Source organism: Gobius niger (genome assembly GCF_951799975.1).
Source record: "Gobius niger genome assembly, chromosome: 1".
NCBI lineage: Eukaryota > Metazoa > Chordata > Actinopteri > Gobiiformes > Gobiidae > Gobius > Gobius niger.
In genome coordinates this window covers 49,832,674-49,959,374 of record NC_136852.1, presented here as the reverse complement: position 1 = coordinate 49,959,374, position 126,701 = coordinate 49,832,674, and the positions used below count along the sequence as shown (strand labels likewise).

The following is a 126,701-nucleotide window of genomic DNA, read 5'->3' as shown; positions in this document are numbered from 1 at the left end:
TTCAATGAGCATTGATTTTAAGCCAAGTAAAAAGGAGAGGCAAATAACTGGGAAGAGATTATATTGTAACATAATGATTTGCTGTTAAGATAATAAATGTAACGATTGAGAACAAACTCTGAGCTGGATGACGCTCATACAAGAAACTATTTAATCAGGAAGACTTCTATTCTGTGTGAAATATATGCTTAAAGTAAAAATGTCCTGTTTGAACAAATATATCACTTTATAAGTTGGTTTTCAAAGGCTGAACAGCAATGCCTGAGCCCCTGTTCAATCACAAATAAAGCTTTATCAGAGTAATAATAATAGATTACACTTGTATTGTATTGTATTAGAAAGTTGCGATAACAAGGTGTCTGTTGTCAATTTCATTCAAACCGCTAACATTTACAGCTGCTTAAACAAACTTTCTAACCAAATGAGCCACACTCGGCGCCTGGGTAATTCTCGGAGCCAATTGACAATCCATTAAAGCTGCATTATGCAACTTTTTGTGCTAAAAGAAAGTTGATATTTGTGTGTATTTGCCCCAGTGGCTGTATGCGTGGTCAGCATGACGTCTTTACTTTCCGTTACAGAGGCCTCTACAACACTCTCAACTGTTTGGTAGGTTTTCTGGTGAGAGGCCGCCTCAGCAGTGAAAACCTTCCAAACAATTAACCCTGGAGCGTCCTACAGACCACTGTGATGGAAAGTAGCGGTGCCATGCTGACCACTCATACAGTTGCTCATTTACAAGGTCAAATACACACAAATATTAACTTTTTTCCCCACATAAAAAGTTGAATGATGCACCTTTAAATCTTCTTCTGATTGTGTTAAGTTATAATTGGTTGAGGATAAGCTATTCGTCCTGTGAAAGCTCAGGCGGCAGCTGCATTTTTTTGTTTCTGAATTGAATGATGGACAGCATATTTAAGACAACATGAAGTAAATAACCAAAAGACTGGCCTAAATAGCATTGATAATGTTCGGGAATTCGTTATGTTTTTCATGTGATTCTGAGTCTCACTGGGACTTTCCTGTCTAAAAATTGTTCCCATACAGATCCAAATTGAGCAAGAACATTATCATTCATAATGTGTATCTATTACCCCAATATTTAGCAGAAGTGGGTGGGGAGTTACTTCCAAATAATTAAAGTATTCAAGTAGTGACCCCAACAGTTACTCAGGGAAAAGCACATGGGAATGTAGCTACAACTTTTCACTAATTTGCTTACAATTACTCAAAATCATGTTTCTCAAAAGGTACTGTGACAAACCTACTCCAACAAATACATTTACTTCAAAAAATCTGCTCTTGTACATGTACTAGTCCGCCGCCGGTAGAGATCACAACTCATTAGGCACAAGTGAAAGTGAAGCTGTCCCATTGCCACTTTCCCTTGACACAAAATCAATACTTCCTTCTCAAAATCACACTTAAACGAGTCCCTAATCCGTCCCCCCACACTTCACTCCCCGGACCACTTTGCCTCCATTGTTGTCGACTACGAACACGTCCTCCGCTGCGGATCATAGTGTGCTGTATTATTTATTTATGGCCCTGAACAGTAGACGTAGCCTGAGCTCCTCCTGAGTATTGTCCATCTGTTAGCCAGCCCACTGTAAGCACTTATGTAGCAGCAGCGAGTCCTTAAGGAGCGAGCGCTAATAGCCATTCATGTGTTAATGCTTCACACTATTAGTAATAACACTGTTAAATTGAATCAGTGGCCTGTCGTGCAATGGTGATTGATTTATTCCCAAAGAAGGAAAGAGCAGATGTGTGGATTAAGTGTGAGCAACAAAGCAAACAACCACCACTACATCACTGTTAGGGAATTCATTACGCTCATTACTGTATGTGTTAGGGAATTCATTACATGCTCTCCAACCTCAATTTAGAAGCTATTCCAAAATTTCAAAAATACAAAGCACTTTGAACTACTTTATGAAAACTCTGCATACTTCACTTGCCTATAGCTTTTGATTCTGAATTTAGCATTCATTTTTTGGGGGGGAATTCTGCACCTCTGGGGGTCTTCTAGTTTCTGGGAATAGCTGACTTTAACTATACCACAATGGAGTTCTACTGCCACCGATTCACTTACCACCCAATAGTAAGTACTACCAGTGGTTCTCAGAGTTTTGACACCAATTACCTCCTAAGATAAGACTTTGTGGAGAACTGGTGGATAACAGTATCTTATGTAGAATCATTAAAAATAAATAAATCAAAATAGGACGGATGGAGCGTGAGATCGATAGACGGATCGGTGCGGCGTCAGCAGGGATGCGGTCGCTGTATCGGTCTGTCGTGGTGAAGAGGGAGCTGAGTCGGGGGGCAAAGCTCTCGATTTACCGATTGATCTACGTTCCCACCCTCACCTATGGTCATGAGATTTGGGTCATGACCGAAAGGACAAGATCGCGATTACAAGCGGCCGAAATGAGTTTCCTTCGCAGGGTGAATGGGCGCACCCTCCGAGATCGGGTGAGGAGCTCAGTTACCCGGGAGGAGCTCGGAGTAGAGTCGCTGCTCCTTCACGTCTAAAGGAGCCAGCTGAGGTGGCTCGGGCATCTGTTTCAGATGCCTCCTGGTCGCCTGTTCCAGGCATGTCCTAGTGGGACAAGGCCTCGTGGAAGGCCCAGGACACGCTGGTGGGACTATGTCTCCGAGCTGGCCTGGTGTCGCCTCGGGGTCCCCCCAGAACAGCTGGAGGAGGTGTGTGTGGATCGGGAAGTTTGGGCATCTCTGCTGAGACTGCTGCCCCTGCGACCCGGCCCCGGATAAAGCGGAAGAAAATGGATGGATGGATGGATGGATGGATGGCGATCAAAATAGTAAAAAAACATAAAGATATCAGTGGCAGTATCAGTTGGCAGTGCAAAAGCATGCATTTGTGTAAAGGGTCTACAATAGGGCTACATTTGGTCTAAACTATGGGGTAATACTTAACTGAGCTATGGCTGAAAGGAGTTCTAGGACTAACCCAAAAAAGAGGGAGGGAAAAAAAGTAACAAAAATAATTAACATATGCTCGAGCTGTTGAATACTGCACCTCTAAAAGCAACCTGCATGCCACCAAATGGATTCCGTTCCACAGTTTGAGAACCACCGGTCTATCGATATCTCAAAACGAATGACTTTATAATGCAGAAGATGATGCTGTGTTTCAATGGCACCGATGCTAAAAAGCGCATCGCTGTATTCAATCACCACATCAGAGCTAACTGTTTACTCTCTCATCTGACAACGACTGTAACATGGGAAAAGCCCCGGTCTAATTGCTCCATAAGACACTATACCAGATCTGTCTCCGAGGACCTGCCGCGTACACTTCATTTTACACAAAGCAGCACATAATTTAATTTCCACCCTGGGAGCCCTCAGCATTAGGGTGTAATAGAAAAGGGAGATTGCTGTCGGATTTCAAAGTGTCGCTGTGTGCATAAAATCAAAACAAAATCCCACTGATTGTGACACTCAGAGCGTAGAGACAGCGACACTTCTCTTAAATCCTGTTCCGGTAAATACAACAATTAACACAACTGGTTGGAAACAAGCGTCAAGTGCAGTTGGGACACTAAAATGGATCAAGGGGAAGATGAAAAGGATACAAAAAGTCAGATCAGAAAAGCAGTTTTGTTGTTTCAGAACGTCAATAGATAACTCACTGTATTATTATTTATGAATATTATAATTAGTTTTCTTTCATTATTGATGATTCACAATTGTCTTTTGATCTATTAGATTGAGTGCTCATTACTAGCTAAGTAAATACTGTTTATCTTACTACAATACAATACAAGTGTCAAATAAAGCATATCTGTTTTAATCAATCAAGCAGATGCCCTCCCTTACAAGACTGATAAGGAGTCAGGCACAGAGAGTACACGGTTTGTGATCCCTTCTGGCTGCATTATGCGTTTTAATGCTATTGATTTCAGATACATCTCATCAACATCTTATTTCTAATGCATGCGTTACAATATATTCCAGTCTTACACCTTGCCAAAACACACACATCACTATCCCCTTCCACGTGCACACACAGAGGCACTAAGTGATACGCGCGCGCGCCACTTGTATTCGCCAGGAGATGCTGTAATTTATAGCTGCTCCTCTTCTCAGATCATAAATTACAAAGGAAAAGGGTGTTAGACCGCGTGGTGTCATATAATCACTTTTGTAACACTGTGTTGGCTGCGAGCACCATCCGCTGCATTACATCCTCCTGGAAACATAATGCGCTATTTGCACTGCGCGTCAATGGAGCAAACGCATCACTGTAGTGAGCTATATCATGTGCATATTTGCAGGGATAATAAGACGCGTTATTAGCTGGTCGTGCAGTCCAAACAGCTTAACACTGCAATATCTGGTTATCCCTGGGGAGTTGGTTCGTGTGGCACACCTCCCATCTTCGGCTTAAAAACACACAGCTGCCTGCTACAATGGACTGCAGTGTGGAGGGTGTCTCGCTTTGATCTTTAAATACCCTCTAACGTTAAGGCACGCTCATTGGCTTTGATTTTTATTCTTCTACAGCTGCAGGGAAGATGTTGACACTCCCTTGAATCCTCCGCCTCCTTATGTGGCTCAGTAGAGAATGCGAGAACACCTATCCCCTTCTCTCTCTCTCTCTCTCTCTCTCTCTCTTTTTTCTCTCCCTTCCTTCCTCCAACGCTGCCTACCGCCATCTGTCCCTTTCTTCCATTTCATGCACTCAGCCAACATCCACACCCCTCTCATAGCAACAGTACGCGGTGTTGTGCCTGAGTATGCGCGCCTGCCAAGATATGCACGACATAAACTGACTGTGCAGGCGTTTATCAGATCTGGAGATTTTTTATTTTTTTTGGCATGCAACCAAAGCAATTTGCCTTATAATATTCTGATCATTTATCTAATTTTAACAACAATCTTCGACAAAAAATGCTGTGCTTTAGCAGGTGAACCGAACACCTGTTACTATAATTACACAAATCATTCCACAATCACTATCAGTGTCACAATGTTGCCTTATTGCATTCTAAGGAGATCTTTTCTTTTCTTTTTTTCTTCTATTAATAAACTAATTGGAGTAAGTCGGACACTCTATTATAATCTATCCAGACTTTAAAAGGCTCAAATGTCCACAGTGTTGATTATTCATAGTCATTCATTTCATGTAAGACATAAGGCAAAAATGCAACCGATGTAATTAATTAGCCTAATTAAGTATTTGTTATCTAATTAGTCAAATGCAATTAAATAATTAAATGTGTCTATTTAAGCCGAACATTTTACTTTACGCACCGAATTGTGCCAAACGTGCACATACGGTTGCATGGTAATTCTCGGTGCTATTAAGAAAATACACAATAACAATTTAAGCTGAAATCTGGCCAAGTGATAGTTACAGTGCGGTGATTCGCTGTGCAACTTTAGGGGGCGCAAATCTGAGCAGGAAACAGATTTGAGTCCAACACGCCGCCGCCCGCCCGCCACCTCCCGCGCCTTGCAGAGGATTTTTCTTCCCCGAGATCTTCGCCTTGCATTTTACAGACGGTCCCTTAGCCCTTGCCTGACGGTTCAGTGTCCCCCCTCCCCCACCAGCCGCGCTCCTGTTTCACTCAAAGATGGCGTCGGCTCTGGAGCCCCTAGTCCCTGGCTGCATTTTTCGGCTTGTTGTTGTCTCCGTTGCGCACGGGTTTGGCACCTTCTCCGCGGCGACTCGACACCAGACCCCGGTGAGTAACAGCGGAACAAGCCCGGGTGGTTTATTTTTCAACATGGCCGCCCTTTCTACGGACTTCCCTCGCAAACCAGAACCGGGACCAGCGCTGGCTTTCTGGGGGAACCGCGGAGAGGGAGAGGGGAGCGAGGGGTACGAGCGGAGGGATGGTCGCCGAGGCGGGCGGGGGGTACGGAGGGGGAGCCGAGGCCTAGCTTGCTCTGGCCTCTGGGCCTCGTCTTCACCGCAGGCTGTGGACTTTTACGTGGGTGGTGGAGGGAGGAAGTCTAGAGACCGCTGGTAAAGACGCGTCTGAGCGGGCAGGGGATCTTTGCGCACACCGAAGGCTGCAAACGAGGCCTTGGAGCGTGTAACACTGCAGGCTATGATGTCTTAATTTTGCACTTACACACTAGCCTAGATGGCGAGTTGCATTGTGCTTTTCAGGAGGCCGCGGTTTTACATTTATATCTATATTACACTCACAGGAGCACATTTCGCCCCGGTTGCTGCAGTGTGCTGCTTTGTGTTGTCTGAACCATGTTGGTGAGCGCACAGCCTTATCGTCCACTCTTGCTTTCGATTTGTGCTGTTTACATTGTAACGTTGTCGTAACATTAGCTAGCTGGTTAGCACCTGCCATTAGCCTGCTAAACAACAGCGATAGTTAGCGGGAAGCCCTGTTGTCAGTCTCTGGGCTGCCAATATCATATCAGTGAGAGTAAACACGCCGCAGGAAACACTTTGGCAACGAGGATACTGGCTGAGCTTTGATTTTTAGCTAGCCTCTGTGCTAATGTTTGCTAACGGTCTATGTTTTGACTGCATCATGTTTACGTTAGCTGCTGTGAGCTAGCACTACATAAAGTTTGTGGGTTATTTGGTGTGATTTGGAGAGCAAAGTTATTCGCAATTGAGAACTTTTATGTAATGGCAGTGTTTTGTGTGACTTTCCTCCTAAGCCAAGAAGTGTTTACATCCTGGTGCCTACCTCTGTGTGCCCTGTTCTGGTCTGTTGTAGTGTGCTCTTTTACTGTTTGCTTGTCTTATTATTGTGTAATATGTGAGAGTTTTACCCAGATATAGACGTGTGTGTTTAACAACATTAATGTTTTTACTACTTCGTGTGTCTCATAGTATCTCTTCCATCACATGTTGCCAGTGTTGCCCCTTTTGAAACATGGTAAACAATGTAAAGAACGTATTGGGAATGGCAGATTGAACTAACCTGTGTATCCTTTCTCTCTCTGCAGGTTTTGTCAGCTCTTCAGGTGCAATAGGCATGAAGGAGATCGCTCTGGCTGCTCCCTGGGGTGAGATATCTGTTCCGTCCTAGAGCTGAGGAGTCCAGAGTAGGACAGGTGTACACCGTCGAGACAGCGTTGAGAGGAGAAGCTGCAACGTGGATCAAAGACGAGCTATTTTAAATCAACAAATCTTTACCCTTTTGAACAGTCATCTATAAAACGGTGAACAGTTATTGGGCACTAATATTTTACCATTGACAGAACATCAACCAACCTTCACTGATTGTTTTTTTTTGTTTCCTTTGTGGTTTATCGTCACCTTTTTGATTTTTGGACCTCTTCTATTTTTCTTCTTGGAAATACACTGTATAGACTGAGCTTGGAACTGTTGAATTGTGTTTTGACTGCCCCGCTTTCTGCCAGGCTCGCTGGCCTGGACGGAAGAAGGGAGACCATTTTTTTTTTACCAGCTGAAGAGTTATCTAGAGTTTGTGCTATGGTCAGCTGCTCTTTACCGTGTTGTTCATTCTCCGTGTCTGAGGGAATATCAGTAAGGCCCCAGGACAAAGGATAGAGCGCGAGTAGAGGGTTCAAAGAAAGGAGCGGCGGCGCTCCGGCGCAGGCCAAGGCGTCCATTGGCTTTTAGATCCTTGTGGTCATAGCGGCAGGGCGCAGATCCCTCCACCTGAACTGACCGCAGCCATGGTGAAACTAGCCAACCCGCTGTACACACAATGGATCCTCGAGGCCATTCGAAAGGTGAAAAAGCAGAAACAGCGGCCATCCGAGGAGCGCATCAGCAATGCGGTCAACATGTCCCATGGCCTGGACCGCAAAACTATATTAGAACAGTTGGAACTGAGTGTGAAGGATGGCGCTGTTCTCAAGGTCACCAACAAGGGCCTCAACTCCTACAAGGATCCGGACAACCCCGGGCGAATCATCGCACCCAAAACTAGCAAAACTGGCAGCTCTGGAGGAGGTGGTGGTGGAGGAGGAGGAGGCGGAGGCGGTGGCGGCAGTACGAGTGGCAGCTCACACTCCCATTCAGGGAAAAAGCCCGGGCTGGACTGGAACAAACTTATCAAACGGGCACTTGATGGTCTTCATGAGCCGGGGGGCTCCAGTTTAAAAGACATTGAACGTTTCCTGAAATGCCAGGCAGATGTTGCGTCCTACCTGTCCAGCAGTGGCTCCATGGGCACTGGGATCTTCCACCAGCAGCTGAGGGTGGCCCTGAAGCGCGCTGTGGCCCATGGACGGGTGGTCAAACAGGGTCCACTCTTTGAGCTGGTGAGTCGCAGCAGCTCCCATCACCAGGACGACGGCACTGGGACCGTATCGCTGGAATCACTGCCACCTGTGCGCCTGCTTCCCCACGAGAAGGACAAGGTAAAGTTTCTGCTTATAGGCACCAAAGCAAAACTACAGTCACATGACACATCTAGGCACGTGCTTTTTAGTTCAGCGATCTCCTCAAATGATTATGTGCACAGTCGGTATGCTGCTCCATGTGTTTTCTCTGCCACTACTAAGGAAAGAGGTGCTGCAAATACTTCAATGAGCTTGCTATAAGGATGTTATAAATCACAAACCTATAACACCGTATTAGAGAGACAATTTTAGTTTTTGGCTTTGTTTCTTCACCTCGCTTCACTTCCTACCGTGCTGTTTTGGTGTTGTCTACCTGCTCAATATCAGGCAGTTTTCAATCAACCTTGGAAGTTCAACTTTTTACAGGGTGAATGTTTGCTTGAAGATACGTGTTTTAAGGCGTATCTAAAGAGACGTTGCATGACTAGCTTACCCCGACCCAGGTATGCACGTTTGCTTAGGTGCAGAGCTGATGAGTTGGTGAATGATGTTGGGCGGGTGTCTGCGGGGCAGGTTTTCAAGCAAGAGGTCAATGTAGAGTGTCACATGGCTCCCAGCCTCCTGCAGTGAATATGGACCAGCTGTGGGCTTTTCACAGTCCAGCGCAGTCTGGAGAAGAGGGCAGGAAGAAAGAAGGAATGGGAGAGAAAGGAGAAAGGAGAGGTTTGCATGACGTAAACTACAGGCCTCCATAAGCGGAGTGTTACAGGGAGAGACACAATGAGTTGGAGAGAGAGAGGGAATAGCAGACATCCAGGCGACAGAGGAGCAAAGGGAACACACCCACTTTTGTAACTTGATCAGAGGCAGCAGTCGGGCAGCTAACCTCCTCTCTAAAGGGCCAGAGACGTGCACAAGTTCACATGTTTACAGAGCACTTAGGGAAATCACATTACTGCCCTCAACCAAAACTACGCTCACAACCAAACATCGGAATACATGTCAATTTTTGTAGTGCCGTTGGAAAGGAGCTGACCATAGTTCGTTGCGAGTCATCTCTAAGACATGTCCAGTGTGAAAAATCTTTGTCTTTGCAGTTTGGGATATTGTAGTTTTAATAGGTGTTGAGATATCAAACAGCCCTTTAGTTGTCTTCAAGAAAAAAACTTCCTAAATGCGTTGTTTTGCTGGGTACAAGTGTCCCAGTCAAGCTACACCAGACACGCTCAGCTACACCTTCTCGTCCAGTCAGCTGTGCGCGCAAACTCTGCCCCTAAACCACACAGTGACACCAGAAGAGCCCACACACATCCTCCCGAGCCAGACATAAGAAAACACTTCCACATCCACATCGACTTTAAAGCGTGCCGTTGAACATGTATGCAAATAAATCAAGTGGAGCTTCAACACTTCTGCAAACATAGTGGGCCGTCATCGGGTCATATGTCGCAAGGTTATCACCACTTAGTGCACCGCTGCTGTTTTAGCCGCCGACTATTCCTGCCCTCTATTCATGAGTGTGTGCAATCGCCTGAAAAGTTCTCCATCATTTAAATCATGATAAAGTTATTCACTGATTACCATAAAGACATTCAAATAGGAAATCCCATTGCTCTTAATCATAGCTGTGCTTTTTAAAACATTCATCAAAGTTGTGTTGCAACCTTCACCCAGTTTCACCCTGCACTGTCCTGTCAAAGCCTACGCGCTGAAAATCCTCCCCCAAAGAAGCGTTTAGGTCAGCAGTACATTTCTTTGTTTGCCTCTGCCTCTCGCTAAACCTAAGTGTAGATTTTTTTTTTAAGCAGTATCAGACTTCCAGCGCCACATAAATAGACGAGAGTGAGCGCTTCCTAAACCCACGGTACTACCCACTCACAATGCGGAGGGGGGATTAACCTAGAGAGCAGACTGCAGTCACAAGGGGGGCCGCCTAGCACACTGACCCGCTTGGCTGCAGACGGCTCACCTCTCAAGATGACCACAGATCAGCTGCCACTCCTCCAGCTCAGATAGTGATACGCCGCACACACGCTCCCCCCGGTCCGGCCGTGAAGTGGGTGTTTTGTAACGTGATCTATTGGAAACGGCTGCTTTGAAATGACTCCCATATTGCTCGATCAGCTAATGTGGGAGTTTTGTTCATCTTTGAAGCGAGGTTGAGATGATTCGGATGTACAAGTTGAGAAGACGGATAGTTTGAATATTGCAATTGTGTCTGGCAGTTCTTTGCACAAAACAAAACAATAAAATATCTGGTTGTGATCGGGTCATATTACGTAGAACACCTGCTAACCCTGTAGAATAGACTTGTACAAATAAGTTCTGTAATGCATTCTGATTATTTTGTAATTGAGCTGGTCATTTTTCAATCTTCTCTCAAATATTACGGCTGCAAGATCTGTCTCAAAATGTGCTCTGTGAACTGAATCTCGATTTTTAAAGCATAAACTGCAAATCAAACAGCAATGCTAAAAGGAAAGACGATAGGGTGTAAAACACAGGGCTAAGTGGAGGGAAATTGACAAAGACATTGCAATTTGGCTGCAGCTTGTGGCTCCCTGCGGCTCACCTTGTTAAATGCACTCTACATTTATGTTGTGCTGTGGCCTTGATTCTCCCCTTGAGCCCATTTTCTCCTTGTCATCACTGCTTCTGCTTCCTGTTTAGCTACAATGCTTATGTCCGGTTTGCCACCTTTGACAACCTTGGGAGTAATAGGACATGTCAGAATGAAGTGGAGTCCGTACAGCGCACCATCAGCACAGGCTTTGTAACAAACATCGACACATTTAAGGATATTTCCCCCTCACAGATCATGGCAGAGTGGTTAGCTTTACTGGCTTTATGTCTCAACAAGGTTGTCGTGGGTTCAGTCTTTCTATCAGCCACTGTTTAATGATAAGCATTAGTTATGTGTCCGGTGAATTGGCAAATTTAATGCTCCTTGAACAAATTAAGTCTAAACTCCACAGAGAGCGCCATGGAGAATAGTTATTTTGTTTGCAAAAAACATTGTGATCTTGTGAGGTTAAAGCAAGACAAATGGACTTACATTTTGGACATACAGTATGCCAATGTTGCCCTCCGTCAGGGAGATCTGATGACATCACTGGGGGGGCCCAGATAGAGCTTGGCCATGGACCCAAACCCCATCCGGAGCATCTTCCGAACTTGTCTGGCCCTCAGAACTAGGGATTTTCCGATACAGTGTTTTTGTTTTGTTATATTTTCATATGATGTAAATATTATTTATTTATTTATTTATTTATTTATTTATTAATTAATTAATTAATTTTATGTTGTTTCCTTTGTAATAATAATGCATTGTAGACCTATTGCATATTACAGTAATTACACCATATTGACTTTCAGCTTTGTCTTCCTGTAAACAGAAAATTAATTGGAAGGTAATACTGATATTATGAAGCTAAAAATGGCATTCCTGATTATAACAAAATTGTTTAATTATTGCAGCATTAATGCCGCTTCACAAAACGGCAGCAAATTGGAGTTTCAGCTTTATCTGCCTCTAAAGGCCTTTCCAGGTCTATTGTATTATGTTTTAGAAAGCAGCACATGGCTAATTATTATGCACAAAACAAAAACACCTCAGTGAGAGCTTTCATGGCCACTGTTACATTAGATTGTGCCAGAGTCTGACTCCTCTGTAGAAGCTAAATGACAGCACTGCAAAGGTAACAAGGATCTTTTCTCTGTCATTATGTTTTTTAGCGGCGACAGAGGGTCTTCAATGAGTTTCTGAGCTGCAATAGCGATGGCCGCGCTGCGGTAAACCTGCAGTTTCACGACTGTAGATACCGTTTAGGGCTGGGCAATTCATAAAATTTTAATGAATTGCAATTTTAATAAAGGTCGACGTCGATCTCAATAAGTGCGTTATAAGGACAGGATTAGTAGCCACTCCTGTTGCATTCTGGAACAAAAATCTGGACGCCGCGATGTTGCTCCGCCTGTTAGATCAAGCCCAAGGGAAACACTCAGACAAACAAACAAGAAGAAATATGTGTCAGCAAGAATAAATGTTCTGGTGAATTTAAGTCTAATGGGCAAAACAGAAACTCGTGAGGAGAGTTCAGTCCCCGCCCTGATACCGACACTAAATATTGGATTGGGACATCCCTATCTGAAACCTGAGGCCGGGCGCACCAATCTCTTGCATATGGCCTTTCAAGACCTTCCTAAGTTTGGTGAATAGTCATTCCCAGTTCACCTGTCGCCAAAGACCGTAAGACGAGGGTTTGTTGTTTGTTATCGTACACTGTGTTACACTGCATGGATGTGGATATTTAAATATGAATGTAGCGTCTGTTCGCACGCGCCTTCATGTATTTTCCAGTTTGTTCTTGATCAATCTTCCCAAGTGGCTGACGAAACCTTACTGCTGTTTGGTCGCGCTGTACTCATTGTAGTAATGCTCTTGATGAATATGTGAATCTGCGCCGACGGCCATATCTGTAATCGAGAGCCGCTGCTGTTGCATGATCGCTCCTCTGCCTTTCCCGGATCACCGTATCAGTGCCATATTGCCACGCATGATCGCTAACCGTTATGATTTCAGACGGAAGAGGAGAGCGAGGGAGAGGGTATGAGCAGGGGGGAGAAAATCAAAACAAATTGGCTAAGCACCAGCGATGACCCCATTTGCCGGGAGATTTGTGTACTCAACGCGCGGCTAGTACTCTATTCAAAACCGGGATCACCGACCTTATTCCCGTCTCCCCCCTCTCGCCCTAATAGGGTGCCATTGCCAGGTCAATACGGGGGAGGCGGACGGGGGAGAGAAGTCATCCAAGGGTCACAGATATATAGATGGCAAACCTCATTGCCTCCCTGAGCACCCGTTAGCTCTATGAAGCTACGGCCATTAGGTGGGACGGGCCCGACACTAGCCTTTGTGTGTGTGTGTATCCGTGTGGGTATTAGCGGCGAGTGCGTTATGTGCGCCTGTGATGTTCCCGCTGTCATAATGGCGCAAGAGCGATCTCCCTGCCCCGCTACTGCCCTCTCAACAGCTGTACGAGGGTTCAACGGGAGGTCTTCATGACGACGGCGGTGTCACGGCGAGGACGTGTGAAAAAAAAGAGAAAAAACCCAAACAACGTGCACAGACGAGGCGCCGCTGTGTTTTGGTGGTTTCCCTCCAAATGTTCCACTGACCCAGAACTGCTTTGGCTGACGCGAGTTACTTAACACCGCTTTGCTGCCATATAGATCGCGCATTACTCGGCCCTTATTAGGCGCCATTATAGAGATATTTACCTCGTGTAATTCATTCCACGCTGGAGCGGCGGTATTGGATCAACCCCAAACTGCCACTCGTAACCTGACATAGATTAGCCGCGCAAGGTTAAGTCGACATCCCAGCCCGCCGCGCTCGGAGGACAGTCCATTCAAAGCGCCCCTTAGACATTGATTATATGCCCCCAGTGCGTCTTCTGTCTCCATCCCGTCTCTCTTCTCCGTCCCGTGCGCTTTGCAGCTCTCGTTGTTGTTGTTATATGGTAGTAATGTTTGCTCGGAGCATGGAGAGTTTTCCTGTGGGTTTCTCCACATCATGCCTACACATCACCTGCTGCAAAACAACACCGACATTTGCCAAGAAGTGCCTCTTCTCTAAAACCTATTTGCACTAGCTTTTTCTTCAGTTCTGAATGAGTCAATTTGACCAATGTTTTTCTTGTGTTTTCCCCCCAATTTCTTTTATTTTAAAGTACTGGGTTGTGTTAGTCTTTCTGCTGCTGAGGCAAGACATCCTCAACGCTAAAACAACCCAGTACAGATGACAGATTAAGAACCTTTGTGTATCTCCATTACTTACAATCCACAATCTCGCTGTCAACCTGCTTCAGTCTTGGCAAATTAAATGATCTTGCTTAAACATTTTTGGCTCCTGTCATTCCGTGGATAACAAATACCTTTGAGGTTTGTTTCCTGAAAAGGCTGCTATAGCTGCCAAAGAGTGCAACCTTAAAAAAGAAAGAAAGAAGAGATCTAATTGAAGGAATCACTGTGGTAATAATTGAAACACAGGCTTTCTCATTGGGTTAACTTTGTAATGTTAATGTCAAGGCTACACTACTAAATTGGGCTTTTGGCTGCCTCTTTATCAATCATTAAAAAAAACGTGTCTTGTCTTCAGAGCTTTAGTATTAGTTAAATTACTACAGTATTCCTCTGGCATTTTAAGAGCAAGCCTTGTAAGTTGTTTCTGTTTATATTTCTGACACTAGAGAGTTGAGAGTTTGCTCGCAGCTTGTTGAACATTTCTGCGTTTTATCTGCTGTTACGTCCAAGCCGAAGCACCGTTGCCCCGTTAGCAGTCCTGGCGCGGGGGCTCTCACCTCCACCTCAGCGGTGCCTGCGCTGTGCCTGTCCTTTGGCGTGGAGAGTGTAGCTAACCTCGGCACCCGGCAAATGGAGCCAATGTGTTCAGCAGCTGTGGAAGGGGACGACTGGAGCGCGGCCAGCAGCCTCTGTTTGATGCAGTGATTTAGCTCCGTGCTCCGGCGCTAACCTCCGATTTAATGCGAGGCGAAGTTTGGCTGCGGCGCGGGCGCTTTGGCACAAAACGGGTCGCGGCCACAGGTGGGAAATGTCACAAGAAAAGAACGAACAGGGGGGGATGTTTTAATGCGATTTGGCCACTGGGATTGTGTGATACATGTGAGGTTTTTAAATCAGGGTTGACACTTGGCTCCTGTGAAGTACTTTAACGTTGCACCTTATTGCGGTGTAAGTACAGTTTCATAGAGCATTAAGGAAGAAGCTACTGGATGGAGAGGGAGAAATGATCAGGGGAAATGACTATTTTGATCGATAGGCCTGATGTTGAAAGGGAAAAGAGAGAAAGCCTTATAGTCCTAGATATAAAGCGTAATGTTTTGACTTTCCCCCCTTCTTCTCGTGTCTATTGTGCTGTACTTCCCGCCTCGCTCTCCTCTGTTTGTATAACAACTGCCAATATCCATAAAGAGAAAAAGCAGGTCAGTTGCATTTGTTCTTTTGACTCCATTATCTGCAAACAAACAGCGGTATGTGGCCTCTAGTATTGATTTCAGTCATTCAGAAAAGGTTTATTCCCAATCACAATCTGGTATTTTTTTCACCCCCCTGTAAGTGCTGCATAGGAACTTGTTTTGTTCGGTGAATTGTTGGAGACGTGCTCACCGAGTTGAGTCATTTTCATTTTGGTTGATGTGGTAGAAACCAGCTGTTTTTCATTTCAGAGGAAGAAGGTTCCCATGTAGAATGAGAACGATTTCTTTTAGCATTATTTAGTGCATAGAGACATTTTCATTGTTGTTTTCACCACATTGATGACTGTCAATATATGTGCATGCACCCTAAAACATGCACATTAGGCTAATCCTCCACCTAGCCCAAGATCTGGGGAAGAGTCCCGGGACGCTGCCCAATGGGAAACCTTCTGCCCTAGCTGCATTGAAGGGTGGGTCAAATACAGAGGATACATTTGCCCTCAGACACATCAAAGTATCTTAAACGTTTTTAAAAGACGAAATGGCTTATAAGTAGAGATGCGATACGCAGGGTTTGAGTATCTGCTGATATCCGATATTCACTGATACAAATGCAGCGGCATGGTGGCGCAGCGGTTAGAGCTTGTTCACAGCTAGATGGTCCCAGGTTCGATTCCCACCTGGATGGGACCTTTCTGTGTGGAGTTTGCATGTTCTCATTGTGTCTGCGTAGGTTTCCTCCGGGTGCTCCGGTTTCCCCTACCACTAAAAACATGTACAACAGGCCAGGATGAATTAGCGTGTGTTTGAGAGTGCACATGGGGGACAACGGATGGAAATTAACCCAAGGCTACAATCCAGCGTCGCTTGTTTACATGCATGAGACCCATACATGTTCATTAACATGCACTGTCCCGCCAAATAAATAAATAAATAGAACTAAACTAAACCAAGAGACGTTCTTAAAAGTGGCTGCTTTGAGTGTGAGATCAATAAAGTCTTATCTTTTTTGTCATGTTACAGATCAATTATCAATTATGTCTATTAATAAACTAGTGGAAAAACATTTGATAAGGATCTCTGGATTTTCTACACTATCATTGGGACAGGCTATTTTACATGAATAAAAACAGCTCACATAAAGTGATCTGTTATTCTTTAACAGCATTTCATAAACTAAAAGACAACACTTGGCCACTCCAGCTGTGGTTATTTTTTTGTTTTTGCCTACTTTGGCTACTTTCTATCATAGTTTCTGACCCAGTGTTAGCATGCTTCTGCTAGCTTTAGCATTCTGTTGCTAGCTGTGGCATTTTACGCGATAATCAAAAATACGTTTGCAGAGGTTAAAACTAACTCGGCGATTAAATTCTCCAGGTTCTGCCCTTCAAAATGACATACAGCCCATATTCACTTAGATTTAGTCTGTGAAAGTTGTGTTTTCAAAGCGGTGAGAGACAAAACTGTTATCTGTTCAGTATCGGATATTTGTAGCCAATACCCGATATCGCATTTTTTCCAGTATCGGCTCGGTGCATCCCTACTTAAAAGCAAAGCAGTGTTTTTAATCCAATGTCCTTTGCTCACACTGGCCACAGGTGTTCATCATGTTAACTGTGCATCAGACACACCTTGGACAGTGACCAATTTGGCACGAGCCTAAAAACTGGAGATAATTTATTCTTATCATTAAACTACTGATCTACTCAAAACATACTTCAGTTTTAGATGTTTTTACTCGTGGTGCATTTTAAGGCTTTCTCATGGTTCCTCTCTCTAAATAAAGGAGCTACCCCCCCCCCCCCATGTGAGCACTGTTTGTGTGGATCTAAAGGTGGCATTTCAAGTCCTCCCAGTCACCGACTGCAGTGCGTTGCTAACCGTCACAACGAGGCGTGTCCAGTTCGCCTCGGGGCCACATTGTTTCCCGAATCCTAACGACGCTCAGGCTTATAATAGCCAAACATGAACACAAATGTGGAGCACACAGCGTCTACAATTATAAAGACTACTTTGGCATTTTCTTTCATAATCCCAACAACCTCTGCAGTCACTTGGTGCAACCGGTGATATTTCAAGAAAGAAAGTTGAAGTCGGGGTCACCGGTGCAAGTGTAGCATTATGGAGCTTTTATGGAGGGAAATTTCTGGAGCGACTGTAATTTCGCGGCAGCCCACTCCAACAGAGCTCCAAAAGTCTCCAAAACCGTAGAGGAAAATGACTCTCACGAGGAGCACAGGCAGTTTCGTTCTCCGCGATATCCCTGTCGTGAAGGATTAGCGTTTCATTTTGACTATCTGTCGGGGGTTCATTTCTACAGTGGCAGCCGCGCTCCAACAAACGACTCTACCGCGCTGTGTTTACCCAAAGCGGGGCGGCGGCAGCAGTTGACCCCGTCCGGCACACGGAGGGTTAACAGACAGGAATGATTGAGGTGTCGGTCGCACGCAGCCCCTGCTCTGAGCTCCTTGTCTGCGCCACATTTTCCCTCTTTCTTTCACTTAACAGTTCACTCGCTCCCTTCACATTCGCCCTCTGTTCTGCGTCCTTGTTCTGTCTCCTCAAGAAACGGCCATTCATCTCACTCCGGCGCATTCGCTATCGACCGGCGCTTAGGGTCGTCGTAAGTGCTTCACGTAGCCATGCTCATATTTTAATTGCTTGCTTAGGACACCAATTTGTGGTCTCCTTTTGAGTACTTCATGTAAAAGTCTGTTTATATTACCCTCTTAAACCTCAATTGGTCATTTATTTCTGCAGACTTTGATCTCTCAAAATCCTAAATCCATCAAACAAGACTTAAAAAAGCGATAAAAGTTCTGTCATGATAAAAATTAAGTGATTGCAATTGACCATGACGACTAGTGTGAAGCTTCAGACTCTTCTCCCCTGTTTCTCCTTCTCAGCACATAAAACAAACACTTTTTCCAGGTTTAGCAGATGTAAAATGGTTGTAGAAATTGAGCAGGAGTGATGCATTTATCCACAGCTAAAGCTTTATCTCTTCCTTTCCTCTTGTCACCGCTTATCGGCTTCTCCTTAAATCTCCCGCTCCTCACCACTTAAGGTTACCGCTGTCTTTCCTCGACTTCACGTGCCACTTGTAGAGGTGGAAAGGTGCCTGAAGTGCACTGCATAATTTGTAAGTAACAGTATTGTTAAACGCCCCCTCAGAAAATACAGATAACCCCTTATGGGTAGTGGAAGTCAGTGATTGGATGTTTATTTAGCATAGAGCACGGATGACTTTAAGTAGTCTCCGTACACACACTTAAGATTAGGGTGAATTGAAAGTCATTTTAATATTTATTAGAATCGAAAAATAAGTACAAATACAAAATCCTGGTGCTCATGGATAACACCTACACACAGAAGACTGAAACATGAACTGCTAAACTAATACAAGAGTCATGCATTTTTATAGAGGTCTAAGCAGCAAGTGTCAGAGTTTTACATAAGACTCTGTGGAGACAGATCTCAAACTTGTGATTATGCTTTGATTGCAATTATACACAAAATGCCTTATATATTGCAACTCACTAAACAAAAAGTTTTCATATTCATTTTATTCAGTGCTTCTTCCCATGTTGCAACGTTCTCTCATCAAAAACAGACCAGGAGTAGTTTCGAGCCTATTGCACATCTTTGGATCTTAATGATAATTATGGTTTACACTTGTATTGCGCTTTACAAGCTACTATTGCTGTAGCCGCAGCCTCTGAGGGAGACTGACTGAAGTGAGGTTGCCAATGTGCGGAGGGAGGGGCTTTTTTTGCTCGCTCAGAGGATCAGGAAGTGAAACTGCTAGATATTTTGTTTTAGCCGTTTTAGATTAATATTGCATTTTCTAACCAACAAGCTGTAAAATAGTGATAAAGATGTGTTTGATATGATTACCAAATACCCTGGAAAAAGCATAATACACAAAATCAGATCCAAAACTAATCTGAAATGAAACAAAATGAGAAAAGTCATGACTAAAACGGAACCTTTGCACCTTTGTGTTAGCGATAACAATTTAAATCTGTCAGGTAGAGGACCTCTGCGATATATTGCCGCTTTCTGTGATATATGTGGCCTTTTTGCAATGATTCCCAAATATTGTGCGGCCATAATTACAGTTAATGTTGCGGCTTTACTGCGTATTTGCTACTGCCTTCTTTACTCTCATCCAGCCATCTCTACTGTGCTGGTTGGTTGGCTTTGAGGGGGGCGAGCTAAGGAGGGGGAGCGAGGCAGAGGGATTGCAAGCAGCCTGAGTCAGAAGGAAATGAACCCAATAAATCAAGCGCGTGTCCCTGTCTCCTCCACTGCCAGGACCTGCTGCCTTCGCCTCGGCTCCACAACAGCTCTGCGGCGAACACCGACACACACTCAAGCTCCTCTCGCCGTCTTGTTGTTTTCATGCATCTAAATAAATCAGGAGCGAGTCTCTCCGGCGCGATGGGTAGTGGTGTGACCTTGGAGGGGAAAATACACTGTTCTGGGGGAGATTTCTGCATTAAAATGCCTAGTAACGGGAAGGTTTTGGTGGAATATTCAACCAAATATGGGCAGAATTGGATTTTTTAGCTTTAGAATAAGGCTGCAAACGTTAAACAATATAGATGTTGGCAGTAGAGAATATCTCTAAAGCTCAACTACTACTACTGTTTTATCTTAGTGCTTGCTCCCTTGATAATTTGACTTTACCATAGCAACCAATGCCATGGCGATTTGGCAACTTCTTGTGGCAGATGCTAGGGCTGCACAATATATCGCCTAAGTATAGCTACAGCTAGTCCTGCAAACCTTTCAGTGTTTAGCCTGCTAAGTGTTTTTTCTCTCCAGCCGTTATCTAAAAAACATCTGGATCTTTCAGAATTTGGGATGTTTGATGGCTTAATGTCAACCAAACAACCACATATAGGTGAGGTTAAAGCCTAGTTAGAAATCATGAATGAATGCAGACCTCTTGAGATTTTACTTAAGCTATAAATTGGCACAAAAAAGTGTCATCTGAGCTAAATGCTAAATTATAATCAGTGAATTTTCTGCTTTTTTTGGAGTCAAGTACATCATCCAGTGGCCACTAAACGTCATCTTTAAGACGTTAATGATCAAGAAATCACAGAAAAGTTAAAAATGCCTTGAAGCTGACATAATACACCTCCCCATACTTTAATATAGGGACTGGCTTCACCATTCATTTGTTGTAGGGATAGAAGGCTCAAATCAGGAACAGTCTCAGATAGGTAACAGCGGTTATTTCTATGATGCACAATTTGCCGCCGAATAATAGTTTTCACATTATTAGGGCCCTCTTGAAAAAGAGACGGTTCATCTCAATGAGGCTTTCCTTTGAATAAAGTGAGTCGATGGCTGGACGCAATAGAATCCACAATAAATCAGTATATCACAGAGGTCTTTCTTCGGACTGAGATTTACAAGTTGATTTTATTGCTGACACACATGGTCACATATAAGGGTTGGGAAAAGTAAACTTGCTGTTCTCACCCTTATACAATTGTACAACAAAATAGTGTTCAGGTGTTGGGTTAGTCCTGAGCCGCTGCGACCGACTTGGTACTACCTCTTTAGTGTTTTCAGAAGAAGAAAATGTGTAGGTCTCAAATGTCTTAAGCGCTTCAGCTAACGTTAACTGTTGGCTGAAAAATAAGCCGAGTCCTTCATGGCTAGTACGGACTCTCTGCAGTAAAACAAACAAACACTGAACCGTGAATGAAAACCGCAAAGAAGTAGAAAATAAACTACAAATGAGTTTCGCAGAAAAGGCAAAAACGCTGCTGTACCAAGAGAAAGGCAAGTTGCTGCTTGTTTACCTGTCGCCATGAAAAAAAGTTCAGTTTGTCATATTTCCAATGAATTTCAGCGGCGTGCTGTGTTGAAATGATTTAGTGTAATTGTGCTGCAATATTATCATGACAGCGTTCAAGGCAGCTGGCGAGTGTTACACGGCGTCCGTCTAATTACGCAAATCCTCTTGCTCAAATTTCCACTCGAGATCGATGCCAGTTTCCCTCCACGGTTACACTGGTTTGTTTGGACGCGCGTCTTGGTAAAACATTGTGCGCCGTCGTGTTACTAGCCATACCCCCCCCCCCCCCCCCCCCCCTCGCTGCTTGTCAACAGTCGCTGCGCTGTAAACAAACAACCACCCAGATGTCTAGTTCAGCAGCAGCAGCAGTCCCCTCGCTCTCATAAATCTGCAAATATTCAATCCTCCCGTGTGTAGCACTGTCCCATCCCGAAACTACACCTGCTCCCCTGACAATAGCGGCGGCCCCATTGTGTGCGCCGTGTCTTATGAATACTTTCCACCTGTTGTTTGAATGACGCCGGAGATTTGTTTTGAACGCGTCGCCGTTGTATTAGATTGAATACCAGTGGTCGGTCTTTCTGCGTGCAGGGGTACTTCTCGGCGCCTTGTTTTATCGAAATCTTTTTGACCGTGCACACGAAAAAGGCTGGCAGCATTGTGTAAAGTTGTGCACGACTGGAAAATGGGTGTGTGGCAGTAGGAGTGTTAAGGCGCTTGTCTGATGTCTATATATGTCGGGAAAAATATTGTGATTAGATTTGCAATTTGTGTTTAAAATCAAGTTTCATTTCAAAGTGCACATTTTCCCGATTAAGACAGTTCACCCCCAGTGTTCATGTGTAAACTGAAATTGTGGCCTTAAATGTCATTAATAAAAAGCATTAGATGGGATTAAAACCATGTTATGACGTTGCTCAGCATTTCTCAAAAAAATACTAATTATGTTGTGAAATCTATTCAGTTGCAGTTTTGGTTGAAATGTACCCATTACTTTAAAGTAGCTTGTTTTGTTTAATTCTCTTTCCTCTGTTTGATGAATAATAATAATGCTTTAGTTTTATATAGCGCTTTTCTGGACACTCAAAGACTCTTTACATTGCATTATTCATTCACTCCATGCTCACTATTTGAGCATTAAAAATGGCATTAAATTTTACTTGCTTCTGCCTGTGTGTAAAAAGTCACATCACACTCTATTGGGTCCCCTGGGGAAAAATCTTACAATGTCTTACAGTGGTTTGATACTCAGAATTACGACTACAGTACTTACTACTAGTGGTTTGAAATGAGAATTTGATAAGTGCAGTGATTGAAGTAAATATGAGCTGTCAGTGTTTCTGCAGCTCGAAGCGTCTGTTTCTGTTGCCAACTCAAATATTGGCATGTTGAGTTTCAAATGAATCGCACTGAACAAAAATGTTTAATCTTTCCAGCAGGTTACAGCTGTGGATCATTCAAGGAACAAATGACACAATAAACAGCTTGTAACATGTTTTTTTTAATAAATCGTGCGACTCATCAGAGGCTCTTCATTGTCTTTGAACAACTAAAGGCACTTGTGTAACAACAGTTTTTATTTAGGCCATTAGCAGCTTATTACACCCAGACTGCAACAATCATTCAGTGTATCCGGCTTCAAGAGCCGCCTTGTTGTTGTCATCTGTGGACTGTGGACATTAACTGTCTCCTCTGTCTCTATCTGCAGCCTGTGGCAGAGCCCATCCCCATCTGCAGCTTCTGTTTGGGCACCAAGGAGCAAAACCGCGATAAGAAACCTGAAGAGCTCATCTCCTGCGCAGACTGTGGCAACAGCGGTGAGTGATGCGTCCTGATGAAGAGTCAATCACAGTGACTGAAGACGAGCAGCAGTTTAGCTCTGTTTTGATTAGACATAGTTGAAACTGCTAATGTACTTGAGCATCAGTCTTTATGTACAGATGTTCATTAAAAGCTTGTGCGAAGGAGTGAAATGTAGTTAACAAGTGTTCCATCGAAGGGCCATGATCACAGTTTGGTGTAAAGAGCTTGTCTTTCTTGTTGTCTCTGACTTTGACTTTGTGCTCAGTATAAAGCTGTCTCTTTGCTGCTCTTCAAAGCGCGGTAAAGCTCGTCTTGGCAGATTGTCATTTATGTTTGAACACTGTTTGCAGCCAGGTTGGATCCAGGAGAAGATCTCTCTTCCAAAAGAACATTTTTCTCTTCTCTCTGTAGTGATGCAAGTGGGTCATGGCTGTCAGTCAGACTGTGACAGAAAAATAAGATATGATGCTGAAGCTCTTAAATATGCATGTGTTGTACCTGCAGGCCACCCGTCCTGTCTCAAGTTCTCCCCAGAGCTCACAGCACGAGTCAAGGCGCTGTGGTGGCAGTGCATCGAATGCAAGACTTGCAGCAGCTGTCAGGATCAAGGGAAGAATGCGGTGAGTGGCTGAGTGAATATGGCGGACTGTGAGCACTCTGTGCTTAAGAGCCGGATAGAGACGCTGACAGATATATCTGTAGTCCTGGGACTGAGCTATTTTAGTGCAGCCCATTTCTGTCTCTGCCTTTATGTCAAGTCAGGAATCATTGTTTCTGAAATGTTGGTAAAAAAGGAAATGGAAGACATGCATTTGGTTTAAAGAAGAGCGGCTCAAACAACCATCCCTAGCATGTTTATTATGCCTTTCCATTATATCAATGAGTGAAGCTCACTTCACTGTCTGTCTGCAGGACAACATGCTGTTCTGTGACTCCTGTGACCGGGGCTTCCACATGGAGTGCTGTGACCCTCCGCTCATGCGGATGCCAAAGGGTAAACACACTTTGAGTGACACTAATGTTTATGTATTGTCTCCCAGAAACAAATAAATAAAAGATCCGCACAACTTCGTCGCTCCAAAGCTTATTTTAATGCTTGGGTGAGCATTAAAATAAGCTTTGGAGCGACGAAGTTGTGCGGATCTTTTATTTATTTGTTTCTGTTACACTTTCCATTTTTTGATCCTGCACACTTACTTAGAACTGTGGATGTGCGTGCCTTCACCCACTACCTATGTATTGTCTCCCAACATCAACATACTGTGATAATTAATAAGATTTGCTGCTGTCATGTCTAATCCTCTCCACTGTGTAAATCTTTTCGCCTCCTCTCTTCTAGGCATGTGGATTTGTCAAATCTGTCAGCCAAGGAAAAAGGGAAAGGTTTTACATGACAAGTCAGCACAAATCAAACGCTACAGCGGACCATTGGGGCGGCCCAAGAACAGGTGAGAGATGCTTTTAACGGCTGCGTCTTCTGTTCTTTCTGTGTAGATGGGAAGGAGATTATTATTTTATTTTTATTTTTACTGAACTGGCCCAACACAATGAAATAAATCTTAAAGCTGATAAATTAGATATAGAGCGAGCAGCCCAGTGGCAGAGGTCCTCCATAACCCCCCCTCCTATCTCCCTCCTGTGTCCAGACCGGGAAGGCCGTTCAAGAAGCTCGGCGGCCGCGGTCGGAGAAGGCGCTCCGCCTCGGCCAACTCCTCGTCCAGTTCGTCGTGCGATGGTTACCCTGGCGACGACAGGTTGCTGTTTTCGATGCGCGAGGACGACGACTTGTCCCAGAGCAGCCTCCGGTTCAACAACAAGACCAAGGGCTTGATCGACGCACTTACCAAGTTCTTCACGCCGTCACCGGAGGGGAGGAAGGCGCGACAGGAAGTGGTGGACTACTCCCAGCAGTGCCGCATCCGTAAGAAAGCCAGCTGCAAGGGCGATGAGGAGGACAGGGCGGGTAAGGGGAAGGGGTGTTTTCTGCTTTTCGCAATAGCTACCTTTGGCTAAAAGCAGTAATTTAACACTAACCCCAAGAGCTTTTTTTTTTTTTTTACAAACTAATTGGCTTAAAGCATACTAACAAACATATGCTGTACGCTGTAGCCGTGCAACACCTTTAACAAACCTAATTACGCTGCTCTACCTGCTCAGCGCTGCCATCTTAATCTATAAACTGGGTGTTGTAACAAATGGGACTCTTCTTGTACAGTGTCTGGAAATTGCAGAGCTGCGCTAAAAAGGCTCGCATTGATTTATTATGTGTTTTTGCTTGAGAAAATGTTTGCTCATGCATTAAAAAAAACACTGTAATTTTTCGAGGACACCTGCAGTCGCGCTCGCTCTGTGCATCCCAACACAGTGAGAGCAGAAATATTGACAAGGCTAATAGGTTTTTTCCCCCGACAAGGGTTGAATCCACTAGAACTTGAGTCTATTAGAGTTTATTACACCCCTCCCTCATTGCCTCTCTGTCGCTGCTCCCCCTTGTGGCTTTATCTGCTCAAACAGTGGTTCTCAAGCTGTACACTCAAACACTACAGCGGCACATGGGCTTTCTCAAGGGCTTATCCAGTCTTTTTCTTATTTTATCATGAATTTAAAGTTATGTCTTGGTTGCAGTGACTGGTCAGATTAATTACGGTAATTATTTGGAAAGTACATTGCCCTTTACAAACAATAGAATACTCTGTGTTGTTCTGCCTTTTTATGTAAAACCTGCTAACCCTGGAGTTTAGATCCACAAACATTTTCTGAAAAGCTTGTGATTCTAGTAATAGTTTTGCGTTTCATAATCTGTCTCTGTAAAGTGTGCTCACTCTAGGACGGGGTCATAAATGGACTCGACATTGGATTCCACTCGGATCATTTAGTTGTTAATTGGTGGATCAGATCAGGTGAAAAACCTTTAAGACAGAAATAAACTCTGTATAAATTACACATTGAACTGGTAAGTACACATCACAAGTGTGCACGTATTTAGGCAGATGTTAGCTTAGGAATTACAGCAGAGTTTAATAACACAAGTGTACACAAACATTTAAACATTACATTCACCACTGTATATGTTTCCAAAGTTCTATGAATTTACCATATAGTTTTTATGGAAAAACTGCTACTACTAAACTCTGACTTTTCCCCCCTTTTTTTAATATATATATATATATATATGGCGTTTGACTTTTGTACAAATATAAGAGTCCTCAAATATTAAAGGGATATTTCAGGATTCTTGACATAGGGGTGCTCACAGATATGAGCAGTTCTGACGTGGTTTCTGCTGATCAGAGATGTTAACGTTGGCAAGTTTACTGAAAGTGTCCAAAGAGACATGCAACTGTTCTATAATGCCAAACCATTTGTAAGCTTTTAGTAGCCCACTGTAGCCAGAAACAAACTGATAGCCTACCATTTTATTTAGCATGGTATAGGGTGGCCTATTGTGTATGCAGTGGATGCTATATTTCTATAAATAGTCAATAAAAGTTTAAAATCTATATTTAAAAATCGAAATTAAAAAAGGACAAAATAATAATATTTTGTCCTTTTTTAATATAATTCAAATAGAAGACAGTATCTTCTGATGTACAGAACCTGATTTGGAATTCCACATAATGTACAAATCCTTTACTTCTATGTCCACTCTGTGATGAAACTGAAGCCATTAGTAGAACTTCTAAAACAAGATGAAAGTTTAGTGTTGAATTAATAATTGTCCATCATATGCACTCAAAAAAGTGGATTGTTTTAGTTCATTAATCATAGAATCTACGTGTTCTGTTAAAAAATGCCCGCAAACAGCGCGTTCCGCCGCGGCCCCGTGAACTGTCACCTTTTTCACTGTATATGTGTTTGCATGTCTGATAACTAGGAAATGAGGCCCTGAGTCCTGAAATATCTCTTTAATGCCTGTGATGTGTTTGAAAAGTGCCCTTTGAACTAAGGCTGTAAAATATAATAGAATTGCAAATCTTTTCACTATACGGAAAAGGAAACCGTACTAATCTCATTAGTAGTGGCTTGTAAGCTAGTTTAGTAAGATTATATTTATTCACATCTCTATCTCCATATAGGTGCTGTAAATGATTTCAATCTTATTTCGACATTGGCCGACCTAGTTCTTAAAACGTGTTGGTTTTGTCCCTGTTCTGTGCGTGCACTTTTCTATCAATCAATATAAGTTTCTCTAAATCTTTGGTATTGGTTTAGACTTACTAATGGATAGAAGTCATTTTTCCTTCATTAAATATGGATCTTGAAAAGCCCAAAATGTGCCCTGGCGGTGCTTTGTGTCAAAAGTCTGAGATCCACTGAGCTAAATAACTGTGTGTGTGAACGATGATGTCGTCTGTGGTGGTGCGTCTCTCCGGCTGTGACTGTGGCTGTAACGCTTGTGTAAAAGAAAAAAAAGAAAAAATCAATGGTCAGACATCTTGGCTCCCTGTCTGGAGAGCCTCGCACTAGATTTGCACTAATGGTGACTGTGTTCTCCAATCCCCAGACAATCAGGAAGGCAGCGACTGGCGTGACGAGGATGACAAACTGCCGGGTCACGAAAACCTGACAGAAAAAGACATTGAGTTATTCAGACACATCCAGGAACTGGCGTTACAGGTGCAGTGAAAACATTCTCCATTTACAGCTTAACGCACGTCCTCGTTGTGAGTTCGGGAGGTTTTCATTACCCCGTATATGTTTGTATTTATTCTTAAAAAACTGTTTACTCTAAAAATGACTTGTTCATGACGTCCTTGGGAACTGAGACAAATGCATAGTCGGAAAACAAACTCATTAAGTCAACACACACCGCCTTATTATTTCCTAAAGAATAAAATGTAGAGCTGGGACTATCCACTTTTCTCACGATCTGGTACGTATCACGATACTCGGGGGCTGATCCCATACATACTGCAACACAGTAAGTACCTACAGTTGTGCTTGAAAGTTTACATACCCAGGCAGAATTTATCTGAGAATGTTAAAGATTTTTTCTCCCACTTGTAGTTAGTGTTTGTGTGAAGCCATTTATAGTGAAACAACTGAGTTTGCTCTTTTTAAATTATACTGAAAAAAAAGGTACCGAAAAGGACCAAAAGTTTTGATCAAGAGGAATGGGCCGCTTTACCATTAGATTATATACAGAATGTTATTATATACAGAACCTTCTCCTATCACGAAAGACTCCAAGCTGTCATTGATGCTAAAGGGGGAAATACACAGAACTGGGGTATGTAAACCTTGGATCAGGGTCATTTTGGTACTTTCGTTTTTCATTATGATTTAAAAATGGCGAACTCAGTTGTTTCACCATAAATGGCTTCACACAACCACTAAGAGTAATGAGTGAAAAAACATCTTTTTGTGTTAGGTTTCATATTCTTTGAAAAATGGTCAAAGAATCGTCAAAAAGTCTGCCAGGGTTTGTAAACCTTCGAGCACAACTGTATAAGTAATGTGTTTAACTTAAAATGTGTAAAAAGTCATCTGTCCAAAGTTTATAAACCAAATGACATTTATTAAAGCTGGGGTACCTTACTTTTTATTGTTGAAAAGTTAATTTGTTTTTACCACCTTAGAGTAAGTTGTAAACACAGCAAAAAATAGATCTTGTTAAATTGTCTTCAATTTTTTTTTCTTTATTGAGCGATAGAAGATGGAAGTAGAATCTAAATTAGTGGTATTTTTGGGGGTGGTCCCCCCCTCTTCACTTTCCACGGCTCAACTGCTCACAAGTATGGAAAATATTGCTATACTTGATATTCACACACGGTATTGCAGCACTAAGTATTGCAATCTGATATTTTGTCCCAGCTCTAATAAAATCTCCTCTCCTGTTGGGAACCAGTGTAGGATTCTTACCAAGCAAAAACACTTTATTTAAACCATCTTAAACCATATAGTGTCCGAAGGCTACGCTACATGATGTAATTGAAACTGATGCTCGATATTGGAAATTTGAACCAAAAACAAACATTATCCAAACCTTTAACAACAATAACTGATATTTATTTGTACGTCTGCACCTGATTTTGTGAGAAGTCGTCAACAGGTTTTAGTTGCAACTGCCCATTAAACTCTGCATTGTCGCACATCGCTAGAAATAATCTCCGAGATCTGCCAACTTTCTGAACCCACTGTGAATGTGTCCACTTTGGTGTTTCTTTATGAACTCGGTGAAGCCTGAGCTGTTGACGCCAGATACTAAACGCTGATATGAGACTCTGATTGTGCGGTTTGTATCGGCTCACAGATGAAAGCTCTACGGTCATAATGGTGCAAATACTAAACCAATGCCAGCTCATTAGTGCATCGTATTGATCCGCTTTACAATTTTAATTAAGTTTCATTCACTTTTATGGCTCAATTTAGCAGCATTTTCTCCAAAGACTTGTAATGCGGTGTTTGTCTGACGCTAAAAAAGTTGCACAAAGCACTAGGCCGTCATTGATTTCTGCAAAGTAGCAGGACTTAAATGCCCAGTAAAAGGCTGTAACGAGATTAGCGTCAACATTGAGTGCACGCTTGTTAGAAATTGCAGCAATAAACTTTGGAACAATTGTGTTAAACCAAGACATGTTTCCTCCTTTTACTGTCAGATTTGCTAATTGTTTAACTTTTTGCCGTTCCGTCTGTGTCGTTGCACGTGTAGAAAGTGGGAGTGACCGGACCGCCAGACCCCCAGATGCGCTGCCCCTCGGTCATAGAGTTTGGGAAATTCGAGATCCAGACGTGGTATTCGTCGCCGTATCCACAGGAGTACAGCAGGTAATAAGACCAAACACAATGATTATGAATAAGATGGGATTATAATCACGTCATGGCACTAAAAGTCATTAAGTGAACTGTGAAGGCCTTAACCTCTTACTGCCTGCCTTTTAATATAGTTTTCCTCAATTTGGCTTTACCCAAACATAAAAGCCTCTGGAATGGAGAGCTCACAGCCTATAGGCCATGTGTCACTCCTTATTTGAAGCGCCTTGAAAAGACCTGCAAAAAAAAAAAAAAAATCTTTTTTCTTTTTTTGCCACTATTTGGTTACATTTTTGTCACTTTTTTGCCACACGTTTATTTATTTTTTTGGCCACTTTTGTTGCTTTTTTTGTTGTTCTTTTGTGGATTCTTCTGTCACTTTTTTATACTTTGTTATGGCGTGTCCATCCTTGTTTTCCTCTCGTTTTTGTCGCTATTTTGATGTTTTTTTCCCAGAAGCTTTTAGATTTGGGTAAAGTCGAACTGAAGATAAAGTGTTCGGTTCAGACGGGGGTTGAGAGGTGAAATGTCATTCAAAAGCATTACATTTTATTCAAACAAGCATTTAATGTACATTTCTTGGGGAAATGACGATTTTGCTCATGTATTTTTACTGCAAAAATACAAAAATGAGGAGGGAGCAGCATTCAGCTCTAGCTTTGGCTGAAATTGTGCCGTTATTTTTTTTTTTTGCTCAAAGTTTCCCAATTTGCTTTTGAATATTGAAATTAAAATGACAGATAAACAGATGATTTTCCTTGCGTTGTTGTTGCATTATCGTCACTTTTTCAACTTATTTTCCATTGCTTTTTTAATCAGTTTTCGTCACGTTTTTACCTCATTTTCAACACTTTTTTCTTTTTACTTTTCTGTTACTCTTTTGTGGTTTTTTTTGTTGCATTTATGTCTCATTTCTGTTGCTTTTCTTCACCGTTCTGTCGCTCTTATGTTACTTTTTCATCCTCGATTTTGTCAAATTCTTCTTGCTATTTTGACACTTTTTTCAAGAAGCTGTTAGATTTGGGTAGAGTCAAACTGGAGGTTAAGGGGTTAAAATGGCATTAAAACACATTAAATTTAACCTGCTGCTGCCTGTATTATCACTGCGGACAATTTAACTAACTGTTATTTGGTGCCTGAAGTTTAATGTTGTTACAGTCTTCATTCACGCTGTCAAATTAGTGTTCAAGGGTCCTGTTCAATTTGGATTGATTTTTTATTACTGGCTACATCATTCGGAAAGAGCCCAAAACTATCTTTCAGAACTTAACATTTATTCATATGGTTCGATGCTACTTAGATGAAAGTTTGTGAAATATAATGAATACAGTCAAAATAGTGTGATTTAAATTTCAATCTTTTTCTGAGCCTGTGGTGATCTGCCAGTTTGGAAAGACCCTGACTAGGATTCAGGGTTTTTCCTTCTAATGCAACTCTTGGTGTCTACTTTTCCTCCACACCCGCTCCTTTTGTCAGTCAGGTTCTATCACTGTCTGAAGAAGCAGCAGATGCTTTAATAATAGGTTAAAATCAAATTCTCAGATCTTAGAAAATCTCACATCGCCCACGCATCATGCACATACCGTCAATTAAGGGTCTGCTCCAAAAAGCGATGGACTAAACCTCGTCCTTTTTCCTGCTCAGACTTCCTAAGCTCTACCTGTGCGAGTTCTGCCTGCGCTACATGAAAAGCCGGAGCATCCTTTACCAGCACATGAAGAAGTGCCAGTGGTTTCACCCTCCTGCCAACGAGATCTACAGGAAGGATGACGTCTCGGTCTTCGAGGTAAGATTTGCACCCCTTTGGAAACCAGTCCTCCGTTGCAGAGTGGTTAGCTTTTTTTTTAGGCTCTTGGGTTTGATTCTCAAGGCTGAACATTCTTCATTAATTGTACAACTGTCCTCGCTTCAGGCCCATCATTTCGGGAGGGATAAAAGTTAATTGTAACTTTTCCTACGAGTATTTTAATAACATTTGCAATTCATGTCTTCAAATAAAGATTCAGTCCAATGTGCAGATTTTAAACTCGCCCTGGAGCTTTGACATTTGAGACTGAAATATGAACTGCTAAGCAAATACAACCAGAACATTACAGTAGACTTCTAAATACAGGATTAGCAAGTTTTATACATGATGAATCCGGTAACAGATTTTCGCTCATCTTCAGAGGACAAGATATATACAGAAAGTTCAGGTATTACCCGTGTTGAAAAAAATTGTGAAAGCAGGTACCAAAACAATATCTTTAGAGACCAATTCCTCATTTTTGCCCACATTTTTATTAGTTATTACCAACTTTTTAATAATTATTATTTATTTATTTTTAGATATTTGTTCCATTTCTCCCAATTTTTTTTTTACATCATTTTTTACTAATCTCCCTCCCCCCAATTTAATCCCCATTTTCCCCCCTATTTTTCCTCCCCTCTTAATTTGACCACAATTTCCCCCTAATTTTTACCCGAATCATTCCCAATCACTTTTCACACATTTCCTGACTCTGGAGATGAACACACATTATTCCTCTGTTTTCTGGTTGTAGATAATAAATACTTTGGCATAGGTATCGGAAAGAGTATCGTTCAGGCATCAGTATCGAAAACAAAGCATCATTAAAGTACTGGTATCTATTTTTTTTTGTTCCCGGTACCCAGCCTTACACATGAGCCATTACCCTCAGATGACAAGATATCACCAAATAACAATTACGTCTATTTCAGTGTGCTGCAGCTTCACTGTCTGTTTAACTAATGCGTTTATGCCCGTGTACCATGCATTCAGTGCCTATTGTTCCCCATTATTGCCTCAAATTTACTGCAAAGCCCTCGCGAGTGGGACAGCATTGTGCGGATAATTTAGTGCCTTGACTCGGGGCATAGTCGCCGCATCTCTGGTTTCTTGGCTCGGAGAAGTGGCCGGCCGCCAGACTGAAACCTCCCTCCTTTTCCTTTGTCTACCTCTTTTTCCCAATACAGCCTCTGGAGATGCGGTGCACGTTTCTTAGCACTTGTGAATTTGCGTTAATCTGACTGGGCCCCGATTCTCTCCTCAGGTCGATGGAAATGTGAGCACAATCTACTGTCAGAACCTGTGTCTTTTGGCCAAACTGTTCCTGGACCATAAGACCTTGTACTACGACGTGGAGCCTTTCCTCTTCTACGTCCTGACACAGAACGACGGCAAGGGGTGTCATCTGGTTGGGTACTTTTCTAAGGTGAGGCTTGATTTGAATATGTCCCGCATTTGTTAACTCTGCATTTAGCATTTAGCATTGACATACTATAAGTTTCTTCTCTCTGAAAGTTACTCACATTGTAGTTTTTCAAGTAACTAATGTGTATGTTCTGCGTTTGTCGAGACTTGGCAGACAAGCACACGTCCTTTGCCAAACATCAATTGTATTTGATCATTCGTAACGTTGTGCTTTTATTCCCCTCCAGGAAAAGCACTGCCAGCAGAAATACAATGTATCATGCATCATGATCCTTCCCCAGTACCAGCGCCAGGGCTTTGGCCGATTCCTCATCGACTTCAGTGAGTTCAAGTGTTGATTACTGAACAAATAGATTGTGTTTGTGGCAAAATAACGTAACAAGAGCTTATAGTTTCATACTGAGGTGGAGGACAGGCTGGATTATGTGGTTTATATTGGGCCTGCCAAAATGAGCAGATTCTGTTTTGTGTGAATTTAACAGAAGAGATTCTCTGGCTGGTTCTTCTTTGCATGTATACATAATTGTGTTTGTTCTTTTTAGGTTATCTATTGTCAAAGCGCGAAGGCCAGCCGGGGTCACCTGAGAAGCCCCTCTCTGACCTGGGCCGGTTATCTTACATGGCCTATTGGAAGAGCGTGGTGCTGGAGTGTCTTCATGAACTGCGCGATCGACAGATTACCATCCGCCACCTGAGCAAACTGACCGGCATCTGCCCGCAAGACATCACCACCACGCTGCACAGCCTCAACATGCTGGAGCAGCGCGGAGACAGGTTAGAGACGCCGGATATTAACATTCATCTTTTAAAAGGTCACAGTCACTGTATATGTTTTTACAGTAACACTTTCCATGTGTAGTACAGGTAATTACACATTAAAGAGCAGATTTATTAAAGGTGTACAAAGTGTAATAAAGGCGTACATGCTGTAGCAAAGCCCGCGCTCATGTGTAATTACCGTAATTTCCGGCCTATAGGCCGCTACTTTTTCCCACGCTTTGAACCCTACAGCCAATATGACGGTGCAGGCAATATATAGCCACCGTTAGGCACTAGAGGCACTCTCTAGCAGCAAACGCAAAAGTGAGACGGGTTTGGCGAAAGATTATGGCTGAACTTCTGATCAGCTTCTCACATCCCTTCACTTCCACATTGAGGTAGGCTACACTGGCCATTTCTGCGTGCCTTTTTTACGCGTTTATCACTGCCGTTCCTGCTGCCCTCCCTCGGCCCGCAACTGTACCTTTCTCCAGGATGGGGTGTCTCTTCCTCCTCATCCGTGCCATCCGTGCTGAGCGGATGCACGGCACTATGAAAACCTACGTACACATACGCTTGTATGTGTACAAGGCCGCAAATTTAGCTGGCACGTCTCATACCATATTTTTCGGACTATACGTCGTTCTTGAATATAAGACGCACCAGCCAAAAAATGCGTAATGAAGTAGAAACAATATAGAAAAGTCGCTCCGGAGTATAAGACATTCTAGACAAACATTGCCTATTGAAGAAAAAACAACAGGCTGAAAAGGCGTACTGTATGCTAACAAAGTGATGGTTAATGACATGAAGCATAAACGATGAACTAAATTGGTGTCTGGTGTGTTAACGTCTCATAAACAGTTCAGATAACTATAGCACGAAGAACGTACCAAACTGTCGATAACCCAAATCAATCGCCTTGGCAACTACCTGGGTACGGAGAGATGCAACTGCACTGTTGACAAGTCTCTCCCCTCTTTTTAAGCTCTCATCTGCGAACTCGTTCCTCTAGCTGTGGCCATCTAGCTTTCAAACCGTAATTAGCTTGTTTTGTTTACTTCCTTACAGTAACCTCCGCTTCTTACTCACTCCAAACTTTCTTTCTGCTGCTCGATTAGCCTCCAGTTCTTAAGTGGCCGAAAATTTACGCTACACGTTAGGTATGGTGTATTTTCACATTAGTTATGCAGTTATTTTCCCTTGTTCCACCTCGTTACTCTTTATTTTTCTCTGTTCCCTCTTGTTTCTTGTAGCGCCGTAGCGTCTCATTACGCGCTCATTTGTAGTTGCACATTAGGTATGGTGTATTTGCCTGTTATTTATGCAGTTGTTTTCCTCAATTTATGAACTCTATAAAGCTGGCACATCTATATGACGGTCAAAAAACCTGGAACTACACATTGTACAGCTTTGTTACACGTTGTACCCCTTGTACCACTTTATTAAACCTTGCACTCTAATGTGTACGTACATGGGTAATTACTTTCTTGTTCCCTGTACCTACACATGGAACTGTAGTCCAAAGTGTTACCGTTTTTACTATCGTTTTTGTCCTGACACTATATAAGAAAACTGTCTGCATGGTCACAGGAAACACAAATGTCAGGACAAGCTCGTTAAAATGAAGTATTGTGTTTTACAGAACGGTGCTGGTCCGACGTGAGAAGCTCGTCTCGGACCACATGGCGCGACTCAAAGCGCGGCCGCGTCTGCTGGAGGTGGACCCCGAGTGCCTGCGCTGGACTCCGGTGATTGTGACCAACACCGTGGTGTCGGACGCAGAGGGGGACGACGATGACGACGATGACGAAGAGGCTGACAAAGACAAGCGCAAAGAGGTAAAGCTGCAGTCGCGTCTAAGACAAGAGGATTAAAGTCTCCACGCAAGACACTACAGCTTTTTCTTGTTTGTAGGTTTGTTTTTCTTAAGCCATGTCTCCAACTCCTTTCCTCTGAATGCATTTGCAGATCAAGCCAAATCCGAAGGCCTCCTCAATGTCGTGGCACATGCGTCAGGCCAAGAAACGGGAGGATGAGGAGGAAGACGACGACGATGAAGAGGAGGAGGAAGAGAGGAAGGGCTTTTTGGGGTTTCCCCTCGGCCAGAGTTCCCCAAACTCCGCTCCGATCCGCAGCCCTCCTGAGCCACAGCGTCTCGTCCCTCCCACGAACGGGGAGCGGCGACCTCGGGGGCGCCCACCCAAAAACTGGCCCTGGGGCAAAGGAAGAGACGCGCACCCCGGACGTCCCCCAAAGATCCGACCCGTAGACGATGAGGACGAAGACGACGAGACGGAGCAGGACAAAACTCTCGGCTCTTCCAGCAGCCCGCCGTCGCTCTTCTCTCTGGACAGACAAACGGAGCCCATATCTTTTCACAAACTGGGAATGACCAGTCACTCCATAACCCCCTCCCGGAGAGGCCGCCCCCCCAGAAAAAAGAGGGGGCCCAAACCCAGACTGACTGAGGGGCCTGGGGACAGTTTGGGACAGCTGCCTGGAGTCCCCAGAATGAGTGACTCTCCCGTGAGGAAGAGCTGCTTCAGTGAGAGCAGTGAGGAAGAGGAGGAGGACGATGAAGACGAGGACGATGAGGACCGGAGGGCATGCTCTCCACCGATGCTCACCAAACCAGCCATGGGGCTCAAGTGCAAGGTTAGTAATGAAATCAACAAATCAGATGAAAAATTATTGGGTGAATTTGTGACGACTGAATTAATTTGTTTTTCCCAGAAGCCCCTAAGGAAGCGTCGTTTTCGTCAGCGCAGTCACCCCCACAGCAGCGTGGTGACCGAGACCATCTCTGAGACCACAGAGGTCCTGGACGAGCCCTTTGTAGATTCAGATTCCGAGAGGCCCATGCCCAGACTGGAGGAGGAGACGCCATTTGGACACCCCCTGAGGCGGTACCCACCTGCCCGCTCTGCACTGCGCTTATCTGACCCAGGCCCAAAACGCCCGCGCCTCACTAATCTCACCGACTCTGAGGATGATGGTACGTATTGAAAACAGAATATACAACCCTTTTAGGCAAACGACTATTACTTAATATGTTTCTTTTTCATTTTTTCAGAAATTACTCCTGTCCTGAAGCCAGTATCTGTCCTATCGGCATCCCCCACAGATCCCTCTGCCAACCCTGAAGCACCGGTGAAAAAGAAAAAGGGCTGGCCCAAAGGAAAGAGCCGCAAACCTCTGCACTGGAAGAAAAGGGGGCCAGGGAGACCCCCAGGCAGCGGGGCAAACCAGCGTGCTGCTGCTGAAAACCAGAGTGGGGATCCCCCACCCCCTAAAATCAAGATGAAGCCGGGCCGCAAACCCAGAGGCTGGTACCTGCAGAGGGCCCAGGAAGAGGCGGAGCGGCAGGAGCAGGAGAGGCGGAGGCTCATGGACCAACAGATGGACAAAGACTCTTCTCTGGACGATCGCAGCGGGAAACGGGTGTGTCGAGACGACAAACAAAGAGACTCAGACGAAGAGGATGATTATCGTCCCAAACCTGTCGAACAAAAGGTGCCCAGGAGGAGAGGCAGGCCTCCCAAAAACCCAGCCCTCAGACAAACCCCACAGCCTGCGCCAAAGCCGCCGCCCGCCTCCGAGCCTGAGGAAGAGGAGGAGGATGAAGAGGACGATGAACAGGAGGATGACAAACCCAGTCGTCCCCCGTCCCGTCCGTTGCTGTCTCCATCATCCTCTTCCTCCACTCCAGGACCCAGAGCACCCCCCTCCAGACCACAGGACACAGAGGGGGACCGGGAAGAGGACGAATATGATGAAGAACGAGAGGAGGAGGAGTGCAGCAGCAGCATGGGGCGGAGAGCGGCGGTCACACCAGGGTCCGGCAGTCGCCGCAGTGAGGACCACGATGCAGATGATGAGGGAGACGGGCACGTGGACGACAAGAGCAACAGCAAGAAACGCAAAGACCCTGACTCTGACGAAGAGGAGGACGAGGAGGAGGAAGAGGAGCAGGCGTCCCGGGCCAGCTCCCCACCCGTTAAAGAAGAACCACAGGCGGAGGCTTTTTTAGACATGGAGAACAGCGTGGCCAGAGAACACGTCAACAAGCAGGAGGAGGAGGAAGAGGTGGAGGAGGCTGAGGAGGAGCCGGCCCCAAAGAGCGGCCCGTCGTCAGTCGACCCCCAGCAGGACGAGAGGAGGCGCAGAGAGCAGGAGGAGTCTGCCGCAGCAGCTGCAGCTGTGGAGACTGTCACGGCCATGTCTGTTCCCTCAGAGCCTATGGACCTCCCGCCTCTGCACGAAGACAAGAATGTCACGCTGTTAATGGAGCCACAGCACCCTCTCCCAAACCCCCCGGACCACCACCCCCACCACCACTCCAATGAGCTAGACCTGGAGACCGTTCAGGCGGTCCAGTCCCTGACGCAGGGGGAAGCCCAGGAGGAAGAGGCTGAACCCCACCCGCACCACGGAGCTTACCAGGACTGCGAGGAGACCCTGGCTGCGTGCCGGACACTGCAGAGTTACAGCCACACAGGGGAGGGCGAGGAGGAGGCCATGACTTTGGTGGAGGAATGTGGTGCATCCCAACACAGTAGCCCAATGCCCAACCCTCCCATACCGCCTTTGCCCAATCAATCTGTGCGCTCGGTCAACAGTCCCGGGCTCAATTCTGGCGTCATGGACACAACACCTGCAGGGCAGAGGGGAGGCACCCCTGGCCCAAATGGAGCTGGGGGCAATAGTGGGGGTACAGGAGGAGGGTACACTCAAATAACTCCTGAGCACCCCAGTTCTCTCTCTGCGCCATCCCAGCAGAATATGGAGACTTCGCCCATGATGGACGTCCCGTCAGTGTCTGACCACTCGCAGCAGGTGGTGGACAGTGGCTTCAGTGATTTGGGCAGCATAGAGAGCACCACAGAGAACTATGACAACCCCAGCAGCTATGACTCCACTCTGGGAGGGGGGGGTAACGGGACGGGGAATGGGGGAAATGGAGGTGGTATTACTGCCGTTGTCGCCTCCACTGCAACCTCATCCTCTGCTCCATCTTCTTCCAGCTCCGCACCGCCCTCGTCATCCTCCCAGTCCAACAGCTGCTCTTTCGTTCCAGCCCCCACCCTAAACTCTTCCGCCGGGACAGGAGGGCAGCACACCATGGGCAGCTGCAGCCACATCCAGCAGACGGGACCAGGCCCAAACAGTGGTCCCAATAATGTTGCAGTACCACAGCCTCCTCCACCCCCACCTCCGTCCAACACCCCCGGCTGTGGCATCAAGTCTCCTCAGAGCTGCGGCGTCATAGAGAGGCCTCCCAGCACCAACCAGCAGCAACAGCCACCGCCCCCGAAGAAGGTCCCACAGCAGCCACCGCAGCAGACGCCCAACTCCCAGTCTGCGCCCTCTGCACCCCCACCTCCTCCACAGCAACAACAGCAGCCCCTGTCCCAGTGCAGTATGGGTAACGGCTTTGCCTCCACGCCTATGATCATGGAGATCCCAGAGAGTGGTGGCGGAGGAGCAGGCAGAACTCTTTATGAACGTATGGGCCAGGACTTTGGCACAGGGGGGTACCCTCAGCCCTCTGCCACCTTCAGCCTGGCCAAACTGCAGCAGCTCACAAACACCATCATGGACCCTCACGGTATGCCCTACTCCCACTCTGCGTCCGTCACGTCTTACGCCACCAGTGTCTCTCTGTCCAACCCCGGACTGGCCCCATCGCCTCACACCCCTCTCCCTCAGGGCCAGCCCACCATGACGCCCCCTCCCAACCTCAGCTCTGGATCAATGAACCTGGGCTCCCTTCAGCTGCAGTGTAACATGCCCACCACAAACATCGGCCTCGGCCCCCCGCCGCACACGCAGCGGCTACAAGGACAAATGGCCACCGTCAAAGGCCACATTTCCATCCGCTCTAAAGCCACTCAGCAGCTCGCCCCCGCCCCTCACCAGCAGCAGCTGTACGGACGCAGCTCTGGGGCTGTGGCCATGCAGGGGACCCCACGGACTTTGACCGTTCAGAGAGGCATGATGCCAAACCTCATGCCAACACCCGCTCCTTATAACTCCATGAACATGGCACCTCTTAATGCTATGTCCGCAGCGGGATACCGAATGCCGCAGCCCATGATGAACAGTAGCTATCATGGCAACCCTCCGTACATGAATCAGCCTGCGCAGTACCCCATGCAGATGCAGATGGGGATGATGGGAGGCCAGGGTTATCCACAACAGCCTATGCAGCCTAATCACCACGGCAACATGATGTATACTACACCCTCTCATCACAGTTATGCCGGTGTCCCAAAGCAGCCGCCGTACATGAGCAGATGAGCAAGAACTCGAAGTGGAATCGGAGTCAGAGCGGGTTTCTGTGTCTCATGTCGTTACTCCTGATCCCTCTGCACTGCCACAAGGCGCCAAAAAGAGGAGAGTAAAGGAGGTTGAGATGGTCCTAAGGGTTTCCTGTTTTTCTCTGTTGTCATTATGTCCTTCATATTTTGGGAAGGACACCCCTCTCCCTCACTGTCTGTGGGAGCAGTCAGCGGGTTAGGGGCTCATGTGAACATGGTGTGAACATGGACCTCAGGGGTGGGCCACTGCTCCAGGCCAAACCCACAGCCTTCTGTCAAAGGCTTTCACATGTGCTTCCCTTTTCCAGCACTCTGGAGGAGCAAGGGAAGGACAGACAGGAAACAAAGACAATACAGGAATACCTTTGTCAGACTGCGTTAACTGACTATATTCAAACATGCACACAATCTTTTAATTGAAATAGGAAGCCTTATCTTAAAAAAGACAATGAAACATTGTAGGCAACTCTTGTTTTGTTCAATTTAATGTTGACTCTTATTTTTTGTTGTTTTTGTTAAACTTTTTGAAAATATTAGTGTGCAGTCCAGCCTCTTATATGCTTTGGTCTTTATACGTGTGAAATTCTGAAATGGCTCTTGTTGAACATCTCTGGTGGCTGTCGCTGTCGATTCATAAAATCACAAGCTCAGCGCCTTTGTCCGAGGTGAGTCCGAGTCTTCCGGGATGGACGGTGTTGAACCAAAATCAGTCATGGAGGAGTTACTGTTTATGTCCATGAATAAACCAAGTAGCATTATTTTACAGTTTCTTGACGCACAGCCGTTTGATGTAAATATTCTGGTATTTCCCAATAATCCACCTGTGCATACGCTCAGATTAGTCAATCCGGTTCAGAAAATCACACTCCACTGACAGTCTACAATGTCAACATTTTTAACAGCTTTGAGGACGCAGATCAAAACTGAAATTCATGTGACTGCTTTTAAGGAAAGCTATATTTAGTTATAGCTGACCACGAATCTACAGTATAATATTGTTACTGGCCCAAAGAGGTCGAGGACTATTTAAACAGTTTGTTTTGTTTAAAAACGGCATATTTTCTTTACGACAATTTCTGCACTCCAATTGACTAGAGGAACGGCAATGGCAGATATCCTTATGGTAATGGGTGTCTTAATGCCTGATCTAGTGCGCGGACCGGCCCCAAAGGACCTGACAGTGGCAGGGTCAGGAGCAGGCCTGGGGTTCTGCGGGTTTATGGTGTTCAGGAGTGAGGCAGTTGGCCTTGACCAGTATTCAAAGTCAAGAGGAGTTTTCATTTTCTTACAAACCTGACATTGCATACTTTGTGTGTAGAGTTATGTTATTTTTGTTGTTTCTTTCTGAATTTTATCAGACTGGGCAGCTTTCTTTTATGACACAAGCTGACTCTTTGACTTTAGAAACCAATTGTAGAGAAAAATGTTTTTTCTATAATATAAAAGGAAATTCTGATATTGGTACTGTCATTTTTTTCACTTCTGTTTCAGGAAAAAAAAAACATATTTTTTAGCTCGCCTCTTGGTAATAATTATTAAGAAACTCAAAATTTAAAAAAATTACCACTCACTATTAGTGACTTTAAGATGCCTTTAATCTCTCCATTCCATCTCATCTCTAGAGTTTTCTATCTTTGTGTAGTATATTAATGCTATTTTAAACAAAAGGACTACAAATATCTAAAGGTCACTTGGCATTCTTTTTTCTTTTTTTTTTTACTTGTGTGTGTATAGGCTGACTTCCTTACATTTAAGGCATGTAAAAATGAGCTCAGTATATTTGTCTGTTTATATCGCTTCCCTTTTTGTATCCTTTGTAATTGTACATGTTGCGTTGTATGCTAAGAGAGAGCGCAAAATAATGAGAGGGGTCTAAGCCGGGCGCACAGTGACAGTTGATCTGTGCTCGGCCGCCTCAACTCTCTGTTCCTGTATGTATTCCATTTATTCGTTTTTCTTTCTTAGCAAGTACTTTCAAAGAACTCTGTACATTTTAACATAAAATGAAAATAAATTATGTTGAGCCATTTATGTTTCACTACATTTTCTTATTGTAGTTTTCTCTAAACAAAACAATGTTGCATGCAATAAAGGCCCTTTGATGGTTGGGTGCAGCTTTTACCAAATGAAGAATGTAATTTTATGAACTTTACATCAGAATAAATGTAATTTTCATTCTTACAATATCTTGATGTAGCTTGAATGACTGCAAGCCCACTTGACCTTGTTAACTGAGCGCTAACGCTAACCTATCTGCCTATGTCCACTGGGTGTCTCCACTTACGACAAAAAAAATACACCATTAGAAAGAGACGTCAAAATATTAAAATAAATCGGCAATCAAACATACGAAACATACTTTGAGAAATGCATATCACGATGCTTTTGACTTGGAAATAGCTGTTGTGCGACCACCTAATCTAACCTAAATATGTAATGGGGAAAGTTAAACGTGTATGATTGGTTAGACTTTTATGGTTAGTTTTATTAATAGTCCATTTGTGTGACTGTGAATATGTTCTACTTAAATAGCAAGAAGCATTAGTATTTATTATAATAATTTATATGGATGTAAATAAGAAACAAAATGAAATCTGATATTGCAACAAAATGTCAGACGAGGCTACATTATTTTCAGCCAATCACTTCCTGTGTTTACTGTAGCTATCCCGCTACAGTCCAATCAGAACACACCAGTTGACGAAAGCTTCCGTGTTGTTGACCAATCACTTAACGCAAAAGGCGGGCTTAGACGGGGATTGTGGCTCCTGATTGGTTGACACTCGACCACTACGGCGTCGCATCACGATCCGTAACACCTAACGGGAAGCAGCGACGGTGGGCTTAATCTTTAATTGGAAAAAAGGCGTAAGGCGAGACGAAACCGCGACAGCTGCCTTCGGTAAGTACACAGGAATAATATAACATCCATAGCGAGGAGTTAGAAGCGCATACATTACGTAGTTGCAATGGTTTTTTATCGTTTTTATCCACGTACGATGTGACGGGGCTATCCCTCAGTCATGGGACTAAAGGAGGTGGAGGCAATGATGGAGAAGCATCTTTCCCTCATATGATCCACACAGGCCTTTAGCTTATTCTGTAGTGTAGCCAGCTAGCATTCTTTCTTTCTCACTACCCAATACGATCATCTCTACTTTGGTTCTGTACACCTGTAATTGTAATTCTATAGCTTCCTCGCATATTTAATGAGGTTTTCCGGTGTCTTCTAACACAGAGCTATGTCAAAAGGCACTCGTGCTCTCTAGACTCTTGGATGTGAGTCTTGCATCATTTTGCCTCTTATTTAAACACTGCCAACCGAGATGAGTAAATGTGTGTACATTAAAACTGGAAATTCAGGGAGCTAGCTTGAAGAAAGGTGTATCCTGTTCTTAATAACCAAATAACACACAACTACACAACTACCTTTGCCTTATGTTCAACATTTCATATTTTGTCTCTAGTGCAACAGTTGAAGTATAAAGATGTTTTCATTGCAATGTAGAATATGACTTCATTGATCTCACAGTGGAGACATTGTCTGTTACAGGTCTTAAATAAAGAATAATTGAATAGAAAAAGGTACAGATAGTTGGACAATGTGCAAACACAGAAGATTAAATGTGCGATCAAGTAATAACGACAGAATAAAGGCATCTTACTAAAGGAAAATAACTTTAAGAAAGAAACTAATATAGCTGCAAGACTTTTATTTCACATTTTTATACTGCCTTCTGAAGCACTTTGGTCAACCAATTATTAGAGTGAAGTATAAATGATCTAACTGACTGTATAGATATAGTGACTGTAATTCATGCAGAAGTAGTATAGGCCTACTGTGGGAGTTAAATGTATGTGAACGCTTTGGGATTTCTCACATTTCTGCCTAAATTGGTCATAAAATGTGGTCTGATCTTTATTAAAATCACAATAATGAGTAAACAGTGTCTGCTGGAACGAATACCACCCAAACAATTACATTTTATCATATTTTATTGGCCACAACATGTAAACATTCACAGAACAGGAAGTGAACCCAGGAGTCTTCCTGAACTGCAACAGTTTTGTAAAGAGAAATGGTCCAACATTCATCCTGATTGTTGTGCACGTCCAATCTGCAACTACAGGAAACGCAGTTATCGCTGCCAAAGAAGGGTCAGCCTGATATTTAATACAAGGGTTCACTCACTTATTCCACCCTGTCCTGTGAATGTTTACATGTTATGACCAATAAAAATATGATATTATTTAAAAATGTTGAAATGTGAGAAATTCCAAACATTTTCTTCCCACTGTATACTGGAATGGTAAAAATATATTCAAGTATAATGAAGTTTGAAATAGTTAAATATGTTTTGTTGTTGTAAATTTTTAATAAAGGACTAATTTGAAGAGATTGATTATCATATGTACCGACAGTAAATTCTCCAACTTTCTCTCAAATGCTCTCCCTTCTGTTTCACCGCCTCCAGCCTCCGCCTCCCGTCACCATGATCCACAGCCTGTTCCTCATCAACGCGTCGGGGGACATTTTCCTGGAGAAGCACTGGAAGAGCGTGGTCAGCCGCTCCGTGTGCGACTACTTCTTCGAGGCCCAGGAGAGGGCCTCGGAGCCGGAGAACGTCCCCCCCGTGATCCCCACGCCGCACCACTACCTCATCTCCGTGCTCAGGCATCGCATTTACTTCGTGGCCGTCATTCAGAGTGAAGTGCCGCCGCTCTTCGTCATCGAGTTCCTGCACAGAGTGGTCGACACGTTCCAGGTATTTCACATGGTGTTCACAACATTCTGTCGGCCTGTAGTGCTGAAAAAGGGCTAGTCTGTAGTCAAAGCCGCGCTCCTTTTTGTCCTTTTTCCCCCCAGATACACTCTATGTACTACAATGATCCTATCTTGTGTTTTGTTTTTGCTTCAGGATTATTTTGGCGTCTGTACAGAAGCGGCCATAAAAGACAATGTGGTCGTAGTCTATGAACTTTTGGAGGAAATGTTGGACAATGGCTTCCCTTTGGCCACAGAGTCCAACATCCTCAAAGAGCTAATAAAGCCTCCCACCATCCTCCGCACCATGGTCAACACCATCACAGGTAGAAATGACTTCATCTCAAGATACAGGAGTTTATGATTATATCCATTGAAACCCATGAACAGCATCTGCTCTGTATCCGACAATTCTTCATTATTAAAGTATATTAACGTGTTGATTTTGTGGGGTGAACTTTTCCAGGCAGCACAAATGTGGGCGAGCAGCTCCCCACGGGCCAGCTGTCGGTGGTGCCATGGCGACGCACCGGAGTCAAATACACAAACAACGAGGCGTACTTTGATGTGGTGGAGGAGATCGATGCCATTATTGACAAATCAGGTGTCTGATTAAGATATACACATTTAGTCTTTGTTTACAAGGTATAGAGTGTAGTAGTGACAGAGGTCTTATCTGTAACTTTGCTTTGTTTAGGCTCCACCATCACAGCTGAAATCCAGGGGGTCATCGATGCCTGTGTAAAGCTGACCGGGATGCCTGACCTCACACTCTCATTCATGGTGTGTGCTTTAAACCTAGGTCATTATTTATCTCGAAAGGGTAAATGGTAAAGGGTCACGTAAAATTGACTCTTTTGACCAAGTCATGATGCTGTGCTGTGATAGTTTATTTATTTCAGCATGCATACAGGTGTTGCATATCCGTTACATACGATAGTGAAAACAGCTGAAATATTTAGTGCAGTGCTGCTCAAAGGGAGTAGGAGGAAGGTAATCTTAAGCGATGGAAGGTAACCAACATAATCATCGGAAATGATAATAAGATTATATTGTGATGATAGTCTCCTTTACCATCATTATAATAGAAAATTATTGCAAGTTTTAATGTGTAAAATGTTAATGCTGAGGTGCCCCAATTCGGGGTTAGGAGCCACAATGTTGGCTTATAAAATGGACAGATCAATGGGTTTGTCCACTTTCAAATAAAAAACACAAAACACTTTTTTTTAAAACATGATCTATAGGATTAGGGTCAATCTTTTATCCATTTCTTTCCCTTTTTGCAGAACCCTCGCCTGCTCGATGACGTGAGCTTCCACCCGTGCGTGCGGTTTAAACGGTGGGAGGCCGAGCGGATCCTCTCCTTCATCCCCCCTGATGGAAACTTCCGGTTACTCTCGTATCACGTCAGCTCTCAGAAGTGAGTGTCACATGCAAAAACACCATATGGGTTAAAAGCAAAAGAGATTTCTCAGAACCCATTCTAAATATTTTTTTTATTTAATCCGTGATTGACAGCATCTCGCTTCCTACTACCCTGTGGGCTCAGATAGATAGATAGATAGATAGATAGATAGATAGATAGATAGATAGATAGATAGATAGATAGATAGATAGATAGATAGATAGATAGATAGATAGATAGATAGATAGATAGATAGATAGATAGATAGATAGATAGATAGATAGATAGATAGATAGACAGACAGATAGACAGACAGATAGATAGACATTTGCTCTTGTATCTTATGCATCGGTCTCTGTTTCCCCTCCAGCCTGGTGGCCATCCCGGTGTACGTCAAACACAACATCACGTTTCGCGAGGGCAGCTCTCAGGGGCGCTTCGACCTGACGCTGGGCCCTAAACAGACGATGGGGAAAGCGGTGGAGTCTGTCCTGGTCAGCAGCCAACTCCCGAGAGGCGTGCTCAACGTGAACCTAAACCCCTCCCAAGGAACATACACCTTTGATCCAGTCACAAAGGTACTGACATAACTCCACACCGGGAGAGTATTTGCACAAGGGGCGGATAAATAAAGCAATACTTCTGAAGTGGAACTAGTGGTTATGAGATAATACAGCAAATGTATTGTTTGTATTTTACGCTGCCTGACCAAAAAGACCTACCTGAACATCCTGAATGACCAGGTTATCAATTGTCAATTGATTTCTTCTTCTCTGATGACAATGCCAGGATTCATAAACTGTGAAAACCATTGAAAAAAACACAATCTAGTCCTGTACGCCTATGTTTTAAAGTATTGTTTGTCTCATAATGATCTTCTAAACAGTGGCTGAACTGGCTGCTCTTTCGCTTCCTTGATTGCTTCTTTTTCCATGTTGAGCAGTTGCTGTCCTGGGACGTCGGGAAGATCAACCCCCAGAAGCTCCCCAGTCTGAAGGGCAGCATGAGTCTTCAGGCCGGAGCCTCCAAACCAGACGAGAACCCCACATTCAACATCCAGTTTAAGATCCAACAGATGGCCATCTCAGGTATGACGCATGTGCTCTTATGTTTCTTATGAGACACAGTAGTAAATAACCAGTAGATACTAATACTGTACAGTAGATATTGTAAGATGCTTGAATTACTAGATAGATCCATAGAGCTGCTTTATGCAAATGTTTTTTCATTGAGAACAACAAGTCACTTTGATGCGACTGTTGCTGTAATCACTGCTGTCACCTGGCCTGGATACTTTGTCCACATTTTATAGTGATTCAAACACTTCTGGACTTTGGTCGGTAAATGCTAACTCTTTTCACTTTGTAGTTACTCTGGCAATTATAAACTAAACTTTAAACAACTTTATTTATGGTTGTCGGACTTTTTCTTTGTACATGTGTGCAAGTAACACCACTTCTCATCCACTACAGTAATTCTTTTATGTCCCACTCAGCTGACGATCACCTGACAGTCACAGAGCACGTGCTGTGAAACCTTCTACCACTAGATGGCGCCATACACAATACTCACATGACTACTCTGAGCTTTATTTAGCCAGGGAAGTCATACTGAGAAGGGGACTCATTAATTTGGGCAAGGATATTCTGAGCTGAAGACCTTTCAGCAGTTCGAAAGCAGATTATATCTTTTAAATTGTTCTGAATGTTTCTCAGACTGGCAGGTAGATTAAAAAAACAACAAGCCAGATAAGTTAAGACAGCTGGACATTTCTTAATATAGACTTTGGTCTCGTTTGTTCTAAATGTTCAAATCCAAATCCACATATAACACATTTAATAAACTTAAACTTCCTGAAGGACAAATGATTCTCTACAGAGCTCCACATGTCCTCCTCAATAACCTCTTAACCCCCCACCAGAAGTGAGCACATTTTCTCTGGGCGGCATCACCCAAATCTAAAAGCTTCTTGAACAAAGCGCCAGATAAGCAACAATAACACAATAAGAAAAAGTGCCAAAAACACGACTAGACTGATGAAAAAGCAGCAAAAAAGCCACAAAAGAGTGACAAAAATGTGGTGAAAAACTGATGAAAACACATTAAAAAAGCAAGGAAAAAACTGCTAAAACTTGACAAAAAAACATGAAAACATGACAACAAATTTCCAAAAAAGGGATAGAATCACAGCGACAATGCAGCCAAAAAAGTTACAAACACTTTAGCAGGTCTTGGCTTTCAAATTAGTTGCTATGATGAAGAAGCCGAACCAGAGAAAATGCGCTCTGTTAAAGTATGGGGGGTAAGAGGTTAAAAATATAATATAATAAAACGGTATAACCACCAAGAGCCACTAATAAACCACTAATAAACCATTGGAGTCGTATATCTCTTTGTGAAAGCCTGGTCTTTCTGATTATTGCTTGGATGGGAAAACTGTGAATGTTGTGTACCCAAGGGCAGCTGTGGCAAGATATGTAGCTCACCACGAGTATGGAATGAATGAAAAAATGCTCCTTATAAAACTGAAACTGAAAAGTGCTGCATAAATAAGTTTCCCTTCAATAATCCATAAATGGAACAAAATGCATGAATAAAACAGTAGTACAGGAAATAGAGCTATTTACATTGAATGCTTAATAATTCCTGCTACTAGTACTACAACTACTTTTTATGTCAGTTGAACAATACCTAAGTCCACAAAAAACTTGTCTTTGTTATTGCATTATTTCTATTTCACCACTTATTTTCCTAAACCCATCATTTGTACTTCGCCATCCAGCCAGTCTTACTTATTCTCTGTGTTGTTGATCTTTTTTCGTCAGGGCTGAAGGTGAACCGGCTGGACATGTACGGAGAGAAGTACAAACCCTTCAAAGGCATCAAATACATGACGAAGGCCGGCAAGTTTCAGGTGCGGACGTAAAAAGACTGCTGCGACACTGGACCACCAGAGGGCACCAGAGGACTGACAGAAGACAGTGAAGTTTATGAAGGGGGTGGAGAGCTCTCGGGTTATGTATTCGTCTATTTTACACCGAAGGCTCCATGTAGCAGAGAGTTTCACACAGAGAATGTAAAAACAGCAAGCCCATATTCAAGGTTTTGTGTTTTTACTTTAAAGGTCCTATATGATGCATTTCTTCAGAATTTTTTGAAATACGTGTTGACGTTTACCAAAGGGAGCAACAGAAACTAAACACAACTTTTTATCTTTTTGATGAACACACAACATAAAGCCGATAACTGGAAAAGTGAATTTGCCTTGTATAGGACCTGTAAGATTTTAAACCAGCCTGATTGTAAGTGCTTGTTGCTGTTTTACCTGTAAACACCAAAACCCAACTGTTCTTATAAAACGATTTTAAAAAAAGTTACCCGTTGATTAAGGCTTAGCAGCATTTCCACTTCTTACAAGATTGCAGTATCTTTGTCTTACACAGTCTTGTGTTTGACCTCCCATCTCAGACTCCAAACACTGATTTTTGAAGTACTGTAATACTGTATACTGTAATTCTAAATGCAGGTCTTCACTAGTGACTAATGTCGGCCTGTTCAGACCCCCTTTAGTTTATGTTTTTCAGATGATTTTGGCGTTTTCTGCATTGGTTGACGTCTTTGTGTTTGTTTGTTTTTCTTTAAAGACATAACATTATGGTTACAACGCTTCATCACAGCTCCTTTTAGTGGGTGAAACATATTTAATTGTCATGTATGTATGGTAGCATCAGGGAACATTGACCCCTGGGAGATCTTTTGGGTTTTTTCCCCATATATAGAGCTCAGAACTGGAATAAAAGAAAAAAAGACAAAACTCTACTGATTTGGGAATCATAATGTTACGCCTGTCGAGATACTTCTGCCTTTTGGTGTGAAACTTTTAGGAAAACATTGACAATACTTGATTTGGTCACTACACTGGATTTAGCGCTGAGGAACTGGAGATTGTGACAACAAAGCCGTCCTTAATGTTTTGCTTTTGCATGGACTTTTATTTATAATGAACGTTTCTGAGTTTACTTTTTATTTGTTTGCTTTGAATGGTTGAATCCAAACGCTGTACTAACACTTGCAGCTTCAAAATTACATGAGGACGTTTATTTATTTCATGTTTACTTATACTTTCGTGCATTTCAGTACATTCCCCACACATGAAACCACTCAAACTCGCTCCTATGTTTTGTATATTAAAGCCACACTGTGCAACATTTCACCTAAGAATAATGGGGAAAAAAACTTTCACAATAAACTCAAATCTATCTCTTAAAAACATGTGTCTTCACTGTGGGCGGGCTTTGAAACATAAACATAAAGTTTCAATAGGCTACATTACTTCAAATGCTTTGTTTTGTATAATCCACAGTTTGGTCTCATTGGTGAATGAACCTGGATATGGTTATTGACTATCGCTTTGAATGTTCTGCAGTGTGGCTTTAAATTCACCACATTTGATCATTTTGCTGGTGTAGTCTGCAAATGTTTCCAAAAATGATATCACCGTGGCACCTGAGATAGACGTTAAAGAAATGGTGATACATCTTTGTTTAAATCCTGTCCACACAAACACATTTGGACCGTTTGGGACTGAAAGTGCTGCTGTGAAAACATGAATGAGTCAGAAATGAGAAAAGCTCTAGATCGGCCCGGAGCCAGAAGATGAAGAATTCTGTTTACAATGTTATGTTTGTGTGTTTGTCCATCAGATTACACTGGAGAGCGGCTCAGATGATGCAGAAATAAAGATTTGTTGTGAAAACCGACTGAAGGCTTTTCCTCACTGGATTACCTAAATATGATGTTTTTAGTGTCCTTGAGAGTATATCATCCAGACATTTCCTTCTGACCGGGTTGTGGACGCAGCCCAAGCAGGGACTCTCAGACTTCCCTCACCCCAGACGCTTCCTCCAGCCTCTCCTTCAAGGCGTTCCTTGTTCAGCCCAAAGACATCAGCGTCTCCAGCATGTTCCTGGTCTTCCCGCAGAGGGAGACGTCCAGGATAATCCAGCACTGACACCAAAGCCACGTCAACTGGCTCCTCTTGGTGATGTGGAGCAGTGACTCTACATCAAGCTCCTTATAGAGTTCGGGAATGTGACGTCATATCGCTAAGCATTATGGGATGAGCAGCAATTGTAAACTAATGGAGATTTTAAATGTTAAAATACTGGAGTTATTGTTCGCATTAAAACACTTGGAGACCACAGTGAGTTAGAAGTTTTTACCAGCAGTAACTCGGCCGCTAACAGAGCTGTTCCACGGCTATTTCCTCCACTTTTTATACTGTTTTTAGCTAATGTTAGTCTATGGAAATGTGTGCTAACAGCTGCAAAGATGGCGGATCTCCATGGTAACCGTGGACATTCCCCAACCCTATACCCACTCAAGGTTTACCAGGAACTCTATCTGGGAGAGGTGTTATGAAGACCTAAACATTTACCCTCACAATGTCTTCATTTAAATGACATTTGCAAAGCAGGACACGAGACACAAAGATCAGGGATGTGAAAATAAACGATAAAGTCTGAAAAATGAAGCTATAAAATGAAAGCCAAACAAAGGAGCGTGTCACGTGACCTCATCCGGGTTTTAATGTAACGCCACAAAGTGAAACAGCTTCATTTCATTTCTCATATAACGCTGACTCCCCACGCTCTTTTACAGATCATTTTAGGCCGAATCAGCGACAAATAGTGAATATGCTGCAGTTTGGGCGCATTTGTGTTGACACTGTGTAGCTAGCTCTTCCTGTCAGTTAGCTAACGTTACATGTTGAAAAAGCAAAGTTTAACGTCCGTACTATTAGTCTACACATAACGTCAGTAAACAGCTTCAATGAGGAGTTAAATGTGATGTTAATGTGGGTCTAATAGTTTATGAAAGCTTTATGAATTACGTTTGTCGTCTCGGTTCACTTTTACTTTCTCTTTTGCTGCCCTCACAACCTGTGTCAGACACTTTCACCTGGAGACACGTGACGTTTACGCTTTTGCTGAATTCTGATTGGCTCAAAAAGAATCACTTGACTTTTTCCAGCTCAAAACTCAGCCCACATTTGATATAAACTGCGTGGATTCGAGTCTATAAAGACAGTCTTCCACCGCCTTTAGGAAACACAAATATCTAGAGACTTCTTACTACGATGTTCGTCATGAAGGTGTTTGTTTTGGTCACTCTTTTGGCCGTTCTTATCAATGACGCAGGATCAAGTGAGTAGAAACATTTTATTGTTTCATTTTTGCTTGAACTGTTTATGGGAATTTAAAACAATCTGTTTCTCTCATGTGTTGGCAGCTACATTTACTGTAAACTAAACAAACTAATCCTTTAAAGTTTATTTTGAGGAAGCACAACTCGTTTTTAATTTCTAATCGCATATTTGTAAGACATGTATATTTACTGTATTAGTCTGCAGTGTCTCTGTCACCAGGCCTCATTTCCTTGTTTAACTTTGAGCTTTGGGTTTTTTATTTGTTCATATTTTTGCTGCTGTTTCATCTCTTTAAAATGTTGTCAAACACAACTGGATTCAGAGGCACAAGTTTCTTCTCTTTAATTCTTGGATCAAATATTATAAACATATTCTTTGCCTGAATCATTTTGTGACTTTCATTTTCTCACCACAAACTATGGGAGAGCTTTTACCTGGATACACCTGACGATGATGCACTTTCTGAATTCTGACTGGATTAAAAATATATATATTTTTACTGAGGCTAATGTAGATTTAATTTCTTTGTTTGCACTAAAGAGAAACGACTGTTGTTTAAATTTACAGATTCATGAAACAAGCAGCACGAGACCTTTAGTTATTACAAACCTTCATGTTTTGTTTCTTATTCTTTGGACAATCTTTTGAACTATTTTTATTTCATATTAATTTGTGCATCAAATTAAGACACTTTCACACAATGTAAATGAGTGGATATTTTGAATCATTATAGTTTAATTTAACCATTTAACAGAAGTTTTGTAAAAATAAAAAATAATATTGACTTTGGAAGAAAATCTGTAAATTCTCAAACCCTTAATTACACCCAAGCACATTTTTGTGCTTTTGGACTTATATTTTTTGGTGATCTCAAACAAGTTTATGTCATTTGGATTTTTACCCCATGTAAACACACGTGAAAAAAAGCTCACGTTGAGGGAGCTTCAACACAAAAATGTGCTTGTAAGCTTTAAAAAACTTAAGGAACAATATTTCTTTAAGTCAAATTTTTGTTTTAGAATAACATTGTTTTAGTCTATGGATTTTTCAAAACGTTTTTAAAACAAATTAATTTCAAACTTCTGCATATTTTTTCACCATGAGGTAATTTTCCCCTCGTTTGACAAGAAGAAGAAAATGCCTGTTTTTTCCCATATTAGTAAACAGTCGTAAATAACTCCATTGTTGCTGAATCTGGCTCTTTATTTTGTGAGTTTAGGATCAGAGTGAATCTGTGGAAGTGTTTATGAAGGAGCAAGACCGTGTTAGAGCTTTTTCAACCGGGATTTGTACAAAAAATGGAACATTTACAGAGGCAAATAAAGACTTGACTGTATACACGGGGGTTTGGAGACGACCGGAGAATTCCAATAGTTTTTTGTCCAAATCCTGGTTGAAAAAGCTCTAACACGGTCTTGCTCCTTCATAAACACCTCCACAGATTCACTCGGATCCTAAACTCACAAAATAAAGAGCCAGATTCAGTAACAATGAAGTAATGCAGTTGTTTATGATATTTACGACTGTTTACTGACATTGGAAATAACAGACATTCTCTCTTTTGCCAAACGAGGTAAAAATGACCTCATGGTGAAAGAAATGCATCAGGGCGTTAGTTTGAAGCCTCAAGGTTCAGAAAATATGCAGAAGTTTGAAATTACATTTTGTTTCTGTTTTATAGAATCGTTTTGAAAAATGGTAATTACGATGTAAGTCTATGTGTTAAATCAAAGGGCCCACAATGGAAACATATTTTAGTGACATGAAAGGGTTCAAATATTTTTAAAAGTTTGATTATTTTGATCATATACACAAGACTCTCCTCTTGTATATATGACAAGAGGAGAGTCAGACGTCCAAAATGAAATAAAAAGTTAAAAGATATTGTTCCTTCATGGAGTTGTAGCTCTCTAAACTTAGAAGCAAATCCTTCAGGTCATATTTCACAGACCTCAGGCTAATTTAATCTAAACATTTGATTAAAGCTGAACTCTCCACTTATCTTGTTGTTGATATTCCTCTGGCTGTAATGTGTTGGGAAAGCCTTTTATTGTGAAAGGTCCACTGCTCTCAAACCCCGGTACAGACGACAACTTAAACAACTTTTCTCTCGTCATGTTTTTCTTTAGCTTTTGTTTTTTGCACCAAGACTTTGATTCTCTGTGTTTTACATGAGGCAGAAACGACAATAAATAAACTGACCTTAATGACTAAGTTTAGGCCTGTGTTTCTGAAACAGAACATGTTTGGTTGAGTTTGTAGAAATGTGAGACTTAAAACATTTGTACAATTTTACAGTTTGGACTAAAATGTTACTTTTCCTCCACAGTGACTCACTCTCTGCTGTATTATGAAACTTCATCGACTCAAGTCTCAAACTTCCCTCAGTATGTTGCCGTGGGTTACGTGAATGGCCTTCAGATCGTTCATTATGACAGTAAAACCAGGAAGTATGAGCCCAAACAGGAGTGGATGAAGAGGATCACAGAGGAGGACTCTGAGTACTGGGACAGAAACACTCAGATCAATTTGAATTCAGAGCAGATAAAAAAAAGTCAACACTGACATTGTAAAACAGCGCCTCAACCTGACTGACGGTTTGTCTGATTCACTTTTACTGATCATCATGTTTCATTTCATTTATTTTTATCTGTAGCTGAAAACACAATCATTGTTTTTAGGAATTTTTAGTTTTCATCACCAATTTGAACTTTTTTTTATTTTTTTTAATTTTTTTTTACACTTTAGTTTTGTTTCCATAATGTCAGACCTGTCACAATAATTACAATATTCATTCACCGTTAAGTATATTAAATATGAGCCTCATTTTATTCTCAATATTTATCACTTGTTGCTTTATTTGAACAGTTTTGACCTTTTTATTCTCAGTGATCTCCAACTGTAGAACAACGACCTGTGAGCTGTAAAGGGCTGAATAATGAACAGATCTGAGTCATTATAAGAAACAACATGATGTTTTATTGAAGACATTTGAGGGTTTCTCTTTTCTTCACATTGATTTCAGCTCAAGTGTTACATTTATTCCTGGTAAAACATTTATAAAAAGCACTTAGTGGATGATAAAGCTTTAAGTTGATCAAAGGGACAGAGGCTTTAATATTCTTCAATATGATCAGACTTTAAAATGTGTTTTTGGGACAGACCTGCTGCACATTATGCTAATGTGACTTAAAATATGAAACAAACACTTGATAGTTTTATGTCCATCAGCACAAAGTGTAAAAATGTGATAAATGAAAGTCTCTGATTTTGTTTCAGGACTCCACATGTGGCAGAGGATGGGCGGTTGTGAATGGGACGATGAGACCAATGAGATTAATGGATATTTTCAGTTTGCTTTTGACGGAGAAGATTTTATCGCCTTTGACCTGAAAACTGAGACTTTTGTTGCTCCGAGACCAGAGGCCGTCGTCTCCAAACACAAGTGGGAGAGAGATGGAGAAGCTGTTCGATACAAAGACTACATCACCCACCGCTGTGTGGAATATCTGAAGAAATACCTGAGAAATGGAGAGAGCGTTCTCATGAGGAAAGGTAACAGGCTTTATATGTTTCACACAGACTTTGACTTAAAACAGACAGAAAGAAAGATCTGTTTGTCTGAACATGTTTTCATGAGAGAAAAACTAAACAGCTAAAAGTTTAGTCAAAACAACAGCAGAGAATTACATTTCATTATGATCAGAGTTTGTTTTTGCGACAAACGTTCTGTAATCACTTTCATAAATGTAAAATAATCTCAGAAGTGTGTAATTCTTTTATCAATATTTTTATAATCAGCAATATATCACAGGATTTGATTGTTTATAACGTCTGTTGATAAATATATATATTGTAATTATAACATAATGAAAAGAAAGAAATACATTCAATACTCGTGTTGTACCATTTTGGAAAAAAATACTTGGCGCTGTTAGATCAGAGATTTGAGCTGTAATTAAATAAATAATAATAATAATTTAATAAATTAAATTATCAATAATAGAACAAATTTCATTTGCTGTGAAAATTTTGAACAAAAGATTTTTATTTTGATCATTTGAGAAAAGACTGAAGTATAAACTGTTAAAGCTCTAAACCTGATTTTATTTATAGAAATGTTGTGAAACTTGTTTTGTCCTTTACTATATTTTAAACTCAAACACTGAATAAAGTCAATTCAAAATATTACCAATGAACATCAAAGAAAGGTTTAAAAAAGAGAAAGTCACTTTAATCTGAAAGGAACGTCTTTAATAAACACAGGTTCGATTTCAAAACAATGGAACAAACGTCACAGTGACAGGAATTATTTTATTATAAACTTCAGAAAGAAGAAAAAGAGTCAGAAACTCTCCTGACATTAAACAAACACTTAAAGCTAAAATGTCTGGAGATGCACAAAAGTATCTGTAAAACTGTAAATATTTAGAAAATTGGACATAAACATATTGTAAAAGACAAAAATAACAGAAATTAAGTGATTGTAACGTTAACAAAGAGGCAGAAATCATAAGATTGTTCTTCTCTGCTCCTTTTCATTCACTCTATATATTTTAATCAAATGTATCAATTTCATGAACTTTCAGGCTGTTTTTTCTTAGATATTTATAAACTTGACCCTGAAAAATTACCAGGTTGTGAAATGTTCCTGTAAACTTGTCCCTGTGATGAATCTATGAATATGTTGGAAAGTTAGGAATGAGTTTGAACCACAAGTAATTTTTTAATTCAGTGGCTTCTTCTTTCATTGTTTATAATTCAAATATAAATCCGGTTTAGGGCCTTTAAACTAAGACAACACTCACACACATTTAGATCATGTGATTTCCTCTGGATTGCATTAATTGTGCAGCTCTACATAAAACACAGACTTATTCACAGCATAAAGACTCCAACATGAGCCTCTAAACTGCTCTGTCCCGCTGCCTCCAGAGCTCCCCCTGGTGTCCTTCCTGCAGAAGTCCCCCTCGTCGCCGGTCACCTGCCACGCCACAGGCTTCTACCCCGACAGAGCCATGCTGTTCTGGACCAAAGACGGAGAGGAGCTGTACGAGGGCGTGGACTACTGGGAGATCCTGCCCAACCACGACGGGACCTTCCAGAAGAGCGCAGACCTGGACCTGACCTCTGTCCCGCACCAGGACTGGGAGCGCTACGAGTGTGTTTTTCAGCTGTCCGGAGTGCCAGACAAGAACTACAGGCTGGACAGGAGCAAGATCAGGACCAACGGTGAGGACGCCACAGATCACACACAAATCTGGCTTGAACTGAGTGAATGAAGTGACGTTATATAAGTTTAAGCATCTTTCCCTCAGATCAGGAAGTGCTTCAGCTTCATTATCTTTGAGATGTTTTGTTTTACAGCCAAGGACCTCACCAACACCTACATCGGCGTCGCTCTGGGTGCTCTGGGGCTGCTCGCTGTCGCTGGAGTCGTGACTTTCTTCGTCTTAAGGAGGAGAGGTGAGAAGAAGCAGAAATATTTGTACTAAAAGTGGATAAAACTAAACTAACATGTTGATTTCTTTTTCAGCCGAATGCCCCCCGATTTGTAAGTTACATCTCGTTTTTATTAATACTTTATCTATTTTATTTCATAAGTTTTAAATAAACACAGTCGATGTTTTCTTTCCAGCTCAGAATGATCTTCAGGCCAAGCAGAGGCTGAACAGCGACAACCAAGAGACACCGAGTGAGCGATGTAAGACAGACCTGAATGTGTGATAATAATGATGAAGCTGCTTTAAGATCAAAGTCAAACAAACACTATTATATCGTTACTTTATGTTAATACTGGAAATCAACGTATCAGCTCTAGTTAGTGTCGTGAAAACTATTCATTCATGGTGATAGTTTGAATCATTTTTTCTTCTCTTTTCAGCTTCAGAAGATGCTGAAGTTGCAGAGACGCTGAACCCTGACGGCGAGCGATAGTAAGTCGACCGTTTAGTGATTTGTTTTCTACGTTTATATAATTACACTTTCACTGGACGACGCTCTGGACAAAGGCTCTCACAGGTTCCATGTTTGTTTTCACAGGTGGATTCTGATCTGAACTGAGCAGCACTTTTCCACAGACGGATTCATGAAAGGTTTATCATCTGGTTCTCAACAACATTCTCTTCATTCACTGCGTTTTGTCTGAGCTCCATATTTAGAACAACTGTCTGAATATTGAGTTTTCGCTTCTGATCGATCGACTTTGAGCCGAGCTGATGTTAAAATTCATTCCGACACGTTTTAACCAGGCGTCATGGCGACGTGAAAACAGGAAGTGGCCTCCCTCTCTCCTGGTGCAGCTGAATTGTTTGCCTTTTTCAGTGAATTGTTTGCCTTTTTCAGCGAACCACGTTGTTTTTCTGGATTCTTTTGTACGTCTTTACCGTGTTTTTGTGGAGGTTTGGTGGATTTGTTTACTTTGAGAGTCCAAAGTGTACCTGAAGAAAGCAGCTTTTTGAAGGTAAACAAACTGAATCAGCTAAACCCATTTGAGATCTACAAACATCTTCTTCTGAGACACTGAACAGTGAAGAGGCACCAAGAGCCCCCACACCTGCAGCACGGAGGAGGCGTCACAAGAGGAGCTACAGGAAACAACAAAAGGGACCAACGAGGAGATGGTGATAGACTGTGGAGGGAGCTGTGCAGGAGGAAGAGGAAGGACAAGGTGGAGCTGACCAGTGCAGGACACCACGCTCTGAGACGGGGACCGTTTCAGATGATCAGAGGAGACAGAGGGCAGCTACAGTTTCTCCATCCTCCAAGGTCATGCGGGTGGAGTGGCTGAAGGACAACGAGATCATCGACCCGGCCGAGGACAGGAACTCCTACATCACCGTGGACACAACCTGATCATCAAGCAGGCGCGTCTGTCCCACACGGCCAACTACACCTGTGTGGCCAAGAACATCGTGGCCAAGCGCAAGAGCTCCACCGCCGTGGTCATCGTCTACGGATTTCCCATCAACCAGTGCTCCTCCTGTGACCAAAACAGTGAAGATGGCGGCCGCGACACAACGATCTTTCACCAAAGAAAAAAAAAGAGTGGAAAAAGAGTTCTTTCACCAAAGAAAAAAAAAGAGTGGTGCGCACTGAATGGGTGCTGCTGCCGGATGCTCTCTCATCGAATGCAATTTCTCCATCTGTGAGATCAATAAAGTACCATCTTATCTTATCTTAAAGCTTGTGTGTTTAATTTAAGTTTTGATCCAACAATATTCTTATCGATGTACGTTGTCATATCAAGTGTGTCATTGCTGTTAAAGGAAATGCTGAGGATTTATGGTGTTGAGTCTGAAATATCAAGTCAAAGTCCACCAGACGTTCAGGACAAATAAAGTCTGATGAACTAATAATGATCAAGTATCAACACGGCGACTGTCCCTGAAACTAAATGTAGAGACTAAATATAAACTAAAGTCTGAGTGAACTCATGTGATTGATATAAACCATCAGAACAGGGAAAAGGATTTGTGGTTTTGCTTTTAGTGAATGGATTGTATTGGAATAATGTTTTAATGTAAAAGGTTTTGCTCTGAACTCATTGATTTATGCAAAATTTAAAACTATGAAGAGTTTTAGGCCTCACTGTTTATCCTGTTTTTCTCCTGTTATTATACTATTTTCCAGTTTTGTAAATAGTTTTGTTTGGGTTCGTCAAGTTTAAGAAGTTCACTGACTGTTTTTTTCTGTGTGGTGGTTTTGATTTAAGCTTTTGGGGAAGAAAAAACTTTAAATTCCTTATATTTGCGAACGTCCTCTGGTGATGAACTATTGAGCTTTTTCCTTCAATAAAAGATTTTCGACCTGTTGTCGTCTCTGTGTGAAAACCTTTCTACACATCAGGTTTTGTTTAACTACAAAGCAACACATTTCTTAACCTTGAATGTAATTTGTTCTTATTGCTAAAATATGTAAAGCTGACACAGAACTGGCCCAGAGACGGATGTTCTGTGTGTTTTCATCATAAAAGGCTCACTGGGTTCACCCTTTTCTTTGAGCTGTTGTATCTAAATGAATGATCCATTAGACGAGAGGGGAATATCCTTCAGTCGTCCAAAGGAGGGAAAGGTTTTCATTAGTTGGTGAATAAAAGAGAAGCCGACTTACTTTTCACTGTCACTTTCATTAAAATGCAGTGTTGAATGTTATAGTTTATTAAAGCTTTATTCATTCCAATAAAAAGTCACAACTTAAGTCTCCTAGTTTTGTTTACAGACTTTAAAGTGTCATTTAGTCATGTATCCGATTCTAGTTTGACTCATAGTCCAAGAAAACACAAAGAGAGAGAATCAGAAACAGACAAAAATTAACTTAACTTCTGTGTGATTTGACTTTTGTTGTAAATGGTTTAACTACACGTATGTGACAAGGTCTGGCTCTTGTTTGTTGTGAGAGACTGAAATCTAAAGCTTCACCACAAGATGTCAGCAGTACCACAAATTATACATAAACCAGGACGACTGTGAGTGTCCAAACCTTTTCATCATGTGCTTCATATTTTAGTTTACTGTTTGTGACTGGTGGTTCGCTTTGACTCATCATAACTTATGGCAGTGGTTCCCAAAGTGGGGGTCGCAGGACACTGAAGTGGGGGTCGCAAGATGATTTTGAACAATATTTCGTTTACATTCCAGACATTTAATTTCAAATTTTAAATTAAACCAAATATCAACATACAGTACCCAAACAAACATAATTAAACAATTTACAGAAGGTGGTCCCGACTCCCGTTGGCCACTAAAGTTATGCTGCAAAAGCCACATGTTGTTTTCGTATGGAAATTCTTCTTTCTTCTTGTTTCACGATGTCGCAATTTTCACCCACTCAATATTGATTGGTTGGGGGCTCCTCGGTGGCAGGGCTCCGGGGATGGATGAGATTCGTCCTGAGTACCTCAGGTCTCTGGATGTTGTAGGACTGTCTTGGCTGACACGTCTCTGCAACATCGCGTGGCGGTCGGGGACAGTGCCCCTGGACTGGCAAACCGGGGTGGTGGTCCCTCTCTTTAAGAAGGGGGATCGGAGGGTGTGCTCCAATTACAGAGGGATCACCCTCCTTAGCCTCCCCGGTAAGGTCTACTCCAGGGTGCTGGAGAGGAGGATCCGGCCGATAGTCGAACCTTGGATACAGGAGGAACAATGCAGTTTTCGTCCTGGTCGTGGCACACTGGACCAGCTCTATACCCTTCATCGGGTGCTCGAGGGTTCGTGGGAGTTCGCCCAACCAGTCCACATGTGTTTTGTGGATCTGGAGAAAGCGTTCGACCGTGTCCCTCGTGGTGCCCTGTGGGGGGTGCTCCGGGAGTATGGGGTCCAGGCCCTCTGCTAAGGGCTGTCCGTTCCCTGTATGACGCAGCAGGAGCTTGGTTCGCATTGCCGGCAGTGTTGGTCTCCGCCAGGGCTGCCCTTTGTCACCGGTTCTGTTCATTACCTTTATGGACAGAATTTCTCGGCGCAGCCAGGGGCCGGAGGGTGTCCGGTTTGGGGGCCTCAGAGTCTCATCTCTGCTGTTTGCAGATGATGTTGTTCTGTTGGCTTCAACAAATCAGGACCTTCAGCGCAGTCTGGAGTGGTTTGCAACCGAGTGTGTAGCGGCTGGGATGAGGATCAGCACCTCCATTTCTGAGGAAAAAGGTGGTTTCCCCTCTTCAGGTCTGTAGGGAGTCCTTGCCTCAAGTGGAGGAGTTCAAGTATCTCGGGGTCTTGTTCACGAGGGACGGATGGAGCGTGAGATCGACAGACGGATCGGTGCGGCGTCAGCAGTGATGCGGTCGCTGTATCGGTCTGTCGTGGTGAAGAGGGAGCTGAGTCGGGGGCAAAGCTCTCGATTTACCGATCGATCTACGTTCCCACATATGGTCATGAGATTTGGGTCATGACCGAAAGGACAAGATCATGAAAGCGACCGCAATTCCCTCGCAGGTTGGCTGGGCGCACTCTTCGAGCTTGGATGAGGAGCTCAGTTACCTGGTCGGAGCTCGGAGTAGAGTCGCTGCTCCTTCACGTCGAAAGGAGCCAGCTGAGGTGGCTCGGGCATCTGTTTCAGATGCCTCCTGGTCGCCTCCCGTGGGAGGTGTTCCAGGCATGTCCTATTGGGACAAGGCCTCGTGGAAGGCCCAGGACACGCTGGTGGGACTATGTCTCTGAGCTGGCCTGGTGTCACCTGGGTCCCCCCAGAACAGCTGGAAGAGGTGTGCGTGGATCAGCAAGTGTTGGCATCTCTGCTGGGACTGCTGCCCCTGCGACCCGGCCCTGCATAAAGCGGAAGAAAATGGATGGATGGAAACATTTTGGCCCAAAATTCAAACCTGATTCAAATCCTATTTCCAGAGAAACAGACAAAAATTAAATTTGTCGTAGAATGAAAAAAATCGGTAGGCTATATTACAAGTGAAGCGAAAATTGGATTGGATTTTTGTCATTTCTCACTCACTTCCGTGAGTCCTGAACACTTTCATTTGGCAAAATTCAAATTTGGCCCAATAGCACCCCCTATAGGATTTATATGCAGGGTAAAACATTTTGGTCATATTTTTCCACAAAATTCCATTTGGTCCTACTGATCAAACAAGTCAAACACACATATAGGCTACCATATTTTTCACAGTGTTGCCGTAGAGATGACCAGAAGGTCCCATTTTATTCTAATGTGAAAATGATAAAAACGCATAATTCAGCTTCAATTCATAATATAGATTTTTTTTTTCCTGCAGGGGAAACCTGGTGAAAATTACCTAGACAAATGTGGAATAAAAATTATCCAAATTTCTTGGACAACCTTTATGCACTCTATATATATATATATATATATATATATATATATATATATATAGTTTTAGTATATTTTAACAAACTGAAATATGCTTCGATTTGCAGATGTAGAGTGATGCAAATTAATAATAATAATTAAAAAAATATCTGTTGCCTAGGGCAACTAAAACAGCATTGTCAAAAAACACCAACATAAAGGCAGTTATAATATAATATGATATGATCACAAGTGATATTTAACTGCTGCTGTGCAGTTCGAAATGACTCGAGCGCACACCGCAGTCTGGCGTTAGCCAGGTTAGTTATAATACGTGATCAAAGATTGTTTTCTTTCATGTGAAAATACCCGCGCTTTCTCGGATGGAGGCGCTGTTTCCTCGCCATCAATATTTTGAGGACAAGGCATTTAAAGACCAGAGGTGCCTGTCCACGTGGTCATAACATCTGGTTAAATGCCATTCTTACATTGAAAAAGGGCCCCATCTGCACCTTTCTGTGCGTCATAAACAGAATTACGCACACTTTACGCACAGCGCCACACCTGCCCATTATAGATCATGGTGATTTCAGTGGACACCAGGGCTGTCTCGAGTGTCCAGTGGCCATGTCTGACCGGCACCATACCCCTGCAGCGCCTGGTCACGTGCACAGCGTGGCCCCAGCTGGACTGACTCCAGTCCATAATTTACTAAGGACTCGGACCCTCCAAAAAAGACACTACCTTTTCCTCGCCCCGGGCCCCCTCCCTCTCTGTTCACCCCATCAGCCCGGGCCACACAGCAGCTTTACCTCACTTATCTCCACACAAGTTTCTCTCAGCGTCTTCCTCTGAGACGGCTTTTAAAAGTCCCGCATTTGCATTTTATTTTTGCGATCTAGGTAAATTAACCCGTGCGCTGAAAAGTTTAGGTACTTTTGTAGACCTGGGTGCGCCACGGAGCCAATAGAAGACAACAAGCCTCAGGGTTTTCAAAGGCAAACGTGTCGCTGGAGCGGTAAGTCACTATCAATATAGAAACTTAGACCGTTATTTGTGTATAGCTTTATGCTGCATGAAACACGCTATTTTTTATGGCGTTTTAATGTTTAAAGTTACATCTGCAATAAAAGTGATGTGTTGCTGCAGGTTCTTGGCCATGTAAAGTGATATATGCGCAATGACCATATATCAATCAAGTGTGTATTCGCGCACGGTTAAGTGCTGATTTTGTCACCCTATGGCTATTAGCCCGCGTGCTCGTGCGCACAACAGCTCCTAATGGATGTGTTGTGTTGAAAGATAACAGCAGTTATCCTCATGTAAATCTATGGGGCCGTTTGTTTTATCTGATGTGACCTGGCACCCTACTGCGAGGGACGCGGGTTTCCCTGTCATCACCTCGTGTTACAGTATTGACAGTAGCGCACGAGGCTGGCGCACAGTGGCGCGAAACGTGAGCCAAACGCAGTGCATTTTTATGAAGCTTTGGGAAGCGCGGTTTAAATGCCCATTAAGTAACACGTGCTTGGTAGCTGTTTCAGATTAGCATGTTGCTGCAAAGTTACTCATGTGTCTACTTTTCCGAACAAGTTATGAATGTGTTGTATTAGTAGCTACAGATGTTAATTTTACCAACGTTCTGTCATGTCTGAAAACAATTCAGCAACATATTATTATATTCACATAATTGTCTGACCGCAACACACCGCGCACTTTATCCAAAATGTAGCCAAACTGCACGTGTTGCTCCATCACTTAATAGAACTGAGGATCAACAAACTAAGCTAAACCTTTCACACCCGGAACCAGAGTCCACCCTCAGTCTTTGATTTTAGCTCCATACAGCTTATTTTTTCTACCATGGTCCATGTGGTAAGATATGCACACTAAATTTCACATTCTAATGTGTATTCTCTGTTTCCGTAACCTCTTTTGTAGCTTCAAGATAACTTAAGCAACTCAGTTGTGGTCAGTTGCTCATAAGGAGGCCAATATAAGTCTTAAGTCCGACACTATATTTGTGAAGGAAAAGATATGCCTTGACAAATGGGTGATTTTAGTTGTTCTTGTCCCTGTCTGAATATGGCATTATACATTTATCCTGTGTGCCAAAGCAGTAGTTCATAAATTGTGGGATTTCATTGTCCCATGTGCTGAAGATGACTTTATTTTGAATTCTACCACTTGTAAAGCACAATGAAGATTCAAACTACTCTCAAGCCCTTGGTGCAGTACAAGAAAACCTCATGTTTTGTAAAGATTTCCAACGTTATCTTCATTTTTGATATCATATAGCTTTCCCCATACCGGCAGCTTCAACCCTGTGTCTGGCTTCCACGCAGCAGCAGCGGAGATCCAGCCGGCTAGTTTGCTTTTCTTAGCACAATCCAGTTTATTGACGGTTGACTGGAGCGTGCGACCACAAAACAAAGAGGGGCTGTCGCTGGCATCAACTTTTCTCTCTTCCCCCTCTCTTGTGTTGAGGAGACACCCGCCCTCCTCCTCCTCCTCCCATAGATCCATGTGGGGCCTGCCATTAAAAATCACAGTATCTTTCTCTCTCTCTCTCTCTCTCTCTCTCGAGCGGCTCCCGTCAGGCAGCCAGGGCACCGCGCCAACGGGACGGTGAGGGTTGACAGCTGTGTTTGAGAACCAGACAGTAACCAGACGAACACCGGGGCTGTTTGGGTGGACTGAAACCTCAACGCGTGACATGAATGCAAATAAATGGGTCTGAAGTCAACAAAAGCGAGCGGGGACTGACAGGGGGACCGACATTGGGAAAAAATGAAGACATAATGCTGTGATAATTGATAAGGATTGACATAGAAACATTTAATTCTATCCAAAATACCGACCTCTTTGTAAAACGCTTCAAACCCAATGCTCTTTCTAATCAAAGCAGGCGTTCTATCCAAATTAACATCTTTTAGGTGCAAGTATCCTGACAAGCAACACGAAAGACTTAAATCCAATGTTTCCCTTGCAAGTGGTTATTTGCCAATACCATGATTATTAGCAAAGCAATGAAAAGCAATTTGTTCTACTGTTGCTCGTAGCTCATCTGTATATTGTTTAGACATTACTGCCCCGTACTATTCAAAAATTCATCAGTGGTTGTTCTTTCTCCACAGATTCCTGGGTGGACCAGCAGCCAGCAGGGAAAAATGGACTTTGTGGCGAGAGTTTTCTCCCCGACTGTCCCGGGCCGCCCTTCTGACCAGGAGAGCGATATAAGCCTGGCGAACTTCCTTAACAGCTTGTTTGCATCCTAAACCTATCCACACGGTATAGGAGAGGTTTGTGACAACACCCTGTAAGTTGCTGCTAAATTGTCAGCGACACTTTTTAACTTGAACACATTTTTTTTTTTTTACAATTTTAGTCAATTGAACGATAAAAGCAACAATGCCCAAACCCAAAAGCGGCCCAGGGCAGCCCCAAAAAGACATTCATGAATTCTCCTTAGACACGGAGGAGATAAAGTCTGCTCACATGCGAATGCCTCCCATAGATAAGACTTCTCCTCTCAGCAAATTCATCGAGAGCGATCACCAAGCCGGGCTCTACTCCCTGCCCGGGTTCGAGCCGTCCTTGGACGCGTCGGACGTCCAGAAGAGGCGGAGGAAGAAATGCGGCGTCTGTGGCCCCTGTCTGCGCAAAGACAACTGCGGGACGTGCGCGAACTGCCTCAACAGGAAGACGGGGAAGCAGATCTGCAAACTGCGCAAGTGCGTGGAGCTCAGAAGCAGGCGCGGCGATGGGGAGGTGAGTGTCCGTCAGGCTAAAAAGTGTTTAGAGCATGAAAAATAGTCCATTTAGAAGTGGGAGGTCTATCTTTCTATCTGTGTTTCATCTGTTTCCTTCCCTTTTTTGTCCTTTTTTGTGTTTGCCTTTATTTATAACTGCTTAAGTCATTTACTGTTCAGTGTCGATTAGGTATAAACATATTTTCTTAAGTGAGACACACTGTAAGTACAATCTGGTCTTCAAAATTGTAGTTCTCAGGTTATACAGAATGTAAAGTAGTCTGTCTATTTTAGGCACCAACAAGAAAGCAGCCTGTATTTTTAACTTTCAAACAAGAGCATAAAGTCACCTTTGAGCGCACTGTTTTGTAATGGTTTATGTTACACCTGATTGAGCAAGAACCTCCGAGAAGCATTGTTTTTGTCAGTACTGCTAATCAAGCTTTAAGATCGCACAAGCAGTCTGCAAGTCCTTCCATTGTAAGCTGGTGCTTGTAACTGTTTTCCACTTAATGAGTTAAACCTTTGATAAAACTAGGACTGGGTACTGTCAAATGATACCAGTCTATAGTGTTGGAAAAAAAGTGTAGGTACTACTAGTGTCGTAAACAGATATTTTTCTTTTGATACCAAGTGGCCTGTTGGGTTCAGGGACAGAACTTAAGAAAGTTAATTTGTTGTTTCAGCTCAAATGAATGATACAGATTGAAACGAAATATGGGGTCAGTAGAACATGCAAAAAATGGATCAGCAGCAGAGTCTGTTTGTTTGTTTGTTTGTTTGTATACTTTATTGTACCCGTAGGGAAATTTGTCCTCTGCATTTAACCCATTATATCCCAGTCGTATACATGTTTGTTTACGTAAACATCATTCTGTCATTGACATATCAGATTTGGGGCCCTAATACTGTGGTAAATTCAGGGCAACACATCCACATATAGCTGTATGCTTTTTTCCAGCTTGCTCTGTTTTATGGTTCTAGATCAGTGTTTCCCAACGAGGGGCACAGGGACCCCTGGGGGTGAATTATTTCAAATTAAAAGATGGAACTGAGTAGATTTGCCATGTTACTTTCATAGAGAAGTTTTTTTTTTAGATGTTTTTGAGAGTAATGAAGCATTAAGGAACAATACAGAGTTTAAAAATGTTAAAACTATGTATTTTATCCCCCTACATGTCCCAGCCAGGTCCTAATGTGTAGAATGAGGCCAGATCTATTCACCACAACTGCCTCTAAAATCCTGCACTGTCACTAAAAAGTTGTTACTTCGGGTCCGAGGTGCCGTCAGGCACGAGCTTAATATACAGTAGAGACTGCAGTTACGCATAAGACCTGAGGTGGCAGTAGTGAGTATAAAATGACCAACTTGCATCTGGTCTCTTTAACTGAACACTGAATAATTTTAGAGGCAAGGGGCAAATGGACGACTAAAGGGGTACGCCAGACAAAAAAGATGTGGAACCACTGTTCTAGATTACAAATATGTTTGCACAAGCATAAAAAAAAAGTATTCTTCAGGTATCAGTATGTTAAACCAAGTATCGTTAAAGTGCTGGTATTGGGGGGGAAATGGATGGTACCCAGCCCATGATAAAACTTGCCATTACCATATAGCCTTAAAAGGACGTGTTCCCAAAGTGCTCCATCACCAGAAAAAAAGCAGCTGAAAAACTTAGAAGATGCCATACATGGTAATTATAATGCAATGCAGAGTGCGAAGTAGACTTTCGTTCATATCCAGGTCAAACGATCATCGTCACATTCGTTGCATCCTGCTGTGTCTCTGATTCACATCTAATTTTAGTGGCTGCTTTGAATACTCACCCAAACATCCTGCTCTGGGAAATCCAGAGCTTTCAAGTTTCCTCACATTCCCTGTGCATCATGTTCGGACACGTCTGACCCTTGACTGAGTTTACTGGGGCAGCTTTTGAGAAGGTCATAGACGAGTGGTGTACAATCCCCGTATGACATCTATGTGGAACACTGGAGCACTGTTGATCACCAGAGCAAGGGCTGTGATAGGCATCTTTCATAAAGCCAAACTGTATGTAAAAAGATCAGGAAAGTTGAGTGCAGCGACGGGTCCGATATAGTGTGTTTTGAAAGTCAGGTACAACTTTAAGATCGGAAGAACTCTTGACTTCGTAGAATAAGTGTGTTTTTTGGTTATTACGACATACCAACGTGTTTTGACCAAATATTGCCTTAAAAAGATTATGTTCGAAAACCTTAGTGGAGGTATAGGTGCAGCATTTTGATGAGGATTACACGTACGTAAAACTAAATCGAATGGCAGCTTAAAAATGTGTAAAAGTTCAGTTCAGTTCCATTTTAGCCGAAGATTTAATCCTGATTTTGCCTTTTGTAAGTCTAATTTTGACACAATCTGAAGAAAAAATGAACAGCTTCTTTCTACTTTTATCTACCAACCTTTTTCTAACTTGGTCTCCCACTGGTTGTACTAAAACTATTTCTTGAGTAGTCAATGTGAGGTAGAACAATGGCTCTTTCTCTGAAGCTAATCCACTCTCAGAGACATTTGTTTGTGCGAGAGCTGAGGACACATAGGACGGTCCTGGTGCTACTAGGATGTGCTCTGGCCTATGTTTATTGTTTTTGAGCACCATTTCAGGGCCGACCGTGTATTTTTGCTGCTTGGAAGGCAGCGAGCAGTACTTAGCAGCGGCAGTAAAGAATTCTTCTCGTTGCCTGCGCTTTGGCCTTTGACCTGCCCTTCTTTGACGGAGGGGTGGGGGGTTGACCTCTGGCTATTTTGTGTGCGCGCAAGGTTGCGAGGGGAGTGGGAGTGTCGAAAAAGAAAAGGAGAAGAGAGCAAAGTGTTTTTAGACCGCGCTGTGTGTATGTGCGTCCATGGCAGCGCACGTGCAAAGAGGTTTAAGGCTTAAAAGTCGGGGGAGGGTCGGCGGAGGCGCACGGGAAGATGCGGTAGTGGGCGGTCGGTGGGCCGTGTACAGGGAAAGAGCAGGAAAAACAAGCAGCACGGACAAAGAGTGGACACTGGATGATCCTTCATCTCCGACACTCAAACAATGCTGCATATGTATCACTGGGACAGGTGGAGGCCACGGTGGTGTGACTAAAATACAGGATTAACAGCACGACTTTAATGCAGATTCTCAGACTGTGGTATGTGTCCTACTGCCAGTGCTTGATCTGCTCAGGTGGCACGAGATCAATGAGAGATCACTTCATTCATGCTTTAACAATGCCTTTTATTTAAGTGATTTTCTGGTGTGCACCCAGTTTAAACACAGTTGAGTCTCATTAAGGTCTATCTCAGAACTTTTAAGTAAGTAAGTAAACAAGTGCTTTATTTCTCATTTTACAACCGTACAATGAAGTTGTGTTCAGGTGTTGCACCATTGTGGACCAACCTGACCAGCATGTTTTTGGAGGTCGGGGAAACTGTAGCACCTGGAGGAAACCTGGCAGCCTTCAGTGCTCCTCTGATCCTCTGAAACGTCGCACTACCTCCTGGGTTTGTCCCTGTTTCAGAGCGTGGTGTCCTGCACTGGTCAGCTCCACGTTCTCCGTCCTCCTGCGCAGCTCCCTCTGCTCCACAACAGTCTTTCACCAACTTCTGGGAAGATTTTAGCAGTTAATCTGTTTTATTCTCCAGTGAACGTCCATTGCCAGAGCAATAGTAGGGACAGAAGTCATGTGTGGATTAGCTGTAACTCTCGCCCGGATACCTCCTCGTTTGTCCCTTCCTTGTATCCAGTTGCGCCTCCACTGGGCTGCAGGTGTGGGGGCTCTTGGTGCCTCTTAGTGTTTCAGAAGAAGACATTTGTAGGTCTCAAATGTCTTTAGCTCATAAGCTAGCTGTTTGTTTACTTTTATACCCAGTTTAGGCACACTATGAACATGTAACACTCCTAAAGCTTATGAATGACGATTAACAAGTCGTCACACAAGTGTCACACACTCTAATATTTTGTTGGACACTTTGACAACTTTGATTACAGCACACATTCACTGTGGCATTGTTTCAAAAAGCTTCTGCAATGTAAGATCCAGTGTTGAATTCCTTTTTCACCAAGATCTTGTATCGATGATGGGAGAGTGCGACCACTGCGCAAAGCCTTCTCCAGCACAACCCAAAGATTCTCAGTGGGGTTAAGATCTGGACTCTGGAGCAGCTAATCCACCTCATGGTCCCTGAACCACTCTTTCACTTTGTAAACACGAAGAATCCTAGCATTGTTATATTGTTATGTAAGCCTGTGTCATCAGGGAAGAATCCATTGATGGAATAACCTGGTCACTCAGGATGTTTAGGCAGTCACATTATGGGGAACATATTGTTGCTGAACTTAGACCTGACCAACTGCAGCAACCCCAGACAATAACAAACATTAGTTAGTTAAACCCAGGTAGCAGTGGGTCAGAATAAAAAAAACTAAATAAATCTGTATCCTCATTAAAACCGTATATTATATATCTTGGTCAAAAGTACAACAATAATGTTTTTTTCATGAAGACTTGTTGAATAAAATACTAAAACTAATGTTGGTTATGTTTTGAAGAGCATGGTAAATCTGACCAGTAGGGGTCAGTAAAGGAAAATATTGCCCACACTGTTATACTGTGCTACTGTCCGCTCAGTTGATAAGAATGATTTCCTTTTATCAGGAAGATTTCTGGTTTTAGTCTTAGTCAGGGCCTGATATTATTATTATTTTCATTAGGGCCAAGTTGTGGAAGTGTACATGGCATATTACAAAACGCTCCAAGTTACTCAAATGCTGTATATAGCACCATTTAAAGTGCAATATTATATAGTCACTGTCTGTACAATTCACATTTTAAGCTGTGCCAGTCTAATCTTTGTTTGTGAAAGTCCAAAGTCGCAGAGTTTTCTTTCTTTGTTTATCCACAAACAGAGCACCAGGGCTCTAAATAGCGCCCTATGAGGGCACTAACCCAAGTACACGCCCAATGTTTTAATTTGTACACAGCTACAAAGACTTATGTGACGTCCATCAAACCTACAATGAACTGGACGGGACACACATGCTGCTGCTGCTGATACGACTGTGGTTGTTTTGGGGTAATACCGTTTTACAGCTTCATTATGCACATCCTCTGACCTCGCCCTGAACTTTGACCACTTTGGTTCATACACAGTGGCTGTTTACAGGATACAGGAGTGACATCAGGGCACTCGCTGGTCGCTCGGCAGTTTGAGCGCACAAAATTATCACCTGCATCTGCGGAAAATGAATTACTGAATGTTCCTGGCAGAATAAGCAAATTAATAATGTAAAATCATAAAAGGTCAACACTAATATATCTTTTGTGCTTGTTTAAATACTAACAGGCGAATGTGCTCCAATTACAAAATGATTCATTAGATTTAACCTGTAAATCATGAGAGCTGTCTCTTTTACTTCTAACATGCGATTGCGGGTCTGTCCGTTACATCAGTTCAGTCCATCTTTGTTGTACTTGTACATGTGGTGACAGTGTGTTGCTTTGCTCGTTTGGCTCCATGAGGAACAAGAGTTTGATCCTCACGCTCTTCTATTTTTGTTTTTTGGTGAGTTGGTTGTTTGACTGAGCAGTGGGAACTCACTGGGAAAAACATAGCATAGCACCTAAGAGGTTGACTGTAACACCCAATACTGTCCTCAGACATGTTTTACTGAACAAGTCACTTTCTTTATTATATGTGAAGAGTTCATATACAAAAGCAGATATTGATAACACTTTATTTTTAAACTACCCTTAATACATTGTACCTGCCAAATTAAGTTCAATGTAATGTGCTCTGTAACAATATCATATAATATCTTGTACTTATGTAGTACATACACAATGGAGTAATGTGTATCAGTAGTGTTGAGGTACATAATGTACTGAGAAGACATGCAGTAAGACCCTAACTCTAACCCTAACCATAAGCCCCAAACTCTAAGGGTCTTATGTCTTATTTCATGATGTACCTCCAAAGCACTAATACACATTATTCCGTTGTGTATGCACTACATAGGTACAGGTTATGACAGATTGCTACAAAGCAGATTACATTGTACTAAATGTAGGTAGTGTTAAATCAAGTGTGACCTGCATTTTATTTGTGAAATTGATTTGGATGTTTGTTACTGTACTCTACAGTATTTTTGGTTATTTAGAGAGTAGCCATTAAAGGGGGAAAAAGAACATAAAAAAAACATCCATGATAATGTATGAACGTCCGAATAAACAATGTGCATGGGAAAGGCTGATAACAACACTACTCTCAAGGAAACAATGAAATAACAACAAACACAAAGTCAGTTTATGCATTTTAATGGCACTGAAACAGATCTGGATATGTAAAGAGTACTGTACAGGCAAACATTGTGTTTTCAATGGCACATTTGTTTTTGCAAATGAACTCCTCATTCGTAAAGTTTCATTGCTGCTCAGACAAGATTGTACATTCATTCAAATCATGAGGCCTTGTACGTGCAGCTCTTAGCGTATTCTCTATCAATCAATAATATCCTCCCCCTCCCTCCCCCTCTCTCTCACGCGCTCATGCACCTGCTTCACACTGACCTCCCGAGTCATCCTCCAGCACTGTTGTCGTGGTTACGAGGATACGGTCGACTGAACTATTTTACAATAAAGCACTGATTGTATTGTTGGCGCAAATTAAATGTAATTACTTTAAACGTGAGGCTGTTTGTGCGGCTTTGACCTTGAGCAGGAGTGTAGTGATTTAAGCTTCAGGAACAAGGACGTCGCCAGTTGTCATGGAGTCCCTGACACTTCAGCCCGATCCTCTCACAGGAGCGTCTGGCACCTCATAGCAAATCATTTCTCTGACAAGTTTGTTTCCGATCACAGATTATTACATTATTAGTAGCAAGGAAATATCCTCAGTATGGAGTGAATGAGTAATGCACCAAACTGTAAAGCGACTTTGAGTGTCTAGACTAATGCATTATTACTGTTATTAATAATATCCTAGTGTCATTCGGAGTGAACTGCGTAACGTCTCTCACCTGTGACTAACAGTGTTTATCGCCTCTCCTGTTGATTTGGCAGAAGCAGTCCCCTGTGGGTTTCTGCTCACCATTGGTTTCCCTGATTGGTTCATTCACCTGTTAATTACACCGGGGTGAAAGGATGATGTCCCAGACCATATGTCTTTGTATAGCTTTGTTCATGGTCTGATCAAATGGGAAATCACTGGGAAAGAAATGACTGCTTCTAAATGCAATGTCTTGATCCTGCATCCTACTGTAGGGTTTCCGCGGGGTATTAAAAACCACATGATCACAATTTTGACTGTATACGTTGATATTGCATTTAACTTACTTCTGCCTAAATCTAGTTTTCATATCAGATTGGAAGATGCTGTAATGAATCTGTAAATGTCTGAAATTAGTTCCTGCTTTGCACTTCCTTCTATCTATGGTCTTAGTTTCGTCTGACTGATCAACATTGTGAGTCGGTTTCTTCTTCTTTCTCATCTGGCTGTACAAATCAGGAAAATCCCTAAACTACATATTACGCTGTGGCTTTTAACCAACTTGAAATCTTTGAGTTAGTGGTTTCGTTTTACAAGCATTAGACAGTGGTTTTGAGCCTTTTTTGATGCCCCTTGTTGTCAATTCTTTTTCAGCTTCTTCTGGTTTCGCTTTTCCAAACAAACCTTAGATGACCTGCGTTTTATTCATATATTTCCCCCTATTTTCTGCCTTCCGCATCTCTGTGCCTTTAAAGCGTCGGCCACTTCCAGAGCACAGCGTGGTTACGTTCGACTTAGTTCCTCCTATCTTCCTTACGACTCAACATGTGAGCCCCGCGTGTCCCTTTTGAGCCACCGCTCTTCGTTGCTCCTTGTTTCTTGCACCTGTATCGAGGCGGGCAGCGGCTCCCACAGAGGCGGCCAAGCCCTCCTCTGCCGGGACATAAACAGTCTGAAGCTGGGCGCACATGTCCCGCTCGTGACGTCAGAGCTGGGGATTTCCTTCACCGTACGCGGCACCACAAACGCTGTGTCACTGAGCTCCTGACACACTCGCACGCTCCTCAGCCGGCTGTGCTTTCGATTCCCTCTTTCTCCCACTGTCTCGTCTCGATTTTCGAACCCAGCCGCTCACTCTCTGTCTCCGAGGCTGTGTGAACTTTCGCTGACTTCCTCATCGGGTCGTAACAATGATGATGATGGTGGTGGTGGTGGCGGCTTCTTCCAATTTAGCAGCTCCTTTCGCTTTTCCGTTTCTCCGTTGTAAGAAGGCGGTTGTCGCGAAGGGTGTTTTGCCTTGGAAATTGATGTCGGCGAAGCTGTTCACTTTGGAGATCAGAATGCCCATTAGCTTTTGCCATTTCGTGCAAATAGTGGGCAAGCAAAGATGTTTTCTTTTACTCTAGTTAACCAGCTCATTCTGCGCCAACAATCGCTTTTACTAACATTGACTTTGAACATAGAGGGAATCCATTTTGTGCAGCCAAAGCCTTGCTTTTACCCTTGCCAAGCTTGACTCAGCACATGGCTCTGTGCTGTGTAGCCCAGCTTTCTGCTTCTGTCATTTGCCCTATTGAGTGGCTCCCTGCACACGTGTGTGTGGGGGTTTTAAACATGTGCAGTCCAGTCCAGTTTTTGCATGGAGCCCTGCACAGATGGTGCACAGTGATACCACATACCAGAGGCATTGTTTAGGCAAGGCGAGTTCGAAGAGATAATTGACAGCCATAGAGACGACCCATCCCCCTCCGAGCAACGCAATCCAAGAGTCCAGCCTTGTCTCTGCACATGCACAAGCGCACACTCGTAAAAACTCCTTTGAGCCAACAGCACTAACCCACCTTTAATGCCTTTTGTCAGCGTTTTACTTGTTTGCCTATATTTTGACGCCCTCAGTTGCTCTCCTTGAAATTCGCCCTAGCAGCAGAGCCAGGCGAGCGCCCTGATTGGTGGACGCGGCGCCTTTGTGAGCGGTCCGTAGCGTGACGTATCCTCTCGTGAGTGTGTATGTAGCACATGTATGTTTAAAGAGTCAAATGGGGGAGGGGTAAAGATGTTGCTCTCTCTCTCTCTCTCTGCTAGACAAAATACCCACAAGAGGAAGAGAAAGAACGGTCTTGTGCCTGTTCATGTGTGTGTGGGGTGAACCTACTGGCATTCAGGCTTGAGAGGAGAGAGGGGGGCGAGGTAGATAGACTGACACAGAAAGAGGGCGAGAGAGAGAGAGAGAGAGAGAGGAGAGAGCGGGGGGACCGTGCGTACAAGTGCTCGTGCAAAACCCGATTAAAAACACAAGATGGCTTCCTGAATGGGCTGCAGCGGGAGCACGGACAAGCGAGCAGGACTGACTACCAGCACTTAGCGAGACGTTTTTGAAGGAGCAGCGGCGAGGGCAGAGAGTAGGGAGAAAGAGGGAGAGAGAGAGAGAGCCGGCGCGCTTCTTCGGATGGGGTTTTGGCTGCCGTGTACCGGACCACGGAGAGAGACAGCCCACGAGATCGCAGGGTAAATATCCAAGACTATTTTAGGACGGCTGGGAATGGGATGAGGGTTGCGTCGGGACACGGTGATAAATGGGGGGCGAGGTAGGACGAAATATATTTAACATTGTCACAGCGGGTGAGGAAGTAAGTGTGTGCGTGTGTGGAGGGGGGGAGGCTTTCAATGCTTTGGTTTCTCATATCACCCCATGTCACTATAGAAACCAGGTCGGGATGCTCATGTTACATAATTGATCATAGACTGAGTGGATTCTCGCTTTTTTTTTTTTTTTTTTGGCGCCTTCAAATGCTCCATCCTATCAGCAGAGGGAAGTACCGGCTCACTCTTCGCGCGAACAAGAACGCATTTAAAGACGATCATCTGACGCCGTTTATTATCAGCTGGAATAACGTAGAGGATGTCACGGAATGATTCGACTTTGAGATGTCCTGTCATAATTGGGGAGGTGCTTTATGAAGAGGGCCTTGTCGCATTACTTTCATTGATTGTTATTCTCCCCCCCCCTCCCTTTTCTCTCTCCTCTTACATTATGTGCCGCTCACCTCCTCCTTCGTTGAACCGCTGCAAAGGTGGACTTTCCTGAAGACGCCGGCGCAGTCTGCGAGGGGAGCTCTCATCTGACAGCCGAGGTAAGATCGGGGGGAACCGGGATGATCGTTTTATTAAGGCTTGATCGTCAAAGCGCCTGGACTCCCGTGATATTTTGGTCATTGGCATTCTAGGCTTTTAATGTCTTGCTTTTTTTGTCACCTGTTCAAATCACGTCACTTGCAGAAACGATGCTTCACAGATAGAGAGATAGATTTGGTGGCTTCAAATCTTAATCCTGGTCATGTTCCTGCATTGTTTACCCTATGTTTGCCTTGGAATTATCTTGTTAGATTGCTTATTTCCATTTAATAAGGTGGCAACAAAATGTTATCTTATCTTATGTTCCGTATTTTGAGTAGGTTTCGACGGGCCAATGGAACAAGAATAATTTTTTGTCGAATTTCAAGGGTTTTTGTGTTATTTCAAGAGTTCAAGATCATTTATTTTAAAAGACTTGATCCATCAAGACAGTCCCAACCCACTCAAAATCAGAATTAATAGTCTTAATTCAAGCGCTTTTCAAGCCTTTTGTTCTCAGATAAGATGCCATTTTCCCCAGTAATGTTTTAGGTCCATGCTGTGTTGGTTTGATATTTAGTCTCTTTATTTAGACATTCACCCATAGCATTGCGTACTCCCTCAATACTGTTTGGGAATCCCTCTTTTGTTTGCATTGCCATGACTTTCCCTGATGTTTCCCTTTGTAGGTGACCAAAAAAAAAGAGCTTTGTCCCGATGTCTTTCTCGGCTCACGTTGCAAGGCTTGTTGAACTGGTTGAAAGGCAAACTCTGTGTGCGTGTACTGTCTTTGCTTTTGACAATGGCTGCACTTACGTGGAATCAGACAAACTGCATTGCCGTTGTCAGTGAGACGGTTCGCAAACCCAGGAAGGAATCACTCGTGTATCTTTAGCTTTCATTTGCTCACCGGCGAGCGCTGAGGCCTCTTATGTAACCGTGCTATCTGCGGTCGAACTGCTGCTAAATCACACTCAAGCGAAACCCAGCGTTTTCCAAAAACATGCATCCGAGCTCTGCTATCCCTTTCCGCCGCCGCGCGAGCTGTACACAGTGGTGATGCACAAGTTTAAATCGCCGCACGCCTTACGCTGATTGGTGCGTGTCCCGGTGCCATGTGCGGATACAGGCGCCCGGCGAGGGACGCTGGAGGGAGGGAGGGGCTGGGAGGCCGTGCCTTCATCCGCCTGGTTCACGCGAGGTAAAGGGAGTAAAAGTTAGTGGGTCACGCATGCGCACAACTCGGGCTGACTGAAGCCGCCGCAGTAGTGGAAGTAGTAGTTGTTGTACTAAGATTAGAAGTAGCTCTAGTATCAGTCGTGTAGTTCTGGTTGCAGTCGCTGAGGTCAGAGGTTCAAGTAAGAATCCTACTCTGCAAAAAATCTAGGAATAAATATATTTTCCCTTGATTTGAGCAGATGTTTAGAGTATCTGCCGGTGGAACATATATTTTTGCACTTAAATGAGGAAAAACAAACTCTCATTACACTCAAACAGATATTCAATCTCAATTTACTTGAAACTAGGAGTATTTTCTCACTTCACGTGCAAAAATACATCTTCCACTGGCAGATCCTTTACTTGGCAAGTCAAATATACTCAAAATAATGTGAAATATCCTTTGTCGTGACGTGCTTTTCAAATTCAAATCATTTCGAGTCTTTGTAAACGGGGCAAATGCAGTTGGATTTGTATCTCTTTCCCAGTTGACGATGAGTTTGATTTTACCTCCTCTATTCCTGCAGTGAAACCAGTCGCTGTTATAGTAGAACTGTAGCTTGCGTCAGTCTTGGCTGCTCCTCCACTTCTTACCGAGTCGGGGCACGTGCTTGTGTTTATGTGGAAAGGAAGTCGGCGCGGCGAGGTTTGTAGAGCAAATAACAGGTTTGTCTCGAAGAAGTGGCTGTTTAAGGGTTTAGTCTAACACACATCGAAGGCCATTGTTTTGGGGGGTTTTCCCGAACACTGATTTAAGTTTGGAACATGGTATTTTATAATTCAAGTGGAGTTTTATTTACCAACACTTGGCCTGGACTCAACTGAAAGGGAGAGAAGAGATACATCAGTGGGACTTCCATAATGTTGAAAGCAATCTGATCAATTATCTACTAAAGAAACACACAAATAAAAGACATGTTGAGTTGCACTTGATCTTCAAAGCATTTCTAGACTGTCATTGTTGCTTTGGTGGATACACAAACATCAGTGGAGTCTTGATCGCTCGTGTCGCTGCCCTGTAAACATTGTCCATATGTGTGTTGCGTGTCCGGTCCGAGGTATAACGACCACCATCTGTTTGTGAGTGAAACTGGAGCTGGTAGTCTTTGAGGAAACGCATCTTACGCTATTGTCTGTGGTTTCTTGTAGGTGCTGATCTACTTCTTTTGAGTATCATTTCCACACTCACACGCACTGTCTGAATCACGTGGCAGTAACATGGTGAGAGTGTAAAGATGACGTGTTGCGTGGACGGTGAAATTCGCGAAGTGGTTTGTTGTTAGTTGTCGAAATAGTGAATGGACAAACAATATGGTTTCAAATGATCAATTACAACATTCTCAGTCTGAGGTGGCGAAAGTGATGTTGTGGTTTTGCTGTCTTTTGTGTTTGCGGTTGGATAAATAAAGCAACATCATGGACCTTGTCGCCAAAAATGAATGTTCAAGTTCAAGTTTCCTCTTATTTCATGATAAAGAAAACAGAGATCAGGATGAAAACCCGGCACAGGGAGAAAGTGAAGATGGTACACTGCAAAAACTAACCTGAAATTGATTTGTGTAAAGTATTTTTGCAAGATCTTATTGCTCTTAAAATTAGATAGTAAAACAAATTTTACTTGAAATAGATGCTCTGGTAACACTTTATAAGAACTACACCTTATTTAGCCTTAATAAATCAACTTAATTCATCACGAACAATTCATTTAGTGTGACTAACACTTTATAACTACTTAACGACGCTCTGTAGTTAAAAATACGCTGAACTTCACAAAAACACAGCAAAAATGTACAAAAGTATCTAGTAAAATGATGTGGAACAGAGAAACTACAAATGCAGTTTACAGGAAAAAGTCGAAAACCACTGCTGTACCAAGAGAGAGGGAGGTTGCTGCTTGTTTACACGCCGCTAAATAAGGTGTAGTTATTATAAAGTGTTACTGATGCTTTTTCAGTGCATAAATACTTATTCCATGGGCAGATTTGTATACTTGGCAAATAAATTACTCAAATTAGGGTAAAATACTCTTGATTCAAGTAATTCAAACTTATCTAGATATGTTTTCTTAGTGTGTGGATAAATACATTAAACTCACTATAGCATTGGAATACTTTTAGCCCTTTTATTTGCTGACAACGAAAGAGGGAGCGAGTACATTTCAAAGTGTTAGTTGTGATCCAAACTCATTCCTAACTTCCCCGATCCTCAGAGAGAAATTATGAGAATGTTTCACAACTTTCAGGGAGAAAAGTGGACCTTTACTATCACTATCCTGCTGGTTCATATTCGATAAAAATGCTTCGTAACCAGATGCACTATGGTCTTCTTAAACTAATGCATGCTTTTACAATATATAAAGGATGAAACCCATGTAATACATTTATTACAATTAATAAATCAGCCATTAGGTCAGTAACTTAGTATTTTACATATTTAATCTAATCTCTGTCCGCATCTCTGTGGCATCAATGCAGAAATCACTCTGTAGAATCTGAAAAACAACAGCCTCATCATTTACGAGCAGTTTCTATCATCTTAGCATCTACTATCTACTCTGTGAGGTGGCAATATGATGCAGAACGCACACAGGGTTCATGAAATCATTGTGATCATAATACAAGACAGTGACACAGATGCACTTGTATTTCAAAAATGAAGACTTTCTTCAAGCAGAAAAGTCGATTTCTCGGGTCTTTTCAAGCTCCAGGATGTAAAACCAAATTTACCACAACTTACGCGACACACAAGGCGCGAAACTTTTCTACTTCATATAGGCTACAGGATTTCCTTTCAAATCGCATCTATCTTTTACAGAATTGAGCAATAAAGGGCACGGAGATGCAGTGAGGTGCGTGCGAGCGTTCCAGTTGTGCGTGACGGCAAACGGAGCGATTAATTATCATGTATATTTAGCCTTAGGTGGAATCCCCGACTCCGAATGCAAGGGGTTAACAATGACCTAGTTTCCGTGGCAACATTGGGTTTTGGATGACGACATGGTTTAATTTTAGCCGCACATCTGAGGCTCGCGTAGAGGGCTTCATATGGATCGATCGCTAGTGTGAAAAGTACCCAAAAAAAATTTCCGGTGTGAGAAAGCCTTAAATTCACGTTTCACATTGTACGACCATTATCCAAAACTCATGCTCATTGCTTTAAACATAAGTCTGTTTGCGATTGATGTAATTACCGTAGCTCTTAACTTAGCACTTTTTGGGGTGTTTCAGTCATCAGTTTATTTAACCAGGAAGTCCCATCGAGATTCCTATTTTTCAGATATTTATTCCTATTTGTTATTAGATTAGTTCATGTTGGCAGCGTACACAGGTTTGCATCTGATAAAATGCAGAAAATTAGCAAATTATACATGGGGTGGTATAGAATGATGTGCTCTATGATGGCTTGCCTTCATAAAGCATTTACTCAGGGATAAGCAAGTCAAATCTAATGCTTTTTTGACACAGTTCCAATAATGACTTAATGCTTTTTAACGCCCGACGGAGACCCTGATAAGCTCTTGAAAATTCTAGATAAAGTAGATATTAAAAAAGGCTTCCAGGGTTTTTCACATCATCTATAAAGGGTCTGGTTCCTGTAAGCGCGTCCCCTCTATATCTCGCTGTGTAGTAAGTGGTTGAGCCTATTCTGTAGTACAGGAAGCGGAGGGCGTGACATCATCTTCAGTGAAAATCTATAAGGTTTCCATTCTGTCAGCGCAAACCCGCGGCTGTGGCTCACTGCATCGCCTTTTAATGCTTGAAATATGGAAAATGTGGTGCACAGAGTTTGCAATTTGTCCCTAGTTCCCCTCAGTTCATACAGAAACAGAAACTCGATAACAATGCAATGTGCTCGGTAACTACTATCACAAACATTAGGTTCTATTCCACGTGCTTTATTGTGAGAACCCACTGTAATCATAGCATTGTTAGTGTCATTATGAGCACGTTTGGCATCCCTCAGTCAGAGATGTAAGTCTTACAAACTGTGTGTTTTCCTCTCGTTTGATGGGAGGTTACGCTCCAAAAGCTGCAGATTTCTTCATCCCGCGCGCTAACTTTGTGGCCGTAATGAAGCCGTGATGTCTGCATTTCGAGCCCCCGTGCCGCAGTTAATAAAAAATGAATGGGGATTGGAGCAGGGAGGAGCCGTCAGCTGTTGCCGGAGCCTTTTAACTGTGTGCTCTCTGCAGCGTCTGAGGCTCCCCGCGGCACCAGCTCCGCTCTGAACAGTCCCGAATCCCGGTCTAGCCCGCGCTGCCAGGTTTTACGTAACACTGTGCCACAGCTGTTTGGCCTTTTACTATCGCTCTACTTGCACACGCGAGCATTAGGCACAACCCGGGAGCTCTTAACATTCAAGAGAGGACTGAAATATGAACCGAAAATATGAATACAAGAATCCTGTGCATTTGAGGACGTGCTTTATACATATACAAGCAGGTTTCAACTCCCACAGAGGCTGGACATTCACACAATATATTACAGTTATTTAGGATTCTCTGTTGGAAATGTGAAATAAAGTGTTGGAAACATCACTTTGTCGCTCAAAAGGGTCATTATCCTGAACAAACTTTCCCCACATTTTTGAAACACCTATCCTCAATTTTTTTTGCCAAATTTCCCTCCCATTATTTTCTTAATTTTTTCCAATTTTTTTCCCCATTTCCCCCCAAATTTTCCCCCCAATTTTTTTTCAACACTTTCCCCCTTTTCTCCTATTTATACATATATTTTATAACATTGGAGATGAACACAATATTGTAAGTTTGCATATCTTCCAAACAGCAATCTCAATTTCATCTAGAGACATTACATGGCCCACGTCTAGTCAGAAGCATCCAACCACGAATCATACAGTGCAGTCTTTAGTAAACATGAAACTCTCACGCTTTTCTCTTTAAAAGCACAACAGTTGTCTTGTAACCCAAAGATTTCTAGTTCTAATCCGGCTTTGACTAGTGCCGTCATTGCAGTTGTTGCAAGGATAACGTCATCATTCTATGGCTGCACAACATATGATCAAATTATTGTTATTAGGTAATGCAAAATCTATACCCCAATAAGCCACAAACAAGACAAAGTCTAAAACCAAAAGGATGTTTCTAATGTACTTCAGTTTCAGCCTCCCTGTGTTTCAAATTTAGTGTTTTTTAACTCTTCTTTTGACAGAATTTGATAAAGAACAAATTGCTAAGGATTTAAGGATTTAGTTGAATATACTGTTGAAATGTTTGAGTTTTTTCTCATATTGTGCTGCCCGGAGAAGATTTTTCTTCTCTCAATATTTCCCATCTGCAACTGCATGGAAACACTAAACATACAACATTTTGCACGATTTATGACAAATATGTTTGTTTCTTGTCGTGGCTCGTCATCCTGGGGGTAACGGTGGGTCCTGAAGCCGTACCACTTGAGAACCACTGGTCTATTGAATACCGATGTTCTGTCCCTTTAAGACCGGCTACGCCTGACTTGAACATATGGGAAGCTAATCTTAGCCTCCGTCCGGAGAGAAACAAGGCTGGCACGGCGCCACTGTACAAGCAGAGCGTGGTCTGTTCACTCTTTACACCACAACCATTTTGACTCTTCTGAAAATGTCATTAACAAATAAATGTGTCGAATTACCGCTTGTTGAGGTCCATCTCATGTTCACAGCCTCAGCACTTGACACAGATTGCTCAGACAGGTGTGGGTACATTATGTCCATTTGCAGCAGTGCACTACCACCAGTATTACAGCTATCCAAATGTCTATTATGCATGACAACGTGTTACTAAAAGCTAAAACAACTACATTATGGTAATCTATTAATCATATTTAGCATACACATAAGCTACAACCAGCCAGATATTAACAACAGTCCTTTTTTCAATTAACATTCATCCCTCCCATGGGACTATTATTGAAATCTGACCTTTGCATATGTATTAGATCTGGGAAATCACACAGAAATGTAGCATCTTTTGTCCAAATACACCTTAACCAATGATATAAAGAAAATATCTTGCTATAGGGGCATTAATTGATCTGTTTCTATGCCGTTTTCTTACGTCGCAGTGACAAAGAGCTGCTTTTAAAAACAAAGCCCTTCTCTCTCACTCCTCCCCGTCCCGTCATTATTTTTTTGGCAGCTCCACCCACTGCCTCCTCCCTCCACCTTTCACTCTCTCCTCCTGGTTTTCTTTGTGGGGCTGCTGCGGGGGTGTCAGGCCTCCCCCTTCTCCCTTTGGCTGGGGATGTGCGTGGTGACTCGCACGTGCCGAATGTCAGGAGCTATGACTCAAAGTGGATACACTACACCAATGGATCTCGACCTTCTGTGTCTGGAGTGCCTCCCGCCCCTAATGACGATGTCCCAAACTCACAGTACCCCCGCATGATAAGACATTACTATGAACACTTACATCTTTATTTATGCTCTTTTTAAGTAAGGTAAATTAAAGTAAGAGTTTCATTTTCTATCATATTTTATTGAGTTGAGTGGATTTGAGTTGCACATTGACCCATGAAAGTCATAAGGGCGGCACAATATGAGAAAAATCGCTATCTACTATTTAGCATTTCAACACACTTCGTTCCATTAAACTTGAACTATGATGATAATGTTTCAAACAGCATGACAAAACTACATGACAAAAACAAGGCTAAAATCACGAATAAAACTGACTTTCTTTTAAAAGAAAATGTGACCAGTTAGATGAAAGACCTGACATATGGACTCGTGCAACATGAATATTATGTCACCTAAAATAGCAGTTACGATTATTTGGAGTCGCTCAATCACACAATAACACAGCTGTAAAAAGGCAATAAAACAGTGATAATATTGCATATATCTTCGAGCAACAAGAGCGAAAAAAAACAGTTTCTAAATTCGACAAAAACACCTACACAGCAACACCTTCATAACATCACTTGAACAAGAAGGAACTATTAAAAACTCAACTCTATATACACCTCGTAATGACTACAGAATATAAACCAAATGATATTTATCTGTCAATTCCCAATATAAAGGCAAACACAATATTTCTTTCGTTGTCGAGCACTAGGGAAACTGTATCCAAATGAACGGCGTCTGATTGACACCCAAACACACAGCCTGAACCCAACGCCGTCCGGGTCCGGGGCGGGTTCAGGGCTGGTTTAGGGCGGGGGAGGATCCTGGGACGAGACACAGATGCTGAGATAACACAAGGTGATTAGACGGATATGCACAATATGTCAAGAGTCTGCCGCAGCCGAGACAGATGGATAGATCAACATTATGATCATTTGGGGAGGCGTCTAGAAAGGGCACACTTGCATTTTGACGAACGCGATGGGATTTACTGTTCGTGGCAATAAACGGTAATCAACTCGACAAAATCAATATAAATGGTCACACGTTTATTGCACTTTTGTTTGTTTTGGCTCTAAACGCTTTACAGCAAGGAACAACCACTGACATTCATGTAGAAACAACTGAAGAGAAGGAAGTGGAATGCCCAATGGCACAACAGCTGCAAACATTGCCAATAGGCTCTGTGCATTGAATGTTTTGCTAACTTCCTGTTGGCCAGTGTTGTGTAAAGACCACTTCCTGTCAACATTTTAACGTAAATTAAAAGTAAAACAAGATTTAAAAACCGTAGCAAACTTAAACATCAAGTCCAGTTTTTTTAAAATAATTATTTCAGATGGAGCTACTGTATTTCAACATTTGTTAGCGTCAAATTAACGTTAGCCTTTAGCATCAAGGCTAAAACACTGAAGTCTCCTCCGGTGACATATTTTCTTCCTGATGTCAACATTTAACATCAAAAATACAATAAAAACTGTAGAAAACTTAAATAAAAGTCAAGCCTAGTGTGTTTTTAGAATAATTATTTCAGATGGTGCTACTTTATTTTAGCATTTGTTAGCGTCAAATTAGCATTAGCCTTTAGCATCAAGGCTAAAACTCAGAAGTCTCCTCCGGTGAACTATTTATATGCTGATGCCAACATTTGTTATTAAAAATAAATTAAAAACAGTAGAAAACTTGAATAAATGTCAAACCTAGTGTGTTTTATAATTATTATTTCAGATGGTGCTACTTTATTTCAATATTTGTTTGCGTCAAATTAACGCTAGCCTTTAGCTCCGAGGCTAAAACACTTACAGTTAAGTCTCCTCTGTTGAAGTGTTTACATCCTGAATAAAGTATTGTTCTAAGTGATGATACAGCTGCGTGCTCTCTGTCACGTACTCTTTGAATATTTATGTATTTCAACAAGACACGGCTAACTCTCCATAGGAATTAAACGATGACAGGAAACAGCCGCTAGTCTAGAAAGATAGCATCATGTTGCTATGCCGCATTTCGTGCACAGAGCCTATTGCAGAAATCAAACCGGCAACCTTTGAATTACTGAATGAACATCTTTCCACAACAATTAATCAAAAAGAAGAAGGGAAGTCTCCAAAACTGACCCCGAGAGCCGCTTTTACAAAAATGGCAGGGAGCTTTTGCTTGTAACACCTGTTTAACTGGAGAATTTGATGGCAAGATGATATTTCAACACAACAATCAACAATCAAAAGAAAATGCATCTGAAAAGTGACTTACGGGTGTAAAAATGTAGAAAATCTTTAGTTATCTGTACTTTTAAAGGGATGAAGAGCTACTGATAGTTGCTCCTCAGTTATTGGTTGGAGATTTGAGTAAAAGTATCATCTAAATGTCTCCAACATAGAGCACACTACTGAAAATTGGTGTTTAAATCATTTTTCATCAGTCATTTGTTTTAAAGCTTCCACTAATTCATGAAAACTGTGGCTTATTTGCCGAAGGAAAATCAACCTGCTTATCAAGTGACTACACAAACGATTCATGGCACGAGGCTGTAAATGATAATGGACACACTGGAGGAAGACTGTGCACTTAGCCCGGCCCATTTGCACATATTACGTCGACATATTGACCGCCGCATTTCCATTGCAGCTCTGTGCAGCCCCTCACGTCCCACCCACCAATAAACCCACTGACCCTGAGAGAACAGCCCAGTACAGTATGCTCAGTCACCACTGACATGCGCTCCCTGCAGTTCCTTTACAGTGAAAAACACATGTGGCATTTAGTCTCTGCAATAGCTCTTTTTGCTGCTCTGTTCGAATGCGGTTTAGGATTTTGGGGTAGAAGGAGAAGGAGAGCGTGAAAGGTGGGAGGAGGACGGGGAGAGAATGGGCGTCGAGGCTGATCAGATGACCTTGATGCCATTAGAGGCGATCTAGGTCGGGACGGGGGGTGGAGGCGTGTGTGTGCGGTCAGCTGACAGGAACGGAGCGGGGGGATGGGGGATTGAGCAGAGGAGGGCGAATATCATGACTGTGATGCTCCCTGTCATGTGAGGTCTGCACACAGCAGTGTTGTAGCTCTTTTTCTTTATATAGCATCAGTAATCCAAAAGCAATTGACCTGATTTGCAGAGAAACAAAATCCAAGTTAAAAATGTCTGAATTTATGGTGTTGGATGAAGGTAGTGGTTCTCAAACGTTTCACACCCAGTACCACCACTTAAAATGTTTAAAGCACCATCAAACCCTAACCCGAAACTGGAACTAAACAGGGTCTACAATAGATTTATACTGAACTAAATTATGTCCAAACTGTGTGAAAACCATGAGTAGACCAGAAAAATGCATAAACATAAACTGCACTAATGCTTTTTAAATGAATAAAGTCTAAAATTTCAGATTTCAGAGTACCACCTGGACATTGTGTAGCTTCAGGACCCCTACCTGTGACCTTATTACAATAGAAGTAAGAAATTGCTGTCTGCTTCTTGTAGTTTAATTTTCTCATGTAGCTCTGTTATGGATCTATATGGATCTATAAACGTACTATCCAAAAAAATTCCAACAGTTTTTTTTCTTTGCAAAGCCGACGCCCATCAGAAACTGGTCCTGCAACCCACTTCTGGTTCCCGCCCAACAGTTGAGACCACTGGCCGAGGCCTATAGTTTGCTGAATGTTTCTTCTCTTCATCTTGTTTCACGTTATACTAGTGTAATTAAGTAGTGTAATTGAATAGAATTGATTTTAGCGGTAAAAAGTAGAATATGAATAGAAATAATCCATAGAATATTACTGTTAAAGTGCATATGGCACCACATTAGACACAATTTTTACTAAAACATCGTTAACACAATTATATTTAAGATCTTGCTAAAAAATGTTCCCAGTTTTCTTTAGTTTGACATTTTTGTGATGTTTTATAATTTCACTTCCTTTTTGGACACTGACAGGAAGTTACATAGATGAAGGCAAACGATTTTAAACTGTTGTTATGTCAATGGGAAATGAGTGAATCAAACTGCTCTGGAACTTTACCTCTGTCTATGTCATAAGCTTAACACTAAAAAAATTAAAACCAATGTGGTCATTAAACATTTAATGTTAAAGTTTCCAAAAAATATTGTTATTACATTTCAACACACAAAAATGGCCATTATTTGCCATACTGTGCATCCCCATGTAAAGTACTAAAAAAAAAACTAATGATACCACAACAATGCAGAGATTCCGATGTGACTTCCTCCCTCATTGAGTGACTTGATAGTTTCTTTACAGCGAACAGCCTTTTATCACACGATTTCATTGATTTCCAGTAATGATTGAATTAAATTACACTCAAAAAGATTTGCCGTTGCTTCGCCACATCAATGCAGCCCGTGGTATCAAATTCTTCATCCTGATACTTTCATGACCTCCCACTCGAGGTTAGCGACCCATGAAAACAGAGAGATTTTCGTAGAGAAAGGATGACTAAAGCTTAGTCATAATCAAGCAAAAACACCACTCACGCCTTGCCGAGGATGCACTACCGTTGTCAGTCATCCCTCCTACAAACAGGGCTTTAAACTGCGCTGCCTCTGATGGGAAACAGAGTACGCAGAGCAGAAATGGAAGAGCAGACACGGCACTGAGCGTTGTGCTGGGCGTCAAAAAGCTCATTTAGACAATCATTTGGGGTTAAGTATGTGATTCGCTTTATATGTGAAACCTATTTGAAACTTGGAGACTGTCGGGCTTTGACATTTTCAACTCCCAATGCCGGGCTACAGCAGGATTACCGTAAGTGCGGCCGGTTACTCATCTTCTCAGTTCTTCTTTACTGATTAGACGTTGATGGCTGTTAGTTTTCAGTTCCTAAAGGGAGTTAATCATTTCACTTGGTTGTACATTTACTGGACTGGGCTGCATGAAGCTGTTTGTCTTCGAGGTATTGTCTTTCATCTATATATTATTGGAGATCATGTCATTTATGCTTTAGCCATGCATTTAAGTTAGGTATTTTTCAGGTTTAGATATGGTTTAGTCCAATTTACACCCTTTTAGACCTAGTTTAGTCCGGATTTGATCTTGATCTAGGTCTAGTGGAACTTGGAAGCTCAAATACGTTGGTGTTAAAAGTGTGAGAACCACTTATCTATTGTTATAGGCTTCAATTTTGCTGTAACAACCCAATACAGATGACCCCTTCTTGAAAACATTTTGCTTTGACAGTATTTATTTTGTTGGCAGTACACTTCCAAGTAACACATAGTCCATCAAAATACTATTATGACTTGCTGCTTGTTCTTTTTTGGTCTGTACTTTCATGACCGCTATCAATTTCCATAGTAGTTTGTTGAGATTGACTCTTTTTATTGTTTAGTTTACTATCTTCTCCTGGTCTCAGCTTGTACCGTTTCGTCTAAGCCTAACTGCCCGGTGGTCGTGAGCACGTTGCGGTGGTTAAAACGAGGAACTGATCTAACAGCCCATGTGATTCTTGGGTTAAGTCACATCCTGGGTATAAACGTCGTGTCATTTTGGGGGAATTTTGCCGACACAATGACAGAGAAGGGGTGTGTTTTTTTTTCTTTCTTTCTTTCTTTGAGGTCCGTCGGTGTGTGTGCATGTTTGGTGTAAGTAGGAGAGAGAGCCTGAGTATGTGTCAAGTGCCATGTGCTTCCTGGTGGGGGAGACACGCCGATGACGAGACAACCGCGTCACGGCCACACACTCCCCCGCCTCGGATTGGCCCGTCCTCGATCACGTGAGCCGCGGAGCTCTATTTCTTTCCCTGCTTCCTTTAAAACGGGTTAATCTCGTGCAACTGAGTCTCCCCTTGCTTTTTCCTACCCGTGTGCGTTTTTGCAACCAACGAGCCAGCGCCAGTGCGGCAGATAGTATGCAATTTACACGGAGCGGACAGACAGCAGCGGTATTGAAATGGGCTGTTGTGCTGTGATGATGTGCGAGCGGGTCGGGTGAAACAAAACAAGAGACATTATCGGGGAGGGACGCGGGGCGAAACGACACCAGGAGAAATGCAGAAAGCGTTCGACGAGCTTGGGGAAAGGAACTTAATCCAACAGCGTAATGATGTTTTAGCCCTTGCCATGTCAGAAAAAACCCTCAAAAGGCGCAGGAGTCGGGAGATCGGAGGCTGCCGTGGTCGTGCCTCCAGAGCTCCACGGAAAGGACGCCACGCACAAGGCCGATCCGCCCGGAGAGGGGAGAGGTTTCCTGGGATGAGCTTGTCACGGCGAGGGTGACAGTGACATCAGTGCAAGGCAATGGTGGGAGGAGGGTTAGCGCGAGTGTAGGATGTGATAGAGAGGTGTTGGATCTACAGTACGTTTGGCAAATGATGGTGCAAAGAGTGTGGCTCTTAGCGATGTCCGTAGCAACCGTTGGGATGAATGAGCAAATGCGGATAGAGGTACCGGACATTGCCTGCCTACTATATCTCAATCCACTGCCTTTATAGTGAGCGCACGATTACATAATAAGTCATGATAGACACCAAATACGCTTTTAACTAAGACCTAACGGCTTAGTCGCTCACTGCTCAAGCCCTATCCCTGTCTTATGTGTCTTGTTGGCAGAGCGGCGAGGGGCAATGATCACTTTTGGCTCTGCTGCTTCCCTTTAGAGGATCTCCTACAAGTGAAAGCCTGAATAAGAAAATGGAGACTATTAGCCACCGGCGGCGACTTGTGCTTCGGCCCAGAGCTGCCCCACTTAAACCCGGACTGCGCGGATCAAAGCCGGCGGAAGGAAAAGTGGCTCGAACGCTTCGTGTTGGCCATTTCCTTACTGCTTTTTCCTCTTCCTGTGTTGATGTTTTAGCGGAGTCTGGTAGTCGCTTGTTGCCGGTGGTCACTCTCCCACAGCCCCTGTAAGGCGAGAAAAGAAGAAAATTGAAGGAAATGCTGGGAGGAATTGGCACAGTGGATTAAGGCGTGTTTAGGAGTGTTTAGGTTTGAGACACAAGGGTTTGTCAGTGGTTGTAGGCGTTGGCGTTGGCCATAGGCTGCGTCCTGCTGCATCGCCGGTTCCCCTATGCACGGCTCTCAAAGCACACTCCTCCATTCCATCGTACGTGCCCGCCGCGGTTCAGATAATGGCCTCTCGCTCTGCACACACTGGGAGAGAGAGAGAGAGAGAGAGAGAGAGAGAGAGAGGAGAGTAGACAGAGGGGAGGAGGGAGAGAGAAAGACATAGAAGGGTGAGGGGGGGGTTGGACGCAAAAAAAAAAAAAAAAAGAAAAGAAACGCCGAATGCATGTGTTAGTCGCCGACAGAAAGAAAGAGGATATTGAACGCAAGGGGAAGGGAGGAGCGGACTGAAGCGAGAAGAGAAAAGGCATATGAGGGAAAACGCTAAGAGAATGAACAGCGTGTGCGCTTTACCAAAGGGGGAGGCGCGTGTTTGGCTCGCCGGGGCTGCCTGTATCGCGAAGCTGGATCTGATGTGTAACCCGCAATAGAGAGGACAACAAGACGACTGCCACTTACTACCGCTGCACGTAGGATTTCTGTGGCCGGCAGGCGTCTCACGTGCGCCTGACTGCTTTACGATCGCTCCGGACGCTTAGGATCGCGTAAGTATGCGACGTCTGGGGCATGGCGCTTTAAACCGGCTTTATATTGTCACAAGCCGCAAAGGGAGCGATGGGGAGGGGAGGAGGAGGGGGCGCGTGGGGATGTGGGGATGTGGGGAAGAGGAGGAGGGGGGGGGGGGGTTTGGGGCAAAGCGGCAGGACAGGGGCTGTTGTGTGTTTGGGATTTAGGTTCAGCTGTCCACACACTCGACGGATTTTTTAACCCCGGCTGCGCCAGCATCGAGAAGCGTCTCTGTAGATATGGTTGTTGTCAGGGCTTATCAGATTTCATATGTAGTTTAAAGGGAAGCCGGTCTGGTCTGCTCTGCTCAACACCATCTAACAGGGACGGTTGTTGCATTGACTGCATCTTGTATCAAGAAATCAAGAGTATATTCCGTGTCTAGAAACAGAAATGGCTCTGTTTCTTTTTATAAAGGCATTTCTTTTTTAATTGTAGTTAAAACATTTGTCATTTTTTTTCCCTAACACCGTGTACATCTGCCAATATTTGAGAATATTTTGCTCATTTCATAGTGTTTAGCTTGGCAGGCAACGCGCGAAATACTGGCTCAGTTGTGTCTTACAGCGCTGATTGTCCGATTACGGGCTGATTCTTTAGTTTATTGGTCATCCGTTGAAATCTTTGTTCATCTTGCGGCGTCTTCCGTCGTTGATGTAGTGGTTGTTGTGGTCGCCGTGTCAAAAATACCTCGGCTACTACAAAGTCCATGGATACAGTCGCTGCCGAGGCTCCATTTCCCGCTGTATTTGAACGTGCGTAAAGTCATGTTTTGGTTGCGGCGCTTTAAACCCACGTGACTATGCTTTGACGGCGCGCTTTAATTATTGTTTAAAAAAAAAGAAAAAAAAGTGGAAGGGAGGGGGGGGGGGAAGAGGAACTTGTGTGTTCCGTGACAGATAGTGAGTGATTGTTGGTTGTGGCCGGCCGTGTTGCGGCATCTTCTGTTTCAACACTGCAGTTTTCTCAAAACCACCCCCTCCTCCTCCCTCTGATGTCGCTGATACAGACAGACGTGGGGATCCTCACGTATTGCATGCCGGCTGTCGACTCCTGCCACCCCCCAAACAAAGCCCCAGTGCTTATCTATTAGGGATGTCAGGCTTCATCTGCCTCCTCAAATTAAATGAACCGATGGAAATGATCTCTGTCAGTCGCACAATTAATCACAACTACATAAAAAATTGCAATTGAAACGGTCGCGATTAGTACATAGCAAATACTGTTATTATTTAAGCAGTGCAACATCATACAACATATTCTGACCTCTACAAGCATGCTCTGAAATGCATGTGATTCTTGTGTTAGGTAGTTCATAATTCAGTCTTCTCTAAAATGGTAATGCGCCTGGATGTTTGACAGGGAACTTAGTCTAGATTTTAATATGGAATTTGCCAATCCAATCACAATCCATGTACCTGAAAAAGAAGGCAATTTGATTATGTATCTCCTCAAAACATTGTCAAGAGAAAGGTGTCATGCCATACCAGAGCTTTTCAAACCTTTTACACAAAATACAACCCCTTGAATTATTCGACCCTCCAAGTACAGTAACACCAAACATTAGATTGAGATCAAATCAGGTGTAAGTTTGAACAAATTATATTTAAACTGTGTGTAAGGTTTGGATGCAATACTAAAGCATGAATAAGATTATCTCAATAAATAAAGTCTAGAATTGTAGATGACAGTGAGAACCACCTGAAGAAGCCCAAGAATCACCAGTTGTACCACAGTTAGAGTACTAACATGGCACAACTGGACTTACATGAGCTCTAAGGGGGTGGGGTGGGGTGGGGTGGGGGGGTTGACATCCTATATATGCAAATAGTTTTGTTTAGCTGCGTAAAAATCCGCTCGCATTGTATGGCTTTGGGAATCAATCAGACAGAGTGAGAGAAAGTGGATTACAAATAGCACTAATTTCTTTGTGGTGGTATCAAAAAGTGTGACAGCCTAATTTCTTCTCATAAATAATTAGCATAAATATAAAATCCGACAGCATGACATCCCCGCCCCCGTCGCATAACCCCCTCCCCTTTTTCCCTTCATCCAGAGTCAATGCTGGTTACCCAAACAGGCACTGCAACCAACAGGCTCCCCCCTGGGACACGGGCTCACTGCGCAGAAGGTGTATTCAAAAGATGCCTGTAATTAGCCTGGTTCAAAGGCTCATTTCAATAATATTCAAATTGCAGGGGAAGCTGGATGTCAGACTCGCTCCTACTGCGCCGCGTTCGTGAGGGCAGATACAAACAATCGATGTAGTGTCTGAAGTTTTCCGCCTGGGTGATGCAGTGAACTTCCGTTATTGTTCAGTTGTTGGAACACGTCCACAATCCATGACAGTAACCATATTTTACCACAAGTAACTTACGGCGAAGAAAAGAAGCTATGATGGGCGATATTGTTGATGACAGAAGTGCTTGAAAAGTTGGGATGGAGCAACAAGAAGCAAGGAAGAAATAGTCGTGGTTTAGTCGAATGAGAAAAAGTTGAACCTGGGCAATCGAAAGCAGAACTGTTTTAAAGGTGCACTATGCAACTTTTTATGAGGGAAAAAAAGAGTGGATATTTGTGTGAATTTGGCCTTGTAGTGACCCATTGGCTGTATTGGTGATCAGCATGGCGCCTTTACTTTCCGTCACAGTGGTCATAGGACGCTCTACAATCAATTGTTTGGAAGGTTTTCTCTGCTGACGGACCCTCTCGCGACAAAACCTACAAAACAATTGATCCTGGAGTGTTGTAGAGACAATTGTGATGGAAAGTAAAGGCGACTTTTTTTTTCCCCGCATAAAAAGTTGCATAATGCAGCTTTAAGATTAAATATTGTTTTAGTTAAATGCCACTGCTGGTCTACTGTATGTGCCTTTACATTTGGGGAAAATAGAATTACTTCCATGTCCCGCTTTTACCTTGATTTGTTTTCGTAATTTTATGCAGAAGTAGTTTATATGTGTTTTTGTTTTGGGTCCCCATTGTGACCAGAAGCCGTCACAGCGTTTTGAAAAAATGTACCTCAAGTTTGTAAAGTGTAATACATATGTGAGCCACTGCTACTTAAACTAGTCAATATCCTGTATATGACCGAGAACCTATAGCTTCCCTACCATTTAAAACCCATGTTACACAACCGTACCTTTAAGTCTCTTCCGTGGCTCTATGTTTTATTAGAAAGCAGTAAAGCGCTATTGTCCCTTTGCTCAGCTGTTTGAGCTGTAAGGACGCTGTTTAGACACAATTGAACTCTGTCAATAATTTCTAAACATGTCCTTGGATTTTCCTCACTATTTCTCTGACGACTCGATGGGTTTCCTTCGCAGACAGACAAGCCTCAATAAGAACTGCACAGTGCACTAAAGTCAGCAAATTACTGTTAATTCAATAAAAGTGTTGCAGTGTTTGAGGTCTTTCTGGATTGAGATGAACACATTTTGTGGTAACAGAGCGTAAAATGAGGACGTGGTGACTAAAAACTGCACGAATGTTTAGTTTCAGTCATAATTTCCCCCATTTTAGTTCCATGTTAGTCTCATGTTGGTTCTGATTTAGTATTTTAAGGCAGGTCTTGACACAGTTCGATGGTTTAGTGCAATATTGCAATAACTTTCAAGACTAGTTATCAGGTATTGCAGCTTTGCTTCTTATTTTGTGCAGCACTAGATCTCTTTAGAGTTTTTTTTTTTACTGCTTTCACTTAAAAAGCGCGTTTTACAATGTGGTTTGCAGCTGTGTGAAACTGACCTGGTTTGAGAAAGTGAGCAATTTGCCATAAAGAGTAAAGGTTATGTGGTTTAGGTGTCTGTTTTCTATTACCTGCCCCATTTCTCAAAACGCCACCGATTTCAGAGCAAAGGTTAGTCAGAAACATTGCTCTAATGATGTGACTACGATGTGGAGTCATTACAACATGGCTATTTTTTGCCTTTTACAGTGATTTGTATCACCATTTACATCATCTTTATTGCTGTTATTTGAGTGAATTGTCAAAGCTTTAGGACACTTTGAGCGTGCTGTGCACTATCCAGAACTCGCACGCAGAGGAACATCTTGCACTGTTTTTAGCCAAAAGGGGGATTTAGTTTGTCACCAGATTAGTCCAGCATCTAGCCATGTTGGTGATTTGAAGTCTATTATCTGTTGATGGTATTTCTGTCTTCTATTGATTCAGTTATCAAACACTTTAAAGATACATTTAGTACTGAATGATTTGTGTGATTAGATTTGCCTTTATTTTAGTACAATGTGTATGTTTAACACATCCAGGGGCATTTGCATTTGAGAGAGACTGAACAAATACAAACAACATGCAAGCACTGTCAAAAATGCAGGGTTAGCAAGTTTAAACATAGTAATATCCGCTGAGGTAAGATATTTTATTAGTTTTGTATTGTTTTATAACACTGTTTTACTAAATCAATGTTTCTCTAAGCTTTGGCTTAGATCACAGTCAAATCTGGACTAAAACGGTCAAATTCCAACTGTAAATCATGCCTGAACTGTGAGTAAACCATGAACCAGAAAAACACCTAACGTTTTACAATTATTTAAGCCCTAAATAATTGACTTATCAAACCTGTATCAGGCAGATCTACATTATAGCACACAGTTGCACTCAGCCATTCAACTTGTGTGACCTGTGGAACCGCACCTCCCTGTTTTGCGAGGATCAGTGGTTCATTTATAAACAACAGTCAAATATGTCACGTGACCTGCCAATGCCCTGACTAAACCCTGGCGTTGTGAAATCACTCGACTGTTGCACCGGTTCAATCAGTAGTTTCTTAGACCTACTGACCCCTCGATCACTGTGCACGCAGAGCAGAGCGGCGAACGAGCGTCATTCGGAGCTGTAGTAAATGCTGTAGGTGGGGCTACTATGCGCCTTGATATTATTGAGTCATTACTAATAAAGGATGTCCAAAGGGAAATCTGCAAATGTTGAACCTGGCCATGATTATTAGTGACTAGGTTCACCTATGTAGGAAGTATTCAGGAAAATGTGCACTCAAAGAACAGGTTAATGTGCAAAGAAGTCATAGTAAATAGAGGTACCTTATATACAATGGACACAAAAAAAAACTTTAAAGGGGCAAAAGATTGATAAATAATACAAAAAACAGACTAGAATAGAATAGAATAGAATAGAATAGAATAGAATAGAATAGAATAGAATAGAATATCAAACTGGCAGTGTAAATGTTGACAAAGGATATACTGTGCACTATACAGTGGTCACGCCATTTTGTATTGGTGTTCAATTTGCCACAGAGAATAAAAGTAGTGCGCTCAAAATTTCCCACAATTAACCTGCAAAGTGAGCATTAGTGTCACTTCAGGTCAATACAGACCCTAATGCATTCAAGGAGCAGGAAGAGAACAGCCTGCAGCTGAATGAAACAATTAGAAACACTAGTTTAATTGGCTGTTACCTTGTGATTATGAATAAATCACTTTTAAATATGAAAATAAATCAATTCAAGGTGATAATGTGTTTAAGTTAGCTGATTGCCTTCAGCTGTTCAATGAGCCTCCATCCCACGACATTTTATAATTCAGTCGTTTTTTGTGACACCTGTGGTAAATGAATCACGTATGACTAATATTTATACATAATTAGGCCTGGACTTTCTGACACAGCCGTTGTCATTGAAAAACCAACTATATATTTTCCTACTTTCATGTCCTTTCCCTAAAATATGACTAACTTTTCTGTGTTACCTTTTCTCTTTCAGACTGTTTGCAGAGTCACGTCGGTGGATGGCCCCAGAAGTGGAGGGCAGATGGAAATTGGGTCACATGACCGCCTTCAGGAAGGCGCACCAAGCCTGAATCTGGCCAATGGGGCGAAACACTACCCTGGCCATGACGAGGCGCCCGTGGGTAACGGGGAGCAGCGGGGGCAGGGCTGGGTACCAGGGCTCGCTAAGGTCAATGACACCCAGCAGTCTCAAAACTGGACCAGTCGACCCCACACCACCGGCGAGCCTGCCCACCATGTGGATATAGAGGATGCACGCAATCTGGTGGCTTTCTCCGCAACCGCTGGGTCCCTGCCAGCTTCCAACACCTCTACCACAGGGCAGGTGAACACGAGCCAGCTGTATGAGAAATTCACAGAGGAAATGGGCGAGGGAGAGCAGGTGGGACGATCCGCGGGGGCTGCAAAGGGAAGCTGCCAACTCCCAGGCGACCTGGACACGCTACAAACCGCACTGAGCCAAGCCAAACACGGACACAAGCCCCCGAACTGCAACTGCGACGGGCCGGACTGTCCCGACTACCTGGAGTGGCTGGAGAAGAAAATCAAATTGGCAACGAGTGAGGACCAGGCGCCCTGCAGCAAGTCGAGCGCCCAACCTCAGCAGACAAACGGCGGCAACACGGGACCCTCTTCATTTCCACTGCAACAACAACAACAGGGGGGTCATCCTCAACAAGTCCCGGGCCGCAAGCCGCCCATTCCCTGCTCCCCACAGGTGCTGTCCATTGCCAAGGAGAAGAATGTAAGTCTACAAACAGCCATCGCAATTGAAGCCCTCACACAGTTGTCTGGTACCACCGCCCTGGGTCAACCCCACTACAACAATAACCTCCACCAACACAACCTCCAGACACAGCCCCCAAACGGCACGGGACACCTCTCGTTCTCGCGCTCTCAGTCCGTCCCGCCTGGACTCCACGCGGTCCAGCCCATTCAAGATCAACGCCCGCAGTCGCAAGGTCCACCTCCGCACGCCACCTCTCTCCAGCAGTCTACCTCGCCTTTTCCGGGCCAGGGGAAGCCTCCAGGATTCCACCAACACCCCTCGCAGCAGTGGCAGCAGGGGGCGGGCAGAGGCGAGCAGAGAGGCATGCATCCTTTTGGGCCACACAGCAACCAAGACCCAATGTCAGAGCTCAAACAACTGCTCGGCGACAGCAGTGGGAAGTTTAACAGCGTGCCTTTTAGGCTTCCTGTTCAACAGCAAATTCAAAATGGAAATATCCAACCCCAATTGGACAGGATAAAGAAAGAGCCCGACTCTTGCGAGCACTACCCTCAGCAGATGGATCCCTACGCCATGCTCAACGGTCTGCAACAGGGACAGCACTATCCCGGGATGCCCCTGTGCCCCAACCAAGCGTCCATCCGCCACTCCACTCAGGCAGCTCTGCAACAGCACCTTCACTACAAAAGAAACCTCTTCACTAACCACTCCCCAGGCTTCGCGGGGCCACGTGCGCCAAACGCCTGCCAAAACTTGAAGAAATGGTGGCCGCAGATGGACCCAGAGGGAATGATGCGTATGGCTATCAAACAGGAGCCGAAAGAGCCCAAAAGAAGGAAGAGCATCCAAGGATCTCCCATTATGAATCCAATGGGGGGCATGCTCACGCCGCCGCCTCCCAAACCGAAACAAATTGTGATCAAGAAAACCAAGCAGAAAGCGTCCGTGCCACTTTTCATGCCCCAAAGTCAAATCTCAGCGCAAAAGCAGCAGACGGTGTTTAGTCCTATCCAGAGCGGTTTGCACCCAGGCGCCCTCCCCACGCTGCCCCTCCATAGTGGTCCCTCTGCGGGCACCGTGATCCCCCTCGCACCAGCCCAATCTCAGGTATCCCAGTCCTTCACCACCCCCGCAAATTCAGAACACGCATCTAATATGACGGCTGCGAGTGAGTCTAACACCAGCATACCCACTTCTTCCGCATCTCCATCGCTATCAAATCTCATAAACATCGACCCCAAGTACGAGGAGCTTATCCGTCAATTTGAGGCTGAATTTGGGAGGACGGACGAAGCGGGAGGCCAGCCGACGGAGGGGAGTGCGAGTTCTCAAGCGAACCAGGCCCAAATTCAGAACGGTAGCCAAGCGCCACCGTCGAACTCCCAAACAACAAACTCGGCAACACACGACGAGGACATGGATGCCAAGGAGTCAGGAGACCAAAGTAAAGAAGGCAGCGCGGATGTCCCGATGGAGGAGGGGCGTGAGAAGGCAGTCTGCGGCCAGCCTTTGCCCGAGGAAGTGGCCGGCCACACAAACGTTAACGAAGACAAGTTTTGCATGCCCTGCTCGCCTCTGCCAAAACGCATGAAGTTCGAAACGTCCGGGAGCATCTCAGTGCTCTCCACGACGTGCTACTCAGAAGAAGACACGCCGACCAAGGACTTCCCCATGTCGCCCTCCCTCAAAGGCTTCCTGGAGTCACCCCTGCGCTACCTGGACACCCCGACCAAGAACCTGCTGGACACCCCCTCCAAGGACCTGCAGGCCGAGTTCCCAATATGCACCTGTGTCGGTGAGTTTGCTTTGAGAGTTAGCCTTTAGTTTTGCTCGTCAAATTGGTGTAAAGTCAAAGTGTGTCTGACAGGGAGAAGTCAAATAGCTTTTTTTTTCTTTCACCACATACACTTTTTACATCATGTGAGTTCCAGACAATTTCTCTCTGAATATTTACAGTTTTTATAGATACCGTTTGTATTTTTTTGTTGTTCAAATGAAATATCCCACACATTTTTGTTTAACCTCTTCACCCCCACCTGAACCAAGCACATTTTTTCTCCAGTTTCGCTTTACCCAAATCTAAAAGCTTTTTGAAAAAAGTGTCAAAACAGCAACAAAAATGAGACAAAAAAGCAATTAAAAAAGTAACAATAATGTGGCAAAAATGTGACAAAAACATGATGAAAAAATGCGACAAAAAAGTAGAAAATGTGTGATGAAAACCCAACTAAAAAGCAATGGAGACAATGTGAGGAAAAAGATCCATTTAGATGAGTTTTGGAGGTCTTAGCTTTCAAATGAGGCGTTACTATAAGCGACCTTATAGATTTGGGTAAAGCTGAACTGGAGAAAATGTGTAATAAATATCGCAATGATATTGTTACAAAATGTATAAAAAATTATCGAATATTGCAATTTCTTCCTCATACTTTTTTGTTTTTCTGCATCTTTTGACTCCAACTTTAGTCCACCTGGCCCCCGGACATAAAATCCCTTACTGTAACCATAGCAGATAATTACCCCCGGTTCTCTATGGATCCACTATTAAGCTATCAGCCCCCCACGGCTCCAGCTCCTTTCGGGGGGCCTTGGATGTGCGTCGGCGGGGTGTGCGGTGTACCCCTCCAGACTGCCACAGCGAGAGAGGCACAGTAAGGCAGCGGGCCAGAACAATAGCCGTGGTAGCAGAAGGAGGCTTTGTGTAGCGGCGAGCACTGGCAGGCGAGAACAGGGCTTTTGTCAGACAAAAAGGGGGATGGCTTGGGTACCCCCTCGCAGGTTATGAATTTACAATAGGCAGAGGTATTCCGAAAATGATTCTTCTGCAAATCAATCGGCACAAAGGAGAATTTCATTATATAACAGGCTTCCTTTTCTCAATGTGCTGTTTTACATAACTGGAATTACAGAGATATAGTGGCTTGGCGATTCAAAATTTTAGTTGCACTACAGTAGTTTGGGTGTTGAGTGTGTTTGAACTCTACATTTGGGTTAAAAGTCTATCTTAAAGACACTAAACCTGATTTTATTTGTAGCGATGGAACATTTGTATAAATTTTTAAGAACAGGTTAGCTTTCCAAGTTGTGAAATGTGCTTATAAACTGGTCCCTGTGAAGAATTGGGATGCTTCAAATATGTTAGGAAAGATATGAATGGGTTTGGACCACAGTTAACATTTTAGCTTTGTGGTTTCCGCTTTCATTGTTTGTAATTTAAAAAATGAAAGGTATAGATACAGAGCGCCCCTTTGCAAATGCCCATATATGGTCATGTTCGATATACAGCCAAACTCTTACCCCCGCCTTAACTTTGTGTATTTTCTCCAGTTTTACCTAAATGTAAAAGCTTAAAAAAAATAGCATCAAAACAGAGAAGGAAAATGAGGATGAAAACACAACAATAATGCAACATAAAAGTGACTAAAATGTGACAATAAAGTGACAAAACTGGGATGAAAACACAACAAAAAAGCTATGGGGGAAAAAAGCAACAAAAATGCAACAAAACCATGACAAAAAAAGAGACAAAAAAATGACAAAAAATGAAACAAAAACGGCTCAAAAACGTGACAAAAGCTCGGTGACAAAAACATTTGTAGGTCTTAGCTTTCAAATGTAGCGTTACACTGTTGCTCTCCAGTCGAGAAGCTTCTAGATTTGGCTAAAGCTGAACTGGAGAAAATGCCCTCGGTTAAGGCGGATGTTGAGAGGTTAATATCAGAATAGGAAAAATCTGTTTTGGAAAATGAACTCCCAAACTGAACGAAATAAATCATTTTTCATCAATAATAATTTAGATTAAAACAGAAAACGGGCTTCCTTGTCACAGATCTCTTCAGCGGACAAAGACACCGAACAAAATCCAAGCTTAAAATGTGGAACCGTCCCAAGCATTTGCAATCGGTTTGCGGTCGCAGGGTTCCAGCTCCATTTGTGGTTATTTCTAACGGTATATAAACTCAGTGGAATTAAGTTAATGGGGCTTTTAAACGACTTGTGTTGAATAGGCGATAGCTGCTCTCAATCTGCTGCACAGTTGGAGGAGAGCAGCTGCAGCGGGGGATCCAGCAGACACGGCTTTATATAAAGTGCCCACCTCACAAAACCCACAGAACAATATGGACTTTATTACCTGGGGCTTTCTATAACAATTCTGGGCAACTTAAACATATCCAGAAATGTTTAACTCACCAAATAAAAAAAAAGGTTTGTGGGAGATGTCTTGTCCTTTTATCCATTAACTATGACAAAGTATACTTACCTATAGACTAACTTTCTCTGATTAAACTTTGAGAAAATGTGTGACTGAATCAGGTTAAGACAGGGGCTAAGGCAGGATTGACTCAGGACTAATCCTTGCAACAACAAAAAAACTGCATCTAAAGCTGGTTTCCTCTTTAATCAGCAATTACCAACAACATAAAGCAGGCTCACAGCGGGACTGAGCTGTGCCTAGTAGACCCTGACTAAACAACAGTCTAGCCAAGTTTATTCCTCATCCTGTGCTGTACTAAGTAACTCCAAAAATAGCCCGCATTACGTCTCTGGTCCCTGCACCTCATGTTGAGAACCCAGGCTTTATAAGATTCAAAACTGGACCGAGGGCAAACATCTCACTGAGGAGTTTGTTGTAGCTCATGGACTTCCTTGTTGAGAACACTCCCTTTAACTACACAGGAATGTGACCTCAACTGTATAATGTTTAGCTGATCTCACTCTGATAGCTTTACATGCACTTCAAACCGGCTTTATTTGTGTGCACATAGATTTGGGCTGGGCAATAGTGTGATCAATCTTTAATGTTGCAAGAACTGTATTATTGCAGTATTTTGCGAAACCATATGGACACTGTATGAACCATTACATTTAACCTCTTACCCCCACCTGAACAGAGCACATTTTCTCCAGTTCGGCTTTACCTACATCTGAAAGCTTCTTGGAAAAAAAGCATAAAAATAGCGCCGAAAGGGCGGGTTAAAATGCAACATTAAAATGTGACAAAAAAGTGACAAAAATGTGGCGAAAACACGTCAAAAAAGCGGCGCACACATGACAAAAAAGAGACGGAAACACGACTAGAACGCTTCAAAAATGGCGACAACGTGATTAAAAGTTTACCATCACTTTTGTAAGTCTTAGGTTTCAAATGAGGCGTTACACTGTTGCTCTCCAGTTGAGGAATTTTCATATTTGCGTAAAACTGTCCTTGAGAAAAGGCGCTCGGTTCAGGTGGGGGGTAAGAGGTTAAACCAAAAACTTAAGCAATTTGGCTTTTTTTGTGTGTCCACAATTGTCAAAACTGAACAAAACTGGGAATATGTAAACTTTTGCACATTTTTCAGTCACTGCTTTATCTGAAAAAGTGTAAATCTCAGTCAGATGGATGTTTTTTGCAGTATGTTATGGCTTCTTCTGGGTAGCCGTAATGTAAATTCGGTTACTGTTGTCGGTGTAATCCTATTTGAGGCGTGCGCCACGTAAAAAAAAATCAAACCATGACTCGTGGGTTAACAGTTGTTGCTATAAATAGTATTTGACCCAATTTGTAACACGCTCTTCTTGTTTCACTGCCACAAAAAGAGTCCGACATGGAAGGAATGTTGCCACTGTCACTATCAAAGTTTTACTGACTCTTCTTTTCTCTAATCTAGTGTCGGAGATATAGTGGCATACTTTTATACGCAAAGCTGCCTCTCAAAACAGCAGTGTTCAATTTTCTATCAGCTTACACACTGTATCACCTCTTACACATCTCAGCCTTTTTCGATATAAATGTGTTCTTTCTGACATCAACTCCTATTTTGAACGTACAAAAAAATGATGCAATCCAGACCGAGCGCTCGCGTAGTGAAGTGGACAACATCAACACAGCTGTTCACAGAGGCACGCCCAGACTCCCCCCATGGACTTACATTACATCCTGAGTCATTACCAGCTCCAAAAGGCTTTCCACAGCCTCCTCTGGCACCACACCCTGCACTTAATGCCCACTGTCTGCCTGTCTGTGTGTGGGAACCCTTTACATGTGTGTGTTTCGGTGGGAATCTTAGGTTACAACACCCACATGCAAGGACCGACCCCGATGCCGCCGTGGATGTCCAATTGTGCGGCAGTAAATCATTGGGGTTCATGTGGCCCGGTTTGCGAGAATTCATCGAAATCGCAGCAGTTACAACTGCGTAAAAGCTGCAATTATGTTGGAGATCATTTCCGCTGCAGAGAGTTTTAATTGCCGCTGCGTGTCCTTGGGGTCTTGGCTAACCCAGTAGTTTAGATCTCTATGAACATGTAATTCTTGTATTTCGTCTTCTCTCAAATGTTTATAATGTACACTGTGAACACAATCCTAATTGTTAAGAGTAAAACCACAAATCTGATCTACAACATAAAACAAGAGAAGAGGTTGAAATGCAGCTCCAGCACACAGCGTTATTATCATTATGTGGTTTCACAAATCACAGTTGTCAATTGACTACAGTATTAAAACAGCTGTAACATGTGGCAAAAACCTCCATTGTTGTGTATTCATTTGTTGTCAATTTGGTCAATTTACAAATCGTTCAAAACTCATTTAAATAAAACAATAACCTCAGGCACAGGCACAATCTGAAGCTTAGTTTGCCTGCCTAAAGCAATACTAAGTAACTTGTTTACCTTAATAAATCCTTTTCGTAGTCCCTCTGGGGGTAAAACAAGTGTTAATGGGATGATTGGAGGGTCTTTCTTCTCCCCCTGGTGTCTCTGGCCAGAAAATCACACTTTTCTGCAGCGACCCGGCAGTCCCAATACACAGTAATAGAATCACGAAGAAGAAGCTAACAGGCTAGCGGGCAAAGCTAACTGTGCGCCACTTAAACAGTATTTACAGCCAAGTTTGAGTGATGCACAATATCCCTCTCTCCCTTTGTCTTTTCTGTCAGCGTAGTATTTACTCTCACGGACAATTAATAAGTTAAAAAATCGTAAATTGCTACGACTAGGGGCAAGGGTTACTTAGTACTGCTTTAACAGACATTAGCCACAAAACACACATTGCTGGGCTCTTTTCCAGACCGAACTGCACTACACACTTTTCATTTGTGATTCTGGCAAACATTCTTTCTCATTCTTATGCTCTTTAAAGTATTTTTAACTAGTGAAGGAATGCAATTTGTTTCTGTGTCATAATTTAACTCCCTTGCTTGATAAATAATGTTTTCTTTAAGTAGTTCTTACATAAGGTCTGTTGATGTTAAATGATGTTTATGGGGGTAGTCATAGAACTTCAAACGTCTTGATTGATCATTTTTGTAACAGAAACATTTGTTTAGTTCTTGTTTTATATGTATTTCCCGAAAAGTTAGATATGGTCTGATGAGAGAACAATAATAAATACAAAGCATTTTTGTCCAAAGTGTATTGCAATTTGTATGAAACGGCAATGTATTTTTAAAGTTAAGTGCAAAATATCATTGCCTAATCCATCTTTCTTTTATTCTGTTCAGAGCAAATCCTGGAGAAAGACGAGGGGCCGTACTACAATCATCTCGGAGCCGGTCCGACTGTGGCCTCCATCCGGACCCTGATGGAGTCCAGGTAAGACTCAGTCGAGACTCAGACAATACAACTGAATCTTGGAAATATATCGCACACCGCGTCGCATTTAGATCATTTCCCAAATTCTCTTCAGCCGACCACTTTCCCCTTCGCCTCGGGATTCAAGCGGCCTAGAAATGAGAAGAAAAGGACAAAAAATGTGATGGGCATCAGCAAATCACAGACTAGACAACTGCAGATAAAAGATATGGACACAAAGAGAGAGAAAGAGAGTTCAAAATCCAAAGTGCTGTGGAAGTAAACACTTGCTTCCCTAAAATGAAAACGTATCATTGGCGTTAAAACCACTGTAAGAGAAGTTAGACGTGTTCCTCAAACTGAAGGCACTGATTTAAAGTCAATGATACGTATCTAAGGTGATTCTGACGGATATGGTAGTGTTGGTCCCATTGTATTGAAAGGGACAAAGTTGGGATAAATCACTTCGTTCCAAGACACTGGGTATAGTGGGGATGTTTTTTTAAACTCGATACCAGTGTTTCCCACCCAGGGGTGCTTGAGCACTTAGCAAGTGGTACTTTACTGAGTAGGATTTGAGTGTTTTTTCAGGAAAAGGTTTGAGTTTGAGAGCCATTTAGCTTCACTTCGAACACTACAAAATACTGAATAATCTTAGTTTAGTTGGTCGCTTTGTAATAATATTGGCGAGATCCTCAAGGAAGGGGGTACTCGGAGTATAAATGAACGACTCAAGGGGTACGCGAGGCAAGATATGCGTTTGGAAAGTGAGCAATGAGTTTGGACCCTGGAGAGCCACATATTATAACATAACAGCTCAAAATGTAATAAAATTGTCCCTTCTTTTTGTAATAAAACCACATTTTGTAATTTTCTCATATTTAAATAACCAATCACTAGGGCCCGACCGATATATTGCCTGGACGATATATCTAGCTGATGTTTGGGTACTTTCACAGTCGGCCCGATATAAAGGCCGATATCTTCGGACCTGAAAGTGATATTCACAACATCCTAGGCTTCAGAGGAACAGAGAAACATCACAATGAAAATCAATCAAAAGTTTGTATTTTATGTTGATGAGATGGGGGATTTTCCTTTTTTGTTTTGGAATCTACTGATTTTTCTCTTTCAAACAAGCTCCTCCTGAAGTACCTACTAAACATGAATATACAGCGACCCCTGCTGTCACAGTTCAACCCTGACAATTTAGGAGCATGATCGGAGCAGGATTATAAAAATATCAGTGCATAACAGCTGCGGCCAATCAAAATCCCCCCCAAAAAGGGAAACGGCCTTAGAAAAACCTGTATCGGTCGACCTCCATATATTTGACATGTATTTGAACACTTATTTGATCATTTCTAAAACATTTACCAAGCTTTCCTCATCATTTGTTACTCATTTATAAGCAGCTAAATAGTGACAACCTTTATTATTCAGTCAATTAATACGTTTCGACTAAATTTTACAACATCCCCAAACAGTTTTCTGACTTGTCCCACAGACATGCTTCACATCAATTGCATTACAAAAAGCGGTTTTGTTACTGTTGTTATTTAGCACTTGATTACATTTTGAACAGTTATTTATGTAGCGCTTTTTAGCACAGGTTCTTGCTCCCTCTCTCATTGTTTCAGGAACAAAGAAATCAGCTGCAGGCCTTTAAAGTCTGGGCTCTTTGGAATGTTATAATGTGAAGTGAATACAACCTATTACACACTTTCCATTTAGTGATGTATTCTACTGCCTTATTTCCCACGTTCTCTTCAGTGTGAGTAAATGGTGACCAGGATTAGTCCCAGGACGCCGTGTGTGTGTGTGCGGGGGATGTTTGGCAAACCCTACTATTTGTTGTCAGGGAATGACTTAGGACTCCGAGGCTTAGAGTCCCGGCTTGACCCCATGACCTCAGCTCCTGTGTCCAAACCCACTGCTCTCCCACTCTCCCGACCACCTCTGGGCCGTCCCATTGATCCGGGGGCATCTCCCGTTCAGGGTCCCGCCAAATCCACTCAGCGCTGAGGTGTAAACAATGGACACTTATCAGGAGCTGCGGAGACCTGAGCTGAACCGTGAGCCAACGTTTGACGTGTCCCACTGACCCGACCCCAGTCCCCAAATCACCCCCCTGACCTCCTCATTCACCGTGTGCAAACGGGTGGTTAACTCAGGCGGAAATGTGGCTTGTTTGTTAAGTTTAATCTGGCACTTTTGTTTTTTTTGGGGGGTGATCAGACTTCTTCCCGAGATACAGCTCAAAATGTTCAATATTTGTAGGGAAAACACTGTACATCTAATTCTTAAGCATCTGTATCCATTTCATGATCTTGCAGGCAAGTGTTTTAGCATTTCCCTGACAGTAACCCTGAAGAGTCACCTTGCAAGTTGTGAAACCTGCACATAAACCCGCCCCTGTGAAGAATTGGGATGCTACAAATATGTTAGGAATGTTAGGAATGAGTTCGGACCACAAATAACGTTTCAAATTAGTGGCTTCTTCTTTCATTGTGTGTAATTGAATGAAAATAAAAAAGGTGTAGATACAGACACCACCTTTGCACATGCCCATATATGTTCATGTTCGAAAGGGGGGGTGGAAACAAGAAAAAAAAAAAAAACTGTCTCCCGTTTCTCCAGCATAACTTAAACAAACGCTGAATTATGAATATATTTTTCTACTAAATAAAAATACAGAGACATGAAGAGAAGCAAAGTGGTTCAACAGCCCATGAATACTTGAAAAATGCTAACAATGCTAACCAGGAAGTATGCTAATGTATGAAAAGGTTAGCGAAGCGATGCTAGCGAGTGCCGTTTCTCGCTTCTACTGAACAATTAGCTTAAAATAAAACATCCAACTGGCCCTTATTTTGGCTTGACTTTATTGGTGTGTGATAAATATGTTTATGGTTTCACAAGAAAACGGCTAAAAAGAGTGAAAAGTTGTGATTTCATTTAGAGGTTTTCTTCCCCCCCCCCCCCAGGCTAGGCCACGCCCCCTTGTATGAGGCGTCGCTGTCTGTATCTATAAGATCTTATATCTTTTTTTTACCATAGTGTCGAATTTAGCCTGGACGAATTGCGACCGACAAGGGTGTGATTTTGATTCAACTTTGACTGACCTGTAGCTCAGACATTTAACATAAAGCAGGGGTATCCAGCGTAAAATCTCTGGCCCCCAAGATGATATTGAGAAATGTTATTATATTGTAAACTGGAATCAGGATGTTTCTCATATTATTCAGCAACATTTCGCAGTTTACAGGCCGAATACTTCATGCATTGTTCGCTTTACTTGTCTGTGTATAATTGGTTTAAGTGCACAACTTAAAATCAAAACAGTAAGGTATTTCCCAAACAGTGAATCGAGACTGAAATCACTGAAGTGCAGTTCGGTCGTTATGAAAACACAGGTGGAATATTATTTCCCATCTTCCAAGTCTTTGGTTAAAATAAGTAGTCGAACAAACCTCTGTGGACAAACACTGGAGGTTCTCACTTGGACCAAATAAAACCACAGATGTTTCCTGGAGGCACAGAGCAGCAGTTTGGCAAAAGTTCTCATATCTGTGTGAATCTCAACAAAGACTCGCGAACACTTCTCAGCACCTGACTGCGGCTGAATATTAGTAGGACTATGACACACTTTGCTAAATATTATACAATCACATCAGCGTTTATGGTCAGAATGGGAGTCAGGGAAAAGTGCTTGGAGTAGCCGCTATGTAAAGCACTGTATAGAGACTGATTTTCTGTGGCTCTAATGTTTGTTTATTGTTTGTTGTTATGTTTCAGATTTGGTCAGAAAGGAGAGGCAATTCGCATTGAAAAGGCGGTTTACACGGGCAGAGAGGGGAAGAGCTCCAGAGGGTGTCCTATTGCCAAATGGGTAAATGTTATGCTCTCTCTTCAATTTTTTTTCCCCTTCATTTGATCTATAACAATGCAATTTGAACTAATTAAATAACCAAGGACGTGCGCAATATTTTGTGCGTGTCATAAATTTAGAGGTCATTTTTTTCTCTTTTATTTGTTGAAATGTGGAGACTTGTAGGTCTACAAATTGTGCATCATTTGTCAGAGTCAGTCAGGACCCAGCGCTGACGGCAGCAGCAGCTTGGAGATTTATGCCATGGGACTAAAAGTGTCCCGTAACGAGGTGTCGCCCGCTGCAGTGTGACGCCCAGTGGGAGGTCTGACTGTCAAACAACCTCTCAGCCTCAGCCCTGACTTACCTTTGTTACAATGAAGGACAAATATCAGACCTATGAGTTTGAACTATCATGGTGTACAAGAAAAGGCTAGATGAGTCTAATGAGTTTGAGCCAATAGATCATTACAATAAAGTTGATTTTTGATAGTAATAATGATAACTTGGATTTATTTTTGTGCACATACGAAAGGTATAAGTACTAATTTCTATCTCTGTGAAACATATAAATAGTGAGCTGGAGGACAAGCAGAGATGGAGATAACTTTGGTGTTTTTTTTATTGTACTGTGTGTGCTACTGCCCACGCCAAACACCACCAATCACAGGCTTCAAGGGTATCAAGTGTCCTGCCCAAGTAAACAATGTAAACAGTATGCAAAAAGCTGGGGTTGATCAACTGATCTTTGGAGTCTTGGATGAACACGAACAAACCATATAACCTTTACGAATCTGACAGTTTATATAAAGTGAATTGAACTAAAAGAAAAACTGAACAAAAATCTGAATTTTAAATGTTTTTTCCCCCAGGTGATCCGTCGTGGCAGTGAGACGGAGAAGCTGTTGTGTTTGGTGCGTCAGCGTCCTGGACACCACTGTGAGAATGCTGTGATCATCATCCTGATCATGGCCTGGGAGGGAGTGCCCCGCTTAATGGCTGACAAACTGTACAGAGACGTGACGGACACTCTCACCAAATACGGCAACCCCACCAGCAGACGCTGCGGCCTCAATGACGAGTATGTACAAGACAAGTGCACTTATCTGCTTAAAACACACATCGCAAATATAAAGTGCTTTCAGCAAGTATGCTGTAATGTCAAAGTCTGATCCTGAACACTTTTTCTACTTTATTCAAACTTACTTGTAGACTTAGGCTGGGATATTGAAACTCGTGCATATATCCCCATGTTAGTTTTGATTCTGACAGATCGGGCATATATATCCAAGAGCCACAACATTTGCCTCTGCATTATTCAAAGCAACCTACACACCTAAGGTTAAACCGAGACTGCAGAGAGGACTGAACTGAATCAAGTTAAGCTACAGAACTATTTACACAATGAGATCCAAAATCCTGTAGTCCTCACATACACCAGCTGTCTAAAATTTCTCAGGGAATTATTTATTCTTCAAATAAAAATAGTTGAAACAGTCTTATTCGTGTTAACTGCAACACTGTCCAAAAGCGTCTGTCTCAATACTCGTGCTGGTGTCTCCCCCTACAGTCGAACCTGTGCATGTCAAGGCAAGGACCCAGATAAATGCGGTGCCTCCTTCTCCTTCGGCTGTTCCTGGAGTATGTACTTCAACGGCTGTAAATACGCTCGCAGCAAAATCCCTCGCAAGTTCAGGCTACAAGGAGAACACCCGGCAGAGGTGCGTCACAAAATGGATTCAATTTGGTGAAAATATGTCATGTGTTTTGTTTGATTTGTAGTGAGTTTGTGTGGATTTTAATTCGGGTAATGCTTGATGTGCTTTTTAGGAGGATCTTCTCAGGGATAATTTCCAAAATCTGGCGACTGAGGTGGCTCCATTGTACAAGCGATTGGCTCCGCAGGCCTTCAGCAACCAGGTGCGTATGGAAGCTCATGATTTGTTGGGTTGATCCCAACTACATTTTTCTGTATTGATGTAAACTCTGTGTCGTCTCAGTGTCTGACAGAGTCCAAAGCTCCAGACTGCCGACTGGGACTGAAGGAAGGCCGTCCGTTCTCTGGAATCACTGCCTGCATGGACTTCTGCGCGCATGCACATAAGGACCAGCACAACCTCTCCAACGGCTGCACTGTGGTAGGTGCACAAGAGCACATAAAAGGAAAACTTTATCAAGAGGACAATATTAAAATGATACACTGTGTCCGTGTTTACCCTAACATGACTGTGCTTGTCTCTGGAGGTGTGTACGTTAACTAAGGAGGACAACAGAGGAGTGGGTGAGATCCCGGAAGACGAACAGCTGCATGTTCTACCTTTGTACAAGATCTCTCCGACTGATGAGTTCGGCAACGAAGAGGCCCAGCGCGCCAAGATGAAGACAGGAGCCCTCCAGGTGCTGCAGGCGTTTCGACGTGAGGTGCGGAAACTGCCTGAACCAGCCAAGTCTTGCCGACAGCGGCGCCTAGAGGCCAAGAAGGCCGCGTCTGAGAAAAAGAAGAACAAACTGCTGCAACAGACAGGGGAGACGCCGGAGAAGACTGTGGTCAAGAAAGAGTTCACTGTCGCCAGCTCTCCACAACCCCAGGCCAATAAAGGTACATCTGCTCCAGAAATATGCACAGTATCAACCTGTAAATGTATCTTTTGGTGATTAACATGTTTTCATTTGACTCTGCAGCTGTTATAAAGCAAGAGGTAAAGCCCATCATCAAGAAGGAGCCTTTTAATGGATCAATGGATGGATATCCGGTTCAGTCTGCAGAAGCGTTCAACAACATGTATCCACACGCGGCATACTATGCAAGAGGAGGCCTCCCCCTGACGGGCCAGCCCTCTGCCCCCAACCCTGTCAACGGATGCCACCCCAATCTGCCAATGCACTACTACAACTGTCCCCCCAACGCACTTTTCCGTCCTAAAATCAGGACCTACGAGGGTCGCAAGACTTCGCTAACAGACAAGAAGCCTGATGTCCAGAGTCTTCAGGCCGCTCTCAGTCACGCAGAGCAGCCCAACCTCCCAAACCACAGCGCTTACACCCCCGAGTACCAGTCCCGCCCCTCATCTGTGTCCTCTGAGCACAGAGCCACTCCAGTCATCAAACAGGAGCCTATGGACGTCCCAGTTCATGGAGGGGCCATGCCGAGCCCCTCTGGAGGGAACACCCCCTGCACCACCCCGCAGCCGGGTGCATGGCCCGGACATAAGCTCAACGGGAGCATTGCGTCTCCAAATCTGAACTCTAAACAAATTCTTGATGCCTCAATGTTGAGCCAAGACCATAAGCAGTTTCACCAGCATCCTCAGCAGCGGGCCTCTCCGTTCCCTCAGCAGTGGTACCCGGGCTCCAACACACCCATGGGCTCTCCTGCTCCTTCCCCACTGCACATGCCCCCTTCCCCGGTGCCCTCACCCCACCTCGCCTCCGTGCACCAACACAACATGCACACAGGCTCCCCCCGTCCCAGCACCCCGCGCCCGGGAACCCCTCAGCCCGCCATGGCTAACTCAGGCCCATCCCAACCAGGCACCCCGACCCCGGGCACCCCCAGACCCTGGTCTAGACCTGCTCCCAGTCCACAGCCTAACCCATGGGCCATGGGTCCAGGAGGCTACAGTCCTGCCATGAAGCACAGCAGTCCCAGCGGCGCTTACCCCGACAAGATGTGGCCTGAGAGCGGGGAGAGGTGCTCCACACCCCTGGGCCTGCAGGAGAAAGCCTGGAAGTCCTGTGGGGGATCTGTGGCCAGTACTACCCCCTCCCCTGCTCCTGAGGGGCGGCTTTTCCCTGATGCACTACAGCAGACGGAACAGGCGTGTTGGCAGCGTGGCCCAGAGAGCGACGTGGAGAGCTGTAAAGGTCGCGAGGAATATGATGATGATGAGGTGTGGTCCGACAGCGAGCACAACTTCCTAGACCCGAACATTGGGGGTGTGGCTGTGGCACCTGCTCACGGCTCCATCCTCATTGAATGTGCGCGACGAGAGCTGCACGCCACCACGCCCTTGAAGAGACCCGACCGCACCCACCCCTCGCGCATCTCCCTGGTGTTCTACCAGCACAAGAACCTGAACCAGCCCGTGCACGGCCTGCACATTTGGGAGAACAAGATGAAGCTGCTGGCTGAGCGGGCGCTGCAGCGGCAGCAGGAGGCTGCGCTGCTGGGACTGTCCCAGGACGACATCAAGGCCCTCGGGAAGAAGCGCAAGTGGGGCTCTGTGGCAGCAGGGGCCAGTCCGGGGCCCGGACAGACTAAGGACAAGAAGGAGGGCCCCGTGACACGGTTTGCTCCCACATTCCACACCACCTCAATGGTGCAGGCGTCTCCATACGCCTTCACGCAGCTGACCGGGCCCTACAGCCGCTTCGTCTGAGACACTGTCCACTCTGCGGAGGGACCTGTCATTGTTTTACCTCATGTCAGGCAGTAGGTGCTGCCTGTGGTGCTCTTCCTCTCACCTCCCTCCGAGAGGAACTCATTGCTTTTTCTTGTTTATAGAATTTTAATGATCCTAATTATTGCTATTATCAATATTATGATGATATTGTTACTGTCATTGTTATTGTTAAAATGAGACCTGTTTGTTTTTATTATTGCTGTTTTCATAATGTTATTAATGATGTGATTTCTTTTGTTTATATATATTTTAATCAATCAGTCTGATCAATCAAACTCAGACAATTGTTCTTTCCTTGTTTGGAAAATATGTGCGCTCTTTTAGGGTTATTTTTATCATTTTGATGTCAAATTTATCGCTGTACTTTGAGGAGGAACATTCGTCTGCCTGGCAGGACAACCATCTCAAAATAATAACTGCAGTTCAAATGACAAAACTGTATTTTAAGAAGATGACTGGCCACATGTCTTTTAAATCTCAGATCACGTGTTTCGCAACCAGCAACATCATGTTTTTAGTCAATTCTAATCATGGCAACTGTTTTTAACAATATTTAAATGGTATTATCTGCACATTGTTTTTGCCGCAGAGTGTGCGTTCCTCCTCCAGCTCCGACTGGTGCTCCACTTCCTGCTCTGATCGACCTGTCATTCCTCTGCTCTCCGTGGCACTTATGCTGTGGTTTGGTGCTCAACGCAGATCTAGGTTATGTGTTTTTCAATGTCTTTTCAAAGCAGAAGGAATACCACAATGAGATATACTCTGTACTTTGTGGTGTTTCCTCTATAGAAAATATATTGTTTAAAGTGCTATATTTGTTCAAGAGGTGCTTTTATCAACGAAATGAAACAAGAGGCTCTGCATTTCTTCCTCTTCAAGTCACGGTGAGCACTTACTAGTGTGAACTCTAGAGGGCAGCAACGCCTATTCCAAGTGTGAAAAAGCACTGGCCCTGACCCAGGCCTCCCCCTCACGCGCTGTAAAACACTGCTGCATTTACACCTGTTTACCAGCAGAGGGGGACGTCTCTGCTGTTGGTTAAACCAATGGGGGCAGTGCTTGTGGTGCTCCTGCACACACTATAAGGTGCTCTCCTGGGACACTTGATCTCTGTATGGTGCTGCCATCTAAATGCAGAGTCAGCGGACCTATAGACGACATTAGTGTGAGAACGACGTTGCTGCAGCGCATTAGCACACAGGACCTCAAGTTACAGCCGTCATTTAAATGGATTTGGTGGGCTGGATTACATATTACATTGTTTTTGAACAAATGTGCACCATTCCACATAAATAGCAAAATAGAAATCGCTTAGATGGTTTTGGTAACAACTGACTTTATACTGTACATGTACAGTAATGCCAGAGTTGGGTTGGAAAACTTTACACTAAAATGTAGTGTAATTGATTAGTTCTACCAGTTAAATTGGCTATCTTAAGATAACTTGCTGTGATATGGCTTTTAAATTGGTAAAACCTACAAAATGATCAACAACAAGCACACGTTCTTTAAAAACATAATTTGTGCAGATAAATATGATTGGGAAAATTGTTGATTCTTGTGGCAATAATGCACTTGCAGCTTGTTCGTCTCTTGCACGGGCGTCTATAGATGTTTTTTTTACGGTTTTGCTCTGGCCTTGTGTTTTCAAACAATGTCAAATGCTCAGTCGTCCAGCTGTGATACTTTGTACTGATTAAGGGAAAATTTACTGTATGCTCTGAAAGTTGGCGCCAAAAGGCAGTGAATCAAAGAATCTCTCCTCTGTATCCGTGTGTGTGTGTGTGTGTTTGCGAATGTGTGAAAGACGAGAGCCAAAGAGAGAGCCTTTTTGATTAATCTGGTTTGGAGTCACGAGATTTTCTCATTTTCACTTCTCAAAGTATGTACAGCGCTGTGCAAGCGTTTCATATGGATTTTAAGATTTAAACGTTACAGTTTTGGATTGGAAGGACACATGAAAGTAGACTCCAACAAAGGCACTACTTCTTACTTCCAATCATAGTGCACAATGCACAACTAAAGAAAAAGAAAAATGAATCTCAAAATGACACTGACCTTTTAAAAAAGCCTGTCAAATCCCTCTGAAACGTTTGCACAGTGCCGGGAAGGTAAAAATGAGAGCGTTGATGCGGACTCCCTGCAGTTGAGTGGTTGTTTGGACCACGCCCCGTCATTGGTCCCGTGTATCGGGGTGTATCGGGGTCCTGTGGGGTCTCCAGCGCTCTACCTCACGCCGTAGAGACACTGGTCACAATCACAGCTACTGAGGGCACGGAAATGTCCATTCGTTCATGTCCTCCCGATCTCCACACTCATTTTAAAACCTTTTGTTTTTTTTATTATCCTTTATTTATTACGACATGGTGATAATGATTGTCTTGATGTTTTTTTGTTTTTGTTTTTTTTATTTTTTTATACAGCTAATACAAATTGTACATAGAAAAGAAAAAGATTTATAAAAGCACTTTTAATCTTGATTTTAATGAAAAATGAAAGAGCCGATATTTGACAACTTGAAGCTTAGTTTTTGTTTCGTTATTTCTGTTTATTTTTTTCCTCAAGAGAGAGATACAAAATGTAAATACTCAAATATTTAGGTAAGATTATTTAACTGGTGATAATAGTAACTAAACCATGAATGACTTAGGGGGCGGGGGGTATTCGGCAGCCGTGGTGAGTTCAGTGTCCAGTTTTCATGACACACCGCTGTACTGGTTTTTCTTACACCGCCCCGTCAGCATGACCACATCCCCCTTCACTGTCCCACACACAAACCGTGTATCCCATTCACGTCCCCAATTAAAGGTCACTTATTATGTGTTTTGTCCACAGAGATAAAGCCCCAACTCGCAAATGACTAGGCAGATATTGTTTTCGTCTGCTAAAATGGCTTTGTAAAAACGAGAAGTTACACTGCCTGACAAAAAGTAAAGTCGCCACCCGGATTTAACTGTCATGATGTTGGGGTCTCGGGTCAGGTTGTTACATCAATGGGCTTCTTCTTCCATGATCACACCGTTTCACGCATGGATTGGCCGCCACAGTCCAGATCTTAACCCCATTGAGTATCGTTGGTGCAGAGGTCACGCTCTCTCATCATCAATACAAGATCTTACTGCAAAATTAATCTGTCACTGGATCTTTTGACAGCTAAAGCTTTTTTTTTTTTTTCATCAGGCAGAGTATTTTCTCGTCTTGAGCTTCTTCACAGGAGTTGTTTTAAGAGCTCCTGAAGCCATTACAATATTCTGTAGACATTTTTGTAAGTTGACAAAGTATGACCCAAATTACTGTACTGTTTATTTATTGATTTGGCTATAAGGGACAGGCGCTTCTACCCTCAGTTTTGAGCCTTATATTATGTGAAATAACAACTTGATCGCGTCTTACCAAACCATTGAGAGATGAACATAGTGTTTGAAATGTCAAGACCAAGAAGCGTTGAAGCGTCTACAAGAAGCACAATAGGTGACCTTTATCGCCCCCATCACCCAGCTCGATATGAACTTTCGATATTAATTCTTCACTTACTTCACTCTCAAATCCAAGAAACTGCGTTATTCTCTGACGGTCTCTGTTTTGGTAACGCCACAACTCTTATTAACTCTTCACCCAGGCTTTTACCCACAAAGCATCAGTCAGCATCGCATACGATTTACAACGGGTGCTACTTTTACCGTGGTGAGGGACATCCGGAGTTTGGCGCGGGGTCTGGTGCTATATGACGCTCCGTTTTAAAAGTTCACTGTGTATAGTTGAGTTAGAAGTTAAAATGAGAAATACGAGATGCCACAAATATTTTTCTGAGCGCTGAGAATGTCAAAATTACACTCATTTCGCACGAGTTTCTCGTTTGGGGAAGCTACGCTGTGGTGCTGAATTTGTAAAAAAAAAAAGGAAAAAAAAAAAGAGGGGAATAAAAGTCCTTTGTTACGTCTTTGTTTCCACTTCATGGGGGCATCTTTAGAAATATACCGTACTTGAAGTCATCTAAACTATAGGAAAAGTATATGAAGACTGTTATGTCGTGGATGCATCTATAAACCTCCTTGTTTTCTTGCCCCGCTATCCGAATGCCAAGATATTTACATGACAATATCGATGGTGAACTGCCTCCCCACTCTTCACTAGTTATGCACTTGTTTTGCCTTGTCACACACACACACACACACTTAAATGGATCGTTTTTGCATCTTAGAAATCTTTAAACTCTAAATCGGACTCAAGGCCCACGCGAAAGAAAGTGGTGAACATAAACAACTGGCAGCTACACTTGTTTTTGAGTTTTAGGATTTGTTTTTCATGTCAAGGATGCAGTATGTAAAAAAAAATAAAAAAAATAAGTGGTTTTGTTCTGTTCTCTCTCTCTTTGTAGCTGTATGGTGTAACATGTGAATACATAGTGTATGTGGTAAGAAGCCCACAATATTGTTTTATGTTGCGAGATGAATAAAAATGTTGAAGTGAAATCTGCTCTTGTGTTGTTTATTGAGCAGTCGGCATACATCACCCTATGAAGGCTAAGTCAATGTTAAAGGGACTATACAGAGTTGTATATACATGTTACAATTAAGTATTTTCCTCCCCCTACATGTTTCAGCAATGTCCTAATGTGTAGAATGAGCCCAGACCTATTCACCACAACTGCCTCTAAAATCCTGCACTGTCACTCAGAAAGGTGTTGATTCGGGTTCGAAGTGCCGTCATGCACGAGCTTAAGGCGAGACACTGCAGGTGAATAGGGAAAAAATGTATATTAACAGATATCAATTTGAAACTTTTGCTGTAGATCACTGGCATAAATGTGAGAAAAAAATAGATTGCAAGTTTTCTGTCATTTTATCTTTTCATATAAGAACAAGGTGTTTTAGGCCTAAAAATGCCCCAAATTTCCCATCTTTTCGGCGACGAAATCTGAATAATGGATAGAGCTACATTCAAATTTATTTTTCACAGGGGATTTTGGATTTCTTGTTTAGTTTTAAAATAAGCTGTTTTTTAGTGGAAAAATGTGTAAAAATGTAATTTTCGCCTTATTTTTTGACATTCAAAACTCAATAAATGGGGCTAGGGATTAAATAATAGAAAATCCCTCTGAAAAAATCATCCAAATATTGTTCAGTCCAAGGCTGGAAAATATGAAGTCTTTAGGTCCGACTGACGTGGACATAGCGTCACCACAATGACAGAAAAATGTGTTTTGAGAAAAAGGCCCTTGAAATGGTGTTCTCCCATATAAGTCTATGGGCAAACATTGAATCAGCGCAATATTTAAACATGTTATTGTGAAGATTAGGTATATTTTTGGTTTCCGGGTGAAAGCTTATATGTTCAGAGACCAATTTGGCCCAAAACCTGAAAACTGAAAAAATTGAGTTTTGCCTGTAGTGTCTCCCCTTAATATAGAAGCTGCAGTTACGGGTAAGACCTGAGGTGGCAGTAGTGAGCATAAAATGACCAACCTGCATCTAGTCAATTGATCAATTGATAGGGTTCAAAATAAATAAATAAATAATAGTCCCAAATGCAAGCCTTACACGACTCACGTTCTAGCCCATTGTGTGATAGGGCTGCCAATTAGTTTATTTATGTCGGATGTTTCACTCAACAAGATCAGCAAATGGTTGGTATGCTCTTTCCATAACTTATCTTGAGCGCAGCAGTGAGGGGAGGGGCAGCACGGGGAGATCAGAGACTGATATTCAGCTACAAAAACGAAACAACTGAGACAAAGAGTCATATTGATATGGCAAAGTGACAATGTTTGACAAGTCTGGAGGCATTATCTCCAGCGCTCTACCTCCTGCCGTCACTGGTCACAATCACAGCTACTGAGGGCACGGCAATGTCCATTCATTCATGTCCTCCCGATCTCCACACACTTTATCAGATGTAATCAGTCAAAACAAGTGTAGTTGCCCATTTGCTCTTGATGGAAGTAAACAAAATGCAAGACACATGGTCTACTGATTATATACTGTTGGAAACCAGGGTTCTTGAAGTTTACTATTTAGTCACTATCCTACACAGACAGTGTTGATGCTGCTCTGAGTGGAGCTGAGCGGAACATCAGTCTGTGCCTGATGACTTCAGTCAAAGTGTGCATGCAAATTGTTTCATGTCTACAACAATATAAAAAATGACAACGTGAGGAAGGTCTGACAGGCCCGTGGATGTAGAATTATAAAAATTTTACGTACCATCTTTGCATCCCTGAGGACACCAACCAGAGAGACTTAGCTGCGGTAAAAAAAAACAAATATACAAAAGTGTAACTTTTTAATCACCAGTGTCTCTAATCTGTCTAATCTCAATGTGAATTTTACCCTTTTCATTTTCAACAAAAGTCATACACCAGCACCACAGGACACTTTTTCGTACATGCTAGTTTGTTTATGTGTGATTTGTTACACATGTCAAGTTACAACGTTAATGCTTAAACATGGTGAGCATGTGCTATTTGAGGTGTGTTCCCTGATGAGTTTGGAGCGTAACTTAAGGGTGCAGTGAAACTTCTTAATCAAATGTAGGAGATTGTTAAGGAAAAGTATGGACGCAAAAAGGGGAGCGAACACTTTTCAGCAAGACACCAACAGTTGACGTGGAGTGCGTTTACATCACGGAACCACTAGTGTCAGACACTGGAGGTGAAGTGTCTTGCCCAAAGACACAACAGTTTGCACCAGCGGGATTCGAACCGCCGACCCTCCGATCATAAGACGACCCGCTCTACTGTCACTAATTATAACAGGGTTAACAACAGATAAAAAGCCTGCTTTACTCCTTATTAGAAGAATAAAGCTCACTGTTTCTCCAGCATTAAGTCATTTGTGCTTCCGTGAATGAAGTTTGCCTATACTGCCTATTTCTCGCTGTTAGTGCTTGCTCATGCATTCATCTCTGAGCTATAACGTACACACCGCTTTTTACTTCTTGATATGTGCCATGTCTGTAGATGCACCGGTGTCTGCCCCCGCCTATAAAATACAATCATAAAACATTATATAATCAAATCAAATTCAACTTATTTTCATGTGAATGTATGGACAATCTTTTAAGCAAACCCAGAACCACACTTTGGTGACCACTGGATTATGAAGTTTTCTTTTGAATGAGCACAACAAATAGGCTATATTATAATAGTAATGAATCAATAATAATTCCTCCAATGCATAAAACTGAACAGTGGACAAAAAAACACACCTAGCAGGCTTATGCATATCTGGTCTTTATTGAAATCCAGACTGATGGAAAACAGTCAATAATAAATAAATACAATTTGCCTTTGTGTATGCTGATTGGACAGGGAAAAACACTTGGATTAAGGGAGGGCGATGATGCACAACTAGAAATTTGAATTGCACTTTAGCCTTTAGACAATAAGAGATTAAAAAGACAAAGAAAACGCTCAATCAGCAGCGGAACAGTATCAAATACAGTGACTCGAACGTTTGACACAAAACAAATAAAAATGACCAGTGTTTTAAAACGTTTAAATATCAGGTTGTTCATTGCTGCTCAAAAGTAAAAGACATGGAAACTAATTTACATTGAAACATGCATTAGAAAACAGGACATACTGGTTACTTTGAATGCAATTGGAAATATAAAATTGCAAAACTGGACATCACAGACACAAAAGCAAAAAAGGTCAAATGTATCTCTCTTGTAATACTGAATGTTTCTGCTATTTCAAAAGCGCTGTGATATGTACATTATTTATTTAACTGCCTTTATATTATGAAGAGCCTGATGGAGATTTGGAGGAAAATAACTTTTTTCCCAACCAAAATGTGTGAACTTTGTTCGGTCAGTGAGTTTAGGAGGACGGCCGGGTCTTGGTAGCTTTGCAGTGATGCCATTCTCTTTCTATTCCTGGATGGTGCATTTAACTGTACTTTGAGAGATGTTCAGAGCTTTGGAAATCTTTGTATAACCTAACCCAGCTTTATCCTTCTCAATAACTTTATCCCGGGTCAACACGTGATCATTCAGAAATCATCAGGCAACTTCTGAAGGCAATTGGTTGCACTAAAAGGAAAGTGCAAACCCTCAATTTGGCGTAGTTGGGCCCCAAAAGTCAAACTGTTGTTGTTGGGCCACCGGAGGCCTAGCTTGATGATAGTTTACTTGATGGAAAGAGAAAAATCAGCAGATTCCAGAACTGAAAAGGTCAAGTCCCTCTCTCTTACGAAAGCCTACAAAGTTGGGAGTGATTTCATTTCACAGCTCTGACTCAGTCTCAGTCTCAGTCACTTTGGGTTTTGATGTTATGCTGTGACATTGTCACGACTACCCCCTCCACCTGTGTATGGGTGACCCTTATGACCACCTGCGGAACCTCCTCCAAATCGTGAGCCAGGATCCGACAGTCAAGCAGATTTAAATCTGGAGTGGGACTGCAACGAACGCCTGTCTGGCTAATCTGCAGATTATTTTTACGATTAATTGCTGTGAAAGGTGCACACAACTTTTTTTTCTTTTCCCAAACTTTTTGCCACGCTTGTGGACATGTTGACGGAATGTTAATTCCGATCGGATAATTGTCTGAGCTTGACTGAGATTGTAATAGAAAACTTTGTCCACTAGAGGGGGTGATACCCTTTAGTCAAACAGAGTGAATGGACTTTGGTTGAAATCTAAGGAGTAACTTCTAAGCAATAGTAACGGATGGGTTGTAGGGTTAGTTTTAGTAATGGATGGATGGATAAACTTTATTGTCCTCAATGAGGAAATTTGTCTGGGCTCATTGCCCGCAGCTGTCACACATACAATACAACCATTCATATAAAACAGTTCAGTAAGTCAGTGCAGCCAGTACATAACAATACAACAACTCAGTTCATCTTGGTTCTGACGCCTCTTCACCTGCTCTTTATCCTTTAGTTTGTTTAAAAGAGACACAGAGTTGGCGAGAAATGAGAGCTTGTATCTGTGTGCGCTGTACCGTCTTCCTGATGGGAGAATTAATAATAGTAATCCCAAGTTTAACTAGGCTAGAATGTTTTTTACTGGTAGATACAGTACTACAGGGGAAAAAAAATCAAATGCAAGAAAGTGAACCCTATGTGGGTCTGGTCATTCGTTTGTAAAGGTTTGGTGACCCCTGAGACTAGAAAAGCCTAATAGCCTATAAGATATTTTCTTGACTATTGCAGTTTTTATTTGTTTAATCAAATTGTGTCAAAACAAGACTTCTGTAGTACTAAGTAAGTTGTTTACCTTAATAAATCATTTCCGAGGTCCCTCTGGGGGTAATACAAGTGTTAATGGGGTGATTGGGGGGTCTTTCATCCCCCCTGGTGTCTCTGGCCAGAAAACCACACTTGCAGCTTTCCCTGCCAAGAAGAAGCTAACATGCTAACGGCAGGCTAGCACAACTTAAACAGTAATTACAGCCAAGTTTGAGTGATATAAATATTTCCATTGTGTAGTTGGATGTACTATATCCCTCTCTCCCTTTGTTTTTTCTGGCAGCGTAGTATTTTACTCACACGGACAATTAATGCCACGACACCTGCAGTGGCGCTTATGGCCTCTAGGGGCATGAGTTACTTAGTACTGCTTTAAAATAAATATATAAGGACCAAAACTAGTAAAACTTTAATCTAACATGTTTCTCTGTGTTATTATTTTTGCCTTCAAAGCACTTAGCACTTTTTTAAACAGTGCTTGAATAAATAAACCTCACCCCGACATTGACATTGACTTTGCAAAACAGGCCTAGTATATTGTGGCTTCTTGTGACATTTTGACACCACAATACGATACATTCTGCGTTTCAAGCCCTATTGTGCCGACTATTTCTCGTTGTGCTGTTTCTGAACAATCATAAATACTTCAGTTCCTCCACTGACCATGATACAGAAAGCTGACGGAGTGTTTTTGTGCAAGTGATTAAAACATAATCCACACACATTATGCAAATGAATTCAATCAGAATGATAAAGGGCGCATGAAAAGAGCAAAGCATACAGGAGATATCTTGAGGGATTTGTTACGGACAAAAAGTATTACAAGTAGCTTATTAAATTCTGTATGCTGCTCAAGGCTTTTTGGATTGTGGTCAACATCTGGGAAGAAACAATGACGCAAACAGCACCTCTGTAGCTACTGGTGTAGGCTACTGAGAAAAATGATGATGTATCTGACACTCGCATTTCACCCGCTGCAAGTGTTGCTTTTCTTTTCCACATTAAATAAAGCAGGAAAAAAACTGTTAGGTTACTTTTTCAAGAGGTGGCAGAAGTGGTGACGCTATGGCTCCTGAGTGGTCTCATCTTCAAAACTTTGTCCGACTCAGCCCCAGTGAGTGGCCAATTCAACCTGGACAGACTCAAACAGACAAAAGCAGTGATTAGGAAGATTTATTGACATGTATATTAGTTTTGGCGATCAGACCCCGGCGGTAGACATCGATGTATGAAAGTCAGTACACTGTAAACCCAAAAGTTAATTGCATTCAAATGGTTTAGCTATAATCACTTATGGTAATTAATTTTCTTTGTAAAACTAAAATCATATAACTGTGGCAGACAGAACTCATTGGTATAAGCTTAATGCACTTAATCTATATTGTTTTGCATGTGATGCACTTAAATAAATACATTTAACATGGTCCTTTCAATTTTAAGTTCATTATAAAATATAGTTTGAGTGCAATTTTTTATAAGAGAATAAGTTTTAAATGAAACACTCAAATAATAAGAGTAAATGATAGTATTACTAATTGTGTTAAGTTTAAAGCACTTTCATTATCTTTAAATTTTTATAGCCCCTCCCATATTTTTTTTACCCGGCACTGGAACCGAGGAGACGTCTGGATTTGTTTGTCAGAAAATTTCAAGAAAACGGCGTTTTTGATGGTTTTGCCTGGGCTTGGACATTTTATTTTCAGTCTACAGTCAATAGAGAGTACTTTTCCTCAAATATCCACGCAAACTGGTGAGTTACATTTTTGTATTTCAACTTTAAGCGAAAATGGTATTATGTTACATTAAGCAAATGTGCACGCTAATTCAATCTACTGAAAATGGTACACGGTGGCAGTGAATCTCCACACCACGCATGTTTCCATGCTGCTGCTGCTTTTGGCTGAGAAGTACACGAGGGCAACTTTTAGACATCAACATCACGCGGGCACATTGTGAGGTTACGAAGCTTGTGTAACGTGTGTCGCTCCAAACTCTTTTCTGCTCCTGACTGCACACGCATTTGCCTAAAGACACAATTGAGTTTTCAAACTACAAATTAGCTCTTAAAACAACCTTATTCATATGATTAATTTACCAAATTAACACAAATTCAATTGAATATTTTAGCTTCATTTTCCACTATGAATTTACCAACTGAACAACTAAAAAAAAAAAAAAAGATTCGAAAACATAATAGTGAAGAACTGAACTGCCAACACAAAGTGAATAGATTTGATTAGATGTTCATGTTTTATAGATTTTTGATTATAATTAGTTATTTGTCTTTATTATTTTGGTCCAGACTATATCCTATTGTTTTAATGGAGGCTGATTTCACCAAAAGTGTTTTTATGCATAGTTGTATTTTTGAAAATAATAACTGGGCTTGTTCTATAGGTCAACTTGGAATTCAACAGAATCACTGGAAAAAACCTCATAGGAGAATTCTTTTCTGCTCTGGATGGTTTGCACCCTGGCCTGGAAGAGGTCTTCACCAGAAAGACAGGACGTGTGGGCCAACAACTGGCAGACCTTCGAAAACAAAAGAAGGTGAGTTGCCATCATATTTTAATCTTTTAATTGTACAGCATGTCTCATCCCATGATTTCAGAGTGGTAAATGTGTCTGTTTTAACTTGTTACAGAGCATGTAGCCCACTGTCAACAGATGCTACGCCTTGAGGGGACTTCCAATTCTTCTTGGGGAGTTCTTTAAGTTCTTTACGAGCCAAGTAAGTATATTTGAATGTTGCAATTTTACCTCCATGTTCCAAAAACATACACAAATTGACCTTGATTCATTACATGGGTATGTGTCTTGAGACTGTTAAGTCTCATTTGCAAGAGAGACCTGTTAACAATTTTACAAATTTAAAAACATACAATGTAGACAAACTCCTTCACATGGGTTTTAAAATGTTGAAGGGCCATAAGGCTGTCCACAGCTTAAGATATTATTGTTCACAAAATGAAATAATTGTTCATGTACACGGTGCATAATTTATAAAGAAACAGACAAAACAACAACAGACATACTGTAGACAGAGGACAATTAGCCTGGCTAACGCCAGACTAAAATCACAAGTGATATTTAGTCTGGGGACCACCAATTCATTT

At 42.8% G+C, this 126,701-nt stretch overlaps 4 protein-coding genes across 7 annotated transcripts; all 4 read left to right on the top strand.

The window, feature by feature from the left end:
* The first annotated feature begins 5,545 nt into the window (after positions 1–5,545).
* kat6a (K(lysine) acetyltransferase 6A) lies at positions 5,546–42,030 on the top strand. 3 transcript variants are annotated; one of them, XM_079563944.1, is made up of 17 exons: positions 5,546–5,723; positions 6,961–8,346; positions 22,796–22,904; positions 23,395–23,510; positions 23,803–23,884; positions 24,230–24,338; positions 24,537–24,853; positions 27,395–27,507; positions 29,543–29,658; positions 31,288–31,429; positions 32,697–32,858; positions 33,085–33,178; positions 33,400–33,631; positions 35,262–35,457; positions 35,588–36,274; positions 36,356–36,614; positions 36,693–42,030. In XM_079563944.1, exons 2-17 carry the CDS (start codon positions 7,657–7,659, stop codon positions 39,917–39,919), a joined length of 6,651 nt encoding a protein of 2,216 aa, XP_079420070.1. In that variant the 5' UTR covers positions 5,546–5,723; positions 6,961–7,656; the 3' UTR covers positions 39,920–42,030. The 3 variants fall into 3 exon arrangements, with proteins under 3 accessions (XP_079420070.1, XP_079420069.1, XP_079420071.1); XM_079563943.1 differs by having other exon boundaries at positions 5,547–5,723; positions 36,353–36,614; positions 36,693–42,029; XM_079563945.1 differs by having other exon boundaries at positions 5,548–5,723; positions 24,537–24,811; positions 36,353–36,614; positions 36,693–42,028.
* A 704-nt stretch (positions 42,031–42,734) lies between these two features.
* Positions 42,735–49,248, top strand: ap3m2 (adaptor related protein complex 3 subunit mu 2). The gene is made up of 9 exons (XM_079570994.1): positions 42,735–42,841; positions 44,415–44,705; positions 44,859–45,030; positions 45,171–45,308; positions 45,402–45,487; positions 45,994–46,127; positions 46,483–46,690; positions 47,056–47,200; positions 48,938–49,248. The coding sequence occupies exons 2-9, from the start codon at positions 44,433–44,435 to the stop codon at positions 49,036–49,038; spliced, it is 1,257 nt and encodes a 418-aa protein (XP_079427120.1). The 5' UTR covers positions 42,735–42,841; positions 44,415–44,432; the 3' UTR covers positions 49,039–49,248.
* A 2,919-nt stretch (positions 49,249–52,167) lies between these two features.
* On the top strand, positions 52,168–58,548 carry LOC306972366 (class I histocompatibility antigen, F10 alpha chain-like). Its single transcript, XM_079568957.1, has 9 exons — positions 52,168–52,318; positions 54,650–54,874; positions 55,600–55,875; positions 57,256–57,552; positions 57,688–57,786; positions 57,857–57,874; positions 57,959–58,024; positions 58,205–58,256; positions 58,363–58,548. Coding segments are annotated over exons 1-9 (1,101 nt in total). The 5' UTR covers positions 52,168–52,251; the 3' UTR covers positions 58,364–58,548.
* Positions 58,549–74,450: 15,902 nt separating this feature from the next.
* On the top strand, positions 74,451–116,390 carry tet3 (tet methylcytosine dioxygenase 3). Of its 2 annotated transcripts, XM_079566783.1 has the most exons (11): positions 74,451–76,317; positions 76,884–76,943; positions 97,805–100,355; positions 106,045–106,135; positions 109,913–110,006; positions 110,858–111,066; positions 111,556–111,706; positions 111,816–111,905; positions 111,986–112,123; positions 112,230–112,584; positions 112,668–116,390. In XM_079566783.1, exons 3-11 carry the CDS (start codon positions 97,853–97,855, stop codon positions 114,362–114,364), a joined length of 5,328 nt encoding a protein of 1,775 aa, XP_079422909.1. In that variant the 5' UTR covers positions 74,451–76,317; positions 76,884–76,943; positions 97,805–97,852; the 3' UTR covers positions 114,365–116,390. The 2 variants fall into 2 exon arrangements, with proteins under 2 accessions (XP_079422909.1, XP_079422910.1); XM_079566784.1 differs by lacking the exons at positions 74,451–76,317; positions 76,884–76,943 and adding an exon at positions 89,852–92,044.
* Positions 116,391–126,701: the final 10,311 nt, after the last annotated feature.

Bases quoted from the DNA above. Each gene is read 5' to 3' on its own strand.
- tet3 (XM_079566783.1), top strand. From the start codon at position 97,853: ATGGAAATTGGGTCACATGACCGCCTTCAGGAAGGCGCACCAAGCCTG. The intron at 111,707-111,815 runs GTGCGTCACAAA...TGTGCTTTTTAG, and splicing joins AAGGAGAACACCCGGCAGAG to GAGGATCTTCTCAGGGATAA. The intron at 111,906-111,985 runs GTGCGTATGGAA...GTGTCGTCTCAG, and splicing joins CGCAGGCCTTCAGCAACCAG to TGTCTGACAGAGTCCAAAGC.
- LOC306972366 (XM_079568957.1), top strand. From the start codon at position 52,252: ATGTTCGTCATGAAGGTGTTTGTTTTGGTCACTCTTTTGGCCGTTCTT. The intron at 54,875-55,599 runs GTCAACACTGAC...ATTTTGTTTCAG, and splicing joins TTCAGAGCAGATAAAAAAAA to GACTCCACATGTGGCAGAGG. The intron at 58,025-58,204 runs GTAAGACAGACC...TTCTCTTTTCAG, and splicing joins AGAGACACCGAGTGAGCGAT to CTTCAGAAGATGCTGAAGTT.
- ap3m2 (XM_079570994.1), top strand. From the start codon at position 44,433: ATGATCCACAGCCTGTTCCTCATCAACGCGTCGGGGGACATTTTCCTG. The intron at 45,488-45,993 runs GTGTGTGCTTTA...CCCTTTTTGCAG, and splicing joins ACCTCACACTCTCATTCATG to AACCCTCGCCTGCTCGATGA. The intron at 46,128-46,482 runs GTGAGTGTCACA...TTTCCCCTCCAG, and splicing joins TATCACGTCAGCTCTCAGAA to CCTGGTGGCCATCCCGGTGT.
- kat6a (XM_079563943.1), top strand. From the start codon at position 7,657: ATGGTGAAACTAGCCAACCCGCTGTACACACAATGGATCCTCGAGGCC. The intron at 24,339-24,536 runs GTGAGAGATGCT...TCCTGTGTCCAG, and splicing joins TTGGGGCGGCCCAAGAACAG to ACCGGGAAGGCCGTTCAAGA. The intron at 31,430-32,696 runs GTAAGATTTGCA...TTCTCTCCTCAG, and splicing joins ATGACGTCTCGGTCTTCGAG to GTCGATGGAAATGTGAGCAC.